General features: G+C 38.4%; 1 protein-coding gene and 1 non-coding gene across 2 annotated transcripts; both read right to left on the bottom strand.

The window, feature by feature from the left end:
• Window positions 1-33,084: 33,084 nt before the first annotated feature.
• LOC127133101 (small nucleolar RNA R71) lies at window positions 33,085-33,191 on the bottom strand. The gene has a single exon (XR_007807095.1). It is a non-coding gene; the product is annotated as a small nucleolar RNA R71 (small nucleolar RNA).
• Window positions 33,192-52,605: 19,414 nt separating this feature from the next.
• On the bottom strand, window positions 52,606-103,010 carry LOC127130756 (ABC transporter C family member 10). Its single transcript, XM_051059721.1, has 13 exons — window positions 101,795-103,010; window positions 88,379-88,968; window positions 86,793-87,113; window positions 86,573-86,659; window positions 85,808-86,401; window positions 85,540-85,704; window positions 85,144-85,438; window positions 84,837-85,051; window positions 54,367-54,489; window positions 54,136-54,166; window positions 53,944-54,016; window positions 53,691-53,779; window positions 52,606-52,610 (listed from the first exon to the last, which is right to left on the bottom strand). The coding sequence occupies exons 1-13, from the start codon at window positions 103,008-103,010 to the stop codon at window positions 52,606-52,608; spliced, it is 3,804 nt and encodes a 1,267-aa protein (XP_050915678.1).
• Between the last annotated feature and the right edge of the window lie 41,169 nt (window positions 103,011-144,179).

Genomic DNA, 144,179 nt, shown 5'->3' with positions numbered 1-144,179 from the left:
TATGTATTGAATACCGATCTCAAAAAGTTATCAAAGGTAGTGCCTTGGCTGACCATTTAGCTCACCAACCCATTGAAGATTATCAAACAGTGCAGTATGATTTTCATGATGAAGAGATCTTGTACTTGAAAATGAAAGATTGTGATGAACCATTGCTTGAAGAAGGACCAGAACTTGGTTCCCGTTGGGGCATGGTATTTGATGGAGCTATTAATTAATATCATAATGGCATTGGGGCAGTGATTATTACTCCTCAAGGAACTCATTTTCCATTTACAGCTAGATTAACTTTCAAATGTACGAACAATATGGCTGAGTATGAAGCTTGCATGATGGGGCTTGAAGAGGCCATTGATCTCAGAATCAAATATCTTGATGTCTATGGAGATTCAACTTTGGTTGTGAATCAGATCAAAGGTGAATGGGAGACAAATCAAGCCGGTTTGGTACCATATAGAGATTATGCAAGGAGGATTTAAACTTTCTTTACAAAGGTTGAATTTCATCATATTCCTCGAGATGAAATTCGGATGGCAGATGCTCTTGCAACATTGTCTTCAATGATTATGGTGAAGTTTTAGAATGAAGTTCCTAATTTGATTGTAATGCGTCTAGATAGGCCAACGCATGTGTTTGCTGTTGAAGAGATCAAGGATGAAAAGCAGTGGTATTTTGATATCAAGTGTTTCCTCTAAAGTCAGATTTACCCGCCTGGGGCATCTTTGAAAGATAAGAAGACTTTGAGAAGGTTAGCTGGCAACTTCTACCTGAATGGTGGTGTGCTTTACAAGAGAAACTTTTATATGGTTCTGCTTAGATGCGTGGATAGACACGAAGCTGACTTGTTGATGACTGAAGTCCATGAAGGCTCCTTTGGTACTCATTCTAATGCACATGCTATGGAAAATAAGATGTTGAGAGCAGGTTACTATTGGCTGACAATGGAATATGAATGTTGCAAGTTTGTGAAGAAATGCCACAATTGTCAAATTTATGCAGATAGAATTCATGACCCTCCGACACTGTTGAACGTTATTTCCTCACCATGGGCCTTCTCCATGTGGGGAATTGATATGATTGGCATGATTGAGCCCGAAGCTTCGAACAGACATCGTTTCATTTTGGTGGCAATTGACTACTTCACAAAGTGGGTTTAAGAGGCATCGTATGCGAATGTAACCAAGCAAGTTGTTGTGAGGTTTATCAAGAACCAGATTACATGCCGGTATGGTGTGCCGAGTAAGATCATTACTGATAATGGATCTAACTTGAACAATAATATGGTGAAAGCTCTTTGCAAAGACTTTAAGATTGCACATCATAATTCTTCTCCCTACAGACCTAAGATGAATGGGGTTGTTGAAGCTGCAAACAAGAACATTAAGAAGATCAGTCAGAAGATGGTTGTGATGTACAAGGATTGGCATGAGATGCTCCCATTTTCTTTGCACAAGTATCGTACATCCATCCACACTTCAACAGGGGCGACCCCTTTCTCACTTGTTTATGGCATGGAAGTTGTGCTCCCAGTAGAGGTTGAGATCCCATCATTACGTGTCTTGATGGAAGCCAAGTTGGCTAAGGCTGAATGGTGTCAGACCAGGTTCGATCAGTTGAATTTGATTGAAGAGAGGAGGTTAACTGTCGTGTGTCATGGTCAGTTGTACCAGTAGGGAATGAAGAAAGTGTTTGATAAGAAGGTCAGACCTCGTGTGTTCAGATAAGGTGACCTTGTGCTCAAGAAGATTTTATCTTTCAAACTAGATTCTAGGGGCAAATGGACTCCTAATTATAAAGGCCCATATGTTGTTAAGAGAGCCTTTTCAGGCGGTGCTTTGATTCTTACAACTATGGATGGTGAAGAGTTCACGCGTCCTATGAATGTCGATGCAGTCAAGAAATATTTTTCCTAAAACGAAAAAAACAGCTCGCTAAGTTGAAAACCTGAAAGGGAGGCTTAGGCAAATATGAGCGTCTCGGTGGATTGAAAACCCGAAAGGGAGATCCAGGCAAAAGTTAGAGACATAAAATAGAAAATTTATCCCGATAAATTGAGTACCCCACCTTGGGGAAATTTATGCAAAAATTAGGGATTATGGCAAGTAACTGCGTCTTGCTGATCTTCAGTCTTGAAAATGTTCTTGAGCACAATGTTTGGTTATGATTCATCTTCAACCAAAGCCAAGAGCACATCGGATATTGAAGGTGGTAGAAGGATTAGTGATCATTGTATTGAATGTAGCCCTTTTCCATGTAAATTACCATTTTTCAACTTTTGTAAAGATCTATGGAGTCTTGTCATTTAAGGAATATCAACAGCGATTTGAGAACAGGTGAGCCCTAAAATGCGAAGCATTGTTGGTTTTCCCCAAGCAATTGGCGTGATCTTTGTTTCATCCCCAGCGGCATTTCAGCATCTCTAACCGGATTTTTGTTGATTTCCCCAGCTGAGTTTGTGACTGCCTCCCTTGAGTTGTAGGCGTGTTGTCTCAACAGTTTACATTAAATCCAACAAAATTATTGTTTCCCTCAAGTCTCCAATAGATTTCATTCAGCATTGATTCTAGAGCAGTGTGCTGGATCCTCTGTAAGGTTGCCTCCTCATTTGATATGGTGTTGATCTAGAATTCCCCACAGAGTTGATAGTGTAGATTTTTGTTAGATCTTTTCCTTTTCCCCAGCCAGGGTTGAGCCTTTGAGATAGATGGTTCGCGTTCATCATTTACCTCTCTTTCTCCAATTGGTTCCCTCCTGTGAGGATTGGCTGATTATTGTATTGGTGATGTAGACTAGTGACATTTGTATCCCGTGCGATCGTTTTGTCGGCATAAATACATATACATCCACATATTTCATTATTACATTATTTGCACTTTATGATTCATTATTTCTCTGATCCTCTGCTATGGTGGTATCCTTTCCCCGTGCAGATTTGGTGTGTCTGTCCTCTTTCAATTGTAGAGTGCCAACTCCTTAAGTAGAAAGAATTTAACCTTTCTCATTCCCCATTGAGTTATTTCCTCGTGGATGATTATTATTTTATTTTCCTCCCCAGTTGATCATCTGGATGGAACCATCCTTCCCTGAGTTATATCCTCATTGGGTTAAGCCTTTGATTGACTATTTCTTTCTAGATCTTACCTAAATAGATTCTTTTGGTCCCCTGGGAGTCTATTACCCAGTAATCGATAATATTCTTCTCAATTTTCAAGTATTTCACTTTTGCCCAATACCCAAAAAAAGTAACTTATTTTCCCTAGCGGATTCGTTTTCACGTTTCCCCAGGAAGTCTATCCTTGATATGTTCATCTTAACCAATAATGAATAGTTCCTTCCCCTGCTTTAAGTCTATCCTTGATATGTTCATCTTAGCCGGTGACGGATATTCTCTTTTTGATATTCTACCCAGTAAAAAGGTAGTTGTAATCCCTATTTCATTCCAAAAGGGTTAATCCTTGATATGTTCATCCTAACCGATGGCGGGTTTCCTCCCCTTTGCGGTATTCTACCCAGTAACCGATAGTCATAAATCCTATTTCCCCTTGCGGAGTCTATCCTTGATATGTTCATCTTAACCGGTGACGGATATTCTCTTTTTGGTTTTCTATCCAGTAACTGATAGATGTAACTCATATTTCTTCCCTCAGAGTCTATCCTTGATATGTTCATCCTAACCAATGAAGGATATCCTCTTTTCGGTATTCTATCCATTAATTGATAGATGTAATTCCTACTTTTCCCCGGCAGTCTAGCCTTGATATGTTCATCTTAACCGATGACGAATATTCTTCCCTTTGAGTTTATCCTTGATATGTTCACTTTAACCAGTGACAGATATTCTCTCTTTTCGGTCTTCTGCCCAGTAACCGGTAGTTGTAAACCCTATTTTGGCTTTTCCCCAGCAATTTATCATTACCCAGTAACTGGTAATGAATACACCTTCTGGCTGCCCTCAGCGAGTCATCCTTGATATGTTTACCCTAACCGGTAACGAATGTCCTGTCTGTCAGAACTTGTTATCCCCATACCCAGTAACCGGTAGTGGATAATACATTTATGTTACTCCTGTGTTGAATATCATCTCTTCCCCAGTTGAGTTTGAGTGTGTATTTCCAATGAAATCTCCTTTTCCTGCTTAGGTTTGAGTATTTCAGCTTTATTCCGATCTACTCGTTTCCCCTACAGATGTTCCTTTTATTCCCCGGATGAGTCTTCCCATTGATTTATTTTCATGGAATCCCTCGTGTCCCCCCCAGCAGTTTTAAGTCGTAGCCTGGCCTACGCGTAACTTTTATTTCCTAGAGTCTCTGTCTCCCTAGTGAGTTTTCCTTATGGAACGCATTATGCTCCTACGGACTTACAGTCTCTCTAGATTGTTTTCCTTTGTGGAAACATTTTCCCCACAGAGAATACTTTTAGCATTCATATCATATGCATCATGAGGTCTCTTAGGGACCAAAATTTGTTTCTATATGTTGTTATTTAAGTCCATTCTACTGAGTCGATACGAAGATTTTAACCTTCATCTCCTCATCTAGAACGTCCTTAAATAGGGGCAGCTGTAAGACCCCAATTTTGGCCCTAAGATCCCTCATGTTATTCTCATCATATGCATTAACATTGAGATCACACCTTGACATTCTCCCTACCCCTCATTCATTAGGTTTGCATTGGGAGATATCAACCAAGCACATTTGATTATATTATACTTCATTTTTCATTATTTACTAACCAAAATACCAAAAATATGTCAATGCATAGTTTGATGCTTTTGCAGGTAGTGTGTATGTTCACCTATGCTCTATCAAGCTTATATCTAGGGTTTGAGACCCCTAGTGCAAGGAGCTCAATCAAGAAATGATTCACATTGACTCTAAGTATCATATATGGATCCCCATGTTCTTCACATGATATTTTGATCAAGAAATCATCAAAAGTTTGGAGTTGGTTTGCCTTGAAAACCCTAATTCATCTAGGTATCTTGTCTGACTTCTTCAACAATTTTATTCAACAATTCATCAAATTATTCAAGGGATACTTCAAATTACATCATCTTATGCATATATGATCATCCATGAGTCCCAAAAGTCAAGATATGATCAAGCTAGCAAGTTGGTTCATGGTGGTTGATCAAAGAAAGTCAACTAGTCAAAACTGGGGTTCCCTAGACCCTATATCCTACAATTTTTGTCATATCAAAATGATTACAATAGAAACGTTACTCAAAATGACATTCCAAACAACTTTCATGTTGCATTCAAGATCTAATTGTGCTTGGAAAGTCATGTTTTATGATGAAAGATTATAGGTCATCTTGTCTAAACCCTAATTTGGAGGTCAACTTATCAAGACCATAACTTGCTCATTTTCTATGATATGAAAGCCATTAAAATTTCATGATCAAATTAAAGCTGTCTAATTCAACTTTTATGTTTGGAGGAAGTGCAAATTCAACTTTTAAATGCATATGCCAAGAGGAAACATTATAGGTCATTTTGGACCAATACCATTGAACAAGTGATTTTCCTCAACTTTTAAAATGCATAACTCCTTCATGCCAAATCCAAATTAGGTCACATTGGTGACCAATATGAAGAGGTTTGGAAAATGTACAACTTTTATTAAGGAACGTTTCTCATTTGAAGTCCATAGAAAAAGTTGTTCAAAGTGGAAGAAGTGAACATTTGACTTGGGACTTAAGAAATTTTCAAATATGTTTCATTCCCCAACCTTCCACCTCAAAATTAGTCAAGATCTAAGATTCAAATGAAAAGGTGTTCAACATGAAAGTTGTTCCCCTTGATCTCACCTTTCCAAAACATCCAAGATCATCTCATTTGGATCAAAATTGAAGGATTTGTGCATGGTTTCATTATGGGAAGTGTTTTGGCAAGATTGAACTTCACATGATCATTTCCATTTGCATGCTTGCACATGATGGTTTCAGAAAACCTTGTACACGATTTGGCAATGGATTGCATCACTCTTGAGACCCAAATGATTGTCCATGCACCCATGCAAGTGAATTAATATTTTTGTCCAATTTTCAAGTGGTGCAAATATCAAACATATTGCCTATTAAAACAAGCTTAAGGCTTCAGATTCATCATCAACACCTTGCCCAAGCTTTGCTAGAGCTTTGCAAACCCTCACTTCCATAGAATTTTTTGAGATTTCTCTTGAAATTGAGCTTGAACTTCACCTTCTATTTGGAAGTTCAAACTCCAGAAATTCACTTCCATTTTCAGTTCATTTGGTTTCTACAAGCAAGAGGAGGAGAAAGAAATCAAATCCAGATCAAGATCAAGTCAAATTTGATCAATTCGAAGGTGAATTTTCAGAAACTTCCACTTTACAATTCTCTCTTATTTCTCCACTATTCTTGTTGATTTTTGGTTGTCTGAAGTCCTACCAATGTAGGCAACAAGATTGAGTTGCTTTAAGGTCAAATAGAAGCAACTCAGTTCATGATCCTCAAAATTCAACTCCTTGTATCTTCTCATATACTTGGATTTAGACAAAATTGAGGCCAGATTCGAGCTCTTGAGCATTTTTTCTTTAAATCCATGTCTTGCTTTTTTCATTTTGGTGATGGTTGAAAGTGAACCAGTCAGGCGAGGTCCACAGGAGAAAAAGACTGGAGCTCTGGCTCCGGCGATGTGTTGGCAAGATTCTCAACAACGTGATCCATTTAAATTGTTTTAATCCTAAGTGTTATTTCTAATTACCGCGCGTGCTGCTCAGTTGACTACAGAACACATGGAACACGCGCTTTGGACCATTTGATTTGCCACCTCAATTAATGAGGGAGATCAGATGGTCCAGGTATTTTTGAATTTCTGAATTTCAATTTTAATTGCTTTATTTTCATTAATTCATATTAATTTCATTATTAAAATATGGTACTTTCACCAAAAAAAGTTCAAATATTTTCCTCTTTCATTTTCTGAATTAAAATTATTTTTTGGATCAATATTGATATTTATCATGATTTAATTGTTTTTGTGCATATTTTAAATTATTTAAAAATACTTCTTACTTTTTAAAAATAGTGAAAGATTTTCTCCATGGTCCTTTGACCTTGTTTGACCAATGATAGATCTCTTGGCCATTTATTTGGTGTTTTGAAGAGGTTTTAGATTTTTGATAAAACATAATTTAATTTAATGCATTTTAAATTCATTTTTAATTTCTTTAATTGAAATAATTTGTGTTGAGCCATTTTATTGACTTGTGGAGTTTGACTATTGTGTTTGTGCCTTGGTCAAGGTTGATTTGACTTTTGTTGGATTAAAATCATTGAATTTAGGGGATTGATGAAATGTACGTTTCATCTCCCAAAATGAATAAATGATTTTTATTTGATGAAATTCCACCCATGACCAATTTATGTTTGTCTCTCTTCCCCTCCCTCTTCATCTTCAATCCCTTTCTATCGCACTCCTCTCATTGGCCAATGACATCTCAATATCCTAAGGATAATTGGTTCATGAACCAATACAAGTATGGATGAGATTAGGTCCACCCTTTGATCATTTTCTTTTTGTGTGTGGTATGTTTTAGGAGTATGGTTGATTATACCATATCTCTAACATGCATTAACACCAAAAAATGTATTGCCCGACCTCAGATAGTTGGAACTTCTACATAAGTCCAATTACGATTACTTAATATATCGCTAAATTTTGACACAAAAGGCATAACATTCTTGTAAGTGAGATTGTAAGCCTCCCCCCTTTCATGGTATTGTGTGGAAATTTTGCCTTTTTTCCTTCCTTTGGAAGATGTCTTGGTTCAAGGATCATGCTTGTGAATAGAGGGTTGAGTGCTCTCCAAAGAATGACTTAAATAATTGAAAAGCAAAACTCCACTAACTTCTAATCAACTAACTATTTGACTAACTTTAATTTTAAGTCATTTACTTTTATTCACTTTAAATTCAAGCCATTAACCATTTCTCATTATACATATCATTTAACTTGTTTATTTTAATGCCATTTTCACTTTGCTCACTTGAGCCATATATTGTGATTATATTGTGATTATATTGTGATTGTATATACTTGTTTTGTATTTTGTTTGTGTTTGTGGTCTTAGGACCTTAATGTACATAATAAATAACAAAAAACCCTAAAAATATTTGTGTGGACTGTTGGATTTGATCTGAGACTTGGAATTAGAATTAGGCAACATTCCCTATGCAAAAGGACTTTGCCAATGCCAACATTTCTGAAACCAAGTCATTATGAAGTGAGCTTTCATCTGATGCAAGTATTGGGATCCACTTGAGTTCACCTGCTACATGGTCTTAATGCAAGTGTTACTTTAAACCTATGTCTAATGCCTTATTCTGAGCCATTTAAGGAGTATGTCATCTGATACATGGGGAAGATTATGAAGAAGATTATGAAGTTGCTAGCTTGGATGTGGCTATCTTTATTGGATTCCTTGCTCTTCATATTGCTATTTTTGTATTGGTATTGCTTGATCCTAAAGTCCAAGGGAAAAGTGGATTTCTATATGACATTCTTGTCTATTGGGTTGCATCTCATTCGTCAGATCTTTTCCATCCTTAACTTTTAAATTTTTGCTTAAGATTAGTCTCTTCATCTCCTCCCACTTCTTAAATTTCAAATCTCTCCCTCTTTTCAAAAACCTTCTTTGCTTGTGATTTCTAAACTTAGACTTTATTGCAAATTAGAAACTTTGGTCTTATGTCATTGCATTTTTAAACTCTTTTCTTAAATCAAACTTATGAATAAATCTAATCATATTGACTTAAAATTTCAAATTACAAAAAGAACAAACACTCGTTCAAACTCTTTTAGGCCTTTTGTGCCTCCTTTAAACTTATATTTTTGTTAAAAGCAATTCACTCACTTTGAAATTGTTACCACGAACTACGAGGTTTTGATCCCTCATTTTTACGTCGGTACGTAGGCACAAGTCCGAAGGTCTTCTCAAACACAAAAATATAATTAATAAATTCTTTTCTCATCCCCACACTCTATTTATTGCAAACATCATTTTATATCAAAAACACATGCACACATAAAAAGGGCTCCTTAGGAGTACCTAGGACACTTTGGGTGCTAACACCTTCCCTCTGTGTAACCAACCCCCTTACGTGTAATCTCTGGCATTTTATTAGTTTTGATTTGAAAACTTCTTATCTTTTGGTTTTGTTCATACTTTTCCCTTTTCCCTTGGAAACAATGAAAGCGCAATGGCAACTCTAGTTTTATCGACTTTAAGTTTATCCATAGCTTAATGGTCATGAATTTACCGCTACACCAAGAAAACCATATGAAAACCAAGGCATCAAATAAAGATAGACATAATCTCCAAGCAAGCACTCCAATAGCTAGCAGTCTTCAATGTCTTCCAATGTATCAGATGAAATATTCCTTGGCAAAATCTCATAAACAATCATCAGATATCAATCACAAAGTCAAAATAACAACTTAAACATAGAGACCACAGAGCAAATGATCCAAGGGCACTCAAGGTTTGCATCAGAGGAAAGGCATAGTCAAGGATAACTCAGTCTCAAATAGTGGCATTGGCCAAGTCCTCAAAGCATAGGGTGTTGCCTACTCTAAGTCTAAAAGTTTAGATCAAGTCCAATAGTCTACCAAGATACTTTTTAGGGTTTTTGTTGTTATTAGGTATTTTAAGGTCCTAAGACCATAAATAGAGCAAAAATCACAAGCAAAAAATATATATAATCACAAGATATGGCTCAAGTGAGCAAAGTGAAAAGGACTTAAACATAAACAAGTTGCATGAAATGTAAATGGAAATAAATCATAAAGGTACTGAAATTTAAATTGCATTAAGTAAATGACTTGAAAGTATAGCAATATTAATAAAGAGTTAGTCAAATGTTAGTGATGAGTTTGATTTGTTTAAGTCATTCTTTGGAGAATACTAAACCATTCATTCACAAGTAGGAATACATGAACCAAGACATCATACATGAGAAGGGCTCCAACTTGAATACATTAACAAGTATGCCACTAGCTCTCATGAATGGAAAAAAAGTCAAGTCTTCATAAAATTCCATGAAGAATGTGACTTATAATCTCACGTACAAGAATGTTATACCTTTTGGGACAAATTTGGCTCTATGTTAAGAAATTGTAATTGGACTTATGTAGAAGTCATAACTATCTGAGGCTGAGCAATAAAATATTGGTGTTAATGCATGTTAGAGACTTGGTACAAAGAACCAAACTCCTAAAACATACCACACTCAAAAATAAAGTGGGAATGACCTATCTCAGTCAGACTCATGTTGATCCATCTGACACAAGGTCATTGATGAATCAACTAGCATTATACATGAAGAGAATTCCTCGGTCAATGATGGATTGGGGAAGAATAGGGATGAAGATAAAGAGGGAAGGGGAAATAGAAACCCAAATTGATCACAGGAGAAATTTCATCTGATCAATATTATCCATTCATTTTGGGGGGATGAAATGTACATTTCATCAACCCCCTAAATCTAATAGTATTGATCAAATGGAAGTTCAAATCAACCATGATCAAGGCAAAATAGAAAGTCAAATATCACAATGTTAACCAAATGGCTCAATAACATTTTTAAACAATTAATCAATTAAAAATGAATTAAAATGCATTTTAAAATGGATAAAATCTCAAATCCCTTCAAAACACCAAATAAATGGCCAAGGGATTTTTAATAGGTCAAACAAGGTCAAAGGACCCTAGACAAACAATTTCATAATTTTTGAAAAGTCAAAAGTATTTTAAAATATTTAAAAATAAGCCCAAAATCAATTAATTCACAAAAAATATCAAAATTAATCCAAAATATGATTTTTATTCAAAGTATGGAAGAGGGAAATATTTAAAGATTTTTGGTGAAAATCCCATATTTTTTGGATTAAAAATGAATTTATTATGAATTAATCAAAATAAGTGGATTAAAAGAAAAATTAGAAAATAAAATAAAAAGCGAAAAAAGAAGGGCCATCAAATCTCCCTCATTAATTGAGGTGTAAGATCTGATGGCCACGCGCTAAGGTGCATGATGCACTCAAGTCAACTGCGTGGCAAAAGGATTCATCTGAACCAATGGGCAAGATTAGAACGTGGATGCAAGATCAAATGGTTGGGACGTTGCCAACACACCACCGGATCCCTAGCTCCGGTGGATCTCACTGGACTGGTCCACCACTAACCTCCATAAAAATGAAGAGTGAATACATTATTTTAAAGAGAAAATCCCCAAGAGTCCAAATCTGACCTCAAATTTCTCCAATTCCAAGTATATTGAAAGATACATGGATTTGAAAATGGAGGAGTGTGATATGAGTTGCTTTGATTTGACCTCAAAGCAACTCGATCTTGTTGCCTGCATTGGTAGGACTTCAGCCAACCAAAAACCAAGTGAAATGATGGAGAATTGAGAGATAATCGAAGAAGTAAAGTTTCACAAAATTCACCTTCTATTTGCAGTGATGAAGCTCGATCTGGATCTCAATTTGCTTGGGCTTGCATCCACTAGCTTGCAGGAGATGAAATGGATTCTCAAATGGTTTGGACTCTTGGAGTTTCAATCTCCAAACAAAAGTGAAATTGAAACTCGATTTCAAATGAAATCCTCAAGTTTATCCTATCACTGGAGGGTGGGAATGTTGCAAAAGCAAAGCTTGGGCAAGGTGTCCTCGATTCTGAGCAGCATGAGTTGCATTTATAGACTCTTCAATGGATTTCCACACACTTCCATTCAAATGCCAAAAATAGAAATTCTCATGTGCATGCTTGCATGGGAGCGTGATAGGCCCATCAAATGATTGGAAAAGGTCTAAAATCATGCATGTGTGATGCTGAAAGCTTAACATGCGACCATGCAAATGTATTTGAAAGTTGGTCATGAAAATTATCCAAATGGGGCCATACATTACACCCATGCGCAATTCCTCCAAAAATGCTCCAAATTCCATGCTCTTAGACTCTTTGGAAAGGTAACATGAAGGGGAACAACTTTTCTGTTGAACACTTTTCCATTTGGAGCTAGGATCATGATGAATTTTGAGGTGGAAGTTAGAGAAATCAAACATAGTTGAAACTTTTCTAAGTATAAAGTCAAATGATCACTTTTTCCACCTTGAATAACGTTGTCTATGAACTTCAAATGAACATGTTTCCTTCTTAAAAGTTGTACCAATTTAATTCCTCTTCAACTTGGTCACAAATTTAACACCATTTGAATATTTCATGAGGGAGTTATGGATTCTAGAAGTTGAGAAAAATATTTATTCAATGGTAATGGCCCAAAATGACCAATAATCTTTCCTCTTGGTGCATGCCCTTGCATGTAGAATTTGATATTTATAAAATGATAAAAGTTGGAGGAGACATATTGAAATTGATAATGAAACTTGGATCATATTCATATCATAAAAATTCATCAAGTTGTGGTTCTTGGAAGTTGACCTTCCATCTAGGGCACAAACAAAATGACTTATAATCTTTCACCATACAAAATGACTTTCCAAGAAAAATTAGCTCTTGATGCACACATGAAATTTGTTTGGAATGTCATAAAGAGTAACGTTTATCTTGGAATCATTTTCATATGACAAAAATTGTAGGAGATATGGTCTAGGAAACCCTAGATTTGACCAGTTGACTTTTCTGGTCAACCTACTTGAACCAACTTGCAAACTTTAAGTTCTTTTGATCTTTGGGGCTCACGTAGGATTACATATGCATAATATGAATTCTAATTAAGTATCCAATTATATCTTTGACCAGTTGTTGAAGAAACTTGTTGAGGAAGTCACGCAAGATACCCATATGAATTAGAGCTTCCAAGGAAAACAAGCTTCAAACTCTTGATGAATTCTTGATCAAAATGAAAAATTAATAACATATGGATCCATATATGATTCTTATAACCAATGTGAATCTTTTCTTTATTAATCTCTTGCATTGAGGGTCTCAAATCCTAGATGTGGGATTGATATGGTATAGGTGGACACACACACTACCTGTAAAAGGAACAAAGCTACACTAGACATGTTTTTGATATTTTTGGTTAGTAGAAAAATAAAAACAAAGTATGATACAAACAAAAGTTCTTGGTGATATCTCCTAATAAAAACCCAAATGAATGATGGGTGAGGAGGACACCAAAGTGTGTTCCCACAGCCAGTGCAAATGATGAGATAGCATGGGGGATCTTAAGGTCAAAATTGGGGACTTACATAAGGGAGTACTATGGACGTGAATTGTGCTAATACCTTCCCTTTGCGTAGACAACTTCCGAACCCAAGTCTCGGTTGCGAGACCAATCCTTTATCCTTGCACTTCTTGTGTGCAACCTTTTCTCTTTGAGGGTTTTATCGATTATTTTCCATCTCCTCTATGATAGAGGAAATCCAAATAAAATCCAGTGGCGACTCTTTTGATTTTTCCCTTTCTCTATCCTTTTTGAGGGTGGGGGCATTCTTTTGTTCAGTCCGTCTAGTTCCTCGCTCCGACTAAAACTTCGGGTGCGACATTGATGTTATTGCTCGGACTCTCCCTGATGGTCGCACTTATGTCCCTGAACCACCAATGGATAAATAAAAATCCATGATATGGGCTTCCCAAGTATTAATCCATTTCTCTATTTTTGGTAGTGTTCACGCATTTTTGGGTCCATTACCTAGATCATATGCAAAACCTGTTAAGTTAAGAAATATTTCCCTTGCTATCGTTGTTACAGACCTCAGGCATTTGAGGATACAATTTATGAATTAGGTTTTATGAGTTCACCACAACGTGTCTTCCGTTCTACTCCTACCACTAACAGCGAAGTATACATCAATTGGTTAAACAATGAAGAAAAGACGAAAGAACAATTCTGGAAAGATTGAGGCATATATGACTTGATTCAATTATTTATAATTGTCCCTAAATACAACCCCAATATGATTATCTCATTGATTTTATTTTGGTAAGGCTTAACTAACACCTTTTACCTTCGTTGTGGAATGATAACTCTCACCCACTTCGACGTGGCTCCTATCACTGGTCTTCGACCAACTCTAAATACCTTCAACCACTATCTTAAAATCAAAATCAAACACAATTTCTCTTTCACCCATCAAGGCTTTAGTAACTATATCGAGGCTCAACATGAAGAGGACCATGAGGAAGTATATGATTATGAGCATATTACCTTTCTAGCCTTTTGCTTTATCCTTGAGTTCAAGCCATTTCTTGAACAAACCGCTCAAAACTTCAATATGAAGAAAGAGTCTGCTAGTATACTCAAACAAGAGACTGATCCTATGTCTCAGCAATGGGACTTAGTCACCCAATCTCGAGGTCGAATCAATGAGTTATAAGCAAAGGTTAAAGAAGATAAGGATTAGGTGGAGAATTACAATGCATACATTATAAGTTAAACGAAACACATGGATTAATTACAACAAATAAATTAAAGAAGCAGAGAAAAAGAAAGTTGAGATCGAGACTTCAAGAATGACTTATGTTAAAGCACAACTAGTTTAGGAAGACAAGATTGGTATTCAACATTCTGAGGTTGCTCGTGCACTGGAAGAGGAAGGGGACAAACTGAAGTCATAAGGTTCTATGAACGACTAAAATATTCGACTTCCAAAGATGCGTCTTGAAAAGATGAAAGCTAACTTCCCATTTTAAATTTTAGACTTTCTTTATCTTTTTGTTGTTGTATTAATCACTACTTTCCATTTTGAAATTTCTAAAGTTTTAATGCATGACATTTTAGCATTCTATTTATTTATGCATTAATATCCTGCTATTCGAACTTCCTGCAACATAGGCTGGTACTTCAGGGGTCAATTCTTCAATTTCATAAGTGTTATTCGAAAACACCTGGCTAATTCGAAATGGACCTTCTAAGTTTGGTGACCATTTACCTAAAGTCATATCTTTTCGAAACATAATCACCAACCGTAAAAGTTTTCAACTTAACTTTCTTATTGTAGGCCTTATATATTAGTTTTTTTTGTCTTATGAGAACGTTCAAGGAAGCTAAACTTTCTTCAGTTAAATCAACTACTTCATCAAACATCATATTCCAATAATTGTTGGAAGCAATTTCAACTTGCCTTTGAATCTTAGTTGATTGTAAATAAATCTCGACAGACAAGACTGCATCATGACCAAATACAACCCTTTTCTAAATAAAAGCCATTTCATTTTGTGGCTTGCTTGATGAGCGCCATATGATCCACTATGGGCATCAAAAATTTCCAACCAGTCTTCACTCTCACTAAGGCATTTCAACAAGATTCCTTCAGGATCTTCTTAAACAACTCATTTTCAATAACAACATAGCTTAATGTCTTGTATCTTATTTTCCAAACTTTCGTTCTTTTAGGGTTTTCCAAAAATCAACATTTTTTTCCGCCATGATTGTTCGGTAGATTGTCAATGGTAAAATTTTCAAAATTGTCTCTAGAGTTTCTAAATTTATCCAACCCTTATACCCCCACTAGTTTTTACATTAACAAGTCTAAGGGAAAAGTATTGGTCAAAATTATCTTTTCCTTTACTTCAATTAACTCTGCTAGTTTTTCTTTGGAAACTCTATAACTAGATGCAATTTGTGCCAAGTCATTGGCCATTTGGTTTTTCACTCGAGGAACATGTCTAATGTCGACTCATCAAATATCCTTAACAACGAATTTGCCTTCACAAAGTACATGAATTAATTCTTTTTTATGCATTTGTACTCTTTTGTCAATTGTTTTATAACCAACTCTGAGTCGCATATAATCTCGATTACTTTTGCCCCCAAGTCTAAAAGAATCTTAAGGCCTGCAACTAAGGATTCATTTTTAGCCTCATTATTGGAGGAACAACCTTTGATTTTAAATTTAAACTTAGTTGGAATTACTTTGGGAGAAATAAGCATAACCCAAATAACATTTCCATGTTTATGTCTCGAACCATCAAAGTACAACCTCCAGGGTTTTAGACCAATATATATCTATGTTACTTTAACTATTGCACGATCAACAATGAAGTCAGCAACACACTGACCTTTCATAGCCCTTAAAGGCGCATAAGTCAAAGAATATTTAGTTAACACTGAAGCACATTTCCCTACTCTACTATGTAAAATAGGTTTTTGCATCATATGATTAATAACATTGTAATGAGAATAGACGAAAACATCAGTCGATTTTATATAACACTTTAATTTGGTACAAGAGAAATATAGACAAAGACACAAATTTTCAATTAGGCTATACCTAGTTTTTACGTCACTCAGAACTCTAATGAGGTAATAAATGGATCTTTCGACACCATCATCACCTTCTTGGGATAACATACTTCCTATTGTCATTAGGTCTATTTCTAATATGAGGTAGGAGAATATGAGGATTCATTAAATAACTCTTGATATTGTCAAAGGATTTTTGATGTTTTGTATCTCACTTGAATCGTTCTTCCTTCTTCAGACGCAATAGTGGTGAGAATATTTTTGTCTTGCCATTTATATTTGAGATTAATCTTATTAAGAAGTTGATTTTGCCCAACAAAGATTGAAAAGTTTCTTTTTGTTTGATGGGGGCTTCGAACTGAGTATGGCCTTCATCTTACTTTGGTTTATTTCAATACCTTTTGTGAACCACAAAGCCCAAAAAGTCGCATGCATGGACTCCAAAAACATGTTTTAATGGATTCATTTTCAATCTATATTTTCTCATCCTTTCAAAGGACTATCAAATATGGTCCAAATGACCATTTTTCAACGAGAATTTAACAACTATATCATTAATGTATAACTACATGAAGGTTTCGATGAAATCATAAATCATTTGATTCATTGCCCTTTAATAAGTTTCTAAAGCATTCTTCAGGCCAAAAGGAATTACCACCCATTCATATGTTCCTAAGGCCCCAGGACATCGAAATACCATTTCTGCGCATCTTCTTATGCAATGTAAATATCGTTATACCCTGAATAACCATCTAAAATACTTAAATACTGAAAACCTGGTATTGAATCGACTAGCATTTTTGCCATAAGCATTGGATATTCATCTTTTGGAGTAGCAGCATTTAAGTATCTAAAATCTATACAAACTCTAAGAGTTCCATTCTTTTTAATGACATGAACTATATTTTCTAACCATTTGACATACCTAGCTGCTTGTAAGAACTTGTTTCTCATAAGCCTTTCAATTTATTCCTTGATCTTGGACATTACTTATGGTGCAAATCTTCTTGATGTTTGTTTCACTGGGCTCTTATCTAGTCAAATTGGCAATCTCAACTCCACCAGATCTCGATTGAGTCTTGGAATTTCATCATAGTCCCAATCGAATAAATCTTTAAACTTTTACGCAATTTGATCATTTGGACCTTCATACTTGGATCAATCTTTACACTGATGTAGTTTGGCTTCTTGATTTATCCATCTCCTAAATCAACCTCCTCAAGTGGATATTGGGCTTGTAACCTTTTACCTGAAGCTAGTGGATCTTTTTCAAATCCCAAAGTCTCATCATCATAGATGAAATCAAGCATCCATCCTTATAAAATAAGACTTTTACCAATTTATGTTTTATTGTTTCCAATTTGATTGGCTTTGACAACCATTCTTTGTTGGAAATCGACCTCTAAGGCCACTTCTATTCTATTTTCGACCACATAAGCCAAAAAATGAGCCAATGCATTCGACTCAGTCATCATTGTTGCCTATCAACCATCCATTAGTTATGGTCCAACCTTCATCCCCCATAGCTTCATGCTCCCACATAAAACCATGGGTTGGATGAAATTTCATAGAATAAAAGACATCTCCATATAGAGAGAATCATGTTTCTACATGTATACAAAGGGACATATTGTCAAATGTCCTTGTGTCTACTCTATTAACTTCATTCAAGAAGTAACTCTGGTCAGCCTCTACATTTTCAACAATTATGTTAGGCTGCCATATGGAAATCCTTTGGTGTAAAGTCAATGGTATCGCTCCCGCTCCATGTATCCACTCTCGCTCTAGCAAATGAGTATACTTTTCCTTAGATGTTATGACCAAGAATAAGGTTGGTCTTTATTATTCCTACAATAATGTTAACCTGGATAACCCTAAGGAGTAACTTGTTTTTCCCTCATTATTAGACAAAACCTTATTATGGGATCTCAGATCTGTATCAAACTTTATAATTCTCTTTAACAGGAAATGAGACATGAAATTCATTTCCGCTCCTCCATCTACCAACACTTTATTGACACCCACTTCATCAACTTTGTCCCTTATAAAGAGGGGATTCAACTTTTGGTTCATATATTTGTCAGGCCTTTCAAAAGGGGCATTTTCTTCCTCCATGCGAACATTGTTCATAACGTAGTACCATAGAGGCTTATGACTGGTCATTTCCTCAGCAAGATACTCATCTTCCTCTTTTGTCACCCTAGTGATAGTGTCATACTCTATAAGAAAAACATATTGTGTCTAATTCTCCTTCTGACCCATAGTCAAAGTTATCGGTGAGCATCTCATCGTCTTCGTTTGACATAAGATCCTTTCCATTTGGTTTAACTAGTTCTAGAAAAGGAGGGATCGTTTGGCATATTATCATACCAGTGTCACCTTTACGTATATCTGAGCTATTCAATAGTAGGTTCGGTTACACGATTTTTGATCCGAGAAATATTTAAAAATTCTTCCTCGCCATAAATTTTTCTAAATTTTCGGATAACTTTTTAACTTGGGATCTATTCACCCCCTCTAGATCTAAACATATTGTTTAACACATTCTGTTGTGGGGCGTAGGGTGGCACCATCTCATACACAATCCCTTCTTTCTCACATAACATGTCGAAGTCTTTTGACGCATATTCTCCACCACCATCAGACCTCATAATCTTGAGATTTTGACTACTTTGTCTTTCGACCATAGATTTAAACTTGGCAAATACCTCAATCACTTCACTTTTCTTCTTGATTAGGTAAGTTCACATTTTTCGACTAAAATCATCTATGGATATGAAAAAGTATTTGTTACCTCTAATTGAATCTACTTGGATATGACCACACACATCAGAGTATATAACTAAATGGATTGCCTTCGACTTGCTTCCTGAATATTTGCTGAAGTTGTTCTTGTACCTCTTCGCCTGCACACATGCCTGACATACTTCATTTGGAATGTCGATTTCCGGTAACCCTTAAACCATATTTCTTCTCTTCAGATCTATGATGTCTTTGAAATTGAGATGGCCAAGTCTATAGTGACACATCCATTCATCCCTGCTAGCTACAATTTCAAGGCACTTGTGCTCAATCACATTAACTTCAATCTTGAAGGTTCTATTCTAAGACATTTGAGCCTTCAAGATTAACCTTCCACCTGAGTCGAGAACTCTTATCATCTCGTCTTCGATTGATACTTTGTAGTTATTTTCTACTAACTTCCATATGCTAAGCAAATTACTTTTCATTCCTGGTATGTAAAACACATTGAAAATTACTGACCTTTTTCCATCTCTCCTTATAACTAGAACATCACCAATACCTTTAGCTACTAGAGTATTTTTGTTTGCAAATTTTACCATGTTCTTCATTGAGGGTTTTAAGTTGACAAACCAATCTTTCCTACCAGTCATGTTGTTGGTGTAAGCCCTAGAGGCCAATACATTTTGGTACTTGTATCGAACAATAAAAGGCATTCTCTTTATTATGGTTGATTAATAAAGTCCCTGGAATAGATAGTCTGTTTAATGTATTAAGTGTGACTTAATCATGAGAACACATTAAACATAAGAACACTATTCCTAAAGTATCCGTAGTCGAGCTTTAGTGTGAAGTGGGATAACATTAAAGCATTAAGACTATTATGTTTGTAGACTGATGATCACGTCTCATGGATCATGGATAAAGAGTTATCAAGTCTTAAACATAGGTATGAATATTAGGAGTAATATTTATACCGGATTGACCCGCTATGAGAATACTATATAGAAAGTTATGCAAGGTGTCATAAGTTATTCTCATGGTGATAATAGTGTATTCCACTCTTCGACCTGAAACCACTATGGACCCTAGATGTAGAGTCGAGTGCTTTATTGCTGATCCAACGTTGTCCGTAACTGGATAACCATAAAGACAGTTGATGGGTACTCCACGAAGCATGCTGAGGGACATGAGTGACCTAGATGGAATTTGCCCATCCTGCATAACAGGATAAATGTCTATGGGCCCAATATTGAACTGGACAAGGATGACACGGTCTATGCCTTGTGTTCAATATAGACATAAGGGCAAAAGGATAATTATACACATAAGTATTATCACAGAAGGAATTGTCAGATCACATGACATTTTCGTGTCTTGGGTAGCAGTGATGTGTTGCTAGATACCGCTCACTATTTATTATGTTAAATGCGTGATTTAATATAATTGCCAACGTCACGAAAACCTACAGGGTCACACACAAAGGACGGATTGATGAGAGATAGAGTAACTAAGGAATACCGTAAGGTACGGTGCCCTTAAGTGAGTTATAGAGCATCGTAAGGTACGATGTACTTGAGTAGAATACGAAATATGGTAAGGTACCATGAGCTTAAGTGATTTTGGGCATATTATAAGATATGGGCCAAAATACACTTAAGTGGGCTTTTAGCTTGAAGCCCACACAAGTGGCTCTATAAATAGAACCCTTGTGCAGAAGCAAAAATTTGCGGTTGCATTCTTTTCGTTTTCACTCTCTCTCTCTCTCACTCAAAGCCTTCATTCGTACCAGCTAGCACTGAGATTGAAGGAACCCGTTCGTGTGGACTGAGTAGAGACGTTGTCATCGTTCAACGTTCGTGATCGTTTCGTGGATCTGCATCAAAGGGTTTTGATCGTTGCAAGAGATCTGCACCAAAGGTTTCAACCGTCACAAGAGGTAAATATTCTATCACTGATCATGACCATTTGTAAGGATCTCTAAAGGAGAAATTTTAATTTCCGCTGCGCTTTGGGTCGCAAATTCTCCTTCAGTGGTATCAGAGCCACTTACGAAACCATGAATCGGATAGCTGTTTAATTTCTGTATTAATATGATTAAAAGACAGAATGAATCGATTAATTAAAAGGGTAATTAAATTTGGCATCATGAGTGTACGAGTTGGATGATTGATGTTGACTATGCTTCGGAATCCGACATTAGTATGGTGAAGCAGCGATACATCGATCGTCCATAGGTTACGCAATTGAGACCGATCAACTTATGATATAAGTAATCCTAATGCAAAGTACGGTATATGTGATATACTGTTTCTGTTTCATTCATTCGAACACTAAATGATTGTTTTCCTTTGAGCGATCAATGGTCATTTGCTTCGGAATCCGACATTAGTATGGTGAAGCAATGACCTGTTGATCAATCATACTGAATCAACAATCGAGGTGTGTTTGACGGTCTGAAATTGGCGCATTAGGGTTGGTGACGGCGCAAGGGTTGTGTCGTCAAGGAGTTGTCAATTTAGGGTTTTTGGAACACGTGTGTTGACTGTTTCAAAATTTGTTAATTGGCCGCGTGAAGCTCGTGTGACGAGCATAACAAGCGTAACAAACTGGATGCGTAACGGTCGTAACAAGACGCGTGACGTTCGTAACAGACCCATAGATTGACCTGTGACGGTCGTAACAGACTCACAGAATTTTAGGCATTACTGTTTTGACTTGTGACGGTCGTAACAACCCTGTGACGCTCGTCACACTCACATTGCCTGTGACGGTCGTCACACGCCTGTGACGGTCGTCACACTCCCAGCTAACTCTGCGTAGTGTGATCGGTCGCCGGCTAACTCTGCGTAGTGTGATCGGTCGCCGAAATTTAATTTGGTTTTAATTAATTAAAGGAATTAAAATTTAATAATAACAATGTGTTTATTATTATTGCCTTGTGGTGATCAGTTATGGCCTTAGTTGTCCTTTATTTTGTTTTGGGTTTTTAAATACGACCTGCGTGTCGTGCCTCTCCTTTTGATCTCTTAATGTAAATTCTTTTCTCATCTCAAACCCTCGTATGTAAAACGAGTTTCTTCTGGAATGTAATGTTATGAATAAAGAGATGAAGACAATGTTATGAAGAAAGAGAAGATTTCAATATCAAAAGAGGACAATCTTGAAGATCTTGCTTGGAGAAGCTTAGAGAAGAATTCAATATTAAAGGAGGACAACCTTGAAGATCTTGCTTGGAGAAGCTTAGATCGTTGTAGGTTAGCTTAGGTTCTCTCATTGGCTTGGGAGAACAATTGCGCTAGGGGCCATAACTGTTTCATTTTGTTTGTATGTATGTTGATGCATGTGAATGTATGTTGATGCATGTGAGAGACGATTTATATGATAAACAAGCCGGTGAGATCATAACAATTGCAATTCCCTCAAACTAAATATTAAGTTTATGCTTTCCAAGTTTTAACACTCATCAAGACTAGTAATGGATAATGTAGGTTTCGCCTACGCGAGGTGCATGATCTATATATTAGTAAGGTGCGATGGGATAATTGTAATATCCAACTGTTAAAACAATGGGTCAAACTTAACTAAACAAATTATAATAAGATTATATATATGTTTAGAAGCAAGAGTTGGGAATAATCCATATGATGGATTGGAATAAGGAGTTATTCACCCAACTGAAATATTCGAGAGTTGTATGAGATACAATTGGAAGGAGTTCCTACCTAAATAACCTAGTTTTGTGTAATCCGCCTACGCGGACTTAGAACGAAGTGAAATATGGATCTCGACCCACTAGAAAATCTTCCAACGGGATTTTCCGAATCAAATGATGAGGGTCATTTGTTTTGAGTAAAATAGTGGGAGCATATTTGATTAAAGGCCTAATTAAATATGTCAATGATACTTATATTTTCTTAATCCTTATGTAGATAACCATGACAGCAAACACCTCTAACAACATCTTGCGATCAATCCTTGACAAAGAAAAATTGTCTGGGACAAATTTTCTGGATTGGCACCGAAACCTGAGGATTGTCCTCAAACATGATAAAAAGCTGTATGTCTTGGAGACACCTGTTCCTGAAGAGGAACCTCCTAGTTCTGCACCTAAGGCAGAAAGAGATGCTTATAAGAAGCATGTCGATGATGCCAATGAAACTGCTTGTCTCATGCTGGCTACCATGAACTCAGAATTGCAAAAGCGACATGAGAACATGTCAGCGTTCGATATGATCGAACACCTGAAGCTGCTCTATCAAGAGCAAGCAAGGCATGAGAGGTTTGAAGTTTCAAAAGCCCTTTTCCAAAGCAAGTTAGCTGAGGGAGCCCCCGTAGGTCCCCATGTACTCAAGATGATTGGGTATGTGGAAAACCTTGAGAGATTGGGTTTTCCCCTCGAAAAGGAACTTGCGACTGATTTGATCTTGCAATCGTTGCCAGATAGTTTCAGTCAATTTGTCCTAAATTTCAATATGATTGATATGGACAAATCTCTTCCTGAACTGCTCGCCATGTTAAGAACTGCCGAGCAGAATATGAAGTCAAAAGGGAAGTCCATTCTGATGATCGGAAATGGAAAGAGACAGAACAAAAGGCCCACCAAGCAGGGTGATAAAGGGAAAGGCAAGGAAGTTGCCAAACCCAAACCCACCGTTGCTGCTTTAAAGCCTAGTGGAGGCATAGCAAAAGAAGGCACCTGCTTCCATTGCGGTAAGACCGGACACTGGAAGAGGAACTGCCCAAAGTACCTGGAAGATAAGAAGAATGGAGTAGAGACTTCAACTTCAGGTATTTTTGTTATTAACTTATCTACTTCTGCATCATGGGTATTAGATACTGGATGTGGTTCTCACATTTGTACAAATGTGCAGGGGCTGAAAGGGAGTAGAGATTTGGCAAAAGGTGAAGTTGACCTACGAGTTGGCAATGAAGCAAAGGTTGCTACTTTAGCCGTAGGATCTTATGTATTGACTTTACCTAGTGGTTTTATAATTCAGTTAGAGAACTGTTATTATTAGCAGGAATATTATTTCCATTTCTTGTTTGGACAAGTTTGGTTTTTCATTTATAATAAAGAACAATTGTTGCTCAATTTGTTTGAATGATATATTCTATTCTACTGCACAAATGAGCAATGGACTATATGTCCTTGATCTCGAAATGCCTACTAATAACATTAATACTAAAAGGGTGAAACCTAACGGGTTAAAACCAACTAGGTAAGAATATTAAAACTCTTCGATCAGATCGAGGTGGTGAGTATTTAAGCCTAGAGTTTGATGACCATCTGAAAGAGTGTGGGATCCTATCCCAACTCACTCCTCCTGGAACACCCCAATGGAATGGTGTGTCTGAGAGAAGAAATCGAACCCTGTTAGACATGGTCCGATCCATGATGAGTCACGCCGATCTTCCAAACTCCATTTGGGGACATGCACTATTGACAGCAGCTTACACACTTAACCGTGTTCCATCCAAAAGGTTGAGAAGACACCATATGAGATATGGAGTGGTAAGAAACCACATATGTCTTACATGAAGATTTGGGGTTGCGAAGTTTATGTGAAACGACAAATTTCAACTAAGCTTGAGCCCAAATCTGACAAATGCTTATTTGTGGGGTATCCTAAAGAAACAAGAGGGTATTACTTCTACAATCCTTCTGAGGGCAAAGTGTTTGTCGCTCGAACTGGAGTTTTCCTAGAAAATAATTTTATTTCCAAAGGAACCAGTGGGAGGAAAGTAGAGCTTGAAGAAATTCAAGAATCACAAAGCATCGACACACCTATGGAGGAATTGGAGCAGGAAACACAAGTAGTTGTGTAAGAGCAACCTGCTCAAGTAGAACAAGACCAGCGTAGGTCAGGCAGGATACGTCACCTACCTGAGATATATGGATATCTGATCAAGGTGATGTATTACTCATGGATCAAGATGAGCCTGTGACCTACTCATGGAATCTTCGCCTTGATGAAACAGTAAAACTGTATGGATTCATCAAGAACGAAGATGAGCCTTGTGTCTACAAGAAGGTTAGTGGGAGCATGATCATATTCCTGGTATTATATGTAGATGACATATTACTTATTGGAAACGATATCCCTACCCTGCAACAAGCAAAGTCTTGGGTGGGGAAATGCTTATCTATGAAGGACCTAGGTGAAGCAGCCTATATATTAGGAATCAGAATCTATAGAGATAGATCATAAAATGCTTGGCCTAAGTCAGAATACATAGACAAGGTGCTGAGACGCTTTAATATGAATGATTCCAATGGTTATGTGTTTTGCTGAAATGGTGGCGCTGTGAGCTTGAAAAGTTCAAAGCAAGATACAGTTGCTGAATCTACAACCGAGGCCGAGTATATTGATGCCTCAAGTGGAGCAAAGGAAGCTGTTTGGATCAAAAAGTTCATTAGTGAACTTGGCATAGTCCCTAGCATTGTGGATCCCATTGGTCTCTATTATGATAACAATGGTGCCATCGCATAAGCTAAGGAGCCTAGATCTCACCGACGATCCAAACACATACTTAGACGTTGTGTGAGAATATGTAGAGTACCTACACTTGACAATATAGCTGACCCACTGACAAAGCCTCTTGCGCAGCAGAAGCATGATGGCCATACTAGATCAATGGGCATAAGAGGTATACCTGATTGGCTCTAGTGCTAGTGGGAGATTGTTGGTGTAAGCCCTAGAGGCCAATACATTTTGGTACTTGTATCGAACAATAAAAGGCATTCTCTTTATTATGGTTGATTAATAAAGTCCCTGGAATAGATAGTCTGTTTAATGTATTAAGTGTGACTTAATCATGAGAACACATTAAACATAAGAACACTATTCCTAAAGTATCCGTAGTCGAGCTTTAGTGTGAAGTGGGATAACATTAAAGCATTAAGACTATTATGTTTGTAGACTGATGATCACGTCTCATGGATCATGGATAAAGAGTTATCAAGTCTTAAACATAGGTATGAATATTAGGAGTAATATTTATACCGGATTGACCCGCTATGAGAATACTATATAGAAAGTTATGCAAGGTGTCATAAGTTATTCTCATGGTGATAATAGTGTATTCCACTCTTCGACCTGAAACCACTATGGACCCTAGATGTAGAGTCGAGTGCTTTATTGCTGATCCAACGTTGTCCGTAACTGGATAACCATAAAGACAGTTGATGGGTACTCCACGAAGCATGCTGAGGGACATGAGTGACCTAGATGGAATTTTCCCATCCTGCATAACAGGATAAATGTCTATGGGCCCAATATTGAACTGGACAAGGATGACACGGTCTATGCCTTGTGTTCAATATAGACATAAGGGCAAAAGGGTAATTATACACATAAGTATTATCACAGAAGGAATTGTCAGATCACATGACATTTTCGTGTCTTGGGTAGCAGTGATGTGTTGCTAGATACCGCTCACTGTTTATTATGTTAAATGCGTGATTTAATATAATTGCCAACGTCACGAAAACCTACAGGGTCACACACAAAGGACGGATTGATGAGAGATAGAGTAACTAAGGAATACCGTAAGGTACGGTGCCCTTAAGTGAGTTATAGAGCATCGTAAGGTACGATGTACTTGAGTAGAATACGAAATATGGTAAGGTACCATGAGCTTAAGTGATTTTGGGCATATTATAAGATATGGGCCAAAATACACTTAAGTGGGCTTTTAGCTTGAAGCCCACACAAGTGGTTCTATAAATAGAACCCTTGTGCAGAAGCAAAAATTTGCGGTTGCATTCTTTTCGTTTTCACTCTCTCTCTCTCTCACTCAAAGCCTTCATTCGTACCAGCTAGCACTGAGATTGAAGGAACCCGTTCGTGTGGACTGAGTAGAGACGTTGTCATCGTTCAACGTTCGTGATCGTTTCGTGGATCTGCATCAAAGGGTTTTGATCGTTGCAAGAGATCTGCACCAAAGGTTTCAACCGTCACAAGAGGTAAATATTCTATCACTGATCATGACCATTCGTAAGGATCTCTAAAGGAGAAATTTTAATTTCCGCTGCGCTTTGGGTCGCAAATTCTCCTTCACATGTTTGATGAGCATCCCGAGTCCAAGTACCATTGGTCCTAGAATCTTTCTTCATCTCTTGTTGTAAACATCAACAACATATCTTTCTCTTCATGCTTTGCAAACTTTGCATCATTTTCCCGACTCTTATGTTTTCAGGACAATCACTTGAGTAGTGACCATACTTCGGACAGTTGAAACACTGAATGTGACTTTTGTCAGGTTTTCGAACACCACCTCTTCCTCTACCTACAGCACCAACTTTTTGGTTTCTTTGGTATGAGGGCTTTCTCTGATTCATCCAGCATTCTTCTTACTGATTTCGACTAGTCGAATTGTTGTAGCATCCTCTAACTTTGTTGTCAAACCATTTCCCTTTGCCTTTCATTTCTCTTGTTGATTTCCCCTACAAAGCCATATCACTTTTCGACTTGCCTGAATCTCTTTCAACCATTATTTGTTCATGAGATTAAAGTGTCCATTGAAGATCTTCCTTTGTCAATGTTGACAAATCTTTCGACTCTTCTGTGGCTACTACCCGTGGTCGAACTTTGGAGGCAATAACCTCAAGGTCTTTGAAACAACTTATCTTGATGTCAACACTTCTCCATATACCTTGATTTGATTCACCAGTTTTGTAACCCTAGTAAAAAAATCAGTTATGCTTTCATTTTCTTCCATCTGAAGTAATTCACACGTTCTTTTGTGAGTTTGTAACCTTACTTCTTTCACCTTTTTCGCACCTTCAAATGAGTTTTCAATAATTTCTCATGCTTCTTTCGTTGATTCAACATCACTAACCTTTTAGAAATTATGTGCATCAACACATTGATGGATCATAAAGAGAGCTTTATAATCTTTCTTCTTCAATTCTTTTTGTGCAGCCTTTTCTTCATTTGTCACGTTTGCGGCAAGTGACGTCACTCCCTCCTTCACAAGATCCCAAAGATCTTTATAGCAAAATACAACATTTACCTACTTGCACCAATTCTCGTAATTCTGATTCTATAGAATTGGGAGACTCGCTACAAAATGCCAGTTCAAATGATTCATCACCATCGTGTCTTGCTTCCCACGAATCGCTTAGCCAATTCTCTAGATACTATATGTTGGAAACTCGCCAACTTCCCCCTCAATAAAATTCACCAAAACTTGATAAATTCCAAACTAAATCTTGATGAACAAGAATCAGCCTTTCTAATTAAATACTCCTCTTGTTCTTCACTCTTCACTCGAGTGAATCAAACAACCTTGCTTGCAAGATTTTGCTGCACAGTTATTAATGAAAAGAAACGAATTTGTATTGGGGAAGAAGAGAAAATTATGGTTTTTGAATAAGGAAGAAAAAGAAGAAATTTCTGCAGAGTTTCTCTCTGCTCTCAAACTGATAATTTTATCTTTACAACTGCAAGTATGTGTTATATTAAAATGATATAGGTTAGTCCCTATTTATAGATTTTCAGCTTGCTTGCTCCTTAAGCAAATCCTAAAATACCTAATTCTGCTAACACTACAAAATTAGACCTTAGTCGAAATTTCTGTCGAGGTACACTACTTCGACGTTTTGACAGCTATCATAATTCAACACTACCTTGCTTCTGTCGAGCAACCTGCTTCGACACAAGGAATTACAATTCACCAATTTTCATGTGGCAAAGTGTTGCGACGTGATTATCACGTGGAAAATTTGTGGCGTGATTTTCACATGGCAACTGAGTTTCCACATGAGCTCCTACCGTGTATTTACACACGTTGCTAATTGATGCTTTGTGATGTGATATTGTTGTTTGTGGCGTGAAAATCACGTGGCTAATCTGTGTTTTTTTGTAGTGGTTGCAGCAACCTCATGTGCTAGGCAAGCAGTGTGGCTTCGAAGTATTCTTCACGAGCTTGGTCATACTTAAAGCTAATATACAATCATCATGTGAGATAACAGTTCCACAATCAATTTTTCAAAGAATTTGGTGATACATGGAATATGCAAGCATATAGATGTAAGATTTCACTTTTTTAGGGACTTGACCAAAGATGGTACAATTGAAATGAAACATTGTGGCACAGGTTAGCAACTTGCAGATGTGATAACTAAACCAGTGAAGCTCGAGTCTTTCAACTACATCAGAACTAGAATTGTAGTTTGTATCATTTGAGTCTTGCTCAATAATGTGCATGAATCTAATGTATGTATCATGTTGTAATATATCTATTTTGTTAGGTTTAAATTAAGGAGTGTTTGTTGTAATGTAAAACAAAATGTTGCAGCATTGTGTTCAACGTGTAAATGTTGGAATATAGTTGGCTAATAGAATAATTAATTATTAGGATTTAGTTATAAAATAGTTAGCTATGAGTTTGATTTCTTATTATATAAGCAACTAATCATTCATGTACACATAAAGTTTGTTGCTTCATTATTCTAATAACACTTCCTCACAATCTACCATGTTATAATTTGTCCCGCTAAACATGTTTAAGATCATATTTTTTAATATAAATACAAAAATGTGCATGACTACCATCCACCCAAAGTGGAACCGCCGGAGCATGTCACCAATAACTAAAATATGTAAAATTAGATGTTTCCTTTGTGTGTGTTGTGCAGTATCTTTGAAGAATCTTCGAATCATTTATTTATGAGTTGTGTGCGATCTGACTGGTAATATTTGGAAGGGCACTATGAAGTGGATGGGGATTGAGGTAAAGTTAGATGTTTCCATCCATGTCTCTTTTTTTATACTTTTGATAGGTCGTTAAGAAAAGAGATAAAAAAACCTTGAAAGGGATCACCATTTAGGGAGTTTTCCTTTAAAATAACCAGTTTTTTCAAACAAAAAAATTGAAAATAACCAATAACTCAAAAAAATATATCAAAATAACCAGGTTTACTAGAGGATGCGCCAGATGAATTGGCGCATCCCCTAACCATTAAAAGGAGGCGCCAATAGCATTGGCACATGCATTGGGCTCCTCATGAGGAGGCGCCAATGCTATTGGCGCGTGCATTGGCCCTCATGAGGAGGCGTCAATGCTCCTGGCGCCTAAGTGCAATGGATGGTGTACGCGCCAATTCATCCGGCGCATACACCCCTTGTATTTTTTTTTTAAATTTTAATTTTGTTTATTTAATAAATAAAAAGTAGTAATGGAAATAAATAAATTTATTGATGATGTAATAATTGGTTACATTGAACTGACAATAAACTAATGATCGGCCCGATTATAACGTCCCCTTGTTCCACATCCAGGTGCGTTAGTTTGTCTCCAAGATCTCCCACGATTTTCTTGAGGTGTTTGAGGTCTTTGTGTGCTGACCTGATCGAGCGATGGCTGGTGGGAAGGTCTGGCGGAAGTTCCAGCGGTATTTGACAAATGTGTCATCATTTGTTCCCAATATCCGGAGGAGCTCTGGCCAACGGCGCTTCCGTAATGGAGTTCGGTGCTCATGTCATCGTAGTTAGGTCGTTGGGGTTGGGTGGATTGGGGACAATATAGTTATCTAAATTGGGCCATTGAGTCGTTTTGGAAACGAAGCAATGGTTCCTGGGGCGTACTATAGTTAAACAATGGTTGGGTGTTATGTTGATGGGATGTTTGGGTGGTCACTGGTGGGGGGCTACAATGAAATGACACATATGAATCATTTGGGCTACAGACGGTTGTGGTTGCGGGGTTTGATTCTTGGTATTGTGTTTGGGTGGATGGTATGAATGGATTACGATGTTGGATGGTTGGTTGTTGGATGGATGGCATGAACGGGTTGCGAGGTGATAACACTAAAATTTACCGTATTTTCGACTCTGATTTCACATGCATTCTAGTTGTTTTATTATCATTTTGTTATGTTATTGCTATGTTTTTCTTTGTTTTCAGGTTTTTACTTTAATCGGAGCCCCGATCGAGAAAAGGAGCGAAAAAGAGCCAAAAACCCTAAAATTCAGCATTTTGTTCTTGTGGCCTACCCCATGGCTGGCGCCATAGACCCTGCCATGACGTGTCCAAGCTCAACTTCCACGTTCCTCACTACCTCCACTAAGGCGCCTCACTTTGGCCTTGTGGCGGGCGCCATGGCCTTGTGGCGGGTGCCACAAGAGGAAAATAGCTTCCCTCCCATTTTCAAGTTGAAGGGCATCCAAGTCATTTCCATCTTTTTACTTGTTTATAAATAGAAACTCGAATTCACTTTTACAATCATCCAAACTTAGAGCAGAGGCAAACTCAGAGCAACTTTGTTTCACTTAGGCATATATTCAGTTTTATAAAGTGGTAATCGCTTCGCATTGGAGTGTTACCACAATTGTTTAATTAAGTCTGTGATAGAGTCTGTAATCGAGTTTGGAGCACTTTGGAAGGAAGTTAATCCTGCCGCCATTTTCATTTCGGCTTTGCAATTTATTCAACCCTCCGATTGGAGCAGGTTTTTATTACTTCTCTTTATCTTATTTATTTTCCCGCACTCGCTTTACTTTATTTATTTTCCCGCACTCGCTTTACTTTATTTATTTTCCCGCACTCGCTTTACTTTATTTATTTCCTCGCACTCGCTTTACTTTATTTATTTCCTCGCACTCGCTTTAAATTATTTATTTCCTCACACTCGCTTTAAATTATTTACTTTCCGCACTCGCACTACTTTTATTTATTTCCCCGCACTCGCACTACTTTTATTTATTTTCCGCACTCGCACTACTTTTATTTATTTTAATGCACTTTTACTTTACCATGTCTAGCTAAATTTATAAGGTTAGAATGTAAGGATAGTAATTGAACCAGTAATCCGTACAATTGTTCGTAGAAACACTTAAGGGCTATTTTAACTTTCAACTTAAGTTTTCCCGCACTTCAATTCGGTTGGGTAAGATCGAAAGTCGTTCAACGTCTTTTTAAACTTAATAGTTTTTAACTATTTCAAAAACAGCGAAAGCGCTTTGTTTAGTTCATTAGGAGATTTTATCATTAAGAAGAAAAGAGATTTTAAAACTATTTTCGGATGCGTTTATAAGTTTAGAGTCTGGTTCGTGAGAACTTCTTTTGGTTAAGAAATCCAGGTTATAATACTTTTCAACTTAGTCAAGATACTATATTTCTTAAAAATAGGTTTACTACTCTAACGCAATGCGCGCCTTTTTATAAGTGACAATAAGAGGGTTTGATTAGGGAGTACAACTCGGTTCTGAATACGCGAAAGCGACAGTTCCTGTTAAATTAGTTCTTTTCAAAGTAGGAAACACTGCCCATAAGTACCTCTACTAGAAAGTACTTGGATTATTAATTGATTACGTGAATTACATTCGACCCTGTCTTTATTAATTAAATTTATTTCAATACTTTACTTTTCATTGCACACTCTAAAAAACACCTATTTTGATTGCCTTTGATAAACACCATAACAACAGATAACGATAGATTAACACTTGGTCTCTGTGGATTCGATAATCTTTTATATTACTCTGACGCGTTCGTATACTTGCGAAACACCGCATCAAGTTTTTGGCGCCGTTGCCAGGGACTAATTTCATCAAATTTCATTTTCCTGTTGTTATATCGTTTAGACTTAGGCTATTTCCCGCCGGTCAATGCGAAGAACTCGCAGCACCGGAAGTTTAAGCTTATTATACCCTCTGGCGGAACCTGAACGTTACGCTCGCGCACGTTTATTCTTTCATAGAATTAAGAGAGCTATGGTCGAAGATCAAAACCAAAGACCTCTTAAAGACTTCGCTCAACCATCTAATGAAGAACCTAGTTCTAGTATAGTAAACCCAACCATACCAGCTAATAATTTTGAACTTAAACCATCCCTGTTACAACTAGTGCAACAGAGACAATTCGCAGGTCTCGCTACTGAGAACCCAAACCAACATTTAAAAATATTTCTTCAATTAGCAAACACTTTTAAAACCAATGGAGCTTCTCCTGAGGCAATACGTTTAAGATTATTTCCTTTTTCCCTCAGAGATAAAGCCCTATCATGGTTAGATTCCCTTCCACCCAATTCCGTTACGACTTGGGATAACCTTAGAAGAGTATTTCTTGCTAGATATTTTCCCCCGAGTAAGACCGCCGTTCTTCGAAATCATATAACTAGATTTACCCAAAACCAAGGCGAATCGTTGTTCGAAGCTTGGGAGAGATATAAAGAGTTGTTACGAGCATGCCCACATCATGGTTTAGAAAATTGGTTAATCATTCAAACCTTCTATAATGGACTTCATTACAACACAAAGATGACCATCGACGCTGCCGTAGGCGGTGCTCTGATGAACAAACCTTATCCTGAAGCTAGTGCCCTCATCGAAGATATGGCTCAAAACCACCAATCATGGGGAGTCGAACGAGCGACAGTTGAGAAGAAGGAAGCCCAAGGAGGAGTGCATGAACTAAGCTCTATAGACATGATGTAAGCTAAAATGGACGCATTAGCCCTCAAAGTCGAGCATATGTGCATGAACCCGAATACTGTAGCCGTAGTTTCGTCGGATTGTGAGATATATGGAACCAAAGGACACCAATCCGTAGAATGCAGTCTATTAAACGAAACCCACTCTGAGCAAGTGAACTACACCCAAGGGAACCCATACTCGAATACCTATAACCCTGGATGGAGGAATCACCCGAACTTCTCCTATAAAAACAATAACCCTATTCAAAATAATGCACCTCCGAGACCTAGTTATCAAGCCCCTAGATCAAATCAACCTATGAAACTTGTACCACCAAAACCGAGCCTTGAGAAAATTATGGAAAATTTTATCACCGCTCAAACCCGACAAAATAAGGAGTTCATGAACCAAAACATTCATGTTAACGAATTGATTACTCAGTTAGGAACCAAGGTTGACCAAATAGTTACTCATACCAAGATGCTTGAAACCCAGATCTCTCAGGTAGCTTTAAACCAAGCCCCTCAGACTACACCTGGAGGACAGTTCCCTGGACAACCTCAACAAAATCCGAGAGGACAAGCCAATGCCATTACCCTACAAAGTGGGAACGCTTATGATGAGCCACCAAACCCTAGATTGAGTGAACCCGAAACTTCCAAGGAATGTACCAAACCCACAGACGAAGTAAAGGAACCAGAGGAACCTGAAAACCAGGAAGGTCGAGAAAAAGGAGAAGAACCTAAAGATAAAACTTACGTACCACCCCCGCCGTATAAACCACCTATACCATATCCCCAAAGACTCAAACAAACCCAGATCAATAAACAGTATCAAAAATTTATTAAAGTTATAGAAAAACTTCATGTAGAAATCCCTTTCACAGAAGCCATCACCCAAATACCTTCTTATGCAAAGTTTCTCAAAGACATCCTTACCAACAAACGTAGACTTGACGATCCGAAGCCTTTGGAATGTAATGCTATTTCCGAGGACAAATTAGCAAAGAAAGATAAAGATCCTGGAAATTTCTCCATTCCTTGCCTTTTGGGTAATCATGTCATCGAAAAAGCTTTTCTAGACTTAGGAGCTAGTGTGAGCCTAATGCCTTTAGCAGTTTGTGAGAGGTTAAACTTAGGAGAATTACAGCCCACTAAGATGTCACTTCAGCTAGCCGATAGATCTGTTAAATATTCGATAGGCGTTTTAGAAGATGTTCCTGTTAGGATAGGTCAGTTATTTATCCCTACTGATTTTGTTGTCATGGACATCAAAGAGGACAATGATATACCAATCCTTCTAGGTAGACCATTCTTATCGACTGCAGGAGCCATAATAGATGTCAAGAAAGGAAAGTTGACATTTGAGGTAGGTGACGAGAAAATAGAATTTATACTTTCGAAATTTCTAATGGCACCTGTGATGGGAGATTCGTGTTATGCCTTAGATATCATTGATGAATGTGTTAGAGAATTAGAACAAAAAGAAATTATAAAAACAATTAAGTTACCATCAACTCTCATAAGGGAAGATGATGACTTTAGGAAACCCTACATCGATGATAACCTTTACGAATGTTTATCCCTTACCCCAGATCCTATGCCATGCCCTAAGAAACCAACCTTAGAACTTAAGGAACTGCCTAAGAACCTGAGATATGAGTTCCTCGATGAAAAGATGAACCGTCCAGTTATAGTTAGTGCTACCTTGATCCAAAAGGAAACAAACCAACTTTTAGACGTTTTACGAAGATATCCCTCAGCCTTAGGATATAATATCTCTGACCTAAAAGGTATAAGTCCATCCGTATGCATGCATCAGATTTCGCTAGAAGAAGATTCAAAACCCTCTAGGGAACATCAGAGAAGAATAAACCCTATAATGAGTGATGTTGTTAAAAAGGAAGTTCTTAAGTTACTTGAGGCAGGTATAATCTATCAGATATCGGATAGTAAGTGGGTGAGCCCTGTGCATGTAGTACCTAAAAAAGGAGGCATCACAGTCGTGCAAAATGATAAAGGCGAACATGTAGCAAAACGTTTAGAAGGAGGATGACGGATGTGTATAGATTATAGAAAATTAAATAAAGCAACTAGGAAGGATCATTTCCCTTTACCAGATGTTGGAACGTCTAGCCAGACACTCTTACTTCTGCTACCTAGATGGATACTCTGGATTCTTCTAAATACCTATCCACCCCGAAGATCAAGAAAAAACTACCTTTACATGCCCTTATGGAACTTTTGCCTATAGACGAATGTCGTTCGGCCTCTGTAATGCCCCAACTACTTTCCAACGCTGCATGATGTCAATCTTTGCAGATTACCTAGATGGTATCATGGAAGTGTTTATGGATGATTTCTCGGTTTGCGGATTTGATTTCCACAATTGTCTTGCTAACCTTGAGAAAATCCTGGAGAGATGCGTGGAGGTGAACCTCGTGCTAAATTGGGAAAAATGTCATTTCATGGTAACCGAAGGAATAGTCTTAGGTAGGGGTGTTCAAATCCAATCCAATAAAAAAAAACCGAAAACCGAACCGAAAAAACCGAAAACAAAAAAAAACCGATTTTTTTTGGATATGTTTGGACCACCTTGTAGAATAACCGACCGGTTCGGTTCAGTTTTCGGTTGGCTGCATGAAAACCGAACCAATCCAAACCGAACCGATATTTATTCATATAGTATTCTCATTAACTCTAATTAATTAAATACAATGCACCGTTACAAATTAAATACAATGCACCTTTACAGCACATCATGCACTAATTAATAATATTATTTAAATATTACAATTTAAATACAATTAAATACTAATAAATACAATTGTTTAAACACATACTATTACTAGAATGCATACTAGTTAATAGTTATAGTTAAATATGATTTCCTACCCCTAAAAAATGTTTCGGTCATGCTTTAAAAAATATGATTTTCTGCAAATAAATACTATTAAATTTACTAGAATGCATACTAATTCAATAATTGTTCTTGATTTGCTTTTCTACAATGATGATGATTATTGTTCTGTTACATACAGAAAAATTGAATTGTTGCAAGATTCTAAAGTATATTAAATTCAATTAAATTAAATTCTTTATTGCAATTCTATTGAAATTATATTAAATTTATTGTTGTTCTTTTGTTCAAATCCAATAGTTGACGGAAAATTAAATTGAATTGTTTTCCTGTCATGCAAATTGATTGTTCAAAAAATTCACCAAGGCATGTAAAAAATATTAAATTGTTGCAGGAAAATTCAATTTAATATTTGAAGTATCATATTGGAAAATTCACCATCCACAGATTCCACGGCCATGTAAAAATTAAATTGGTTTCTTTTATATATATAATATATATATATATATATATATATATATATAATATATATATATATATATTATATATATATATATATATATATATATATATATATATATATATATATATATATATATATATATATATATATATATATATATAATGTCATATAGAAAATGTTTTTGTCAGAAATTAAAAAAAAAAAAATTAAAATTATTTTAGATTTAGAAGTAGTGTTTGTTTAAAAACCGAATAAAACCGAACCGAAGTAAACCGTATAAATTGGATCGGATCGGATTGGATATTTTTTATTGTCATCCAATAACCGAACCAAACCGTATGCTCTTTGTATCTTTGGATCGCATGATTTTTTGTCTCAAAACCGATTCAAACCAAACCGCGAACACCCCTAGTCTTAGGACATATAGTTTCTGAAAAAGGTATAGAGGTAGATAAAGCTAAAATAGAAGTTATAGAAAACCTAAAACCCCCAAAAACCATCAGAGAAGTCCGAAGCTTTCTTGGACACGCTGGATTCTACCGGCGTTTTATTGAGGACTTCTCCAAAATAACTAAACCTTTAACCGGACTTTTAATGAAAGATGTTGAATTCATTTTCGATGAAAAATGTAATGACGCATTTAATCTTTTAAAGCAAGTATTAGTATTTGCACCCATTATGAAACCACCTGATTGGTCAGAACCGTTTGAGATAATGTGCGATGCTAGTGATTATACAGTTGGAGCCGTTCTAGGACAAAGGAAAGATAAAAAATTACATGCCATTTATTATGCCAGTAGAACCCTAGATGCTGCCCAACTTAACTACGCAACAACTGAAAAAGAATTACTCGCTGTAGTTTTCGCTATAGACAAATTTAGATCTTATCTAGTAGGAGCAAAAATTATAGTTTACACCGATCATGCTGCCATTCGTTACCTATTAAGTAAAAAAGATGTCAAACCCAGATTACTCCGATGGATTCTATTACTACAAGAGTTTGATTTAGACATTAGAGATAAAAAAGGCACTGAAAATGTAGTAGCTGATCACCTTTCTAGGCTAGAATATCTAAAACCTGAACTAGTACCCATAAATGATGATTTCGCCTATGATAGACTGATCGCTAGAGTAGAAACCATTTAAGAGAATAACCTAGATCCTTATGAGCACCCTCAAAATTCCTTAGCAATAAGTAACGTACCCTGGTATGCAGACTTCGTTAATTACCTAGCTGCTGATATAGTACCCCCTGATCTTGATTACCACCGCAAGAAGAAATTCTTCCACGATGTGAGAAACTTCTACTGGGACGAACCGCTCCTTTTCAAAAGGGGTAAAGATGGCATTTTTCTCCGTTGCTTTCCAGAAGAAGAGGTAAATAGTATTATCGAGCATTGTCATTCTGCACCTTATGGTGGACATGCGAGCACCTCTAAGACATATGCCAAGATTCTTCAAGCTGGCCTATTTTGGCCTACCCTGTGGCGTGATGTCTATGCTTGCATTGTCAAGTGTGATAGATGCCAACGCACTGGAAACATTTCAAGGCGTGATGAAATGCCTCTAAGAAACATTCAGGAAGTAGAACTCTTTGACGTATGGGGTATAGATTTCATGGGACCTTTTCCACCATCCTTAGGAAACAGGTATATCTTAGTAGCTGTAGACTATGTGTCTAAGTGGATTGAAGCTATAGCTACACCCACAAACGACACTAGGGTAGTAATCAAACTATTTAAAAACTATATATTCCCTAGATTTTGAACACCACGTCTAGTCATAAGCGATGGAGGATCACACTTTATATTGAGAATATTTGACAAACTTTTAAGAAAATGTGGAGTTAGGCATAAAGTAGCAACACCATACCATCCACAGACTAGTGGCCAAGTAGAAGTATCTAATAGGGAGATAAAACAAATCCTAGAGAAAACTGTTTCTATTTCTAGGAGAGACTGGTCTCAGAAGCTTCAAGAAGCATTATGGGCCTATAGAACCGCTTTCAAAACCCCTATAGGAACTACTCCTTATCAACTAGTCTATGGAAAATCATGTCACTTACCATTCGAATTAGAGCATAAGGCCTATTAGGCCATTAAAACTTTGAATTTAGACTACCTAGCCGCTGGAGAAAAGCGTACCCTAGACATTCATAAACTAGAAGAACTTAGGCAATCTGCCTACGAGAATGCAAAAATATATAAAAAGATGACAAAAGCCTATCACGACAAAAGAATAGTAAAGAAAAATTTCAATATAGGCGATCCTGTTCTCCTTTTTAACTCTAGGTTACGACTCTTCCCTGGAAAGCTACGTTCAAGATGGACTGGTTCTTTCGAAGTATCCAAGATTCTGAGATCCGGAGCCGTAGAAATCAAGAACGAAACCTGTAGTCCATTCATTGTAAATGGACAAAGACTGAAGCTCTACGAAGGAGGAGACATTCCAGCATACTACTCAAGCCACACCCTGATTGATCCACCAATTCCTACTACTACAGGTGTATAAATTCTAATCGTCAAGCTAATGACGTTAAACAAGCGCTGCATGGGAGGCAACCCATGGTTTTTCTTTCATTTTACTTTTTCGCATTTATTTTTATTTTATTTTATTTTATTTTATTTTATCATATTTTACATTGAGACTAAAATTTGAATGGTTTGCACTTTCAGGATCACTTTCTTAACTTTTATAGGATGCAGGATTTCGATGACATGCACGTGGCCTATAGAGATAATGCTCAGAGAGAGCGCTACATCGCTCTATATCAGCGCCCTATGGCACCCACACGTTATCCTGATCAGCACTGTATGGAGGCACTAAGCATCAAGTCGAGTATCTGATTCCTTAGCCACCAGCTTCACTGGGACGAGTTTGCTGATGACTTGAGTAACACCTACAGGAACCTGACATTGGAGTTCTTGAGTTCATTCGACTACGACCCATACTCTGGACCAGATGGGTATGCTGCTTTCAGACTTTTCGGAGTTGAGTACTCCTTCAGCCAGAAAGAGTTCGGCGACTTATTGGGCTTCCAGACTACTCCTGATGCTATCCCGGAGACACCTATGGGATATTTCCTGGGTAAGGAGGTTGAGAAGTTTTTGAGTGATATATCGGATGGCGGAAGCCAGGATCCATCTATGCAGCTGTCTCATGTCATACATAACCCCACATTCAGATATTTTCATATGATATTAGCACATTCCTTCCTGGGAAGGCCAGATGCAAAGACACTACTGAGTGAAGAGGAGATCTTCCTATTATTTTGTGCATCCCAGTCTCTCCCAGTCGCATGTGGGAACTTTTTATTATACAGTCTCAGCGGTATCTCCAGATCCACCGAAGGAGTCATCCATGTTGGCGGAATCATCACGCAGATTGCTGTCGCTTTAGGTCTGTCTCGCAAGTTGTTACATCTTCGGACCTATTGTGGGTACACTACCATGGACATTGACTTCTGTTTGACCAGAGGATTAATGAGGAGAGCCTCTTTCCACCCATGTCAGTTTCGACTGCTAGTCGACAGCGAGGCTATCCATAACTTCACATTGCCAGATCCTATGATGACCAGTGTGCATGATCCAGCGAATTGGAGTTATGCTCTGGAGGGACAGGGAGAGACCGTCGAGGAACCGAGATCACCACCCATTGCTGAATACACGCCTACACCACCATCTCCCAGAATCACTGTTTTCTCTAATAATCTTTCATTGCAGACACCCGACATCCGCACTCAGATTGCTGAGTGTCGTAGAGAGATCGCAGCGCTTAGACAGGAGGTGGCTGACCTCACTTTACAGATGGGAGTGTCTGATCTCACCCATGCTACTGAAGCCGACTGTCTATATCAGGAGATCGCAGAGCTCAAGCAAGAAGTAGCCATGCTTCGTGGTTCCTCTCAGGAAGATGACATCCCCATTATATGATCTCACCATTTAATCTTATTTTATCTCCTTTTTATATTTCTCGTATTTACATAACTCATCTTATATTATCGCATTTGGAATATTATATAAAATCTATACATTAGTATTTCTATTTTTATCTATATATGTTCTATGTTTATTTTATTTGCATTTTAATTTTTAGGTTATTTATTTATTTATATTTAATTTTTGCTTTTGTTTCAGTTTCATTTTTATTTTTTGTTGTTTTTACCTTTCTAAAATTATGCAAGTCAAAGATACTAGGAAAATCACAAGACAAATGCTATCCGGACCCCTCAAAGCCAAAAGAACAGAGAAGCCCAAGCCAAAGGACCAAAATCTGGCCCAACCAGATTTTGCCTTGTGGCGTCCGCCATAGACCCTGTGGCGCCCGCCACAGCGTCTGTAAAAGGTCGGGGCAGAACCCCTTTCTTCACCATTTTTGCAACTTACAACCTCCCAAACCCATTTTTTCACCTTGGAAAAACATCCTTGAACCCACAAAAATCTCATACTTTTCTAACCACCACACCACACAAATCATTATTCCAATTTCCATTTTCGATTTCATCCGTCGGATTTTGTAAAAATCCAACCTTTTCACAAACCACTTCATTTTCACCATCACTTCTCAAGAGCTTTCAAATGGAGTTGAACAGGTTTCATTCTTCGAGGAGGGAAACCGGGGGATAGACAAAGAAAAATTATTGAACGGTTGCAAAATCGGGAAATCCTCCCGACAAGGTATGTTGACGAAAACTGTCTCTACACTTTAGGTATCTATCATAGCATATTTCATTTATTAGATAATTTAGGTTTGCATAATTTCTTTTCCAATAAAGAACCTACCTATGAGCGGTTGACAATTGAATTTTTGAGTTCCTTAATTTATATTGTCAACCCTAACACTGCTAGCACAGTTGGTACTGTCAAATTTAGAATGTTTGTTGTTGAATACCAATTCAGTACCGATGAACTAGCCAGCTTGTTAGGAATCCCTCATGGGGACGGTGCTATTTGTGAGGCCCCTTTGGATTCCGAATGGTCTGTTGAGGTATTTTCCTTCTGGGAGCGTTTATCAAACACTTCCATAAACTCTTTTGAAGGAGTTCTTGCCTCAACTATCCATAACCCGGCCGTCAGAGTTTTTAGATATCTGTTGGCATGCACTATTTTTGGCCGGGAGAATCCAAATAAGGTTAATGCTAGAGAGCTTCTATTTTTACAAGGAAGCCTCACAAATAGACTTATTAATTCGGTGCCGTTCATGCTTGCTCATATGACTTTAACTTTGAATAAAGCGGGACCAATTTCTTTTGGTGGATTGATTACATCTATTGCTCGGGCGCTTAACCTGAACGATGAGATGGCTACCCTAGACCCCTTACCTCCTCGCACAATTAACCTAAAATTTCTGAGAGACATGAAATTGTGCCGCTCAAGGAGAGAAGGAGGCTATATGCTTATGGTTCATGGTGTAGCCATCCCATCTATTGTTTTGCCGTGTACTAGACGTACAGATGTACGAGATGAAAGGAATTGGACCTACGCTTTAGATGCCCCACCTGTTTTGGGTCCTCTTCCTCCTAACATGCCTGATGAGGCGGGACATGACACTGATGATGAATATGATCGGAGAGAGAGATCTCTCGTACCCCATGTGTCCCCCCATCATCCTTCACCACCACAAACCGCACCATCTTCTTCTTCTGCAGGTACCACTCATGGCTTCTATATTACAGAGGAGATGTGGCGTGACCACATGGCTAGAGAGAAAAGGCGTGATGACCTACTCTCTACCATCCAGCAACAAATGGAGGATAACATGCACTTCATGCGAGAGTCGCAGCGGAGGACAGACAGGTCCTATGACACTGTTCTACAGTCCCTGCAAACGATCACAGATACACAAGCCCGTCAACAAAACTACCACCAGAGACACATGGCACTAATTGAAGCCACTCAAGGTTCCATTATAGGTAATCTTCGAGAGGTGAGGACCGCTCAGGATGCCCTGCAGGCGAGGATGGTTCGAAGAGACCGTCGTCGTACCCGATCCCGTCGTCCACCTCAGGATAGCGAGGGCACTAGTGGTCAGCAATAGGTTGTCAGGTAACTCTTCCCTTATCTTATTTCGAAACATTGGGGACAATGTTCGATTTAAGTGTGGGAGGAGACTCTTTCGTCTTTTCTTTATTGCTTTTCTCGTTTTTCCTTTATCATTTTTCTTTACTGTTCTTAGATAGTTTATTTATTGTTATTTCCTTTTAGTTGTTTATTTTGCTTTTTAGTATAATACATGAGTTTGACGAGTCACCAAATATAGTAGATCCTTAGTACAATCCTACCTCCCCATACCTTTAGCCCCACAAAAAATTTTTTGCAAAAGAAAATAGTGTTATTCCAAAAGTTTTCAGGTTTTAAAGACATGTTTTGAGTAAGGATACGGTGACTTGGGAGAACTTTGCGAAACATCAGTATCTGGTTTAGCACCATAGACTTCGTAAATATAGGAATCATTCCCGAAACCCCATATACCATGGCCCTAATCATCATTTCCGTATAAGTCCTCAGTAGTTTATCTCAGCAGTCAGCTCCGGCCTACGCATCCTCTACGTAGGGGACCGATGCAAATAAGTGAATTATCCAGAAAAACAAAAAAATAAAAGATAGCAAAAAGGCAACTCCGATATAAGTGACCCTCACAAAGTCATTTAAACCAAAGAATTGTAAAAAAATTGCTACAAAAAGAAAAAGAAAAAGAAAAAAACTTACCCACTGTTAGTTGGTTCGGAGGTATCTGGCACTGAACTCGGTAGGGCGGATTACGATCCGATCCCCCACAACTACAATTGGGTCCAATAAAAAGGGTTTACACATTATTATGTGCCAGAAACCGCATGCTCAGATCATAATCACTAACAGGCCACTCTACTACGAAGCATGTACGGATAACAGGCTTAATGTGATTGCGCCTGAATGAAAAGGACACAAAAAGAGATGAAGAGGCAGGCCTAGGTATTGTGGGATAATATGGGTTGGTTAATATAGGAATGAAGTTTATGTCCGTATTTGCGGATTAGTGTCATCATGATACCCTTAGTTCACTCAGTTAGTACCTATCACTGCATCCCGACTTGAACTTAGAATTTTTACCTAAAACACTCGTTTACACAAATTTTCTTTTATGAGCTTTTTAATGTTTTGCTTGAGGACAAGCAAAGGTTTAAGTGTGGGAGAGTTTGATAACACTAAAATTTACCGTATTTTTGACTCCGATTTCACATGCATTCTAGTTGTTTTATTATCATTTTGTTGTGTTATTGCTATGTTTTTCTTTGTTTTCAGGTTTTTACTTTAATCGGAGCCCCGATCGAGAAAAGGAGCGAAAAAGAGCCAAAAACCCTAAAATTCAGCATTTTGTTCTTGTGGCCTACCCCATGGTTGGCGCCATAGACCCTGCCATGACGTGTCCAAGCTCAACTTCACTCAACTTCCATGTTCCCCACTACCTCCACTAAGGTGCCTCACTTTGGCCTTGTGGCGGGCGCCATGGCCTTGTGACGGGCGCCACAAGAGGAAAATAGTTTCCCTCCCATTTTCAAGTTGAAGGGCATCCAAGTCATTTCCATCTTTTTACTTGCTTATAAATAGAAACTCGAATTCACTTTTACAATCATCCAAACTTAGAGCAGAGGCAAACTCAGAGCAACTTTGTTTCACTTAGGCATATATTCAGTTTTATAAAGTGGTAATCGCTTCGCATTGGAGTGTTACCACAATTGTGTAATTAAGTCTGTGATAGAGTCTGTAATCGAGTTTGGAGCACTTTGGAAGGAAGTTAATCCTGCCGCCATTTTCATTTCCGCTTTGCAATTTATTCAACCCTCCGATTGGAGCAGGTTTTTATTACTTGTCTTTATCTTATTTATTTTCCCGCACTCGCTTTACTTTATTTATTTTTCCGCACTCGCTTTACTTTATTTATTTTCCCGCACTCGCTTTACTTTATTTATTTTCCCGCACTCGCTTTACTTTATTTATTTCCTCGCACTCGCTTTACTTTATTTATTTCCTCGCACTCGTTTTAAATTATTTACATTCCGCACTCGCACTACTTTTATTTATTTTAATGCACTTTTACTTTACCATGTCTAGCTAAATTTATAAGGTTAGAATGTAAGGATCGTAATTGAACCAGTAATCCGGACAATTGTTCGTAGAAACACTTAAGGGCTATTTTAACTTTCAACTTAAGTTTTCCCGCACTTCAATTCCGTTGGGTAAGATCCAAAGCCGTCCAATGTCTTTTTAAACTTAATTTTTTTTAACTATTTCAAAAATAGCGAAAACGCTTTGTTTAGTTCATTAGGAGATTTTAACATTAAGAAGAAAAGAGATTTTAAAACTATTTTCGGACGCGTTTATAAGTTTAGAGTCTGGTTCGTGAGAACCTCTTTTGGTTAAGAAATCCAGGTTATAATACTTTTCAACTTAGTCAAGATACTATATTTCTTAAAAATAGGTTTACTACTCTAACGCAACGCGCGCCTTTTTATAAGTGACAATAAGAAGGTTTGATTAGGGAGTACAACTCGGTTCTGAATACGCGAAAGCGACAGTTCCTGTTAAATTAGTTCTTTTCAAAGTAGGAAACACTGCTCATAAGTAGCTCTACTAGCAAGTACTTGGATTATTAATTGATTACGTGAATTACATTCGACCCTGTCTTTATTAATTAAATTTATTTCAATACTTTACTTTTCATTGCACACTCTAAAAAACACCTATTTTGATTGCCTTTGATAAACACCATAACAACAGATAACGATAGATTGACACTTGGTCTCTGTGGATTCGATAATATTTTATATTACTCTGACGCGTTCGTATACTTGCGAAACACCGCATCACGAGGTTGGGTGTTTGGTTGTTGTGTGTATGTGATAGGTTGATGATGTGTGGTTGGTTGTTAGATTGGGGTGGGTTCACATTGGTGTTGGGTGGGGAATTGTTGTGGGGCATACGATGACGAAGCAAGTTGGCATGGATCCATGAAATACCGCGGATTAGATACAAATTATTGAGTTGTTACCGACATAAACCATGCCATATATTATTGAGTCGGTCTTGCACCATGGATGACTGGTTCGTTTAAGATATGTTGTCTTCAATTCCTCCATTGATGACACATCTCTTTTGCAAAGTCTCTCCAGTCAGAATAATCCCATTGTGCATCAATCCTCTTTTGATGCCAATTCCCCAAACACGTGGGAGATTCTGAAATCTGTTGTAGCATATGGAACTGCAGTTTGACCCGGTCACTCTGGTGCATTTCCACTGTAGTGAATCAGATAATCGGTGTCTTCGTTGTCCAAACTACAACATCGTCATGGTTCATATCATGATCAAGACCCATATATGGCCTCCAGATAAACTGTAAAGCAATACGAAGCGATTAGATGGAAAATAATTTGATAAGTATTTTTAAATTAAAATATAGTTGTGTAGGAGTATTACTTCGTCATGTCCACTGTGGTCCAATAGATTTTGATAGACTACAATAGCGTGTTTTGGACACCTATTGTAGTTCATCCCCCTTACTGACCACCTTAGCTAAAAAAAGTGAAAAATATTTTTTACTGTTAATTATATTATAAAATATAATTAACTAAATGGTAAAGTGTTAGACTTACTTGGTTGCAAACAGGAACACGAATGAGCGCTCGTTTATCGGGGCGAGCGACAGTATTCTTGACCAACCCCAAGCTTGAAGAAAATACGGACATGAAAAAAAGTACAGGTATTCTTTTTTGCAGTTTTATACATTGCACTATATAGATGGGCCAACACAGCTGAACCCTAACTATATGTGTTTACCTTATTAATGTTGTGCAATAAAGGTAAATACATTATATTTACAAAATTACTTGTACTTTCTGGAAACAAAAAATTACCAAATAAAATCATAATATAACACCGAGATTTTATTATTTTCTCGTACTCGGTTGAATCTTCAGACAATACTATACTGGCATAATATTGTTTAAGATATTTTAAATTTATACCTTGCCCCCTTACTTGACCGAATGTCTCTCCCTCAATTTCGTCGTCTAACAAATGGGCACCCAATAATTCATTACAGATAGAGTTGTCTTGGTTAACTCTACCATTCACGGCCTTTCCATCTATACGGAGACCCAACAACATGTACGCGTCCTCAAGTGTGACGGTACACTCACCAATCGGAAGGTGAAATGTGTGGGTCTCGGGTCTCCACCGTTCCAACAATGCAAGAATGAACTTGTAGTCCACCGAGTACGAAGCAATGTTGAGTAGATTTCCAAATCCACATCCTCTAATATATGGTTCTATTAAAGAATCATGGGGTACATATTCATGTACACGACATCTAAAACGCTTCGGATCCTAATAACAAAAAAGTAAGAAATGCAATAAGAAGAAGAAATACATAATCAACAATGACAACTCTATAAGAAGTAAGAAAAATATAGATAACAAAGGTATATGACTTAAAAACGAAATAAATAAAAAGAGAGAGATAACATATAAAACCCAAGATATTCTCGAGTGTTCCTCTGTGGTCATCACCCATAGTCAACAAAGACATGATTTGATGTTGCAGAGCTTGAGTGTGGTAGAGAAATAGTATGGCAAAGAAAGGTTATAGATGAGTAGTGTTGGAGATGATTTGATATTGTTGATATGAAAGTCTATTTATAGATGAATGAGTTAGTAGGTTTGCAACCTAAGAAGAATGGGATTGGATGCATGCAATGGCAAAAGTAGTTAATGGAATGACAAAATGCAGACTATCCTTAGCCTTTGTCTTTGTCCTAGGCGCATGCATGTGAAGAATCACATGTAAAGGAAGAGGCTCCCTTCCTCTTGGCGCCTAAGTGTAGGTAATGGGAAGTGAAGCCCTTCCTAATGGTGCCTTAGTGTATTTGAAGTGAAGGGACGCCCTTCCTCTTGGCGCCCAAGTTGCTTTATGGTGCCTAGGGAATGGGCGCCTATTAGGAATATTAGGGCTCAGAGATTCCTTTCTTCCTTGCTTTAGAGATTCCCTGGGAGCATGTGTGTTCTTGTCATTCTTGTCACTAAGTGTGGATTATTTTCACTACATGCATGGTCAAGTCTGTAAAGACAAACCAAGTGATCAATGTGTTTAGTGTGCAACACTATTTATGTTGTGCAGATGAAAAACTTAGCAATGCATTCAATTCCAATAAAGAAACTTAGATTTTTAATTTTTGAACAAAATGTCTTCCACACAACATTACATGATCAGTGCCCATGTCGAAGGTGAAATATTTGATCACCAATTGTTCGGCTTTTATTTTCGAAACACAGAGGTAACTCGGTTTACAATAAATCAACGATCAAATTTTTCACATCTGAAACAAAGAATAGAAAAGAAATTGCCACATTAACATATGTTTGTCAGTCACGAACAATCTGGTTACAATGATATAGAGTTGTATATATTACCACATCAACAACAGGTGTCTCAGTTTATTGATCAGTCACAAGTGTTTTGTGAGACTGATGACAAACAAGCTGAGGTGAATGTTCCAGATGACGAAGAAGAAGAAGCCGAGATCATGGTTGATTCAATGGTGAACGTTGATGAGGAAGGGGATCCAATACCAGCAAGTCATGTATATTGTCCATCCCAACACATGACAAGGTTGAATTTGGGTTCAGATGAACCTTCATCAGATGTATGGTACAATCCTTACGTGCAAATGCAAGGATCTTTGAAACAAGGAGACACATTTCGCACAAAAGAGGAATGTGTAAAAGCCATTAAAAAATTACACATGCAACTATCAGCTGATTTCAGAGTTGATAGAACTAACGCATCAAGGTATAAAGTTTATTGTCCGAATGAGCACTGCCTTTTTAGGTTATCAGCTTCGTACCGGAAGAGGAGCGAGTCTTGGGAGATTTAATCAATGGGTCCAAATCACACATGCATGGTGACAAACCCAATGCAGGATCATCGTAAATTAAGCTCTCAGCTAATATGCGATGAAATATTGTCTGTCATTGGTGACAATCCTTCGTTAAAGGTTAGTACGATAATCTCGCATATTAGGGCAGAGTACGAGTACACTCCATCATATAGGAAGGCATGGATAGCTAGGACAAAGGATGTTGAAAAAATGTTTGGCCATTCGGAGGAGTCTTACAAACAACTTCCAAAATACATGTTGGCTATAAAACAATATGCTCTGAGGACTATTGTCAAGTTGGAAACATTGCCCGCGTATACACAAGATGGTACGTGTGCTGTTGGAAATGGAATATTTCACCGTCTCTTCTGGGCATATCTGTTGGTGTAAGCCCTAGAGGCCAATATTTTTGGTACTTGTATCATGTGTAAGCCCTAAAATAGCTAGTCCCACTACGCCAAAAAAGACCTATGAGAGCGCTTTTTTTGGCCTTTAAAAGCGCTTAAAAGCGCTGCCGTAGGTGGCACTGCTATAGGTTTTAGCAGCGCTTTTTGTTTACTAAAAAGCGCTACTAAAGGTTGTCAATAGAGAGCGCTTTTTAGTAAAAAGCGCTGCTAAAGGTGGTATATAGACAACCTTTAAGAGCGCTTTTTACTAAAAAGCGCTCTCTATTGACAACCTTTAGCAGCGCTTTTGAGTAAAAAGCGCTCTTAAAGGTTGTCTATATACCACCTATAGCAGCGCTTTTTACTAAAAAGCGCTCTCTATTGACAACCTATAGCAGCGCTTTTTAGTAAAAAGCGCTCTCTATTGACAACCTATAGCAGCGCTTTTTACTAAAAAGCGCTCTCTATTGACAACCTTTAGCAGCGCTTTTTAGTAAAAAGTGCTCTCTATTGACAACCTTTAGCAGCGCTTTTTACTAAAAAGCGCTGTCTTTTCCTCTAGTAAAATAACAAAACGCTGCCTTCAGTTTAAGCCTACCATTTCAACCTGTAATATTTTTTGGGAATAATCCCATAAACCTGTAAATCAAGCCTCTCTAATTCAAGCATTTGGAGTCATAATTCAAGCATTTGTAATTTTTTAAACCAACACAAGAATGAACACATTTGGAGTCATAATTCAAGCAAACCAACACAAGGATAGATAGGCACTGAACACATTTGGAGTCATAATTCAAGCATTTGTAATTTTTTAAAGAAAACCAACACAAGAATGAACACATTAATCTATCCATGAAATTAAAGATATCACTAAAATTATAAAGAACTATACACAAGTCAAAACTAATATGTTATACGGCCTATTTGGAGTCATAACTAATATGTTAAAAATATAAAGAACTATACACTTGCCAACCAGAAACCATTCTTCATCAAAGTATTCATGTTATTTTGAAACCATTATATACTAATTAATCTTTTCTCAATAAAATATTGACACAATTCCTCCTTGATTTGTTCCAACTGCAGTCTCGTGTAATGAGCACACTTGTATTCATCAAAGTACTACATAACAAAACATAATATGCATGATTTAGTTAAAAGTAATAAATAATATGAAATATTCGATAAATATTAAAACAAATCCTAAGTTATAAATCCATACCGTGATTGGAATCTCTATTTGATTCATATTAATGATTTCCCTCATAAACCTCATTACAAAGTATCCGCAATCGATACCGTTGCGCTGTAGAGGACACTACATAGAAAAATAAATAAGAATGTATAGTTATGTTTTCTTATCAAGTAGCATCACTATTATAAGCAAAATTGTGAAAATTAAAGTACCTGCACTTTTATCCACGTAATGTTGCTGGATTTAGTACGTGGTACTCGAGCTTGTCTTTGAGATCGGAACACTTTTATTGATCTAACAAAATAAAAATATATATTTAGAACAATCTCACATAAATATACACGAATATTTAGAACAGTCTCACTTACGTATCAACTAATTGCTTCATATCCGGATAATTTGTCCATTCACCATCTATCGAATTCAGAAAATATACCACTTCTTTTAAAGGATCAATAGCAAGCAACAACCAGTGACACCTATAAATTAAAACAAAAGTTTATATGGAAATTTTTTACGTAAAAGAAACAATTAAAGATTAGAATAAACTTAGAATTAAAATCTAACCCTGAATTATACGGCCAAAGATACAAGTTGTTTGTACTGCTGGCCATGAATCTCTTGACTAAGTACTCTCTACATGAATCCGGTTCCCTACAAATTAATGCTTTGTTGACCAGGGAGGAAGACACGAAACGGAATCTGTTTGACAATTGATCATCATCAATGAAAATGAGATCCAAGGGCCATGCAACAAATGATCCTATTGCATCTCGCAGCAATGTTGTCTCTGAAACAATGTCAGGTATCGGTAGCAACGCATTCTTATCGAATACAACATCAACCGATACTTTAAGGTGTCCATCCGGGAGCGGTCTATGGTAAAGTAAATCTCCCGAAGTGTTGTGCACTTTTCCCTTGCCAACTAGGCGATAAGTCGGTGACGATAAGTATAGCTGACAAGATGAAATGCCCTAAACCAATAATAAATATGTTACTTTTAATGTGTATATATTTCAATTAACATAAATGTGCTATTTTAATTTCAAAATAACATATATAATTACCTCGGGAAATTTATTTTGACAATTGATACTGGCTTTCTCACTAGTTTCTTTCAACTGTGAACTGCACTTTTCCATACACCTATATCTCTCATTATCCTTTTGCAATTGAAGAACTTGCGCTTGTAATGCCTGCAACGTCTCCATCACTTCTTGATTGCTAGGATTTCTTCTCCTTGGATTCTTATACAAGGAAGTTGGAGTACAACCATGCCCTTTACCCCTCACCCGACCGGGATACTCAGGAACATTTAGTGCTCTACTAAGTACGCTCCTGTTCTCCTGGTCCTCAGCTGTGCTTATCGATTGAGATAGGGTCTCCTGAAATTCATTTACATATCGGAAATTATTAGTGGAGATAAAAAAATTAATTATATATTATTAAACTTTTGATTTAATTAAAGACACAATGTTCTACTTACACATTCATCATAAATATGTTGAACGTCATCCCTAACAGTTCCATCCTTTCCCACACGAGCTTCTTTCCACAAAACATGTGGCGGAAGTGATGTTGCGTCACTTTTCGTCTCGTCTAACTACGCATTGACACAAATAATAAGATAATCAATTATAACACATTGAGACAATTAATAAGATCGTAGCATTTTTGTATACTTACAATTTTTTCCTCTAAGCGTGCATATCCCAAACGCCCTTTTTTGTATGCATACGTGGGATTTGACGCTCTCTCGCGATTTGTGGCACTCACTTTCTTGAAATTTTCGTCTCTTCTTTGGGCTACAAAAGCAACCCATTCTTCTTCTGTAATGAAGATCGCATACTTCACTGGATATTCCGGATCATATTCAACAAAAAAATTTTCTTTGTCCTTAAGATACTTGTTTGTTAAAAACGTTCTCCACCCTCTGTGTCTTTTTCCGGCCAATTGAAGTATATACTTTTTTCGGATAGTTGTATCTTCAATGTTAAAAGACCTCTACGAAAAAATATTGGAATAAAGTGTGTTAGTATAAGTAACTTAAACACATTATCGTCAATATAAAGAAAATATAAACAATCATATATTGTACCAGTATCTCAGTCCAAATCTTATCTTTAGCGCTACCCAACTCTTTATTACTCCATCTTGTAGCAGTGATTGGAATGTGCATACGAACAAGTGTACCAATGTAGCTTGCCAACTTTGCAGCATTAGACCCAATTAGTTGGTTATCAGCATTCCAATTTACATTATATGTTACTGCTTTATCTCTATCACGAATGATACTCTTCATAATAGTGATGCCTCGTGTAATTTCTTTTTCTGAAGTATCATCAGGAGCATTTGCATCTTGTGAGTTTTCTTGATCACTAGCCATTTAACCTGTAATAAAGAAAAAATATAAAAATGAAATGAAAAATATAAAAATCCATAATCAATAATCCATATATATATTGAATAATATAAAATGACATAGGCTATAAAATGACATGTCATTCGATTGGGGTCTTTGGCGTGCGCAATAGCAAACTTAACAAATTTCGATACCCCATTCTCGTACTCTTTCGACAATCGATTGGAATACATCCATGTCTTATCCATGGTTTTAACGCAAAGTAATTAGGGTACAAAACGGTATAACGCGTTTCTGTCAAAACCCAAAGTATACACGGAATGAATACGGAGCAAGAAAACACAACATATTCACGCAATTTCAGACAAATTCATCACAGTGTACCAGTAATTTGAGGAAGAAATTTACCTCGGATTTACCGAACAGCAACGTCGAGAAGGTCAAACTCACGGAAACACAGGGAATGAGCGCTGTACATATAAAACAACATCAAGGATAAGTCATAACGTATAAAACAATTCAAGAAACTTATATGATGCACATGAACAATTCAAGAACCAAGTAATCGATCATTCAAGAAATTCAATTCACAAGTAAGAACCAAGAAATTCAAGAACCAAGAAATTCAATTCACATTATCAATTTTATTAAATTATCAACTTGATGGGGATATAAGGTTAGTGTGTCAATGGACGAACCGGTATATCAATAGTTAAACTACGTGGACTAATATTAATAAAAGGAGTGCTAACAATACCAACTCTAACACTCTTTTATTGGGTGAAACTCGTCTAAGTCCCACTATTTTGAGTCTTTTGTCTGTCTCCTTTCCAAGAACTCAAGAGCTTGTTGCGACCAAAACACAGTTCCAAATATCATAACTGCTTCCTAATGCATAACTAGAGCTAAATAATATAAAACTGTCTAATTAGCTCAGACCAATCACTTTGAACCTCTAGGCCACCACTCATGATCTTTACTAGTAAGAGGTCATATAGATTTAAGACGGAGTACATCCCACACAGGCAGTTTAATTGGAACAGTACCACATATAACTGGTTGTACATAGTTACTGGTTGTAAACAGAACTATACTAAGTGCACAAGTACCTGAGTTTGTCGCTTTGAGATTAAAAAATATAGGACAGAACCGGACAGCTACAACAGCTTTGCTTGCGCAGGGAATCTGTATAGCAGGCCTGCATATCAAGGTCAAATAATAAAGCAACATACATAACTAACATATTTTGGTAACTTGATTCATTAGCTTAACATGAATAATTGAACATAATGATTCATTCTAGATACTAAATGATTAAACACATGCTTTGGGTTTGTATAATATCTAAGCTGAAAGACATACCGAGAAAGATCTTTTCTAGAAAATATGTAAGCTGCATTAACAGATTCAGACGCAGTACCGATTTTGTAAGAACCTGAAATAGGCAAAGACGTGAAGTTTTCAATTAGACGCAAACCATGTAATAAAAGCTAAGCAAGAATTTATCTATAAAGGAAGAAAACAACATATATGGTTCCCTCAGATCCTCAAGACCTCCTATTTGCTCACCACGATACTCAACAACCTGCAGACAAGCACATGAAAAATGTACATATAGTCCATCTGGGTTCATTTTACACTACAGTGACCATCTTAAAAATTCACATAATATTAAAACATCATTTTACAACATTAAATAGGATTGCCAAAATATGACTGTAGCAGACAAAGTTATGCCAAAATATGAATGTACATTTTGAAGTTTAACTGTTCATTCAAACCAACATGTAATAGGATTGCCAAAATATGAGACATTGCTCTAAGTTCTTGAAACCATATCACATATATCACTGTAGCAGACAAAGTTATTCCATTTGAGTATCCAACATTTAACATCAAAATCACTTTCTGAAATTTCAGTAATAGTTAGAATATGAGGATACAATGGTGCAAACATATCAGTTCATTCCTTCCTACTTTCTCAGCAAATTTAAACAAATGTTGAAAAGGCACTGATTCTATTAGAACTCCCAACATTATTTCTAAGTCAATGGCGATGCAAGTTACAGAATATCATTTATATCAGAACAAGATGAAACTTTCGGTAAGTTACAGAATATTAAGCAAACATAGTCACAAACTCTAATAATCGATACTGACAAATAAATAACCCATAATGTAGCAATGCAAGTCCATTCAAACCAAAATCGACCACCTATTCTTTGACTTCTAGGGCAAAACAGAAAGACACGAAAACCTAACCTTAAAACGCAATGAGATTTCCAGGTATTGAATCCTTCTCTTTCGAATGCAGTCTCTTTCAAATTTGCAGTGTTTATCGTTGAGATTTCCAGGTACTCTGTGGAATTTTTTCCAGGGCAGCGAGAGCTTCGAACGAGAGAGAGTGAAAGAGGGATTTCTGAAAGTCAGGGATTTTGTAATATTAGATTTATTATAATTTTTATAAATGACCTATAAGAGCGCTTTTACCTTAAAAGCGCTTTCATAAGTGTGAAACCCATGAGACCTATAAGAGCGCTTTTACCTTAAAAGCGCTTTCATAAGTGTGAAACTCATAGATGTGAGACTGAGACCTATAAGAGCGCTTTTACCTTAAAAGCGCTTTCATAAGTGTGAAACCCATGAGACCTATAAGAGCGCTTTTACCTTAAAAGCGCTTTCATAAGTGTGAAACTCATAGATGTGAGACTGAGACCTATAAGAGCGCTTTTACCTTAAAAGCGCTTTCATAAGTGGAGACCTATAAGAGCGCTTTTACCTTAAAAGCGCTTTCTTTACATAGGCGAATTTTTTTTCAAGCTATTACAGCGTTTTTTTTAAAAAGCGCTTTCTTTTTGGTGCTGCCAAAAGCACTTTTTGGTGTAGTGTCGTTTAATGTATCAAGTGTGACTTAATCATGAGATCACAATAAAACATAAGGACAATATTCTTAAAGTATCCGTAGTTGAGCTTTATTGTGAAGTGGGATAACATTAAAGCATTAAGACTATTATGTATATAGACTGATGATCACATCTCATGGGTCATGGATAAAGAGTTATCAAGTCTTAAACATAGGTATGAATATTAAGAGTAATATTTATACTGGATTGACCCGCTATAAGAATACTATATAGAATGTTATACAAAGTGTCATAAGTTATTCTCATGGTGATAATGGTGTATACCACCCTTCGACCTGAAACCACTATGGATCCTAGATGTAGAGTCGAGTGCCTTAATGTTGATCAAACATTGTTCGTAACTGGATGACCATAAAGACAGTTGATGGGTACTCCACGAAGCATGCTAAGGGACATGAGTGACCTAGATGGAATTTTCCCATCCTGCATAACAGGATAAATGTCTATGGGACCAATATTGAACTGGATAAGGATGACACTATCTATGCCTTCTGTTCAATATAGACATAAGGGCAAAAGGGTACTTGTACACATAAGTATTATCACAAAAGGATTTCTCATATCAGATGACATTTTCGTGTCTTGGGTAGCAGTCATGTGTTGCTAGATACCGCTCATTGTTTATTATGTTAAATACGTGATTTAATATAATTGCCAATGTCGTGAAAACCTATAAGGTCACACACAAAAGGACGGATTGATAAGAGATAAAGGAACTAAGGAACACCGTAAGGTACAGTGCACTTAAGTGAATTGTAGAACATCGTAAGGTACGGTGTACTTAAGTAGAATACGAAATATGGTAAGGTACCACACGCTTAAGTGATTTTGGCATATTATAAGATATGGGCCACATACACTTAAGTGGGATTTTTAGCTTGTAGCCGACACGAGTGGTTCTATAAATAGAACCCTTGTGCAGAAGCATTAGAGTAGTTGCAATTTTGTTTCTTTCTCTCTCACTCAAAGCCTTCATTCGTAGCAGCTAGCACTGAGATTGAAGGATCCATTCGTGTGGACTGAGTAGAGGCGTTGTCATCGTTCAATGTTCGTGATCGCTCCGTAGATCTGCATCAAAGGTTTCAATCGTCATAAGAGGTAACAGTTCTATCACGGATCATGCCCATTCGTAAGGATCACTAAAGGAGAAAAATTTCGCTGCGTTTTGGATCGCCATTCTCCTTCAGTGGTATCAGAGCCACTTACGAAACCATGCATCTGATAGTTGTTTATTTTCTGTATTTTCTGTATTAATATGATTAAAAGACAGAATGAATCAAAGAATAAACGAGTAATTAAATTTGGCATCATGTGTGTACGATTTGGATGATTGATGTTGACTATGCTTTGGAATCCGACATTAGTATGGTGAAGAAGCGATACATCGATCGTCCATAGGTTATGCAATTGAGATTGATCAAGTTATATATATATGATATAAATAATCCGGATGCAAAATACGGTATATATGATATATTGTTTCTGTTTCATTCATTCAAACACTTAATGGTTGTTTTCCTTTGAGCGATCAATGGTCGTTTGCTTCTTGATCCGACATTAGTATGGTGAAGCAATGACCTGTTGATCAATCATACTGAATCAACGATCGAGGTGTGTTTGACGGTCTTAAATTAGTGCATTAGGGTTAATGAAGGCACAAGGTTTGTGTTGTCAAAGAGTTATGAATTGAGGGCATGTTGGATCACATCTGTTGACAGTTTCAAAGCGCCGATTTTGGCCGCGTGATGTTCGTGATGGGCATGTGATGGTCGTGACAGGATGGACGTGATGGTTGTGACATGTTTTGTGACGGTCGTCACATTCACAAAGTATGTATTTTCTGTTTTTCTGTTTTGTGACCGGACAACGGGCCCCTGGCTAACTCTGCGTAGTGTGATCGGTCGCCGAAATTTAATTTGGTTTTAATTAATTAAAAGAATTAAAATTAATAATAATAATGTGTTTATTATTATTGTCTTGTGGTGATCAGTTATGGCCTTAGTTTTCCTTTATTTTGTTTTGGGATTTTAAAATACGACCTGCGTGTCGTGCCTCTCTTTTAATCTCTTAATGTAACTTCTTTTCTCATCTCACTCCCTCGTATGTAAAACGAGTTTCTTTTATGTAATGTAGTGTTATGAAGAAAGAGAATAATTCAATATCAAAGGAGGACAACCTTGAAGATCTTGCTTGGAGAAGCTTAGATCGTTATTAGGTTAGCTTAGGTTCTCTCATTGGCTTGGGAGAACAATTGCGCTAGGGGCCATAACTGTTTTATTATGTATGTTGATGCATGTGAATGTATGTTGATTCATGTGAGAGACGATTTATATGATAAATAAGCCAGTGAGATCAGAATAATTGCAAATTCCCTCAAATTAAATATTAAGTTTATGCTTTCCAAGATTTAGCACTCATCAAGACTAGTAGCGGATAATGTAGGTTTCGCCTACGCGAGGTGCATGTTCTATATTAGTAAGGTGAGATGGGATAATTGTAATATCCAATTGCTAAAATAATGGGTCAAACTTAACTAAACAAATTATAATAAGATTATATATGTTTAGAAGCAAGAGTTGGAAATGATCCATGTGATGGATTGGAATAAGGAGTTATTCACCCAACTAAAATATTCGAGAGTTGTATTAGATACAATTGGAAGGAGTTCCTACCTAAATAACCTAGTTTTGTGTAATTTGCCTACGCGGACTTAAAATAAAGTGAAATGTGGATCTCGACCCACTAGAAAATCTTACAACGGGATTTTCCGAATCAAATGATGAGGGTCATTTGTTTTGAGTAAAATAGTGGGAGCATATTTAATTAAAGGCCTAATTAAATATGTTATTGATACTTATACTTTAATTATTTTCATGTAGATTACCATGACAACAAACACCTCTAACAACATTTTGCGATCAATCCTTGACAAGGAAAAATTGTCTAGGACAAATTTTCTGGATTGGCACCGAAATATGAGGATTATCCTCAAACATGATAGAAAGATGTATGTCTTGGAGAAACCTGTTCTTGAAGAGGAACCTCCTAGTTCTACACCTAAGGCAGAAAGAGATGCTTATAAGAAGCATGTCGATGATGCCAATGAAACTGCTTGTCTCATGCTAGCTACCATGAACTAAGAGTTGCAAAAGCAACATGAGAACATGGCAGCGTTCGATATGATCGAACACCTGAAGATGCTCTATCAAGAGCAAGCAAGACATGAAAGGTTTGAAGTTTCAAAAGCCCTTTTTCAAGGCAAGTTAGCCGAGGGAGCCCCTGTAGGTCCCCATGTGCTCAAGATGATTGGGTATGTGGAAAACCTTGAGAGGTTGGGTTTTCCCCTCGGAAAGGAACTTGCGACTGATTTGATCTTGCAATCGTTGCCAGATAGATTTAGTCAATTTATCCTAAATTTCAATATGAATGATATGGACAAATCTCTTATTGAACTGCTAGCCATGTTAAGAACTGCTGAGCAGAATCTGAAGTCAAAAGGGAAGTCCATTCTGATGATCGAAAATGGAAAGAGACAGAACAAAAGACCCACCAAGCAGGGTGATAAAGGGAAAGGAAAGGAAGTTGTCAAACCCAAACCCACTGTTGCTGCTTTGAAGCCTAGTGGAGGCATAGCAAAGGAAGGCACCTGCTTCCGTTGCGGTAAGACCGGACACTAGAAGAGAAACTGCCCAAAGTACTTGGAAGATAAGAAGAATGGAGTAGAGACTTCAACTTCAGGTACTTTTGTTATTGAAATTAATTTATCTACTTCTGCATCATGGGTATTAGATACTGGATGCGGTTCTCACATTTGTACCAATGTGCAGGGGCTAAAAAGGAGTAGAGATTTGGCAAAAGGTGACCTACGAGTTGGAAACGGAGCAAAGGTTGTTGCTTTAGCCGTAGGAACTTATGTATTGACTTTACCTAGTGGTTTAATAATTCAGTTAGAGAATTGTTATTATGTACCTGCAATTAGCAGGAATATTAGTTATGTTTCTTGTTTGGACAAGTTTGGTTTTTTCATTTATAATAAAGAACAGTTGTTGCTCAATTTATTTGAATGATATATTCTATACTACTGCACAAATGAACAATGGACTATATGTCCTTGATCTTGAAATGCCTATTTATAGCATTAATACTAAAAGGATGAAACCTAATGAGTTAAATCCAACTTACCTTTGGCATTGTTGATTAGGCCACATAAATGAGAAACGCATTTCCAAACTCCATAAAGATGGACTCTTGGACTCTTTTGATTATGAATCATATGAGACATACAGGTCTTGTTTAATTGGAAAGATGACAAAGTCTCCATTCACAGGAAAATGTGAAAGAGCTAATAATCTTTTGGCCCTCATACATACTGATATATGCGGACCACTAAACATACCAGCCAGGGGAGGTTTTCAGTACTTCATCATATTTACTGATGATTTCAGTAGATATGGTTATGTGTATTTAATGAAACACAAATCAGAGTCCTTTGAAAAATTCAAGGAATTCAAGAATGAAGTACAAAACCAATTAGGTAAGAATATTAAAACTCTTCGATCAGATCGAGGTGGTGAATATTTAAGCCTAGAGTTTGATGACCATCTAAAAGAGTGTGGGATCCTATCCCAACTTACTCCTCATGGAACACCCCAATGGAATGGTGTATCTGAGAGAAGAAATCGAACCCTGATATACATGGCCCGATCCATGATGAGTCACGCCGATCTTCCAAACTCCTTTTGGGGACATGCACTATTGACAGCAGCTTACACACTTAACCGTGTTCCATCCAAAAAGGTTTAGAAGACACCACATGAGATATGGAGTAGTAAGAAACCACATATGTCTTACATGAAGATTTGGGGTTGTGAAGTTTATGTGAAACGACAAATTTCAACTAAGCTTGAGCCCAAATCTGACAAATACTTATTTGTGGGGTATCCTAAAGAAACAAGAGGGTATTACTTCTACAATCCTTCTGAGGGCAAAGTGTTTGTCGCTCAAACTGGAGTTTTCCTAGAAAAGGATTTTATTTCCAAAGGAATCAGTGGGAGGAAAGTAGAGCTTGAAGAAATTCAAGAATCACAAAGCATTGATACACCTATGGAGGAATTAGAGCAGGAAACACAAGTAGTTATGGAAGAGAAACCTGCTCAAGTAGAACAAGACCAGCGTGGGTCAAGCAGGATACGTCACCTACCTGAGAGATATGGATATCTCATAACTGATCAAGGTGATGTATTACTCATGGATCAAGATGAGCCTGTGACCTACCAAGAGGCCATAACCGGTCCTGAGTCTGAGAAGTGGCTAGAAGCCATGAAATCTAAAATGGATTCCATGTACACAAACCAAGTTTGGACCTTGGTAGAGCCTCATGTAGGAGTTAACCGTATAGGATGCAAGTGGGTCTTCAAAAAGAAGATTGACATGGATGGTAAGGTACATACCTATAAGGCAAGACTGGTTGCAAAAGGAATAAACAAATTCATGGGGTTGACTATGATGAAACCTTTTCACCAGTTGTAATGCTTAAATCTATTTAGATTTTACTTGCTATCCCTGCATATCATGATTATGAAATATGGCAGATGGATGTCAAAACTGCTTTCCTTAATGGGAATCTTCTTGAGGATGAGTACATGACACAACCTGAAGGATTTGACATACCAGAAGAAGCCCAAAAGATATGTAAGTTACAAAGGTCAATCTATGGATTGAAGCAAGCTTCCAGAAGCTGGAATCTTCGTTTTGATGAAATAGTAAAACAATATGGATTCATCAAGAACGAAGATGAGCCTTGTGTCTACAAGAAGGTTAGTGGGAGCATGATCGTTTTCTTGGTATTATATGTAGATGACATATTACTCATTGGAAACGATGTCCCTACCCTATAACAAGTAAAGTCTTGGTTGGGGAAATGCTTTTCTATGAAGGACCTAGGTGAAGCAACCTATATATTAGGAATCATAATCTATAGAGATAGATCACAAAAACTGCTTGGCCTAAGTCAGAGTACATACATAGACAAAGTGCTGAGACGCTTTAATATGCATGATTCCTAGAAAGGATTCATACCTATGCAACATGGCATGTGTCTATCAAAAACACAATCCCCTTCAACTAAGGAAGAAAGGGATCGCATGAATAAGATTCCATATGCATCTGCAATAGGATCTATCATGTATGCCATGTTATGTACTCGACCAGATGTCTCGTATGCTTTAAGTGCAACAAGTAGGTACCAATTTGATCCTGGTGATGCTCATTGGGTAGCTGTCAAGAATATCCTTAAGTATTTAAGAAGGACTAAGGACTCATTCTTGATATATGGAGGTCAGGAAGAGCTGGATGTAGTTGGATACACCGATGCTAGCTTCCAGACAGATAAGGATGACTTTAGATCGCAATCTGGTTATGTGTTTTGTTTAAGCGGTGGCGCTGTGAGCTGGAAAAGTTCAAAGCAAGATACAGTTGTTGATTCTACAACCAAGGTCGAGTATATTGCTGCCTCAAGTGTAGCAAAGGAAGCTGTTTGAATCAAAAAGTTCATTAGTGAACTTGGCATAGTTCCTAGCATTGTGGATCCCATTGATCTCTATTGTGATAACAATGGTGCCATCGCACAAGCTAAGGAGCCTAGATCTCACCAACGATCCAAACACATACTTAGGCGTTATCACCTCATTCGAGAGATAATAGATAGAGGAGATGTGAAAATATGCAGAGTACCTACACTTGACAATATTGATGACCCGCTGATAAAGCCTCTTGCGCAGCAGAAGCATGAAGGCCATACTAGATCTATGGGCATTAGGGGTATGCCTGATTGGCTCTAGTGCTAGTGGGAGATTGTTGATGTAAGCCCTAGAGGCCAATACTTTTGGTACTTGTATCGAATTATTTATTAATAATAAAAGGCTTTTTCTTTATTATGTTTGTTTAATAAAGTCCCTAGAATAGCTAGTCCGTTTAATGTATCAAGTGTGACTTAATCATGAGATCACATTAAACATAAGGACATTATTCTTAAAGTATCCGTAGTCGAGCTTTATTGTGAAGTGGGATAACATTAAAGCATTAAGACTATTATGTATATAGACTGATGATCATATCTCATGGATCATGGATAAGGAGCTATCAAGTCTTAAACATAGGTATGAATATTAAGAGTAATACTTATACTGGATTGACCCGCTATGAGAATACTATATAGAATGTTATGCAAAGTGTCATAAGTTATTCTCATGGTGATAATGGTGTATACCATCCTTCGACCTGAAACCACTATGGACCCTAGATGTAGAGTCGAGTGCCTTATTGCTGATCAAACATTGTCCGTAACTGGATGACCATAAAGACAGTTGATGGGTACTCCACGAAGCATGCTAAGGGACATGAGTGACCTAGATGGAATTTTCCCATCCTGCGTAACAGGATAAATGTATATGGGGCCAATATTGAACTGGACAAGGATGACACGGTCTATGCCTTGTGTTTAATATAGACATAAGGGCAAAAGGGTAATTGTACACATAAGTATTATCACAAAAGGATTTGTCAGATCACATGACATTTTCGTGTCTTGGGTAGCAGTGATGTGTTGATAGATATCGCTCATTGTTTATTATGTTAAATACGCGATTTAATATAATTGCCAATGCCGCGAAAACCTACAGGGTCATACACAAAAGGACGGATTGATGAGAGATAAAGTAACTAAGGAACACCGTAAGGTACGTTGCACTTAAGTGAATTGTAGAACATCGTAAGGTACGGTGTACTTAAGTAGAATACAAAATATGGTAAGGTACCACACGCTTAAGTGATTTTGGCTTATTATAAGATATGAGCCACATACATTTAAGTGGGTTTTTTAGCTTGTAGCCCATACAAGTGGTTCTATAAATAGAACCCTTGTGCAGAAGCATTGGAGTAGTTGCAATTTCGTTTCTCTCTCTCTCTCACTCAAAGCCCTCATTCGTAGCAGCTAACACTGAGATTGAAGGAATCCGTTCGTGTGGACTGAGTAGAGGCGTTGTCATCGTTCAACGTTTGTGACCGCTCCAGAGATCTGCATCAAAGGTTTCAATCGTCACAAGAGGTAATGATTCTATCACTGATCATGCCCATTCGTAAGGATCACTAAAGGAGAAAATTTTAAATTCCGCTGCATTTTGGATCGCAATTCTCCTTCAGTATCAACCATGCATCATAGCTTTTTCTTTCTATAAACCAATTATACAAATTGATGGTACATGGTTGTACGGAAAATACAAAGAAACGTTACTGATGGCAGTGGCACAAGATGGGAATAACAACATTTTTCCAATCGCCTTTGCCCTAGTTGAAGGGGAGATTGCTGAGGGATGGAGTTTTTTTCTAAGAAATCTCCGATTGCACGTTGCACCTCAGCCTAACTTATGTTTGATCTCCGACAGATACCCTTCAATCATCAGTGCATATAATAACATTGATAACGGCTGGAAAAATCCTCCGTCGACGCATTTGTTCTATATTAGACATATTGCTCAGAATTTCATGCGGGAAATCAAAGATAAGATGTTGCGGAAGAAGGTTGTCAATGTATGTTACGCATTATCAGAACCTTCTTTCAAACACTACCGCGAGGAAATAAGATTGTCAAACGAAGATGCAGTATGGTGGATTGATAGTATTCCATTGGAGAAGTGGATTAGGGCATACGACAACGGTCAGCATTGGGGCCACATGACAATAAATCTTGTGGACTCTATGAACTCTGTCTTCAAAGACATTCGTAACCTACCTATAACCGCTTTGGTGCAGGCAACATATTTCAGGCTAGGGGCGCTGTTTGAAACCAGACGCTCAAAATGGAGTTCAGTGTTGCAATCTGGACAGTTGTTCAATGATGCTTCAATGAAATTCATCAGACATGAAGCTGCCAAAGGAAACATACACGTGGTTACTGTCTTAGACCGCACTAAAGGTTGGTATAGTGTTGTCGAGTCCATGGATCATAATGAGGGCATACCGATGGGACAATACAAAGTCGAACTAGATAGAGATTGGTGCGACTGCGGAAAGTTCCAAGTCTTTCGTATCCCCTGCTCCCATGTAATTGTGGCATGCTCAAAGGTTCGAAGAGAGCCATCCTACTTTTTATCTGAAGTTTACAAAGTCGTCATCCTTTCAAATATTTATAACATTAGTTTTTCCGTAGTGGCAAAAGAGGATTATTGGCCAGAATATCAAGGGGACATCGTCTGGCACAACGAAGTTATGCGAAGGAAGAAAAAAGGTCGCCCAAACAGCACCCGGATTCAAACCAAAATGGATACGGCGAACAAAATGGTTAGACTATGTAGTTCATGCCGTCAGCCAGGTCACAATCGTAATAACTGTCCTAGTGTTGGAACGAGCACAACCAGATAAATTCATATGCACCTCTATTGCAATATATGAAAAACTAAATTTATTTCATATTAGACTTCTGTGATGAAAGTACCATTACATAAACAGTAACACAAATAATTATAACAAATACAATACTAAAACTATGTGATTACAACCATTAAAACAATTTTGAACGTGTAATGCATCATCCTACGAGCGTCTTGGTCGGTCTTAATATCCACCCATTCGCGCACTTCTCCGTTTTGGTTGAACCTTAACACAATCCATTGTATTCTTCTAATCCTTTCACCCTCTCCAATTTCTCCCTCTAACCAACTGTACAACGTCCGATTAAGACGTTCAAACGTATCTATGTTCTAAAGTCGAATCTGTAACAGAGTCGCAACAGCGGAAAATATTACATTAGTATTTCATTTCTGAATGTATGCAGACATTGTTAAAACAGATAAACTTGAAGGTGATGGTGGTTGAACTAGAGAAATTATGGTATTAGGAGATGATTTTGGTGAAAAATATTAGATCCAAGCCGTGGTATTTATGGAAAGTGAACATCAATTGTACATGACATGCAAGCGCCTGAGGGATTGACGCCCACATGACATGCAGGCGCCAGATGAATTGGCGCCCACACTACAAGACACACCTAGGCGGCAAGAGCATTGACGCCTCCTCATGAGGGTCAATGCATGCACCAATAACATTGGCGCCTCCTCATGAGGAGTCCAATGCATGCGCTAATGCTATTGACGTCTCCTCTTAATGGTTAGGGGGTGCGTCTGGCGCACCCTCTTGTAAATCTGATTATTTTTGTTTTTTTTAATTATTGATTATTTTTTATTTTCTTTTAGAAAAAATTGGTTATTTTAAAAAAAAATCCCATTTGAACAACTACACTGTGGTTTGTATGGATTAGTAGGAATAATGTCATCTTTAAAGACAATAATATTGGTTTGTATCCCTATTAACTGTTTGAAATGGAGGTAATATTTCTATTTTCGTGTTGTAAGTGTTCGAGCACCCCTTATGCTCTCGTTGTTAATCCATTGTCTTTCTTAAAAAAAATATATGTAAACATCTATTACTATTTGTCATAACATATTAGAATTTTGTGGCAATTTTTTTTCCGACTTTTTGCTTTGTATTTTTTTTATTTGCCTATATATTAAAAATCACATTTCAATATTTTTATTAATTTATCACACCCGTAAATATTTTGTTTACCGATTACTGAATTTTTCTTCAATTAGATGAGAAAAATTATTTAAAAAGCTTAAACAACCAAACATTAAGTTTTGAGGGAGGAGGCCGGTTCTTTGCATTCCACGACTAATTCGGTTAAATCTGTTATTATAATTATAATTAATAAAAATATTTTAGCAACTAAAACTCAATTTATAAAAAAAAACAATGTGTAAAATTTAAATTAAAAAATAATAAAGAGAGAGCATTGATTAAAAATTCTTAAACACAAACTTATACTTAAAATATATATATATATATATATATATATATATATATATATATAACAGAGTTATAATTAATTTGTTCTAGAAACTAATACAACTCTGAATATACATAATAATAACACCACCACTTTCTTATTTATAGATATCACAACTTTGAATATTAAATACATCAAGCTTTTTAGTCTTATAGTAATAACTTAATTATCCAAAGATATAGCTTACAAACTCAAATGACATAATATGTATTTAAGAATAGAATACCTCATGGATGGATGGATCATATATATATATATATATAGTTAAGGGTGGTTCTTAACAATTTGGGATGGTAACACCACAAGAATTAGCAACATTTCTAGAACCAGGAGAGTTAACATACTGTTTCAAGTTAGGGTTTCTAACGTATTCACATAAGCATGGCTTTTGATCGTTCAACCTGCTGCAACAATCAGAGGAAGGTTTGGTGTTTGACATGATTGCTCCTAGACATGGGCTCAATTGCATTGGGTCACAGTTCGCAGCCTCAAGAATGGAAACAGCCTCAAACATGAGCACTAGTGCAAATATCATCATTGCAGACATACCTTTCATCTTCATCATTCTCTCTACTTGGTGGTGGTTGAAGAGATTTTGAGAGTGAGTTGTGTTCGATGAATTGGGTATGTAGGAGTATGTATTTATATAGGTAGAAAATTACAATGGGTACTATGTTAGTGCGTTTGGGTAGGAGCTCGACTCAATCAATATTTATTGCACCTTAATTTTAGTGGAGAGTTATGTACTATAATTGACATTGTGCCTACAAAAATAATAACGGGCGTTGAGATGGAGTTATTATGCATTTACTCCATTTCTGCTATGTCGCATTTCTACTTTTTTAACCAACGTTTTATTTTTGTACTGGATGGCGACTTCTCACTCAATTACTCTCTCCCAAATTATAAAAAATTTAATTAATGTACAGACTCTCTGTAAAAACAGTCTTAATCATAAATATTAAATATTTGAAGATATTTAACATTTATTTTAATATTTATAAAATAATATAAATGAATAATTATGATAGATTGATAGGGTAAAATTATTTACATCAACAATTCATATAAATTAATCTCATTAAAAAAAATGTATTCAACTTTCACTATGAGAAATCCTGTCTCTAGCGACATGATTTTGTGACGTGATAAACACCTGACAAAAAAAGTTGTTGCGACGTGTTTATCACATCACTATATATTTAAAATATTAAAAAATATAAAGTCAGGTTATCACGTGGATAGAAGTTAAAAATTTTAAATAAATAGTGTGATGTGGATAACACGATGCAAAATCTTATTTTAAATTTTAAAAAAAGAAAAAAGATGTCAGGTTTAAAAAGGGAGAAATTATAATTTTTTCAAAAATTAATTGTGTCATGGAAAACACGTCGCAATTGAGTTTTAGAAAATAAAAAAATTTAGAGGGAAAGTTTTACCTGACGTATTCATGGGGTACAAGTATTGATTGGTGGGCTTTTATGTAGTGCATGTAGTTCACGTCACAATGGTTATGACCGTTCTGACACTGCAGTGGTTGCGACATGTTATTCACGTCGATACCCAACAAATAAATTTTTTTAATTTGCAATGTGAATAACACGATGTTGAGGTGTATATTTAATGCCCCATGTTCCATCGTTTCAGTCTTCCCTATTACCCAATTTATTCTCTTCTTCCTTTCTCCCATTTCCAGTGATATTCCAAACATCACCCAATTTTTTCAAATTGAAATCCCATTTGCTTTTACATTTCTACCTTCTTTCGATTTCAGTTGAAGGTATTAATTTTTCATGTTGATTTTCGTTGTATTCATGTTAATTATCTTGTTGATTTTCCTTTATTTAAGTGTTGTTTAATATTTTGCTCAATATTCTAGACTTTCATCAAGACTCTAGAGCTTCATAAAGACTCAAAGATTGTGCAAAATTTATTGTTTTTTCATTGAGGTCTTTTAGCTTTTTATATATATATATATATATATATATATATATATATATATATATATATATATATATATATATATATATATATATATATATATATATATATATATATATATATATATATATATATATATATATATATATATATATATATATATATATATATATATATATATATATATATATATATATATATATATATATATAGCAGAAGCAGGATCGAAATATGTATAAGAAAACAAAGAAAGGGTAGAGAAGTATAAAGAATTTTCTTTCCAACTTATCTTCAAAAACTTGATTACAAAAGAAACTTAAATCCCCTTATATAGGGAAGCAAAGGCTTACTATTTAAGCCGGTAACATCTACCTACAATAGTAGGTGAACTACTAAACATTCATAAAAAAACAAAAAACTTTTACAAAAGAAAATTAAGTGCATACATTTATGCCTAAAGACAAGAGATTCTTATTCCCTTAAGATAAGAAGATAAGATTCTTTCTTATCTTTTTCTTTTGACAACTTTTGCTTTTGACAAGATTCTTATTCCATTAACTTTGTCTTTTGCTTTTGACAAGATTCTTATTCCATTAACCTTGTCTTTTGCTTTTGTTTATTGATTCTTTTTCATTATTGCTTTGAAATGGCAAACAAGATAGGATTCTTTCTTATCTTCTACCTTTGATTATTGATTCTTATTTTTTTGCTTTCTGGGCCATGGATTGAATCATTGCGTCCCAGAAATCCTCTGCAGTTGGGTCCTCTACTTGGGCTTCTCCTGCCAAACAGTCAAAGTTGTGGGAATCAATCGATCCCATGGAAGAGCTGGTCTTCATAGATGAATCCTCATCTTTTAATGCTTTTGTTGGAAAATTGGAGAAGAATTGATTTTTCATATGGTCCAAAGTTCTAACCATGATTTCATCTTCTGATTCATTTGGATATTTTCTCTGAAAGAACTTCTTCAGATTTCCCATAGACATTTGTTGGGAGCTTTGCTCTTTGACCTTATTACTTTGGTCTTCAGCTATAGCTGTTTGAATTAAATTTCCTATTTTCTGGACTTCTTCGGAACTCATTTTGTTCCACCATTTATAGAAGAAATTTCTTTCTAAAATGGGTATGTTGAATTTATCTTGAGATATGGTGATTGACCATCTCCATTTCCATGGAGTCTGAAATTTGGTAAAGAACCAAAATGGACATTGTCCGGTGATTAAATTATCAGATAAAATATTTGCAATAAGTGGGCTATTGTCACACCAGGGATTGCATAAATCAAGTAATTCTTTGGGTAGTATTTCCAAAGATGGACCAAATTTAGTCCACCATTCATAAAACCAATTTGGTATAGGTCTATTAATCATCTCTGGATTAATAGAGAAAAACCAAGAATGCTTATTTTTGGAATTTCAATAATAAAAAGCTTGAGTAAAAGCTTGGACATAGTCCTAGTAATTAAAGTAAATATACTTTCCTTCTGCAATTCTTATTGCCTTTTCACCATTTGGATTAAGACCTCATTCTCTTGGTAACAGGATTTTATTAATGTGACATTTACTGAAGTTTATAAAACTTTCAGGATTATTATTCTGGTAATGGTGAGTAAATGTTACCGATTCGGTAACGGTTAGAAGAATTTCTAGGTGAGGCCTAGAGTTTCCATGTAGGCCTGGATATCCTCTTGATTCGAGGTATCTAGTTTTGATAGACCATCCATCATTTGGATTGATTTTGATATCTTCTTCATCAATATACATGATTTTTTCAGTTACAGGATTTTCAAAATAATCCAATTGTTCTTGAGGTGGGTTATTAACCGCAACTTCTTTGTAAGATGTACTTTTATTAGAGGAGAAGGAAGGAATATCTTCCATTTTAGATAAAGATGCAGGTAATTGTTGTTGTAGGTACTTAATTGGCTGCATTATATGGTAAAACACTAGCTGGTTACTAATGTCTTGACTGATGTCATGACATGGTATGTATATGTGACTACATTGTAGGTTAGAATATCTAACTGTACTCTGATGTCTTGGCTGATGTCATGACACACTTGAGTAGTTACTGCAGGATTAGCTAATACAGGATTTATTGAATGTCAAACTGGAGACTGTGACATTCATCCCTGTCAGCAGCTACTGAGGAATAGAACAGTTGGTGTTCTGTTAGAGCTCAATATTCATTTGCAGTCTGGTTATCAAGGAAGAACCAGACCTGGCATAAGGCCTGCTATATGAATGTCAAACTGGATGTTATGACATTCATCATGGACAATATATACTGAATAATAGACAGATTGGTGTTCTGCTACACTTCAGTATGTTTCTTAGTTCGTTCTTCAAGAGGATAACAGAACTAACTTAAGGCCAAATGTGTAAATGTTAAATTGGACACTTTAACCTTTATTAATGTAAGATGTTACTGTAGTATGGTCATTTTGATCATGTACAGGTCAGCAAAATTGTACAGTCTATTTTCTGGAAAAACAGACTCAGCATATGGACCTTGATGTCAAGCTGAATATCGTGACATTCATTCCTGACAGCATATGCTATATTGTAGGTTATTCAGTTTTCTGTTTCAGCTTTTCTTGGGCTATTCTTCAGGAAGTCAACAGCTTAGAGAAAAACCAGGAAATCAACAACCAAGTTACATTTAATGAACCTAACAAATAGCCTATTTGTTAGCAACCTAAATGTTGAATTTATGGGAACTCGTGTGACCTTAAATTCAGGAGAATACAGGTGCAAAAGCCCAGGTACTGCAATATAAAAAGGAAGGCGTTCCTTCATTCAGTTTCGGGGATTTTGAGGCGTGAAGATTAAGTGTGTCCATCATACTTCACTGCTATATTTTTGTGAGTCTTGTATTAGACGTATCTTGTAAGCCAAGCCATTATCACGTTGATGATTGTTTTGGTATAGGGTGTTCATTGAGTTGTAAGTGTTGTGTCGCTCAAAGCTTTTAAGCGTGAGTGCTGTGTATCTTGATTAAAGCTGTGAAGCACAATCAAGAGTTGTTTGAAGTGTGACTTCAACTTGTCTTTAATATTGATTAAAGGTAGTAATCACTGAGGTGATTGAGGGGGAGTGAGTAGGAACTCTGATCTTAGTGTAAGATTGAAATTGCATTGGGTAGGGATTAAGTGATAAGTTGTAAACGGGTGAGTTTAGCTTTGAATTGATACTACTAATAGTGGATTTCCTCCCTGGCTTGGTAGCCCCCAGATGTAGGTCATGTTGGACTGAACTGGGTAAACAATTACTTTTGTTATTTACTGCACTTACGTTCTGCATAATCCCTGTCTGTGCAGAATTGGATGTCATAACAACCCGCGTGACATCCAAAGTCTGATAACTAGAATTTCAATTGGCATCAGAGCAGGCACCCTGCCTATGAATTTCTGGGTGAGATCTAGGGAAGTTACTTTCTAGTACCATGGACAAGGATATTGGACACTCAAATAGACCACCCATGTTGGATGGCTCTAATTATGATGACTGGAAGCCTCGTATGATAGCCTTCTTAAGGTCTCTAGATAGCAAAGTCTGGAGAGCTGTCAACAAAGGATGGGAACATCCAACGAAGACAAGTGAGGATGGAAGCAGTGTGCAGATTCCTGAAGAAGAGTGGGACAAGGAGCAAGAGGCACTAGCTCTTGGAAATTCCAAGGCCTTGAATGCATTGTTCAATGGAATCAGTAAGAACATCTTCAGGCTGGTGCACCACTGTGAACTAGCTAAGGAAGTTTGGGATACCCTCAAGGTAACTCATGAAGGTACTTCCAAGGTGAAGATGTCCAAACTTCAGATGTTGACCACCAAGTTTGAAAATCTGAGGATGAAAGAGGATGAGACTATTCATGACTTTCACATGAATATTCTTGAAATTGCAAACACCTCTGGTGGACTAGGTGAGAAAATGGCTGAAGAGAAACTTGTAAGAAAGATTCTCAGGTCCTTGCCTAGAAGGTTTGCTATGAAGGTCACAGCCATAGAGGAGGCACAGGACATCTGCAATATGAAGGTAGATGAGCTCATTGGTTCTCTCCAAACCTTTGAAATGGGCTTGTGTGAGAATACTGAAAAGAAGAACAAAAGCGTAGCTTTTGTATCTAATGCTGAAGAAGAGTCAGAAGCAGGATATACTGAAGGTGATGACAGTATATCAGAAGCCTTAGCCATGCTTGGGAGGCAGTTCAACAAGTTCATGAAGAAGATTGATCAAAGAGGGAGACCTAATGTCAAGAACATCCCATCTGACATCAGGAAAAGATCAACTTCTGATGAAAAGTTCAACCAAGGCAAGGGAATCCAGTGTCATGGTTGTGAAGGGTATGGACACGTCAGAGCTGAATGTCCTACTTATCTCAAGATGCAAAAGAAGGGGCTAACTATCACATGGTCTGAAGGAGATTCTGAAAGTGAATCTGAAGGAGAATCTGCCAAACATGTCACTGCACTAACCAGTGTTTGTGCCTCTGATGATGACTCAAGTGCAGATGAACTGGCCTTTGATGAACTTGCTGCAGCCTATAAGAAGCTGTGTACCACCAGTGCAGAAGTGCGTGCACAAGGAGAAAAGCAGAAGAAACTCATCAAGGAACTGGAAGATGAGAGACAGAAGCAACTGTTTGTCATAGAGGGTCTAAATGATGAGATAGCCCTGCTGACCTCCAAGCTGAATCAGTTGACTAAATCCATCAGAATGATGAATAAGGGAACTGACACCTTGGAGGAGATTCTAAAGGTGGGGCAGCAGTCTGGAACCAAATCTGGCCTAGGACTTGGGAAAAGATCCTCAGCTGAACACAAACGCCCAAAGGCTAAAGCTCAGAAGGTCAAGCGGAAGTCAAAGCCAATGTCTCAACATCGAGGAACTAGGATGAATGATCATCAAAAGAGGAAATACCAGGCGTGGAGGTGTCACCACTGTGGTAGACTTGGTCATATAAAAGCCTTCTGCTAGTGGATTCATGGTTTCCCTAACCAAGCCTCGCATGTCAGGCCTAAGCATAAACCATATAAGCACTATGTTCCCATCAAGAAGCAACAATGGTATGCTAGGATAGCACACACTGCTCTAAGGGCTTCTACCAGAGAAGACTGGTACTTTGACAGTGGATGCTCAAGACATATGACTGGTATGGAAAATCTACTGGTAGATATTCAACCTCACACTACCAGATATGTGACCTTTGGTGATGGTGCCAAAGGAAAAATAAAAGGTGTGGGTAAGCTGGACTGCTCTGGAGTTCCAAAACTGAATAACGTGCTGTTAGTAAGAGGACTAACTGCAAACCTCATCAGCATAAGCCAGCTGTGTGATCAAGGGTTCCATGTTCAGTTTACTAAGGAGCTATGCATTGTGACAAATGGTGACAATCAGGAAGTTATGAGAGGAACCAGGTCCAAAGATAACTGTTATCTGTGGGAACCTAAAGTCTCTAACTTTTCCACAATATGCTCCTCAGCCAAGGAAGAACAGGAGGTGAAGTTGTGGCATAGACGACTTGGACATCTCCACTTACGGGGAATGAAGAAGATTATATCCAAGGAAGCAGTCAGAGGGATCCCAAAGCTGCTTATTGACGAAGGAAGAGTCTGTGGAGAATGCCAGGTGGGCAAGCAAACCAAGATGTCACATCCGAAGCTGGGACATCCTACAACTTCCAGAGTTCTGGAACTGTTGCATATGGACTTAATGGGACCTATGCAGGTTGAAAGTCTTGGTGGAAAGAGATATGCCTACGTGGTGGTTGATGACCATTCCAGATACACGTGGATAAGCTTCATCAGAGAGAAGTCAGATACATTTGATGTCTTCAAAGACCTGTGCATAAGACTTCAAAGGGAAAAGGCCAGTTGTATGGTCCGGATTAGAAGTGATCATGGTACGGAGTTCAAGAATTCCAAGTTTGATGAGTTTTGCTCATCTAAAGGAATAAGTCATGAGTTCTCCTCCCCTATAACCCCTCAGCAGAATGGAATAGTTGAAAGAAAAAATAGAACTATTCAAGAATCTGCCAGGGCAATGATTCATGCAAAGAAGCTCCCCATGCACTTTTGGGCTGAAGCAATGAATATCGTGTGCTATGTTCACAACAGAGTCACCTTGAGAAAAGGAACCTCCTCCACTCTGTATGAAATATGGAAAGGCAGAAAACCCACTGTGAAGTACTTTCATATCTTTGGAAGTAAATGCTACATCCTCACAGATCGTGAACATAGAAGGAAGCTGGATCCCAAAAGTGATGAGGGTATATTTCTAGGATACTCCACTAACAGCAGAGCCTACAGAGTGTTCAACTACAGGACCAATGTCCTGATGGAATCCATAAATGTTATTGTGGATGATAAAGAGGAAGGGATCGATGTCATAGAGGATGTTGAAACATTCCTTGACAGTTCAACTGACATTCAAGTCAAGTCTGAAGAAGTACAGGAACCTCCTCCTGAATGTGAAGTAGATGCAACCACCAAAATGCCATCTATCAGAATTCAGAAAGACCACCCTAAGGATCTTATCATAGGGGATCCTAACAGTGGTGTGACTACCAGGTCACGGGGAATAAGCTCAAATTCCTGCTTTGTATCCAAGGTTGAACCAAAGAATGTGAAAGAAGCCCTGACTGACGAGTACTGGATCAATGCCATGCAAGAGGAACTTGAGCAGTTCAAAAGGAATGAAGTATGGGAGCTAGTTCCAAGACTTGAAGGGACCAACATCATTGGTACCAAGTGGATCTACAAAAACAAATCTGATGAGAAAGGAGTAATTACTAGGAATAAAGCAAGACTAGTAGCTCAAGGATACACTCAAGTTGAAGGGGTAGATTTTGATGAAACATTTGCTCCTGTGGCTAGGCTTGAGTCCATCAGATTGCTGTTAGGGGTATCATGCATCCTGAAGTTTAAGCTATTCCAAATGGATGTGAAGAGTGCATTCTTGAATGGCTACTTGAATGAAGAAGTTTTTGTGGAACAACCTAAAGGGTTCTGTGATCCTAACCAACCTAAGCATGTATACAAGTTGAGGAAAGCCTTGTATGGGTTGAAACAAGCACCTAGAGCATGGTATGAAAGGTTGACCGAATTTCTGACCTCAAATGGATACAGAAAAGGTGGAATAGATAAAACCTTATTTGTGAAGGATGAAGACGGCAAAATCATGATAGCTCAAATCTATGTGGATGATATAGTCTTTGGTGGAATGTCAGAACAAATGGTTCAATAATTTGTTCACCAGATGCAATCCGAGTTTGAAATGAGTCTAGTTGGAGAACTGACCTATTTCCTTGGAATGCAAGTAAACCAAATGGAGGACTCTATGTTTCTCTCCCAAAGCAAGTATGCCAAGAACACAGTTAAGAAGTTTGGTATGGATAATGCTAGGCACAAGAGGACTCCTGCGCCTACTCATCTGAAGTTAACCAAAGACGAAGGAGGCCCTGGTGTTGATCAATGCTTGTATAGAAGCATGATAGGAAGCCTACTTTACCTAACTGCAAGTAGACCTGACATTTCTTATGCAGTTGGAGTATGTGCTAGATACCAAGCAGAGCCTAAGGTGAGCCACTTGAATCAAGTCAAAAGGATTCTCAAGTACATCAATGGGACTTGTGACTATGGGATGCTGTATTCACATGGTTCTGAGCCTGTCCTATCTAGGTACTGTGATGCTGACTGGGCTGGGAGTGCTGATGACAGAAAAAGCACATCAGGTGGATGTTTCTTCTTAGGAGGCAACCTCATATCTTGGTTCAGCAAGAAGCAGAATTGTGTCTCTCTGTCCACTGCAGAGGCTGAATACATAGCTGCTGGAAGCAGTTGTTCCCAACTGGTTTTGATGAAACAGATGCTCACTGAGTACAATGTCACTCAAAATGTCATGACATTATTCTGTGATAATCTCAGTGCCATCAATATCTCCAAGAATCCCATCCAACACAGCCGGACCAAACATATTGACATTAGGCACCACTTCATCAGAGATCTGGTGGAAGACAAGGTGATTGTAGCGGTGTATTCATCGCTATATGATCTATTGATTAAATCATAAGCAAAGTATACAAGTAAATAGAGTCGCCACCGCACTTTTATTTATCCAAAGGACTGGCTAAAAAGCGAACAAAAGCCTAAGAAGTTTTACACGTAGAAAACCAATGAAAAGATCAGAGATCGGGGTAAGGGGTAAATTACGCAATGGGAAGGTGTTAGGCACCCATCACGTCCTAGGTACTCCTAGGGAACCTTTTTCACACTTGTTGTATAAGAAAAATGTTTATTTATTTTTGACATATTGTGCAAACATGAATGGGATGATGAGAAAAGAATGTACATGTTAATTATTTTTGTGTTCGAACGGATGAACCCGTTGCCTACGTACCTTCCATCAAAGGTAAGGATCAAAACGCCGTAGTTCGGCTAAAAACTTCCAAAAGTTAGTGGATTCAATTTTAAAACAAAAGCACTAAGGTCTTACGTTACCCACGGGAGAGAACTCAACCTTAAGAAACAACAAGCCCACCATGTGTGAAAAGCTTCAACTTGCTAGAGAGGGGTTAACCCTATAATAAGCAAGGAAGACTTACACTTCAATCAACTAAGGACAAATAGGTGAGATTAATATCAACCAACTAGGGTAAATCAAACCTATAGCTAATGTATGAAAACTTAACAAACATGGACAAAGCCACAAAGTCATTTGAATGGGTGAAGTTAATTGATTTGGATTATTTACAAAGTATGGTCAAAGTATGATTAAAGGCAATTCGAAATGAAGTATTTACAAAAATGAAGTTTGGAAAATCATGGACTTAAGGTCCAGGTCTCTAATTTGGAAAGAAGGTGAGAATGTTTGCACAACATGTATATACAAGTTTGAAAAGTCAACAATGTGAAAAGGATTTGAAACAAGAGGGGTATGGATGGTGGAGTGTAAAACTTCCTAGAGGTTCACCTCTTGAAATCATATAGAAGATGATTCAAGTGTGTCCTTTGGAATGAGGAACAAAGCAAGTTAGTAGAATAACAGACAAGGTGATACCGGATGCCACTCAATGGTCTTATTCCAATCTCACACAAAAGCGGATACCGGATACCAATAAATGGATTTACACCAATCTCCTAAAATGAACAATGATACCGGATGCCAATAAATGGTCTTACTCCAATCTCATAAAGTGAAACAAAAACAAACATGGAAGTCAACTGCCAATCTATCTGGACTTAGGTTAACCTCCACATATGGTCATAGGAAAACAAATGCCAAATTACATGGGCTTACAATGAATCCTCACATACAACAACAAGCTCAATCAAAGAGCACAGAAGATATGAGTGACCAATGAAGTGGTCTTACACTCTATCCCTTCCATGTCATAGGAACAAAAGCCAATCAACATGGACTTACAATTGTCCTCAATGGGAAAACATCAATGTCACAAGGACAAATGAAAGGATGATGCACTAATGGCAATCAATGGCGGTAAATGCACAATGGCAAACAAGTAATCATGTATAGATGAATCAAGCAAATAATCAAACAAGGTCATTTATCACACACTATATGCAAGCATCAGGCTCAAACAAGGGTGAGGCATTAAAGCCAACTGGAATAGGGTTAATATTGCTCTTAACCTTGCCATTGAGAGGCTAAGGTGAAGCAGATGAATGGATATGAGGGGTGTGCCTCATCACTCTTATCCCTGGTCAGGGAGAGCATTGAATATCAGAAGGTGCGGGAGTTCAGAAAGGGGGAACTCTCTCCACAAATTAGACTCGATAGATCTTGAGTTTGGATCCCAATGCTACAACCATGTAATGGGAGCAAGGAGAAGACACACAGAATAGTGGGAGATAGGTTGCATATCTCTTATATCCACCAATTGCCTTATTAAAAGGACTTTACCTGCTTGGGGACAAACATAAACAATCACAAACATTGCCTCTTAAGGAGGACTTCAGACAGTTGCCTGGCTAAATAACAAGCCAGGTCTTCCAGACTACATGAAGATAAGAGAGTTTACCTCAATGCAAATGCTATACAAGCAAAGCAATGCAAGTTCTTAAGAGAACTGAGCAACTAAGGGTACCTGAAATCAATCAAATATAATCAGCATCCCAACATAAACAAAGCAACAACATAAGAATCAACGACCAATGTACAATCAAACAATACAATATGTGCATAGCATAAAGCTCAAGTGAACCAAGCACCCTACAAGACAAACAAGTTAGTTCACAATAATCAAATGAAACAATTCAACTTGCATTAGTTCCTTTAAAGCACTTTGCTTCTTAACCTGAAAAGTCAAAGTCAAACTCAAACATGAGTAACAAGACCACTAGGACAAGCCTAGGGTCCAAAGGATGGAAAAATCTTAAAACAGCAAGTGAAACAAGATCAAAACCAAGATAATTCAATTAAGAAGAAGGACCAATTGGCCTCATATCAAAACAATGCACCAATTTCATTTTATGCACAATTTAGATCAAAGTAAACAAGTGTGAACCATATATGAGTGAACAGAATGATCACACTCAAACAAATATCAAAACAGCTCAATAAATTCCACAAAAATTCTATACTAAACAGAACATATCCAATGAGCTACCTATAAAATTTCATAGCATTTGGATAATGGAAGTAGGGAAATTAAATCCAACATGTCATGGCATGCAAAAATCAACCTAAACTAGGTCACAAAGTGTACACCAACTTCAATCAATTTCAAAACAGTGAAATCAAATGAGAAATGAATGGGACCAAAGCCAATTTTGAGCTAAACATGTCAAGAAACACTCCACCAAATTTCACATTCATATGGTAAGAAATGAGCATTTCACAAGACATGTAAGTTTACTACTCAAGACACAATCCTAAAATGCTAAACAGCAATCAAAAATGTCAATCAAATAGGAAATGAATCAACAATTCCTACAAAAATTCATGGTGAAACTAGACCTATACAAGGTATCTCATGCAAAAAATCAGAGCCATAGGCCTAGTGTAAGCATGGAAAATTAAATCATGAACACAGCATAGCATAGTGTGACACATATTGTCACACTCAAAAAGATTATGTCATATCTACCAATCCAGGGGTCCAAAAATTACAAACTATACATCAAAATCTCCAGGAGAGAGTCAAGAACAAGCATATGAAATTTCATTCAATTTGGATAATGCATGATTATTTTGTGATCAAAATGGTGAAACATACATATATAGCATACATGTCAAAAATCATTAGACAAATCCAAAAAATCACCAGGCACAACTTGAACTACTATGCCTAAAAAAAACTAGAGGAAATTTGGAATCCAGTAAAAAAAGTCCCATTCAATTTGGATTAAGGATGATTAGTCTATGATTTTTTGAAGTTTTATTAAATTATGAAATAATTATTTAATGAATTAAGTGGATTAATTATCAGCGGGTGGCATTCTTGTAATTCTCTTCGCCAGGGCCAAAACGCGCAGCTTCATTAAAAGCGCTGGCGGCTTCCTATTGGACGAAACCGACGCCAAACATGTTTTGAAAATGGCCAGGCACGGAAGCGGATCTACACGCGATTTTTCCAGATTTCTTGATGAACCAACTGTGAAATCCGTGGCTGTTTTCCAGATTTTTCCAGATTTCGCATGGTTCAAACGTCAAAATGATCTACGTTCAAGGCACTATTGAATCCATATAACAATTGCAAGAATCGAAGACATTGAAATCTTACCTCTTGATGAACCAACTGTGAAATCCGTGGCTGTTTTGCTCCAATTCTTGAAAACAGATGAAGTACAATGATTATGAAGGTGATTGGTGAAGAAATTTCAGCTCAAGAGTGCATGGATCCGTCGATTTTTGCAGCTGCCATTGATGTTCAAGGCTTGGACAGTTGGAGTTTCCACGCGTTTCTTGCTTCAATTACCAAAAACAGAAATCATCCGAGACCTGCAGAGGAAGAATCAAGCATCAACTAGCACAAGCATTAGCAAATTCTTGAAGAATTGATGGAAAAAGTGAAGATGAAACTTGGAGAATTTTGAGAGAATTTGTGATTTTTTTGGATTGGATCTGAAAAAGTGATTATGGATCCTTCAATTCTGTTAGAATTAGGCTCTTATACTTGCCCTTAATCCACTCTTTAATCATGATTAGCACAAAATTGGGTGATTAGTGAAAATGAGCTTGTAATGCACTTTGGCCTTTTTGCCCTTGGATGACTAGAACCAATGTAACAGTGTTTTTTCACCTTAAGCAAATCATAAATCATATTTGGAAGCTATTGGAATTGGTCCCATGTCAAAATTCTTTGTACTTTTAAATTTGGACCTTTTTGCCCTTGGCTTTTTAATTGGTACACTTGAAAAATGACCTTTTTATGTGAAGGCTTTTGGCAAAATGTGATGATGGATTTGGATAGTACACATCAAATGTGGTTTGCTCAAAGAAGAACCATCCAATTTGGCCATTCCATGTGAAAGTTATGGCACTTTGAATTTAGGCATTTTTGGAAAATGATTGGACCATATCTTGCTAACCACACATGGGCATTTCAAGTTCTTGGACTTTTTGGAATGGTGAGATCAAGATCTTCAACTTTCCTGTTGGACAAAATTTGATTTGAAGCATTCTTGGACATGTAATTTTGGGGAGAAAAACTTTCCATTTTGGGCAGGTGAGAATTACAGGTCATTTCCATTTTGGGAAACTTTTTGCCTGACTTCAAATTCTTCAATGACGATCTTTGAAATGCCAAATGAGGCTCTTATGGACATGAGTGAGACTTTTCCAACCATCTCACACCTTCCAATTCCTGATTAAATGCACAGTTGACCACAGTTGACTACAGTTGACTTTTCTAGGGTTTTGGTTGACTGAGTCATGCTCTGATGAATTCCAAGCCTCTTTCACATAAGATCTTGATTCAAAATGATATCATAAGTTATATGAACTCTTGATGAATGATCATGGTGCCCAAATTCTTCAAGAATGGTCACCATTCATCGCTCAATGGCTGATTTGACTATTTTGACCTAGTTGGCTTCATCTGCAAGCAACATGGTTAAATGACAATATTTTTGTACTTTTGGTTAGTAAACATATGAAAAGCAATGACATACAAGTGCAACACATGCTTGGTGATCAAGAACCACACTCACAAGGTAACCCACCCACTAGGAGGGAAGCTAGGGTATGCAATGATCCTTGAGGTCATGATATGAGATGTTATGGGCCATGAGGGATCTTAGGGCCAAAATTGGGGTCTTACAGATGCCCCTATTTAAGGTCGTTCTAGCCGGAGAAGTGAAGTTTAGAAATCTTCATCTCGACACGGTAGAATGGGCTTAAATAATAGTAATGAGACAAATTTTGGTCCCTAAGAGACCTCATGATGCAGGTGTATGCATGCAAAAGACATAGATTCTGTGGGGAATATGATTCACACAGAAGAAAAACGATCCATCGGAGTAATTCACTCACCAGTAGCAGAGACTACTAAGACTCTTATGGGGATAATAAAGAAAAAGAATGCGTGAGCAGGACACGACTTCAAGTTGGGGAAACGAAACTGACACAACGTGCGCAAGACACGACTCTGATTAGGAGATAACAGAAATCAGACTGGAGACCTCACTGGGGAAGTAAAGGACTCAAGCCGGGGAAAAAAGCAATTCCAAAGGAAAAACCCTCGTTGGAAAGACTCAAGCTGACTCGCAAAATGCATATACTGGGAAGAACACCAATACAGCAACACAAATAGAAACACAACCCCGCTGGGGAAATCTAGAAAAGACTTTCCAGGGGAAGCTAAAGGGTGAGATGTTACCGGTCAGTGAGTAACAAACTCAGGAAGAATGAATATCTGAGACCGGTATAAGGGTGATAGATATCAATCAACCAAACATCTGAGAACGACCTGAAAAAGGTACATAAACTCAGGGAAATCTGACTCCACAAGGGACCAAGGTCATAATGGGGAGCAGACAGGAAGGAAACACCAGGGATACCGGGTTGTAGGTATGTAACAGGTGACCGACCAAAGCGTGAATTGGTGTGTGTTCTAAAACACTCATCATCCTAAAGAGAGCGAAAGCAAACTTGTTTATAGGATGGACATTTGATTCTATAAAGAATGCAAATCTTACTCAATTGGGGAAACAACAAAGGATTCAACCGAAGAGTGCATGAGATATATTATCTATAGCCGTCAAAACGTAGATAATATTCTCGCATGGAAAATTATCCTGAACCGGGTTGTAGGTTGTTTATAGGATAAAATCCGGAAATGTGAATTGGTGTATATGCCAAAACACTCATCATCCTGAAGAAAGCTAGAAAAGCGGACTTGTTTATAGGATGGATATTCGATTCCACAAGGAATACGAATCTTACTCTGCGGAGAAAAACAATCAAAAGATTGACCCAAGAGCGAACGAGATATAATATCCATTACCGTCAGAACGTGGATAAAATACTCAAAAGGAAGATTATCCTGAACCGGGTTGTAGGTTGTTTATAGGATAAAAATCCGAAAATGTGAATTGGTTTGTGTTCCAAAACACTCAACATCCTGAAGAAAGCTAGAACAACAGTCTTGTTTATAGGATGGATATTCGATTCCACAAGGAATACGAATCTTACTCTACTGGGGATAATCAACAAGGATTCCAACCAAAGAGCGCATGAGACATATTATTCATTACCGGCAAACCGTGAATAATATACTCGAAAAGGAAGAGACACCAGAGATACCAAAGTATATAATAGGTGGCTAACCAAAAAGAGAGACAATCGATACCAAGCATCCGGGTGACCGAAAGACAACTCAAAGGATAAATTGCAAGCACCCGGCAATTATCCAACAACGAAGAAATATTCGACTCCGCAAAGGGAAAATAACGAATCTTACTCGACTAGGGAAACGCAAAAAGGTTTCAACTGAAGAGCGCACGAGATATATTATTCATAGCCGTCAAAACGTGAATAATAACCTCGCAAAGGAATATTATCCTGAACCGGGTTGTAGGTTGTTTATAGGATAAAATCCGAAATGAAAGGCATCGGGATACCAAAACTAGGTATATAAAGATGACCAATCCAAGGGAGCAACAGACATTACCAACAAGAGGGTAAATGAAAGAAGACTCACCGGGGATACATCAATGATCCGGGGAACACAATCACTGACAAACGGTGAAGGGACCCGCTGGGGATAAAATTGCTAGCATACGACAATTATCCACAAAAGACTTGCTGGGAATATCAACATTGAATACTAAATGAAGATAAACACAAAGAGGGGATTACATCTACCAAAGATTGGATAGAAAACCACAGAAGGGGAATTGTCATTGGTTGGGATGAACAACAAAGTTAACTCCGTTAGGGGAGAAAACAGGTTCATAACTACCGGGTTGTAGGTAGAAAAAACCGCAAAGATAGGACTTACAACTGCTGGTTTGTAGGCAGAGGCCCAAAAAGATTCCACTGAGGATAAGATGAATGAGCGCCGGTTAGTAAGCAACTATTCATTTATACCACAGGGAAGCACGAGAGACAGTTGAAAGAAAGCCAGTTTGGGGATCGAACCAAAAAAGGCGGACTGAATCAAGACTCGTCCTAATGAGGATGTAACTCAAAAGGGAAAACCCGTCCCAATGTGTGTTGGGAGGGAAACGGAAGAAACCGTCATCCACGAGGATGTATCTCAGTGGGGAACTACAGAAGGAAAGACAGACTTTTTCTGCTTACGGGGCTGACTCTATGTGGAGAGATTTAAAACCCGACATCCGCTTGGGAAGATCTTTTAGAGAGATCTATGAAACCCATAGCAGGAGACACTACAACAAACAAGACCTTAGACAGCGCTTTTTTTAGCCTTAGACAGCGCTTTAAAGCGCTGTCTAAACCTCCGCTGCTAAAGGTTTAGACAGCGCTTTTTTAAATCTTAAAAGCGCTGTCTAAGCCCCCCACCTTAGACAGCGCTTTTGCCAAAAGCGCTTTATAAGACCCTCTTATTTTAAATTTTTTAGGTATACCTTAGACAGCGCTTTTGAAAAGCGCTGTCTAAGCCCCACCCCCTTAGACAGCGCTTTGGCCAAAAGCGCTTTCTAAGACCCTCCTATTTTAATTTTTTTAGGTATACCTTAGACAGCGCTTTTCAAAAAGCGCTGTCTAAGCCCCCCCTTAGACAGCACTTTTGCCTAAAGCGCTTTCTAATCCCCCCCTTAGACAGCGCTTTTTACAAAAGCGCTGTCTAAGGTTTACGAAAATTTTTGAAGCTTTTTTTTTAAACCACATTTTTTCCAGGTTTATAAACCAGAATTTCTACCTGTTTTCAACCAGATTTTGACAGACAATTATCACATTTTATATATGCCATTTTGGCCTTTTTTCTACCAATTTTTGGCTAACAAATATATATATATACCAATTCAAACCAATTTTGCCTTAAATGTATCAAAATAATAAATAATCACCTGTAGTTCCTTTATTTCTACTCTACCAACAACTGGCCAGTTCAACGGAGGACGGTTTCCTTCGATTAACTCTGGAGCCTCACTTGGTACATGCATATATTGGTTCAATCTCTCCACTGATATTATATAATTTGCTGTATTGCATTGGTATTGAATTGAAAATACTAAGGAAGCATTAAGTGAAAGACCGTATGAGAGAGCCATGCCAATAACTCCTGAAATAACATCATTTGTTGAAATTTTAATACCTCCATAAGACAAAGCAGTTAAAGGGACATTCTAAATACAGTAGTAGAAGTTATCTCACCGGAGGAGAATGTTCCGGTTGGAAGTACAACCATACAAAGTGCAGCAGATGCAAGAACAACTGCACTCACTGTTTCTAACCGCTGAATCAACCACTCATTTGCCGCAAAACTATGAAAGAAAGGAGCAGCATTGATATCAATTAGATCAAGGTTCTTTACGAAAAAACGATCTTCTTCTTCAAAAGCCCTTATTGTCACAGCACCAGCAACTGATTCTGCAAGATGATTAGCTATAAAGGATTTTGTTATGCCATTCATCCGCATCAGTTCTTTTGCTGTAGCAAAGTAGTATCTCTGCATGAAAAAAAAGTTAGACTTATCAACTAGCACATTTTAAATCTATGAAAAAATACTATAATATATCAATGTTAAAATTCAAAGAATTTGTTCATTACTTGCAAGCGCAGTGCAAAATAAATCATCGGTATGGAGACAAACAAGACTTGCCAAGTAACTACTGCTAAAACAGTTAGACTTGCATAACAAGTCGTAGTAGCTGCCACAGCAAAAAGAAGGCCAAATGGAACATCAAGATCAACAATGCTAAGATCAGAAGAGACCTAAACAACGAAATAAGAGTCAAAACATAAGTATTTGTATTTCCCTTTCATTGCATTAAACTTAAATGAAAAACAGAAAATAGATAATGTTAAGCATGCTTACCCTACTGAGTATACGTCCCAAAGGCGTCGAATCATAAAACAGCATAGGTGCACGAAAAAGGGAGTTTAGTAGTTGTAAAAACAAAGACTTCGAAGACTGAAGACCCAGAGCAACTGTAAGAAGACTTCTCATGAATAAGAACACTGCTGAAGTAACTCCAATCAACAAGTAAACTAGAATCAATCTCAGAGTGCTGACTTTAGGATTGTCAACATTAGCAGCCATCCACGAGTTTTGCAATATCTGACCAATCACAAATATAAGGTGAAATAGAGAAGCGATCAAGAAGTATGCGTATCCTTTGTTCTGATTCAAATACTGTAAGTATGGCTTAAGGCCATGGTCTCCTATCTCTCTCTCTTCTTGCTTAATCAATTGATCGCCTTTTGGTGCTTCGAACTCCTTTTCCTTCTCCACGTGTATTTTTCTTATCTCTTTAGCAGAACTTGAATGTCTTTCAGAAGAAGTAACATCCATAAGCCCCTCAGAACCAGCAGTTTCTCTGTGAGCATTCACAAGATCCTGAAAATCTTTGCATGATGTTAACAAATCATGATAAGTAGCAGCCTGTAGGATTTCTCCATCTGACATCAACTGTACCGCAAAATTTGAATGCATAATTTTCAGTTAGCCGAAGATTAAATAACAACTGCTAATTTGAACGCATAACAAAATTTACAACTATTGATTACACGCAGAAAAAGAAAAGAAAAGCAAATAACAATGAGATAAACATAATCAGTGATTTAAGATGTATAAAATTACCAAAACAAAATCAAATGCTGGAAGAAAGTCAACTTGATGAGTTACAAGCAAGACCGTCTTCTCAGCAAGTCCTTCCATAATGTATTCCTGTCAAATTAATAGCGTTATAATCATATAACTATTTTATAAAAAGTGTGTGCGTGCATGCTTGTAGGAAGGAAGCATTTGAAATATTTACAATATTTGAACACAGTATGAGAAGAAAGGATGTTGACCTTACATTAAACAAATTTGTGGCAGTATGTGCATCAACAACACTGAATGGATCGTCCAAGAGATATATATCAGCATCCTGATAAAGAGCGCGAGCAAGTTGAATTCGCTGCTTCTGACCACCACTCAAGTTAACCCCTCTCTCTCCTATTTCAGTGAGATCACCATGGGGAAGCAACTCAAGGTCTTTCTCTAGTGACGACCTCTGAAGTGTTTTCTGATATTTTTGAGCATCCATAGGTGATCCAAACAATATGTTATCCCTTATTGAACCTGTCTGTATCCATGTTGTTTGAGACACATACGCAAACTTCCCATAAACATCAATCTGTAATTCAGAAAAGATAACAAATACCTCTTAATATTAATTGTCAAATGAATGACAGAAAGTTATAATTATTGAAAGTATGACAAAGTTATAATGGTAATGCGATGAAAGTTATAATTATTGAAAGTATGACAGAGTTTATATAACTTAAAAAAGGAACAAAATCTTACTTTCCCATGAGTGTTAGGAACTTCTCTGAGAATTGCTGCTAAGAGAGATGATTTTCCTGAGCCAACCTCTCCACAAATTGCGACCTTTTGTCCAGGGCTAACTTCCAAATTTATATTTCTCAAAGTTGACTTTGACACATTACTATCTTCCCATGAAAATTCAGCAGACTTGATTGAAATTGATCCCCTCCTATTACCATCAGAATACCTATTCCTAACACTTTCACTCTGCAGTTCAGGTGCCTCGAGGAATTTTAGAATCCGAGTGAATGCAACTTTTTCCTGAATGACCACCCCAATAACATCGGGAATGGATCTAATCGGTTCTTGAACAAGGCGTAAAGTTGCCACAAAAGTGAAAACATTATTCGCATGCAAAGGAACGTTAAGAAAATAACACGCTCCAAACGTAACAGCAGACACCAAAACAGGTGATGACCAAAAGAGAAATGCGTTGTATGCCTTTCTCAATTGCACTGCTGACAACCATTTAAGCTCCTCATTTCTTAATCCTTCTATAGAATTCTTAAAGCTGGTTTCCCATGCATACAACTTCAGTACTTTCATGTTAACAAGAGCCTCAGAAGTAGCCTTCAATCTTGCATCTTGTGCCACCATTAGCTTGCTTTGAAACTTGTGTTGTAACTTTGCAACTGGTGTATTGCAAAGTACAGTGATAACTATCACTACCAAGGAGGCAATTGTAGCTAGCCCAACGGCACGGAAAAGTATTACTAATGAGATACATAGCTGAAAGCTAGTAGTCCATGTTTGGTGAAACCAAAACGGAAACTCTCCGATTCTATAAGCATCCACAGTCACATAATTCATTATCTCACCGCTAGAGTGCGTCAATCTAGCAGAATTGGATAACCTCAGTTGCTTTTTATAAACGGCTGCAGTTAGCAGCGACCTAACTTTGAGACCGATGAGTCTCGAGCGGAAGTACCACTGCCTTTGTGACAGGGATTCTATAATTTTTATTACGAAAAGTGCTATAGCCAATACAAAACCTTCGTATTTGAAACTCTCATAACCCTCGGCAACTAATATAAAGGAATTCAAAAGCATAGGTCCAGAAGACATTGCAAGTACCTTAAGCAATGCAAAGAATCCAGAGATCAAAATTTCTCTCGAATGACATAAAACCATTGTCTTCAAAACAGATGGTTGTGAGGATGGATCCTTCTGATTTTGCTTGTTTAATTGCTCTAGAAACATCGAATAACAACTTTCTGCTCTATCTTCCTCCCTCAACATCGGCACATCTTCGTCCTGAAGTGTTTTCTCTTTACCACTTTTCATCAAAGAATTCAGCCACCAAAATGAAATCCTACTGAAGAATCCAGCTTTCACAAATAGTGTCACGCGGCTAACGGAATCGTCTTTATTTGACTCACCATTTAAAGGAGCGTAAAGGCTTCCATTGATTTCTCTGTCAGTGTCGCTACACTTAGATTCCCTATATGTGCATAATAGCAATAAAATTGCCCCAGGAAAAGATAGAACATCCACTCCTACTTTGAAGGACAAGTGCATACTAACGATTACATAAAACAAGGATAAAGCACAGTTTATAGCAGAAACGAAGAAATGAAGAAATATTGAAGAACATACCGCAAGAAATGAAGAACAGTAGAAACGAAAAACGAAGTCAACACCCAAATGTCGAGACACGTACGATTCTTCAAACACGTTCAATGATTGAAACCGAAAAATGGAAGTGTATTCGTGTTCGCTGTTATGGTTTTCGCTGATAGGGTTTCAACGTTCGCAGGAGGGAAAACAAAAGAACAGAGAACGAAAATTGAAATGGAGTCTGAAATTTTATTTTAATTAGACCTTAGACAGCGCTTTTGTGGAAAGCGCTTTCTAAGGTATGCCTTAGACAGCGCTTTCCAAAAGCGCTTTCTAAACCCCCCCTTAGACAGCGCTTTTGGTTTTAATTTTTTTTTTAATTTAAAGACTTTAGACAGCGCTTTATCAAAAGCGCTGACTAAGGTCTATATTTAAAAGCGCTTTCTAAAAGCGCTGTCTAAGGGGGGGTCTTAGACAGCGCTTTTAGAAAGCGCTGTCTAAGACCCCCCCTTAGACAACGCTTTCATTATTTTTTTGGAACATTTTCCGTGTTTTATTTTAATTTTAACCTTAGACAGCGCTTTCTTTTAAAAGCGCTGTCTAAGATGCGCTGTTAAAAGTCATTTTTGGCGTAGTGAGACAAAACAAACAAGAGATATATGGCAAACAATGCAACATGAATATCTGAATGTTTCATGAATATGCATGAATATGCGTGTTTATGTTTGATGAATGCTGACAAAACAGACATATCTAACACAACAGCCCAGGAATCAAACGCCCGGTATTATACTTCCATGGGGAAAAACCAGCTGGAAAGCCAATCTGTGGAAATCTGCATGTTATACAGCAAAGATCTGCGGATACTGCAGGGGAAGCAGAGATATCAGGATACACCAAATCTCTGAGTAACGGATCAGCGAAAGTCCCAATTAGGGCACAGAAAGTCACAACGGGCAAAACCGCCACCAAGACGAATCTGTTGGGAACAAGAGAAAATCCCAAAACATCTGCAGGGGATCCCAGTTTCAATTGAGAAACAACAGTTCACAGCACAATAAGAATTGTTGCAAAAGCAACTCCAAACAATTCCGGGGAACAACCCACTGCAGGAGAACAAAATCATCCAAGTAGAATCTAACTGCATAAGCAACTCTACTGGGGAAAGCCGTCAGCTACTCTTTCGGGGAACAACCCACTGAAGGAGAAAACACCACACAAGTAGGTTCTGCAACAAACCACTCTACTTGGGGAGAATATGCATCTGAAGGATCACATCAGTAGACTCTGCAATAAAAGCCACTCTACTGAGGATCAAAAACAATCAGGAAATCAATCCAATCTCTGGATGACGGAGCTATCAACCGACCGTACTGGGGATTGGAGGAGATTCGACAGGCAATATTGCCACAACAACCATTCTGCAGACAATGCTGGGGAGAGATGGATGAAAAATACTGGGACATCAGCCCAATCAACCGCTGAGTAGGAAAAATAAATCCCGCTCTGCTGAGGAGAACCAATACTCTGATAGAGAGAAATCAACAACTCTACTGGCAACTGCACTGGAGAGAGTAACAACAACTCTGCTAGCGACTACAACGGGGATATCAATACCCGCTCCGCTCGCGGCTGCGCTGAGGGGATAGATAAAATACGGGTATAACAACCCACTGACTGAATCTTCCAAAAATAACATCCATGCTGGAGAGAAACTGCTGCTGGAGAAAACTGAGTCTTCAACAACACTCTGCTTACGATTATGCTGGGGAACAACCCCATCAACAACTCTGTTTGAGGAACAACCCCAACAAAGATCTGGAGAGAGGGATACAACCAAACCAGGAACATGAACAAAAGTCTTACCTGTTGGGAATCATACCACCCTTGGGAGAGCACTGAGACATCCTCAGGTATCCTTTCATCATTGTGAATATTCACTTTGTTTAAAACAACAATTTTGAAAAATTTGATTTGTTTAAAAACAATGACATTTTATCAATTAAAACATGCAAAACATTTGTCGAATTGAACAAAATAAGAATGCAAATAATTGGGTAAAAAGCTCAAATTTATTTGATGGAATGGTAGCCTGCAAATGGCAAGACTCCATAGATCTGTACAAATTTGAAATCAGTGATATATATTGGAAGAGGGCTACATTGAACATAATGATCCTTTCTCTACCAATTTGAATCTCGATGTATTCGAAGCTTCAGTTGACGACGAATCGAGGATCCCTGACGAAAAGACGGCTGGTGACCAGAAAATCTTGTCAGGATGCAGTTACTTGCCAAATCCCTAATTTTTGCCTAGATTGCCCCAAGGTGAGGTACTCAATCTAGCGGGATGCAAATATACTTTTTTCCAAGTCTCTAACTTTTGCCTGGATTACCCTTGCGGGTTCTCCACCGAGACGCTCATTTTTGCCTAAGCCGCCCTTTCGGGTTTTCAACTTAACGAGCTATTCTGTTTTCATTTGCATATACTTTTTTTTAGGCAAAGTATTTCTTGACTGCATCTGAATTCACAGGACGAGTGAAATCCTCCCCATCCATTGTTGTAAGCATTAAAGCTCCGCCTGAAAAGGCTCTCTTAACAACATATGGACCCTCGTAGTTTGGAGTCCACTTGCCCCTGGAATCGGGCACGAAAGACAAAACTTTCTTGAGCACGAGGTCACCTTCTCTGAACACACGAGGCTTGACCTTCTTATTGAATGCTTTCTTCATTCTCTGCAGATATAACTGACCATGACACATGGCAGTTAATCGCTTCTCTTCAATCAAATTCAGCTGGTCATAACGACTCTGAGTCCATTCAGCATCAGTCAACTAGGGACTTAAGGGTATGCTTTTTTCTTTTTTCTTTTGAAAAGATTTGAAAAAATTTTCCTGATTTTTGATTTTTCATCTTTTCACCCTCTTCTCTTTTCTTCCCTTTTTTTTTACATTACATTTGTAATGCCCCAGTTTGACTGTTCTGCTGATTCTCATGATACAGCTGAATGAGCTTCCTTTGTGCTCAAGAAGTCGGGTAATCTCATCAGGAATCCCCTTCAACATCATCTTCCTCTGCTTCGAATACAAAGAATTCAAGATTGGGAGATGGCGTTGGATCATTATGTTCAATGGGTTTAGAAATCCCTGCATAATGATTCTGGATATGAAAAGCTTTTTGAATTTAAACAAGCAAATCATTTATGCAGATGAAAAAGATTGCTTTTATTCTTGTTTTTATGGGTTTTTTGTGATCACTGATTTCATGCAAAAGCAAAAAGTGAAAACAAATGTTTGACAATGCATTAATTGAATGAAAACATCATTGTATATATGCTGCCAACAATGTCATCACTTCTCCTTTTGGCATGGGAAAAGGGTTTTAAACAAAGTGAACAATTTACTCTGATCTATGGATAACTGTAGGAACATATACAGCGACCCAATTGTGGCAGACACCACTAGGAATAACGAAGTTGTTCAGATCTTCTGTATCCTCTTCCAAGATAGCAGCAGCTTCCTCTTCAGGCTGATCATCGTGGATGAAACCTCCACTTGTGAACAGACCTTGCTCATTGAATGCCCCAGAACAGTAGCCAATGCCAGCCCGGGATCTGTTGTCTTCCAGCTCGATCATCTTCCCCAAACCAGCAATAGGAATAAATCCTTCAGAACACTTGGTCTGGCAAATCCTCCTCTGAGTTCATAATTCTCTTGCTCAAAATGATCCATCACATCTGGCAGAGATGGCTCTGGTATAGTACCGGCAAAGTGCGTCTTCAAAATAAATGAAGAGCACGGGGATCAGACCACAGGACCAGAAGCTGAGAACGACGCCTGCTTATGCAAATGATGCATGAAGTGTTTGTGCATATGCTTGTTTTTATCTCAAAGGAACTCAAAGGTTTCACTTGCAAACTTTGAAATATTAACACTTTGATCGTATATGAGAATATCTCATCAGATATATCAGGTGAAAAAATTTTCCAGGTTTTTTCGTGTTTGAACATTTTTGCAAATAAACTCCTTTGAAGTTCCTTGAAAATTTTCTCTTTTTATCCGATGATATGGATGCAGATGAATGCATGAATGCATGAATGCAACAATCACACTCAAGGATCAAGCAAAGCACACCAGACAAAGGTCATGGGAAAGCTCATTGCATCCCTAATATCAATCATCCATTTTGGTGGATTTAGGTTTTCACCTTATCGACACCCAAGTTCCATTGATATTAACGGTACATGAACCGGCTCTGACATCCTTAATATCAATCATCCATTTTGGCGGATTATGGTTTACACCTTATCAACGCCCAAGTTCCATTGATACTAAGGTTATCTGAACGACTCAACCATGAATCACGGGTTTGCTGAGAGTCACGAGCATGGAGTCTTGGTTAAGAACCACCCAAAGGGAGTGTACTAGGGTTTAAACCTGCCAGACATGTTCTACCAGAGGTTCCCATAATCATCGTCCCATCTCTCGGATATTATCGGAGGAACGAATACTCGTATTCCAAAAATATTCTCAAGAGAGACTCTTATGAGTGTAGTATCGCGTAACAATTGCATCAGATCTTACATCTGAACGACCTCCGCACTACGTCCTAAAAAATAGGCCAAGATGGGTTTGGTAAACTAAGGTCCTTGGCTTCTAAGGCACATGATTGAAAGAATAATGCCTAACCACAAATAACTTGTGTGACATTATTAATCCAACATGACCTCCACCAAGTGAATGGACTCGCAAGTCAACTGGCTAAGGAATACTCCACACCAGTCAACAAGACTATGCCATTCCCCTATCCTAAGGTGCACTCGAGTTCGGGTACAGAACTCATCTCACAGAGATCACCAAAGCAAATAGCAATTATATATCAAGCAATTCAAACATTACAATCAATACAGTTATCCCAAATTGTACAAAAATATGTCAAATAACAAATAATAATATATCATACAACAAGGGTGAAAAGTAGGCAATACCACCAAGGAAACTCTGTCCCCAGCAGAGTCGCCACTTTTCTGTAGCGGTGTATTCGTCGCTATATGATCTATTGATTAAATCATAAGCAAAGTATACAAGTAAATAGAGTCGCCACCGCACTTTTATTTATCCAAAGGACTGGCTAAAAAGCGAACAAAAGCCTAAGAAGTTTTACACGTAGAAAATCAATGAAAAGATCAGAGATCGGGGTAAGGGGTAAATTACGCAATGGGAAGGTGTTAGGCACCCATCACGTCCTAGGTACTCCTAGGGAACCTTTTTCACACTTGTTGTATAAGAAAAATGTTTATTTATTTTTGACATATTGTGCAAACATGAATGGGATGATGAGAAAAGAATGTACATGTTAATTATTTTTGTGTTCGAACGGATGAACCCGTTGCCTACGTACCTTCCATCAAAGGTAAGGATCAAAACGCCGTAGTTCGGCTAAAAACTTCCAAAAGTTAGTGGATTCAATTTTAAAACAAAAGCACTAAGGTCTTACGTTACCCACGGGAGAAAACTCAACCTTAAGAAACAACAAGTCCACCATGTGAGAAAAGCTTCAACTTGCTAGAGAGGGGTTAACCCTATAATAAGCAAGGAATACTTACAATTCAATCAACTAAGGACAAATAAGTGAGATTAATATCAACCAACTAGGGTAAATCAAACCTATAGCTAATGTATGAAAACTTAACAAACATGGACAAAGCCACAAAGTCATTTGAATGGGTGAAGTTAATTGATTTGGATTATTTACAAAGTATGGTCAAAGTATGATTAAAGTCAATTCGAAATGAAGTATTTACAAAAATGAAGTTTGGAAAATCATGGACTTAAGGTCCAGGTTTCTAATTTGGAAAGAAGGTGAGAATGTTTGCACAACATGTATATACAAGTTTGAAAAGTCAACAATGTGAAAAGGATTTGAAACAAGAGGGGTATGGATGGTGGAGTGTAAAACTTCCTAGAGGTTCACCTCTTGAAATCATATAGAAGATGATTCAAGTGTGTCCTTTGGAATGAGGAACAAAGCAAGTTAGTAGAATAACAGACAAGGTGATACCGGATGCCACTCAATGGTCTTATTCCAATCTCACACAAAAGCGGATACCGGATACCAATAAATGGATTTACACCAATCTCCTAAAATGAACAATGATACCGGATGCCAATAAATGGTCTTACTCCAATCTCATAAAGTGAAACAAAAACAAACATGGAAGTCAACTGCCAATCTATCTGGACTTAGGTTAACCTCCACATATGGTCATAGGAAAACAAATGCCAAATTACATGGGCTTACAATGAATCCTCACATACAACAACAAGCTCAATCAAAGAGCACAGAGGATATGAGTGACCAATGAAGTGGTCTTACACTCTATCCCTTTCATGTCATAGGAACAAAAGCCAATCAACATGGACTTACAATTGTCCTCAATGGGAAAACATCAATGTCACAAGGACAAATGAAAGGATGATGCACTAATGGCAATCAATGGTGGTAAATGCACAATGGCAAACAAGTAATCATGTATAGATGAATCAAGCAAATAATCAAACAAGGTCATTTATCACACACTATATGCAAGCATCAGGCTCAAACAAGGGGGTGAGGCATTAAAGCCAACTGGAATAGGGTTAATATTGCTCTTAACCTTGCCATTGAGAGGCTAAGGTGAAGCAGATGAATGGATATGAGGGGTGTGCCTCATCACTCTTATCCCTGGTCAGGGAGAGCATTGAATATCAGAAGGTGCGGGAGTTCAGAAAGGGGGAACTCTCTCCACAAATTAGACTCGATAGATCTTGGGTTTGGATCCCAATGCTACAACCATGTAATGGGAGCAAGGAGAAGACACACAGAATAGTGGGAGATAGGTTGCATATCTCTTATATCCACCAATTGCCTTATTAAAAGGACTTTACCTGCTTGGGGACAAACATAAACAATCACAAACATTGCCTCTTAAGGAGGACTTCAGACAGTTGCCTGGCTAAATAACAAGCCAGGTCTTCCAGACTACATGAAGATAAGAGAGTCTACCTCAATGCAAATGCTATACAAGCAAAGCAATGCAAGTTCTTAAGAGAACTGAGCAACTAAGGGTACCTGAAATCAATCAAATATAATCAGCATCCCAACATAAACAAAGCAACAACATAAGAATCAACGACCAATGTACAATCAAACAATACAATATGTGCATAGCATAAAGCTCAAGTGAACCAAGCACCCTACAAGACAAACAAGTTAGTTCACAATAATCAAATGAAACAATTCAACTTGCATTAGTTCCTTTAAAGCACTTTGCTTCTTAACCTGAAAAGTCAAAGTCAAACTCAAACATGAGTAACAAGACCACTAGGACAAGCCTAGGGTCCAAAGGATGGAAAAATCTTAAAACAGCAAGTGAAACAAGATCAAAACCAAGATAATTCAATTAAGAAGAAGGACCAATTGGCCTCATATCAAAACAATGCACCAATTTCATTTTATGCACAATTTAGATCAAAGTAAACAAGTGCGAACCATATATGAGTGAACAGAATGATCACACTCAAACAAATATCAAAACAGCTCAATAAATTCCACAAAAATTCTATACTAAACAGAACATATCCAATGAGCTACCTATCAAATTTCATAGCATTTGGATAATGGAAGTAGGGAAATTAAATTCAACATGTCATGGCATGCAAAAATCAACCTAAACTAGGTCACAAAGTGTACACCAACTTCAATCAATTGCAAAACAGTGAAATCAAATGAGAAATGAATGGGACCAAAGCCAATTTTGAGCTAAACATGTCAAGAAACACTCCACCAAATTTCACATTCATATGGTAAGAAATGAGCATTTCACAAGACATGTAAGTTTACTACTCAAGACACAATCCTAAAATGCTAAACAGCAATCAAAAATGTCAATCAAATAGGAAATGAATCAACAATTCCTACAAAAATTCATGGTGAAACTAGACCTATACAAGGTATCTCATGCAAAAAATCAGAGCCATAGGCCTAGTGTAAGCATGGAAAATTAAATCATGAACACAGCATAGCATAGTGTGACACATATTGTCACACTCAAAAAGATTATGTCATATCTACCAATCCAGGGGTCCAAAAATTACAAACTATACTTCAAAATCTCCAGGAGAGAGTCAAGAACAAGCATATGAAATTTCATTCAATTTGGATAATGCATGATTATTTTGTGATCAAAATGGTGAAACATACATATATAGCATACATGTCAAAAATCATTAGACAAATCCAAAAAATCACCAGGCACAACTTGAACTACTATGCCTAAAACAAACTAGAGGAAATTTGGAATCCAGTAAAAAAAGTCCCATTCAATTTGGATTAAGGATGATTAGTCTATGATTTTTTGAAGTTTTATTAAATTATGAAATAATTATTTAATGAATTAAGTGGATTAATTATCAGCGGGTGGCATTCTTGTAATTCTCTTCGCCAGGGCCAAAACGCGCAGCTTCATTAAAAGCGCTGGCGGCTTCCTATTGGACGAAACCGGCGCCAAACAGGTTTTGAAAATGGCCAGGCACGGAAGCGGATCTACACGCGATTTTTCCAGATTTCTTGATGTTCTTCATCGTCCTTCATCCTCATCAATTCCAGATTTCGGTTATGGCCATTTCTCAACCAAAATGCACAAATGATATACCGTTCTCTCCGTCTCTCAGCGTAGGTCATAAATATGGCAATGGTTTTGTGTATAAGTTAACATACATAAAGCTCCAATCCAAAATAGATTTGTCACACAAACTTTAAATCCAAAAATCTTGATGCATAGTGGATGAAATCGCATGGTTCAAACGTCAAAATGATCTACGTTCAAGGCACTATTGAATCCATATAACAATTGCAAGAATCGAAGACATTGAAATCTTACCTCTTGATGAACCAACTGTGAAATCCGTGGCTGTTTTGCTCCAATTCTTGAAAATAGATGAAGTACAATGATTATGAAGGTGATTGGTGAAGAAATTTCAGCTCAAGAGTGCATGGATCCGTCGATTTTTGCAGCTGCCATTGATGTTCAAGGCTTGGACAGTTGGAGTTTCCATGCGTTTCTTGCTTCAATTACCAAAAACAGAAATCATCCGAGACCTGCAGAGGAAGAATCAAGCATCAACTAGCACAAGCATTAGCAAATTCTTGAAGAATTGATGGAAAAAGTGAAGATGAAACTTGGAGAATTTTGAGAGAATTTGTGATTTTTTTGGATTGGATCTGAAAAAGTGATTATGGATCCTTCAATTCTGTTAGAATTAGGCTCTTATACTTGCCCTTAATCCACTCTTTAATCATGATTAGCACAAAATTGGGTGATTAGTGAAAATGAGCTTGTAATGCACTTTGGCCTTTTTGCCCTTGGATGACTAGAACCAATGTAACAGTTTTTTTTCACCTTGAGCAAATCATAAATCATATTTGGAAGCTATTGGAATTGGTCCCATGTCAAAATTCTTTGTACTTTGAAATTTGGACCTTTTTGCCCTTGGCTTTTTAATTGGTACACTTGAAAAATGACCTTTTTATGTGAAGGCTTTTGGCAAAATGTGATGATGGATTTGGATAGTACACATAAAATGTGGTTTGCTCAAAGAAGAACCATCCAATTTGGCCATTCCATGTGAAAGTTATGGCACTTTGAATTTAGGCATTTTTGGAAAATGATTGGATCATATCTTGCTAACCACACATGGGAATTTCAAGTTCTTGGACTTTTTGGAATGGTGAGATCAAGATCTTCAACTTTCCTGTTGGACAAAATTTGATTTGAAGCATTCTTGGACATGTAATTTTTGGGAGAAAAACTTTCCATTTTGGGCAGGTGAGAATTACAGGTCATTTCCATTTTGGGAAACTTTTTGCCTGACTTCAAATTCTTCAATGACGATCTTTGAAATGCCAAATGAGGCTCTTATGGACATGAGTGAGACTTTTCCAACCATCTCACACCTTCCAATTCCTGATTAAATGCACAGTTGACCACAGTTGACCACAGTTGACTACAGTTGACTTTTCTAGGGTTTTGGTTGACTGAGCCATGCTCTGATGAATTCCAAGCCTCTTTCACATAAGATCTTGATTCAAAATGATATCACAAGTTATATGAACTCTTGATGAATGATCATGGTGCCCAAATTCTTCAAGAATGGTCACCATTCATCGCTCAATGGCTGATTTGACTGTTTTGACCTAGTTGGCTTCATCTGCAAGCAACATGGTTAGATGACAATATTTTTGTACTTTTGGTTAGTAAACATATGAAAAGCAATGACATACAAGTGCAACACATGCTTGGTGATCAAGAACCACACTCACAAGGTACCCCACCCACTAAGAGGGAAGCTAGGGTATGCAATGATCCTTGAGGTCATGATATGAGATGTTATGGGCCATGAGGGATCTTAGGACCAAAATTGGGGTCTTACAGTGATCACTTTGGAACATGTAGCCACGGACCTTCAACTGGCTGACATATTTACAAAGGCTCTGGATGCTACTCAGTTTGAAAACTTAAGGAGCAAACTGGGAATATGTCTCTCTGAGACCTTATAGCAACCACTGATGTTTGGGATGTATTGTTTAATATCTCTGCCTATTAAACAATTGGTACTATGCTCTGATTGGTCAACATATCATAGCTATGCTACTTGCAACAAGTGTGGCTACAAGAGGGTAAGGAGACACCCTACCGTGAGAAGGCCAATGTACCTGCAGGAGTTCAAGGATGCTATTCATGCAGGAGTAGTTCTGGATGTCAGGAACAAAATCATGGCATCTGATATGGTGGTACCTACTGTGAAGCAAAAGTGGGTGATTACTTGATCAAAGCTGTGAAGCAAGATCAAGTGGATGCTAACTTGGTTGAAACTGTGAAGTAAAACCAAGTCTGTAACTCTGTCATTGTTCTCTGGTTATGTTGTTGGCTTTGGCAACATTTTTGACAAAAAGGGGGAGTAATAACCCCTGACAAACAGAGTGGGTCTCTACAACAGACTCTCATGACAGATTCCCTCCCCTGCAGCTGCTGTGTGTTGAAGTTTAGATTTTAGATTTAACTTCTGTATGTGTGCTGCTTTGTGAAGTTTTTATTTAACTTCCATGTGTGTGAGTGTGCTGCCACTCTGAGTGTATTAGCTAGGCTTATTTCCTGCTAGGTGTGTGATTCCGCTGCTATGAACTCTGTTATGGGGATCAAAGTGTTTTAGCCAAAAAATTTCCAAAGGGGGAGTTTGTAGGTGCTTAATTGGCTGCATTATATGGTAAAACACTAGCTGGTTACTAATGTCTTGACTGATGTCATGACATGGTATGTATATGTGACTACATTGTAGGTTAGAATATCTAACTGTACTCTGATGTCTTGACTGATGTCATGACACACTTGAGTAGTTACTGCAGGATTAGCTAATACATGATTTATTGAATGTCAAACTGGAGACTGTGACATTCATCCCTATCAGCAGCTACTGAGAAATAGAACAATTGGTGTTCTGTTAGAGCTCAGTATTCATTTGCAGTCTGGTTATCAAGGAAGAACCAGACCTGGCATAAGGCCTGCTGTATGAATGTCAAACTGGATGTTATGACATTCATCATGGACAGTATATACTGAATAATAGACAGATTGGTGTTCTGCTACACTTCAGTATGTTTCTTAGTTCGTTCTTCAAGAGGATAACAGAACTAACTTAAGGCCAAATGTGTAAATGTTAAATTGGACACTTTAACATTTATTAATGTAAGTTGTTACTGTAGTATGGTCATTTTGATCATGTACAAGTCAGCAAAATTGTACAGTCTGTTTTCTGGAAAAACAGACTCAGCATATGGACCTTGATGTCAAGCTGAATGTCGTGACATTCATTCCTGACAGCATATGCTATATTGTAGGTTGTTCAGTTTTCTGTTTCAGCTTTTCTTGGGCTATTCTTCAGGAAGTCAACAGCTTAGAGAAAAACCAGGAAATCAACAACTAAGTTGCATTTAATGAACCTAACAAATAGCCTATTTGTTAGCAACCTAAATGTTGAATTTATGGGAACTCGTGTGACCTTAAATTCAGGAGAATACAGGTGCAAAAGCCCAGGTACTGCAATATAAAAAGGAAGGCGTTCCTTCATTCAGTTTCAGGGATTTTGAGGCGTGAAGATTAAGTGTGTCCATCATACTTCACTGCTGTATTTTTGTGAGTCTTATATTAGACGTATCTTGTAAGCCAAGCCATTATCACGTTGATGATTGTTTTGGTATAGGGTGTTCATTGAGTTGTAAGTGTTGTGTCGCTCAAAGCTTTTAAGCATGAGTGCTGTGTATCTTGATTAAAGCTGTGAAGCACAATCAAGAGTTGTTTGAAGTGTAACTTCAACTTGTCTTTAATATTGATTAAAGGTAGTAATCATTGAGGTGATTGAGGGGGAGTGAGTAGGAACTCTGATCTTAGTGTAAGATTGAAATTGCATTGGGTAGGGATTAAGTGATAAGTTGTAAACGGGTGAGTTTAGCTTTGAATTGATACTACTAATAGTGGATTTCCTCCATGGCTTGGTAGCCCCCAGATGTAGGTCATGTTGGACTGAACTGGGTAAACAATTACTTTTGTTATTTACTGCACTTACGTTCTGCATAATCCCTGTCTGTGCAGAATTGGATGTCATAACAACCCGCGTGACATCCAAAGTCTGATAACTAGAATTTCAGTTGCATTTTTCTACCTTTGTAAACTGTAGTCCAATCCCCTATTAGAGGAATGCTTGATTCTAGCTGGGGTAACATATTGTTACTCCCCCTTCTACCACGGTCATAACCGCGGCCTCTTCCCCTATACGGGGTCATCATTTTTTCCTTGCAAGAATTCACAAGTTAAATAATCAGCAAGTGAATTATTTTCACCTTTAATGTGTTGAATGTCAAATTCAAACATAGATAATTGAGATTGCCAGCTAGCAAAAATTTGCTTAGCAACAAGATTTTTAACATCTTTTTCAATAATTGATTTAGCTGAGCTACAATCAATTTTTAATAAAAATTTCTTATTAAGAAGATCATCTTGAAATTTTGAAATGCATTTTATAATAGAGAGCATCTTTTTTTCGATAGTAGAATATTTTGATTGGGCAGGATTCCATTTTCTAGAGGTAAATCTGACTAAAACTTCTTTTGATGTATCAGGTATAATTTGTTTAAGGATTCCTCCATAGCCTAAGTCGGAAGCATCTGTTGCAACAATTTTGAAATATTTAGGGTTAGCAAGGGATAAACAAGGCAAATATTTAACTTTATTTTTAATTCTTTGGGCAGCCTGAGAATGTTTATCAGTCCAAGGGCCAAAATTCTTTTTAAGCCTAACATGTAATATGACAGTATCTTTTGCAAGATTTTCATAATAATCTGCTATATAATTGAGACTACCAAGAAAACTTTGTAATTGTTTTTTATCTGTAATAATATTGGGGAATTTAGAAGCGAATTCAATACTTCTTTGTATAGGAATTATAGTTCCTTGGTCAATTTCATGTCCTAAAAATCTAACTTTTGTTTGAAAAAGTTTTATCTTAGGAGCAGATATAACTAATCCATTATGTTTAACTAATCCTTTGAATATTTTTAAATGTTTAACATGTTGATCTATAGTTTTAGAAAAAACTAAGACATCATCAATATAAACAATTATAAATTCAGTATAAGGATTAAAAATATCATTCATAATATTTTGAAATTCTGAAGGGGCATTTTTAAGGCCAAAAAGAAGGACATTCCATTCATAATGTCCAAAAGGAACAACAGTAAAGGCTGTTTTATACTTATCATATTCATTAATCTGAATTTGCGAATAACCAGATTTCATATCAAATTTAGAGAAGATTAAAGCATTGTTCAATCTATCTAAAAGATCTTTTTTATTAGGAATAGGATATCTAATCCATTTTAACACTTTATTAAGAGGTTTGTAATTTATAACAAGTCTAGGGACCCCACGTTCCCTTTCGGCAACATTATTAACATAAAAAGTTGTGTAGCTCCAAGGAGATTTGAATTTTCTTATTAAATTTTTTTCTAAAAGAGATTCTATCTCCTTTTTGTATAAATCCAAATACTCATGATTCATTTGAGTAGACCTGGCTTTGGTGGGAATCTGACTTTCATTAAAGTCATCAAGATAAGGTAAAGAAATAACATGTTTCTTTCTATCCCAAAAGGCACGCTTGATCCAAGCAACAAGTAAACTTAATAACTAAGGTGCAATAGCCTCCAGATGTGGAAGAACTATCACTTTTAAGGTATTTTTGCTTAAGCTAAAAATCAAAATTACAAGATAAAAACTTTGATCCTTTTTTTTTTATTTTGGTTCTGCCATTTTATACTGGTAAAGAGGAGCTGAACTTCCTTAAATTCGTGTGGAAGTGGTTGAGGAAAATATGGGGACTTTTGACCATATTTTGTGCCGTTGCTGAAAAACTACACTGCGTGCCTGTGGCGAACGCCACAGGGCCATGGCGAACGCCATGATACTAATATTTTGAAGTGACATGGCAAGGGGGTCGTGGCGAACGCCACAGGCCCAGAACCTTCATTTTTAGCGTTTTCCTCCCCTTTTCCTTATTTCTTCTCTTTTCTTTAATTCTTTCTCACACGTGAGTTCTGCAGCGACAAATACCTGAAACAGGGCAACAACACCAATATGATACAATAAAACATATACAAAATTATACTAAAATAAATAAACGGTATAGTTTCACGTTATCTTTGTTTGGGTTGATGGACAATCAAGTGAATTTTAAAGAGAATAAAAAGAGAATTGAAGTGGAATTTATATATATATATATATATATATATATATATATATATATATATATATTATATATATATATAGAGAGAGAGAGAGAGAGAGAGAGAGAGAGAGAGAGAGAGAGAGAGAGAGAGAGAGAGAGAGAGAGAGAGAGAGAGAGAGAGAGAGAGAGAGAGAGAGAGAGAGAGAGAGAGAGAGAGAGAGAGAGAGAGAGAGAGAGAGAGAGAGAGAGAGAGAGAGAGAGAGAGAGAGAGAGAGAGAGAGAGAGAGAGAGAGAGAGAGAGAGAGAGAGAGAGAGAGAGAGAGAGAGAGAGAGAGAGAGAGAGAGAGAGAGAGAGAGAGAGAGAGTGAGAGAGAATTATTTACTATCTTATTTAATTTCATTTAATCAAATATGGTGCAATATGATGTACAATATGGATGGAACAATACATAAACTTTAATTATTTACTATTTTATTTCATTTCATTTAATGAAATATAGGGCTACATGATGTACAATATGGATGGAGTTGTACATTTTTTAATGGAAAGGAGAACATTAATATAGAAACTAATTTTAGGGTGTTGTATTAAAATCAAAATTGTTAAAATGGTGGCGCATCAATGAGATAGAAAAATATTCAAAAATTATAATTAAATCGAAATATATGGAGTATCATCAAATAAAATATTTTAATTTTGGAGTAATCGAAAGTGAAATAACACTAATCATGTTAGACTTTTATTTACAAAATAAAGACTAAATATTTGAATAAACTAACAAAAGTTATACATTTCATAATATGTGAAATATTCGTAATAAAATGTTTTTATTTGATATGTGTTAGTGTGTAAATATTGAGTGATTTGAGACGGTTTATCTACCTTCCTTGATCGTGGATTGAGTGTTATTCCTTTCGATTTGCATGCATCTTAGTAGTCACTAATCAGAGGCTTAAATCTATGTGGAGCCAGTTAATGAAAAAAAATTGAGCTACAACACAGGTATTTGTGAATCCCCAAAGTTGAGCATCCGGAATTTGTGAATGAGTTCAGGCCCATCTCACTTTGTAATACGATTTACAAGGTGTTAGTTATAGTTGAGAGGCTTAAGGAATGTACCCTTAAATTAGTGTCTTCTTTTACTCAATAGTTGAGGAAGGAAAATGAAAAGAAGTATCATGCAATAGATTGGAAGAACATTACGAAGCTGAAAAATGTGTGTGGATTAGGCTTGAAGAAGCTGGAAGTAATGAACCAAGCCTGTATCGCAATGTTAGGTTGGAAGATGTTAAATGGGAGATTCAAATTAAATGTCATATTTGTGATATATTCAGTTTTAAAAGAAAATATTAATTTTAATATGACATATATTCAGTTTTAAAAGTAAATATTAATTTAGCTTTACTCTTTCAAATTAAGTCATATTAACATGTGTGTGCCTTTGCTCCTAGGAGGCTCCTAAGCTCAATGAAGTGGCTAGATGAAGATGAAAGCAAGCATGACAATGGTCCAAAAAGTTTCTAATCATCATATATGTCTCCCAAGTATCTCAATTTTCAATTTGATCAAGATAAACCAAAGGGCTTGAGGATTGTTTCCCAAGGAAACCCTAATTCAACTGTGCATTGACTGTGCCTTGCTCATGAAGCAACCTCAACCTATGATCAAATTTAATCAAGGGAAGTTCTTTCGTTCATTATTTTATGCATATATGAGCCTATTTAAGTATACTCAATCATTCATTCATCAAGATTTGAGGTTTGACATTGAGATGTTGACTAGTCAAGTCATCTGACTAAACTGAGGATCACTGAGATATAACTTTTGATGTGTTTGTCAAATGAAGATTACCCCAAGAGAAAATTTGTTCTTAAAAACCATATGAACAACTTTCATGTTTATCAAAAATCCATTTGAAACTTGTAAGGTCATCATTCATTTCAATACATTATAGGTCATTTTGACTGAAACCCTAATTTTAGGTAAACTTCCCAAGGACCTAACTTCCTTATTTTTCATGATTTTGAGGTGAGACCAATTAAATTGGAAAGCTTAAGATGTCTAATTCAAATGTTATGTTGGACAAAGTTTCATAATCCTAAAAGAAACACATGTGATAATATAAAAGATTATAGGTCACTTTGGACCAAAACCATTGAATTTGAAAAATGTCCAACTTCAAGTGCCCATAACTTTCTCATTAAAAATCCAAATGATGCAAACTTTAAGTCAAAATTGATCATCTTGAAAATATATACAACATTTATGTTGGAGGTTTTTCCATTAGAGGCTTTCATCACTGAAACAGAAGGGATTGAAGTTGACCACTTTTTGTAAAAAAATTCAAAGGGGGCCTAGACATGTTTTGTACCTCAAACTTCAAAGCCAGTTTTCATTATTTTCCAAACTCCAAATGGATTTTTTCCGAACATAGGTTTTGTTCCTCATGTCAAGAGCTTTTCAACCATTAGTGACACCACCATGTTTGGATTTTCCATGTGTGACTTTCGAAGAGCTCAATGTTTAGGTTCAATTATGCAATTCACTTTGTAACTTGATGTGCAAGCAAATGCCAGACCTTGTGCACGTCCAAACCATCTGCAAATGATCTTAGCTTGTAATTCCATACACTTTTGGGCCTCAGATGCGCCTGTACAGGCCCATGCATGGAGGACCCAAAGTTCATGCACACGAGCAAATCACCTCATTGCTTCATCTCCAGCTATAAATAGAGGGCCTTGCTCATTCAAATTTCAACCTCAAGGTGATATGAAACCCTGTAGAATTCAAAACCTAACCTCACTCAAAGGAATTTCAATTTTTCATTTCTCAATTTCAAGCTTGAATTTCAACATCCTTAGTTGATCTTCAAGTCTTAATTCCTTAGCCTTGCATCCCCATTACCTCAAGATCAAATTGGAATCAAAAGCTTGAAGAGATCGTGTTGTTTAAAGTTTCACTTCAAAGGTATATCACTCAACTATTTTGATCTGGATTTTGCTATACCATGTGAATTACTTGAGTTTAAATTGTTTTCTAAAGTCCTCGAGCAAGAGGCAGGCCAATGGTGGTCTTAATTTCATGATTTGAGACATTTTAGTTTGTGCACCTTGATCTTCAAGCTCAGATTTCTCATTAAATAGAAACATTGAGGAAGATCCAAGGTTACAGGGGTGATGTACATCACCCCAACTTCATTTTGGTACCTTACTTGTTCATTTTAATCAAGATTGAAAACCCTGCGCATGGTGGCCGGAGTTTGTTCTCTGGACGGAGAAGATGGTGGTTTCCACCACCATCGCCACGTGGGAGCCTCTAAGCCCTTGGATGATGCTCAAATGATCTAATCGTGGCCTTTGCTTTTGTTGACTTGTTTTAAATATGTTTGTTGCGTGCTTGACTTTGGAACATGTTGCACCAGCGCTTCTGGACCGCTTGATAACGCCATGTCAATTAATGAAACTCATCCAAGCGCTCCTGATTTTTCCTATTTTCTATTTTTTTTTGTTTTAATTTCTTTTAATTCCTTTTATTTTCAAAAATTCATAAATATTTTATTTGAAGTCACAAAAATATGAGACCAACACCAAAAATTTTCTTGAAAAATCTAGTTTCATATTTTGATTTTTAATTATTTTTGTGACTTCATTTAATATTTTTTGTGAATTATTTGGTTTTTAATAGTTTTTAATTCATTTTAAATACTTTTTGATATCTGAAAAATCCAAAAATATTTTCTTAACACATATGGATTATGATAAGTCTATGAAAAATAGTCTCATCAATTTCTTAATTGATTTGAGATTTATTTGAGATTTTAATTCATTTGTGTTATTTTTCATTGTTTTTAATTGATTTTAAATAGTTTATGATTTCAAAAATTATTGAGAAAATTTGTCAAACCTTGTTTGACCATGTTAGACCTATGAGAAATTAATTGGACTTGTTGAAGTTGATTTGAATTGGATTTGAGGTTTGACCATATTTTGTCCATTTTAATTCTAAAAATACCAAAAAAATATGTTTGACTTGTTGACTTCTAATCTTCATTTCTCTTCTGTTTTACATTGCTTGGTGATGATTTGATTCACTTTTGACCAATTGCATTTGACTTTTGAATTCTTCTCTTATTCCATTTCATCTTCATCTCACTTCTTTTTTTTTATTTTGCCCAATGAGTTAATGTCTTATGGTTAGTCTTGACATATGAGAGGCTTAACCTTCTTTGATCCAAATCAAACTCAACTTGATCCATGATCAAGTGAGTTGCTTTGTGTCCAAGATAGGTTGCTTCTTGGTCAAGCAAAAAACCTAAAGTCCATACAAGGCTTTCTCTTTTCTTTTGGCATGGCAAGTTGTAGGAGCTTGGCTTACTAGTCATGATTTCTAACTGGTGTTTATTTGCCTATAGTTTTATTGACCGACCTCAGATAGGTGTGACTACTACATTAATCCACTTACGATTGCTTAACATAGCGCTAAATTGTCTTATGACACACTAACATAACTACTAACTACTAACTTTAATTCAAGCATTTAATTTCTTGCAATTTACTTTCTTGCTCATTTATTCATATTGCTTTTTTACTTTGCTCACTTGAGCACATATTTTATGTTTATGTCATTTTCCTTTTGCTCATTTGAGCTCATTATTGTATATAAATATATTGTTGCTTTGTGTTTGATGTATGTTTGTTTGTGTGAATCCAATTCAAAAAGGAGAAAGGACTTAGAATTAGGACCTTACCTATGCTTAAAGGAGTTCAAGAGCAAGTAGGCCTCATGCCTTTAGAATGCTAAATTATTAAAGATCAACTAGGCCTCATGCCTTTAGAATGCTAAATCTTAAAGTTGACTTCAAAAGGACCCCTAACCTAAACTCATTCTTTGTCCATTCCTCTTATTGTGTTGTGAACTGTTTGATGTTTGCTCTTGTGTGATAGGGATTCCATCTTGAGATAGTAAGAAGGACCATTGTCATGAATAGCCAAGTTAAGAGAGACAAGCCAAATGGAGATCCTAGGAGCTTGAATCTAAATATTTATTTGATTGCTTGAGTGATTGCTAAGTCCAAAGGAAAGGAGCATCTTGAATCATCTCTATGATTTCAAGAAAAGGAACTCCAAGGGTTTTATCTCTTCTCTCATCTTTGTTTACTTTAGGACTAGCCTTTCTCTTCTTCTCTCCACTCTAACCCAAGCCAAACTCTTTATGTGCAAACTTTGACATTGCTTTCAAACTAGAAACCTAGGCCTTATGCCTTTGATTTTTCAAATTCTTTTCATTAATACTCATTATGAATGAACCTTAAGTCAACTTTGACCTCATTTTTGTGAATACTTATAACTTGTAAATACAACTCACTTCAAGTTATTTTTGTGGTTCCAATGGCCATCTTTTTTAAAACCTTTTTCATAAACTTTAGTCATAGGTTTGAGTTATCATAGTGGTTGATGTAAACCTCACCTTATCCTTAGTGATTGGACTATAAGTCTTCCATACTTATTATAGGGTTAACCCGTCACTAGTATGTTGAAGCCCTCCTCACATGGTGGATTGTTGGTTTAGGTTGAGTTTTCTCCCTTTGATAACAAAAGACCTTAAGGCTTTTGATCAAATCAATTCACCAATCTTTGAGATTTTTACCCCGAACTACGAGGTTTTGATCCTACCTTTGTGATGGTACATAGGCAATGGGTGCATCCATTCAAACAACAAAATTGTAAATATAATCTATTCTTCTCTCGTCTCTCCAATCTTGTTTGCACAAATATTTTCACAAATACCAACCTATAATACACATTTGCAAAAAGGGCTCCCTTAGAGTACTAAGGATATTTTGGGTGCTTAAAACCTTCCCATTTCATAACCAACCCCCTTACCTAGTGTAGCACCTCAAATTTGCACCTACCTTGTGTACATACATTCTCATATTAGGTTATTTAACATATCATGGTCCACTGCATAGCATTGCATTGTCCCTTAGCCCAAGTGCAAGATCATCAGTCAGATTAGGTCAAACTGGTCAGGAGATCAGTCAATCAAGCAAGCAAGTACAAATTCCAAGGAGACAAGGCCCTAGGGTTGGTCCAACATGTTCACATGACCTAGGGGTCCTTTTTAAGTGTTTTGGTCAAGGTTTGATCGCTCAGAAGTCATCAGTCAATGTGCAGTCTACCAAAAACCCTAGAAAGTCAACTGTTGGTCAACTGTGCATTTAATCAGTGATTTGATGGTGGGAATTGGTTTGATAGGGTTCCTTCATGTCCTATAGGCCTCATATAACATGTCAAACATCATCATGGAAGAATTTGAAGCCAGACAAGAAATTTCCAGAAATAGAAAGTTGACCTGTAATTGGAATTTGCCAAAAATGGAAAGTCTTGATCCTCAAACTTACATCATGATACAAGCTTCAAATGAATTTTTTCCCAACATGAAAGTTGAAGATCTTGTTCTCCCATTTCCAAAAAGTCCAAGAACACTCAATTCCCATGTATGGTTGGCAAGTTATGATCAAATCATTTTCAGAAATTTTTGAACTTCAAAAGGCCATATCTCTCAAACCATTTGGCCAAATTGGGTGGGGTTTTTTGCTACAAGTCACATTTGATGCCCTCTTTCCAAATATGTCATCACCATTTACCAAAAGTTCACCAATCAAAATGGCACTTTTTGAAGTAACTTGAATTATTTCAAGTGAAGTAAAAATTGACTTTTCAAAATAAACATTTCCAATGACTTTTACCACTTGGAATGTTTCATAAATGATATTTAGACTTTGTTGGAAGCCCAATTCGTGCACTTTCATACACCCTTTATTAATTGGCATGGTTTTAGCAAAATGGTCCAAACATGTCATTATGCAAAGTGTGATTAACTTTTCCATTAGCCAACTAATGCCAACCTTAAACAGAGAATATATACCTCATTCTCACTCTGAAAAAGCCCTAGCAGCCACCATTCACAAACAGAAAACTCATTTTCTCTCAAACCTTCATTTTCCTTCACTTGAGATTTTTTCTAAAAACTTTCATAGAACTCGTGTTACTGTGCACTATGCCATCATTCAACATCTTTTTGGAAGCCATTTCAAGCTTTGTTTCCCAACTGTAAGCAAAGAATACCACTGTTTCATCAAAGAGCTCTCCAATGGCAGATCTCGATTTGAGCAAAACCAAGGGTTGCTGAGCCAAAATCCTTCCACCATTCACCTTTTGGAAGCTAGTAGAACATCTGTTTCGAGCATTTGAGGCCAAACAACCCCTGCATCACAACTGACCTCCAAATTTGGTACCTTTAGTTGCTTTTAGTTCCTTGTGAACTTTGCTTTGCTTTGCTTAAGAGCAATTTGCATTGAGGTATAACTTCTTTACTCCATGTAGTCTGGAAGACCTGGCCTGTTACTTGGCCAGGCAACTGTCTGAAGTCCTCCTTAAGAGGCAATGTTTGTGAATGTTTAAAATTGTCCCTGTACATATTCAAAGACCTCCTAAGTGAAGAGGCAATTGGCAGAACCTAAGGGATATGCAATCTATCCCCTGCTATTTTGTGTGTCACTCACCTTGCTCACACTACCTGTGTTGACGCATAGTGGGTAAAAACCCAAGATCTATAGAGTCTAACTTGTGGATAGAGTTCCTACTTTCTGAACTCCCACACCTTCTGATATTCAAATGCTCTCCCTGACCAGGGATAAGAGCAATGAGGCACACCCCTCATCCCCTCTCATCTGCTTCACCTTAGCCCCTCAATGGCAAGGTTAAGAGCACTATCCACCCTATTCCAGTTGGCTTCAATGCCTAACCTTGTGTGAGCCCATTGTTTGTGTATAGTGTGTGCTACTTGTGCTTGTGTTTGTTTGACTTGCTTCTTATGCAAGTTAGGTTTAGTTTAGACTTGCTTCCTGTGCAAGTTAGGTTTAGTTTAGACTTGCTTCCTGTGCAAGTTAGGTTTGGCTTGCTTCCTGTGCAAGTCATGTTTAGGATAGGCTTGCTTCCTGTGCAAGTTAGCTAGAAACCTTAACTTAGGGATGATTTGCATGATAACATCTAGGCTCGAGTCGTAGTCTCCCTAGTTGTGTCTCCCTCTGTTATCTGGTTAGGCTAGTCTTGTAACCCTACGTAGGGGAACTACGTCGCCCTGATCCTCATACCAGATGAGGTACGTAGGCAGGAGATGAGCTGATCTCTCCGGGCGCCCTTTTTATTTTTCAACCCTTTGTGTTTTAACCACCCTTTGTGTGTGTTTTGGTTCGGATGCTGATGTAAGTCCAGTGATTGGCATTCGGGCTCCATGTTTGCCTTCTTGTGTGTGTTCTGGTTCGGATGCTGGTGTAAGTCCAGTGATTGGCATTCGGGCTCCACGTTTTCCTTTGCCTGTGTTTGTTTGTGTGCGTGTCAGCTGAGCTACGAATGCTCTGATTCTCCTTCGTCCAAAGGAGATACGTATGCATAGGATGCGATATCCTAGTGAGCATGTGTCGTTTCCCCAGTCCGAACTACTTCGACTCTGATGTCTATGCCTGATAGACTAAGTAGGCCCAGGATGCAATATCCTGCCGAGTCAGTTTCAGTCTGTTTTCTTGTGTCTCTTTCAGCCTGTGTGTGTGTGTGAGCAGTGTTTATAGCAACCATTTTTCCTTCCTATTGTGCGTGGATCCCGTCGAGTACGACGGATGCGTAGGGGTGCTAATACCTTCCCTTCGCATAACCGACTCCCGAACCCATTCTCTTTGGTCGCGAGACCATGTTCTTTCCAGGTTTACTTCGAGCGTTTCCTTTCCCTCTTTTGGGATAAATAACGCACGGTGGCGGCTCTGTTGTTCTTGTTTTCCCGCTGGTTTTTTCGCGTAATGCGATAGCTGGCGACTCTGCTGGGGAGATAGAGAAGTTGACCTCTTGCTGGTCCATCTTCCCTAAGCGAGTCTCTCTTAGCGCTCTCTAGGTTAGGGTTTTGGTTGCTTTTGCTGTGTTGTTTATTGCATTCATTGTATATATGTGCATTTATTGTTTGCATTTATTGTTTGCATTAATGTTTGCATTCATTCACATTCATCTGCTGTGCTGGCTGTGTTTCTCTGTTTGGGGGGTGAGAGTCACTTGAGGTAAAAGGCCCAATACCCAGGCTATGAGTGAAATCTAGGATACTTAGGAATAGAGTGATTCATGGGAAGCGGGTGGTATGCGCCACTTAGCGGAACATTGATATCACGAGCAGTTCAGACCCTGGTGGGATATTATCATTACATACTTCGGGTGTGTATATGATGGTATTCTGCGAAAGGTTATTTATGCTGCGTTTCTCTCGACCTTACCCTGGCCTAGACGACACCCGTGAGTGGGGAGGGTTTGTTCATTACAGGTACAGTTGCTGATTTGTTGGTGACTTGTTGGTGACTCGCGGTACTGATGGTGACTATGAATTGTGGGCATTTATTTCTGGGACGCCAGAGTTCTGTCCGTGGTTTATCAGCGGGTTCCGTTTATTTCGGATCCCCGGGTTGAATTGAGAGTACTTGTTCAGAGGATCTGATTGTCATCCGTTCAGTGGATGTTCCTGTGAAGATAGTGATGTAATCTCCGGTTCCGTTTATTTCGGAACTCCCCAAGTTGGATTTATGGTGACTTGGTCCCACAGAATTGACTGGTTCAGAAAAGCAGAGGGTCTTCAGATGACTTGGTGGCACAGTAGCCTGCATTCATGCATTTGCATCATATCATTTCACATTCATTTTCATTCAACTCATGTCTGTCCGTACTTAGGGTCCATTATTTTTAAATTAAGACTCAGGTTGAGAGACATCCAGATGTTAGAATGTTGTTGATAAAATTTTATCTGTCTCAATGAAACCAGAAAAAAGAGGACTGAATATTCCTAGTACGGACAAACATTGCATGTGTGAGTCATACTAACCTGTTTGCTGTTTTGTAGGTTTCAGTATTCAACCGGTGCACATAGCTCGTCTGTTCAGATAGCCTGCTGGGGGTCAACCAATTCAAGCCGATGGATCTTCCCAACGCCGACATCCTTGAACTGAAAGAGATGATGAGGGAGTTGTTCAGTGTCGTGCAAGGGCTTACCTTGGGACAGAAAGCCATGTCTGATAGTGGAGAAGGTTCAAGGGAAGGCTCCGTCCTCCGAAGTGAACAAGCCTTCTGGTACTGTAACAAAGAAACCCTCCGACAGTGGTCCATTCGAGAAGGAGGTTGAGCCAGTTGGTGTGCCCGCAAAGAAAGAACGTAGTAAAGATCGTTATCACCCTTATGCTGCCACTGTAACCACTCCTGTCAACAATCCACCTGCTCAACAGCAACAACTGCCACCTCAACAGAAGACACCGAGAGCTAAGAGCCGGGTGAGGAAGGAGAAGGAGGATCGTCAGTTTGAGGAGCCACCCGTGACTTATGCCTCTCTTTTCCAAAGGTTGAGGGATCTGGGATTAGTTCGGCCGAGGATTTTGATTCCTATAGAACAGCAGCGGAGGCCTGCAAACTATGATGAGAGTGCCAAGTGCGAGTTTCACTCTGGGGCACCCGGACACGACATTGAGGGTTGCAGAGCTTTTAAGCATATTGTCCAAGATATGGTGGACTCCAAGACTATCAGCTTGGGACAGATAATGAATGAGGATGTCAACCCCGTATCCAGGCAGGGTCCCGTAAAGGTAAAGATGGTGAAAAAGAACAGGAGAGAAATGGAAGTGACTGAGGAGAATCAGTTAAAGGTTCCAATGTCTGTGGTTCCAAAATCTCTGATGCAGGATGGAGCTTTCCCTGTTGTTGATATTCGTTGTGCGACCGTCACCAAAGAGGGGTGTGCATTGATAAAAGACACGACCCAGAAGATGAAGAAAGTAGAAATGGACGATGTAAGATGTGAAGCACCCAGCCTAGCAATTGAAACCGTCCAGGTGGAGAATGCCTTTGTCGCTGAGAAAGAGAAGAAGCTGTCCATTTCTTCTCATAAACAAGCTCTGGAGTTGGTGAAGAACAAAGAGGCCCAAGGCTGGGGAAGGATCATTGACATCGTGGTAAAAGCAGACATGTTTGGGGTCGGTTATCAGCCAGATCAAGAGTCGTCTAGACCAAATAGAGGATGTCGCCCACCATACACCTTTGTCAGTGCAGGAATGCTGGATCCTGATCGTGCCCGTTCAGTGGGAGAGGATGTCGACAGTCACCGTGAACTCGAGTTGTGGATAAAGTCGTGCGTACCAGGCAACGAGAAGGCCTCCAAAAGCGTCACTGTCACTCATCCAGAAGTGTAGTATTTCTGTGTTTTAATCTTGTTTGCATGAAAGCCATACGTTTTGCCCGAAGCGTACAGGTCCATTGTAAGGGCCACCTCATGTGTTTCATTTTGCAACATTTTGCATCAGTAATAAATGGATGTTTTTGTAATTAAAGGCAGTGTTCCCTGTTTTTCGCTTATTTTTGCAGTTTTAAAAACAAATAAAAATGGCAATGTTTTGCGTTCTATTTCCTTTTGATTTTGTCTCGTTCCAACCTCAAAAGTGATTACTCTCCTGATCTCATCGATAACAATTTGGTTACACCTCTATATGACTTCGACAATCCAAGCTATCATGCCGAAGAAGAAGGCGAAGAAGATTGTGATCTACTGGAAATAGCCAGGTTGTTAAGACAAGAGGAGAAGGTGATTCAACCACACGAGGAGCGAGTCAAGATTGTAATCCCAAGTACCACCGAGGTCAGAGGGGAAACAAAAGTTGAGGCCGCTTCAGAGGGCGAGTCGAGAGCAAAATGGTAGCCCTGCTGAAAGAGCAGGTTGACATGTGTGCCTGGTTGTATCAAGATACACCAAGGTGGGATACCAATGTTGTGGGGCACAAGCTACCCTTAAGAAAAGACTGTTCTCCAGAGAAGCAGAAGCTGAGGCCAGAAAAGGATGAGAAAGGGAGAAGGTGTGAATAGACTATCAAGATGAGAGCAGAGCTAATTTGAAGGATGAATTCCCGGTACTTCACAGGGAAGTATTGATTGATTATACAGCTCAGGTCTTAGTGTTTATCTTCATGGATGGCTTCCTGGCCAAGACTAGATTTGAATTGTTGCCAGATGATATGAAGTAAACCATGTCCATCACACAAGGGGCACCTTCTGGTTATAAAGTGATGTCGTTCAGTATCAAGAGGCCGGTGCCACGTATCAGAAGTCTAGGGTGACTTTGTTTCATGATATGATCCATCATGAAAGCAAATGCCATGATAATGACATGATGGCAAAGTCCCAAGCAGAAGAGGGGCATCCGGTGGACTTGATCAAATTGTTTGACCGGTTTGAGATAACTCATACTGTTGAGTTCGAATCAGTGCACTTGTGGAGTGCTATTCATCAAGCTACCGAGGCTTGTTGTGAGTAAATCAGAGGAATCAAGGTAGATCCTGCAAAAAAAAAAAAAAAAAAAAAAAAGAGAGAGAGAAAAAAAGGGGAGAAGAAAAAAAAGAAGAGAATAAATTGCAGGAACTTCTGATTCCGATGCTTCCCAGGGGGACGATTGTTAATCTGGTACTGGACAGCCCTCGAGGGGTCTATGAGGTGCGTATTGAGTCAGCATGACTAGTCTGGTCGAAAAGAGTATGCAATTTACCTAAGCAAAAAGTTTATCGACTGTGAAACAATACACTCACTGTTCGAAAAAGCTTGATGTACTTTGGCATAGGCTACTCGCCGACTGAGACAGTGTATGCTGATTCATACTACTTCGTGGACGTCCAAAATGGATCTGGTCAGGTATGTGTTTGAAGAGCTAGCAGCAACCCATGGAAGGTTATCAACCAAGGAAGTTTGAGATCCCTGATGAGGACGTCTCGAGGTACTCAAATCGAAAGATTGGGAGTGACCGATCCCGGAGGAGGGGCCCGACCCTGAATCCGAATGGATTCCGATGTCTGAGGGGGAATAAGATAAGGTGAATAAGGTAGTGCTTCCCGGATCACAGTTGGTTGCACCAGCAATGGTGATTGAACACAAAGTTTGTATCCTGGGTATCGAACCTTGAGATGTGCATCTACCTGGGGCAGTGTCTTCCTCACAGATGTGTGAGAAATTAGAGAAGACTGAATGGATAAGGACTCAGAATGACACGTTGGGTCCAACTGAGGAAAAGGGCTGACAGTTACTTGGCATGGGGCAGTTGCACCCAAGGAATGAAGCGTGTTGTGTACCACGTAAGAGTGACCTCGCGCGTACCACGTGGAAGATTTGGTTGAAAAGGATCCTTCCTCCTCAAGACGATTATGGGGCAAATGGATAAACAGTTATGAGTGTCCATTCGTGGTCAAGAAAGTTCTCTCTGACAGAACCCCGTTGTTAACGACCACGGATGACAAAGACTTTCCATCCCCTGTGAATGCGGACGCAGTTAGAAAATACTTCGTGAAAGAGACCCGCTGGACCAAAAGAATAAAGAGTCCAGGCAAAAATGGGCATCCCGGCGAACCAAGAAAAAGAGAAAGGTTCGGGCAAAAGTTAGGGATAAAAGATGAAAAGAATTTGTACACCCGGCAAGTTGAAAACCCCACAAGGGCGACTTGGGCAAAAAAGGGTATCCCGGTGGACTGAAAACCCGAAAGGGCGGTCCAGGAAAAAGAGGGAATGAAACGAACAACTGCGTCTGGCATGATCGTCTGTGCTCATGATAACGTGGATAATCTCCGCAAGAGACCGATCGGAAGCGTCTTGTTCAGAAGACAGAAAGTGCGGAAAGTCTTGAGGACATATGAGGTGTAACTGAGTTGGAACCCGATGAGATCACGGTTTCGCATTGCCATTAGGATAGATTTTTCCCTTTTGTGCAATCACCTCTTTCCAGGGTTTGCTTCCTGTGTGTTGCTCGGTTTCGAGGCACTCTTCTTTTTCAGTCAATAAAATGCGCGTTCAGTCAAATAGTTTTGTTTTTGTTTTCATTACCGCTTTGATTACGAAAACATCCATTCGTTTTGATAAGAATAGTTGCATTTTGAAACATAGAGGTCCCTTCCGATGCATGCTTAGGAGATTGAAATCTGAAAATCTTATTCGGAAGTCTGAGTGACCTAAGTGTTGAAATATCGGAACGCCTGGGGCATACCTGGGGCACGCTTTTATCTGACGATTTCTTGTGCGGATACATTTAGATATCTTCATTCACTTGCCGGTGGTAATGTGAGCCCTTTTGACAAGAAATCCCTGCAGAACCTGACCAGGGGCAAGGGATAGATTAACGGTAAAAAGATGGTGAAGGATTACGATGACGATCTTGGAAAGTTAATCAAGAAGACTCTTCAAAGTCTGATGATTGGGAAGTATGTATGAACCCCAGGAGTTCGATCTCCGTGAAGTACGGACGGGTTGGGAATACAAGATGATGGAGCAGAAAAGTCCAGAAGTGTCTAGAAGTTATTAAAAGTGGAAAATCGACACTGGGGGTAGATGATGGATACCAGTGTTCGACGAGTCGACCGGCATCCCATGTCAAACAAGTCGTATCTCCCCCCAATGGGTCGAGAGTGTGATCTCCCCGACAGATTCGAGATCGGTGTCTCCTCAGCAAGCCTGAAGGTTGTCATGTCCCCAGCAGGGGCAAGGGCAGAATGTTTCTCAGGGTTCGTGATACTGTTATCCCCGGCCCCAAACCATTATTGAAGCTATCAGGGTTATTTCCCTTGCAGAGATGCCTGTGGACAGTACCGTCTTTACCCAGCAGATCAAAGGATTGCTTATCCCCAGCAGGCCTGTGCTTGCAGATTTCCCCAGTTGAGAATCCCCGCTGAGCGCCTGGCAATTATTTTTCCCCGGGAGTTTCCCAGCGGAGTCTATCAGTAGACTGTTTGTGTGTTCCCCAGCATTTAGGTTTGTGATACTGTTATCTCCAGCATGGTCGTGAGTGCTTCTCCCCAGCAGGGTTGTGGAGGTTCATCTCCAGTATGATACGACGTGTTATCATCCCCAACAGGGTTCGCTCTCCCCACCAAAGTTGTTCTCCTCAGCAGAATGGTGTGGGTTTTCCTCAGCAAGTTCCCCGAGTGGAGCGGGTTTCAATGACATATTTCTCCAGCAAAGTTCATCCTACCAGTGGATTGGACGAGCTTCCGTAGCAGACTGAGATCTGCATCCCCAGCTGAGTTGATTCTACTTGCGGATTGCGTAGGTCATCCCCAGCAGAGTAATAGATATTCCTCATAAGCAAAGTTTATCTTGTCTAAGGATTGTTTGAGTCTTCCCCAGCGAAGTCGCTTTATCATTCCCCAAGAAGAGTTCCCCGCAGAGTATTTTCCTCCAAGAAGAGTTTCCCCACATAGTCGGAGTATCTGATCATTTTGGCTCCCTAGCTAGGGTTCATTTGCATTTTGCATATAGTGATCATTGCATCCTCAAAAATCGCGTAGCATTTCCATTCATAAATGGAGCATTACGCCATAGAAAAAATTCAAACATATGCATTCATGTGTTCGAAACCATTAGACCGTATCCCCGGCAGAGGCGGATTTTTGTTCAAACCTGTACGGCATATTCGCTGCAGTTGCTCCTGACAGCATTCAGGATTGAATCCCCACAGAGGTTTATTTCCTCATCCGTTGGTAAAAAGAAAGCCTGCTTCTCCCCAGTGAGACCCCCCCGCAAGTGTTCAGCCTTGCCCTGTCATCTTGTGGATGTCAGTATCCCGTCAGCACCCGCGTGTGTTGTCTTCTTTGGTGTCGGTAAACACCATCTTTCGGTGATTCCCAGTCATGCGTAAGTGTCTGGTCTTCTTTTGATATCTGTAAACATCATCTTTCGATGTTCGTAACGTCGTCCTCTTTCCCTAGTGAAGATTTCTCCTCTTCGTTGGTGTCGATAAATGTTGAGTTTTTCCTGGTCATCCGATGATGTCTAGTTGTACCCTCCCCATGTGGATTTACCTCTCCGTTGGTTTCGATAAACGTCGAGTTTTTCCCATTCGTCCGTTGACGTCTGGTTGTATCTCTCTTCTTCCCATTCATCAGTAAATGTCTGGTCGATCTTTTTGGTGTCTGTAAACATCATCTTTCGATGTCTGTAAACGTCGAGTCTTCCCATTCATCAGTAAATGTCTGGTCGATCTTTTTGGTGTCTGTAAACATCATCTTTCGATGTCTGTAAACGTCGAGTCTTCCCATTCATCAGTAAATGTCTGGTCGATCTTTTTGGTGTCTGTAAACATCCTCTTTCGATGTCTGTAAACGTCGAGTTTTCTCCCATTCATCCGTTGATGTCTGGTCGAGTCCTCCCATTCATCAGTAAATGTCTGGTTACCTCTCCGTTGGTTTCGATAAACGTCGAGTTTTTCCTGGTCGTCCCCAGTTGGTTACCTCTCCGTTGGTCTTGGTAAACGTTGAGTTTTTCCCATTTCGTCCGTTGACGTATGGTTGTATCTCTTCCAGTCATTCATTAATGTCTGGTTACCTCTCCGTTGGTTCCAATAAACGTTGAGTTTTTCCTAGTTGTCCGTTGGCATCTAGTTGTGATTTCTGTTCCCATTCATCGTCGTCGTGATGTCTGGATGTGGCCGTATCCTTTGAAAAAAAAAGAGACCAAAAAAAAATAATAATAATAATATACCCAGTAATAAATATCAAATCCCAGTGGACGTTTCCATTGGTGGATCCCGGTATTGTGCAAATTCTACGGTTCTTGGTATTCAATCCCTGTTTACCCTGAAAGTCTAACAGCCGTTGCTCTCATCCATTCGGGTTTCCAGTTGATTGAATAGGGGCAGCTGTAGCACCTCAAATTTGCACCTACCTTGTGTACATACATTCTCATATTAGGTCATTTAACATAGCATGGTCCACTGCATATCATTGCATTGTCCCTTAGCCCAAGTGCAAGATCATCAGTCAGATTAGGTCAAACTGGTTAAGAGATCAGTCAATCAAGCAAGCAAGTACAAATTCCAAGGAGACAAGGCCCTAGGGTTGGTCCAACATGTTCACATGACCTAGGGGTCCTTTTGAAGTGTTTTGGTCAAGGTTTGATCGCTCAGAAGTCACCAGTCAATGTGCAGTCTACCAAAAACCCTAGAAAGTCAATTGTTGGTCAACTGTGCATTTAATCAGTGATTTGATGGTGGGAATTGGTTTGAGAGGGTTCCTTCATGTCCTATAGGCCTCATATAACATTTCAAACATCATCATGGAAGAATTTGAAGCCAGACAAGAAATTTCCAAAAATAGAAAGTTGACCTGTAATTGGAATTTGCCAAAAATGGAAAGTCTTGATCCTCAAACTTACATCATGATACAAGCTTCAAATGAATTTTTGCCTAACATGAAAGTTGAAGATCTTGTTCTCCCATTTCCAAAAAGTCCAAGAACACTCAATTCCCATGTATGGTTGGCAAGTTATGATCAAATCATTTTCAGAAATTTTTGAACTTCAAAAGGCCATATCTCTCAAACCATTTGGCCAAATTGGGTGGGGTTTTTTGCTACAAGTCACATTTGATGCCCTCTTTCCAAATATGTCATCACCATTTACCAAAAGTTCACCAATCAAAATGGCACTTTTTGAAGTAACTTGAATTATTTCAAGTGAAGTAAAAATTGACTTTTCAAAATAAACATTTCCAATGACTTTTACCACTTGGAATGTTTCAGAAATGATATTTAGACTTTGTTGGAAGCCCAACTCGTGCACTTTCATACACCCTTTGTAAATTGGCATGGTTTTAGCAAAATGGTCCAAACATGTCATTATGCAAAGTGTGATTAACTTTTTCATTAGCCAACTAATGCCAACCTTAAACAGAGAATATATACCTCATTCTCACTCTGAAAAAGCCCTAGCAGCCACCATTCACAAACAGAAAACTCATTTTCTCTCAAACCTTCATTTTCCTTCACTTGAGATTTTTTCTAAAAACTTTCATAGAACTCGTGTTACTGTGCACTATGCCATCATTCAACATCTTTTTGGAAGCCATTTCAAGCTTTGTTTCCCAACTGTAAGCAAAGAATACCACTATTTCATCAAAGAGCTCTCCAATGGCAGATCTCGATTTGAGCAAAACCAAGGGTTGCTGAGCCAAAATCCTTCCACCATTCACCTTTTGGAAGCTAGTAGAACATCTGTTTCGAGCATTTGAGGCCAAACAACCCCTGCATCACAACTGACCTCCAAATTTGGTACCTTTAGTTGCTTTTAGTTCCTTGTGAACTTTGCTTTGCTTTGCTTAAGAGCAATTTGCATTGAGGTATAACTTCTTTACTCCATGTAGTCTGGAAGACCTGGCCTATTACTTGGCCCGGCAACTTTCTGAAGTCCTCCTTAAGAGGCAATGTTTGTGAATGTTTAAAATTGTCCCTGTACATATTCAAAGACCTCCTAAGTGAAGAGGCAATTGGCAGAACCTAAGGGATATGCAATCTAGCCCCTGCTATTCTGTGTGTCACTCACCTTGCTCACACTACCTGTGTTGACGCATAGTGAGTAAAAACCCAAGATCTATAGAGTCTAACTTGTGGATAGAGTTCCTACTTTCTGAACTCCCACACCTTCTGATATTCAAATGCTCTCCCTGACCAGGGATAAGAGCAATGAGGCACACCCCTCATCCCCTCTCATCTGCTTCACCTTAGCCCCTCAATGGCAAGGTTAAGAGCACTATCCACCCTATTCCAGTTGGCTTCAATGCCTAACCTTGTGTGAGCCCATTGTTTGTGTATAGTGTGTGCTACTTGTGCTTGTGTTTATTTGACTTGCTTCCTATGCAAGTTAGGTTTAGTTTAGACTTGCTTCCTGTGCAAGTTAGGTTTAGTTTAGACTTGCTTCCTGTGCAAGTTAGGTTTGGCTTGCTTCCTGTGCAAGTCATGTTTAGGATAGGCTTGCTTCCTGTGCAAGTTAGCTAGAAACCTTAACTTAGGGATGATTTGCATGATAACATCTAGGCTCGAGTCGTAGTCTCCCTAGTTGTGTCTTCCTCTGTTATCTGGTTAGGCTAGTCTTGTAACCCTGCGTAGGGGAACTACGTCGCCCTGATCCTCATACCAGATGAGGTACGTAGGCAGGAGATGAGCTGATCTCTCCGGGCGCCCTTTTTCTTTTTCAACCCTTTGTGTTTTAACCACCCTTTGTGTGTGTTTTGGTTCGGATGCTGATGTAAGTCCAGTGATTGGCATTCGGGCTCCATGTTTGCCTTCTTGTGTGTGTTCTGGTTCGGATGCTGGTGTAAGTCCAGTGATTGGCATTCGGGCTCCACGTTTGCCTTTGCCTGTGTTTGTTTGTGTGCGTGTCAGCCGAGCTACGAATGCTCTGATTCTCCTTCGTCCAAAGGAGATACGTATGCATAGGATGCGATATCCTAGCGAGCATGTGTCGTTTCCCCAGTCCGAACTACTTCGACTCTGATGTCTATGCCTGATAGACTAAGTAGGCCTAGGATGCAATATCCTGCCGAGTCAGTTTCAATCTGTTTTCTTGTGTCTCTTTCAGCCAGTGTGTGTGTGTGTGAGCAGTGTTTATAGAAACCATTTTTCCTTCCTATTGTGCGTGGATCCTGTCGAGTACGACGGATGCGTAGGGGTGCTAATACCTTCCCTTCGCATAACCGACTCCCGAACCCATTCTCTTTGGTCGCGAGACCATGTTCTTTCCAGGTTTACTTCGAGCGTTTCCTTTCCCTCTTTTGGGATAAATAACGCACGGTGGCGGCTCTGTTGTTCTTGTTTTCCCGCCGGTTTTTTCGCGTAATGCGACACCTAGATCTCTGACATTTTTATTAGTTTTTGATTTGATAAAACTTCTTACTTGGCTTTTGTTCGCTTTTTAGCCTTTCCTTTGGACAAACAAAAGTGGGGTGGCGACTCGAATTGTATGTGTACTTTTGGTTTAGTCAATAAACCATAAGGTAACGAATACCCCGCTACAGAAAAGTGGCGACTCTGCTAGGGAAGGATTTCCTAGTGGGTTTAGCCTACTTTTTGCTTGTTGTGTTGTATGCTTATATTTATTTGTGATGTATTTTTGTGCAAATTTGGGATGACTGTATTGTTTGTAATGTATGAATTGCTTGATATATCAATTGCTTGTGTTCTTGGTGGTCTCTTGTGAGATGAGTTCTATACCCGAACTCGAGTGCACTTATGATAGGAGAATGGCATAGTCTTGTTGACTTGTGTGGAGTTATTCCTTAGCAAGTTGACTTGCAAGTCCATTCACTTGGTGGAGGTCTTGTTAGGATCAATAATGTCACACGAGTAGTCATGGTTAGGCATTACTCTTTCCAATATAAACCTTAGAAGCCAAGGACCTTAGATTACCTAGCCCATCTTGGCCTATTTTAGGATGTAGTGCGAAGGTCGTTCAAGTGTAAGATTTGATACGATTGTTACGCGATACTACACTCATAAGAGTCTATCTTGAGAATATTTTTGGAATACGAGTAGTCGTTTTATCCGATAATATCTGAAAGATGAGATGATGACTATGGGGACCTTTTTAGAACATGATTGTCAGGTTTAACCATAGTACACTCCCTTTGGGTGGTTCTTAACCGAGACTCCATGCTCGTGACTTACAACAAACCCTTGATTCGCGGTTGATCCGTTCTCGTATATCCTCAATATCAATGGAACTTGGGTGTTGATAAGATGTAAACCATAATCCACCAAAATGGATGATTGATATTGATGATGACGTGACCATCCCGTGACCTTTGTGTGGTGTGACTTGCTTGATCCTTGAGTGTGATTGTTGCATCCATGCATTCATTCATTCATTTGCATCCATATCATCAACAATGAAAATTTTCAAGGAACTTAAGAGGTCTATTTGCAAATTTTCAGACATGGATAAGCAAAGAAGGAATACAAAGAAGTACAGTTTCAGACAACCCGACTTGAAAGAGTTAAGGAGTTTGACATCTTATGTATTAGAGCCCTTGGAGTTCAAAGCTCGCCATGGGAAGCTTCTGTCTATTCTTTCTACTCAGGTGGATGAAGGTCTGATGAGTGTGTTGGTGCAGTTCTACGATCCTCTGTATCGTTGCTTCACTTTTCCGGATTTCCAGCTTCTTCCTACACTTGAGGAGTATTCCTATCTTGTGGGTATACCTATCTTGGATCAGTTGTCGTTCAGTGGTTTGGAGAGGGTTCCTTCTTCCCAAGAGATTGCTGATATGCTTCACCTAGATGTATATGACATTGTTGCTCATATGACTACCAAAGGTGGAATTCAAGGTCTCCCATCTGATTTTCTCATTGCCCAAGCTACTTTGTTTGGGAAGTCCATGAGTGAGGAAGCCTTTGAAGCCGTGTTTGTACTTCTCATCTATGGATTAGTGTTATTTCCCAACATCGACAACTTTGTGGATGTGAATGCTATTAGGATTTTCTCTACTCTTAATCCCGTTCCGACTATGTTGGGTGACACTTATTTCTCTTTGCACATGAGGAATGCAAAGGGTGGTGTATCCATTGTGTGTTGTCTGCCTTTGTTGTACAAGTGGTTTATTTCTCACTTGCCTCAGACGCTTACCTTCAAGGAGAACAAGGGATGTCTACGGTGGTCTACGAGACTTATGTCTCTCGCTAATGATGATATCTTTTGGTATAACCATGTGTATGATGTGTCGCATCACGCGAAAAACCGGCGGGAAAAGAAAGAAACAACAGAGCCGCCACCGTGCGTTATTTATCCCAAAAGAGGGAAAGGAAACGCTCAGAGTAAACCTGGAAAGAACATGGTCTCGCGACCAAAGAGAATGGGTTCGGGAGTCGGTTATGCGAAGGGAAGGTATTAGCACCCCTACGCATCCGTAGTACTCTACGGGATCCACGCACAAAAGGAAGGAATATTGGTTGCTAAACATTGCTCAAACTCACACACAACTGGCTGGAAGAGACACAAGAAAACAGACTGAAACTGACTCGGCAGGATACCGCATCCTGGGCCTACTTAGTCTATCAGGCATAGACATCAGAGTCGAAGTAGTTCGGACTGGGGAAACGACACATGCTCGCTAGGATATCGCATCCTATGCATACGTATCTTCTCGGACGAGAGAAGAATCAGAGCATTCGTAGCTCGGCTGACACACACACAAACAAACACAGGCAAAGGCAAACGTGGAGCCTGAATGCCAATCACTGGACTTACATCAGCATCCGAACCAAACACACGCACACTGGAACCCAAATGCCACTCGATGGACTTACATCAGCTTCCAAGCACACAACAAGACAAAACAAAGACACAGGCGCCCGGAGAGATCAGCTCATCTCCTGCCTACGTACCTCATCTGGTATGAGGATCAGGGCGACGTAGTTCCCCTACGGAGGGATAAAGGACTAGCCTAACCAGATAACAGAGGGTGACACAACACTAGGGAGACTACGACTCGAGCCTAGATGTTATCATGCAAATTCATCCCTAAGTTAAGGTTTCTAGCTAACTGGCACAGGGAGCCAGCCTATCCTAAACATGACTTGCACAGGAAGCAAGCCACACACACACTTAACTTGCACAGGAAGCAAGCCAAGCAAAACCTAACTTGCACAGGAAGCAAGTCAAACAATCCTAACTTGCACAAGAAGCAAGTCAAACAATCCTACAAGCACAGATAGCACACACTATACACAAACAAGTGGCTCAAACAAGGGTTAGGTTTTAGTCGAGGGGTCATATCAACCTCAACAAACAAACCTCTGGAATGGGGTGAGTGTTGCTCTTAACCTTGCCATTGAGAGACTAAGGTGAAGCAGATGAAAGGAGATGAGGGGTGTGCCTCATTGCTTCTATCCCTGGCCAGGGAGAGCATTTGACAAGAATGTGTGGGTTCAGAAAGTGGGAACCCTTCTACACATTTAAAACTGACTCAACTGTACAATTGTACAAGATCTTGGGTTTGTATCTGCAATGCATCAACACAGTGGTGTGAGCAAAACAGAAGACACACTGAATAGCAGGGGATAGATTGCATATCCCTTGGGTTCTGCCAATTGCCTCTTCACTTAGGAGGTCTTTGACTCTATGCAAGGACAAAATTAAACATCCACAAACATTGCCTCTAAGGAGGACTTCAGACAGTTGCCTGGCCAAGTAACAGGCCAGGTCTTCCAGACTACATGAAGTTAGGAAGTTACCTCAATGCAAATTGCTTATATAAGCAAAGCAAAGCAAAAGTTCACAAAGAACTGAGCAACTAAAAGCACCTGAAACAGTCAAGCAGATGTTAGTATGCAACTTCAAACAAAGCAAAAGGAAACAGAAGTCAACAGTCCACACAAGCAAGGGAATGTGCAAGGCACAAGGCTTAAGGCATGTGAGCCAAGCCACCTACAAAACAATCAAGTTAGACAATGATATTTAAGCAAGCTCAATCAAAAAGAAATGGTCTCATTGGTCATTTGTTGGTCAACCTGAAAACACAAACTCAAAAGTGAGTAACAGGACCACTAGGGCAAGCCTAGGGTCAAAAAGGAATGAAAGAGTCAAAACAGCAAAGGGCAAGCATCTAAAATCATGTTCAAACAATTAAGAAACACAACCAATTGGGTTCACATCCATATCAATCACTATCATCATTTCATGAACAAATTAGGTCAAAACATGGCATTTAGAAGCTCAAAGAAGTCAACAGCAAGACTTGCATCAAAAGTAAACTAAAACATTTCCAAAAATCACCAAATAAATCATGACCAATCACAACCCACAGCATGGTAAGCATGTCAAATTTCATCCCATTTGGACAAGTGGAAGGCAGTCAATGAAAATCAGAAAGTCAAAGCAATTTTGAACATGCTCAAAGAAGTCAACCATACATGCATCAACTTAGAAAATTCATAAATCAGAGATGGCATATGATAAATGGATGGGACTAAAACCATGGCAAAGATGAGGATGTCTAGTTATCTCATGTAAAATTTCATGTCCATCTAATAAAGTATGAGAATTTCACAAATGAAATGGGAACATGTGTCACACAAGGTCAACATTTTGGTCAACAGGGGAGAAAATCTCAAACAATTAGGAAATGCCACAAATAATTCCAAGAAAATTCACATGTAAACTAGACATACAAGAGTAGGTTCATGCAAAAAATCAGATCAATTGGAGGTCAAGAAGCATGGTAATGAAAATCATGAAGTTGGACATCAATGGTGTGACACAAATTGTCACACCCTAATTCAAAAAATCATAACTCACAAACCAGCAATGATAAATTCACAAACTCTACACCAAAATCACCATTAGTGTGTCTAGTTTAAGCACAAAAAATTTGGGAGCCATTGGATGCATTCTCATCATTTCACAAATGTTTTGGCAAAGTGTACAATATTTGCATACATGAACAAAACCCTATTTCCATTTAAAATTCATTGATCATAAAAATCTGGAAAAATGATGATAAAAAACTAGAGACCATGATGAACACAACACAAAAAATCCCATTAAATTTGGATCAAAATTGAACAAGTTATGGATTTTACAAGATTGGTGAATTAAAATGCAAAACAACATGGATTGATGGTCTAATTAGGGCACGCTGTGGCATTTTTGTAAATAACCTATCCACTTATTAAAACACCGCGTTTTGGTCCAGCAAATGAAATGTTTCTATTGGCTCTGGGATTGGAACAGTAATCATGCGCAAAAACAAACCAAGCACAAATTTTCTGGGCAAACTAGGGTTTTGGCACTGTAGCATTCATCATTTCAAAATTCCAACAAGAACTTTTGTCAACCAAACTCAAAAAACGGCATATCAACGTGTTCCTCTCGCAGTGTATATCAACATTACAGCATCCATTTTCAATAATTCATACCAAGCAAGAAGAAATAAACAAAGAAACATTCACATGTGAGACTTTAAGACAACATAACTTCCTTGATATGCAACCATTTTCAAAAACAGAAACATCACGAAGCTCAGCATCAAGAGACCTATCTAAAACATGTGATAGCTTTAAGAATAGTGAAACTCGAAAAACTCACCAAGGTTGATGTACAGTCGTAGTGCAGTGGTTTGTGGGTGTCCAATGGCTGAAACAGATGCTCAATGGTCCTTCAAATGATGGTTAGTGAAGGTTGTTTGGTTCATGGATGCTTGCTTGTGCTTGGAATCCAACCTGCCATGGCTATGCTCTTTTAAAAACAGTGCTGGCAAATGAAATCCCAGTTGGTGAATGATGCTGCAAGTAACCTCCAAATGATGGCCAGATGATAGAACAACAAAAGGATCCTCGAGTTCTTTGGAGGTTTTTTGAAGGATTTTGAAAAATGCAAAGGATGAGGCTTTGAGAAAAATGAGAGAACAGAGGTTTCTTGCTGGTTATGCTGGCTGCAGCTGGTTCCAAATTGACAGAAACATGATATTAAAAACTTCTGTTTTGATGTTGTTTATTGTTTTTGAACAGAGTTTTCAATTTTGGTGAAAATGCCAAATGAGAGAGTAAGGATTTTTGTGTGGTTAGAGGCTGCAATTTGTTTACAATGGCAGGAAATCATGCTTTGATATGCTGTTTTGATGTTGCTTTAAGCAAGGCCATGTCTTGTAACTTTTGAGTTTTGACAGGTTTTGTGTAAATGCCAAGATGTGTTTTTGAGAGAATGAGGATTTTTGCATGAGTGAATTCTGTGTTACAATGTGTTTTTGATGGCTGCTATCTCCTTTCACAATGATGAATAATATCTGCTGTTTGGTATTGTTTGCAATGCCTTCTCTTTGGAGTTTGACAGGTTTTTTAGAAAATGGCCAAAAGTGATTTTTTAGCATGAATGAAGTTCTCTTGGTTTGTGCTGTCCAATGTGGCTTGTGTCTGCTCTTAGCCTTTGTCCTTGACAGAAAATGATGATGAAAGTCTGTTGTCTTGTGGTCCTGCATCAAAAGCCATGAAAATGTGGATGTAGCTATTGAAACATGTACTTTCTTCCCAATTCCAAGCAAGTTGGCATGGCCTTTTCCTATTGGTTTTAGGCTGCTACTGAGGTTTCAAATGACAGCAAATGATCTTTTAATTTTCTGTTTTAAGAGTACAAAGCATGGTATGGTGGATAGTATGGATAGATATGGTGAAAGTGTCCTTTTGTCCAAATTTCAAGCAAGTTAAAGAATGGCCATATGTACTGCATAATTGAGCTTGCAAACACATTTTAAATGACATTTCTGAGCTATTTCAATTGGCCAAATGGTAGAAAAATGATTACATCAAAAAGTCAACCCTTGGTCAAACTTGCATTTAAATGAGATAAGTCAAAAAATGCCATTTTGATTGGTGAAGTTTTGGCTCATGAAATTTATATTTTTGGAAAGAGGGGATCAAATGTGACTTGTAGGAAAAAACCCCACCAAAATTGGCCAAATGATTTGGGAGATATGGCCTTTTGAAGTTCAAGATTTTCTGAAATCGATTCGATCATAACTTGCCAACCACACATGGGAATTAAGAGTTCTTGGACTTTTTGGAAATGGGAGAACAAGATCTTCAACTTTCATGTTGGGCAAAAATTCATTTGAAGCTTGTATCATGATGTAAGTTTGAGGATCAAGACTTTCCATTTTTGGCAGGTTTCAGTTACAGGTCCAGTTTCCATTTTTGGAAATTTCTGATTTGGCTTCAAATTCTTCCATGATGGTGTTTGACATGATATACGAGGCCTATTTGGACATGAATAAGATCTCTCAAACCATTTCCATTCATCAAATCACTGATTAAATGGACAGTTGACCAACAGTTGACTTTTAGGGTTTCTGACTGTCTGCACATGAACTGATGGCTTCTGAACATCCAATCCTTGACCAAAACACTTCAAATGGACCCCCAAGTCATGTGAACATGTTGGACCAACCCTAGGGCCTTGGCTCAATGAGAATTGTGCTTGCTTGCTTGACTGACTGATCTCCTGATCAGTTTGACCTAATTCCTTGATTGGCTTGCACTTGAGGCAAAAGGGACAATGCAATGCTATGCAGTGGACCATGATATGCTATGACCTAATATGAAAATGTATGTACAATGATGGGTGCAAATTTGAGGTGCTACAGCTGCCCCTATTCAATCAGCTGGGAACCCGAATGGATGAGAGCAACGGCTGTCAGACTTTCAGGGTAAACAGGGATTGAATACCAAGAACCGTAGAATTTGCACAACAGGGATCCACCAATGGAAACGTCCACTGGGATTTGATTTTTATTACTGGGTATTTTTTGTTGTTTTTTTTTGTTTTCAAAGGGTGCAGCCACATCCAGACATCGCAACGACGATGAATGGGGAAAGAAATCACAACTAGATGTCAACGGACAACTAGGAAAAACTCGACGTTTATCGGGACCAACGGAGAGGTAACCAGACGTTATTGAATGACTGGAAGGGATACAACCATACGTCAACGGACGAAATGGGAAAAACTCAACGTTTACCAAGACCAACGGAGAGGTAACCAGACATTAATGAATGACTGGAAAGGATACAACCATACATCAACGGGCGAAATGGGAAAAACTCAACGTTTACCAAGACCAACGGAGAGGTAAACAACTGGGGATGACCAGGAAAAATCCGACGTTTACAGACATCGAAAGATGATGTTTACAGACACCAAAAGGATCGACCAGACATTTACTGATGAATGGGAGGACTCGACGTTTACAGACATCGAAAGATGATGTTTACAGACACCAAAAAGATCGACCAGACATTTACAGATGAATGGGAGGACTCAACTAGACATCGACGGATGAATGGGAGAAAACTCGACGTTTACAGACATCGAAAGATGATGTTTACAGACACCAAAAATATCGACAAGACATTTACAGATGAATGGGAATACTCGACGTTTACGGACATCGAAAGATGATGTTTACAGACACCAAAAAGATCGACCAGACATTTACAGATGAATGGGAGGACTCAACCAGACATCGACGGATGAATGGGAGAAAACTCGACGTTTACAGACATCGAAAGATGATGTTTACGGACACCAAAAAGATCGACCAGACATTTACAGATGAATGGGAAAACTCGACGTTTACAGACATCGAAAAAATGATGTTTACAGACACCAAAAAGATCGACCAGACATTTACTGATGAATGGGAATAAGAGAAACACAACCAGACGTCAACGGACGAATGGGAAAAACTCGTCGTTTATCGAAACCAACGGAGAGGTAAGTCCACATGGGGAGGGTACAACTAGACATCACCGGATGACTAGGAAAAACTCGACGTTTATCGACACCAACGGAGAGGAGTAAACTCTACTGGGGGAGTGAACACAACCAAATCATCAACGGATGATTGGGAAAAACTCGACGTTTATCGACACCAACAGAGAGGAGGAATACTTCTTCGATCTGAGAATCGGAAATTGGCCTGAACGCCACTTCGGTCTGAATACCGGAAAAATTGGCCTGAGTGCCATGAGTACATCGACCTGATCGTTGGAAACTCCTTCGGTCTAAATACCGGAAAATTGGCCTGAGTGCCATGAGTACATCGACCTGATCGTCGGAAACTTCTTCGGTCTGAATACCGGAAAATTGGCCTGAGTGCCATGAGTACATCGACCTGATCGTCGGAAACTCCTTCGGTCTGAATACCGGAAAAACATAAGTACATCGACCTGATCGTCGGAAACTTCTTCGGTCTGAATACCGGAAAAAACATAAGACATATTATCTATAGCCGTCAAAACGTAGATAATACACTCGCATGGAAGATTATCCATAACCGGGTTGTAGGTTGTTAAATGAATAATCGACCGAAAAGAAAGGCATCGGTACCAGGACTAGGTATGCAAAGATGACCAATCAAAAGAGGATAAAGTTGCTTACTCGGAGCAAGTATCCAAAAAAGAGGGGGAAGACCCAATGGGGACAATACTGCTTGATCAAGACAAGTATCCAGAGGGGAAAAGAATATCAACACCGCAAACCGGATACTGATAACTGCAAGGAGGGGATTACATCTACCGGTTTGTAGGCAGAAAACCACGGAAAAGTAACCAGTCATCGATAGGATGAGCACAAAGGGTTAACTCCAATCAAGGGGATGAGAGTGGGATTTTACAACTACCAACTAGTAGGTAGAAAACCACAAAGATAGGACTTACAACTACCAGTTCGTAGGTAGAGGCCAACAAAACAGAATGAACCACAAAGGTTACCTCTGCTAGGGGATGAAAGTGGGATTTTACAACTACCAGCTAGTGGGTAGAAAACCATAAATATAGGACTTACAACTACCGGTTTGTAGGTAGAGGCCCACAAACTCCGTTGAGGATAAGATGAATGAGTGTCGGTTAGTGAGCGACTATTCATTTATGCCCCAGGGAAGCACAAGAGACGGTCAACGGGGAGCCAGTTTAGGATCGATCCAAAAAGGCAAACTGAACCAAGACTCACCCTAATGAGGAAAGAACTCAATAGGGAAAACCCATCCCGTGTGGGGAGGGAACGGAAACAACCGTCATCCACGAGGACGTATCTCAGTGGGGAAATGGCAGGAAAAGATTGACACTTTCTGCTTAAGGGGTAGACTCTACATGAAGAGATCAGACACACCCAACTGCTAGGGAGGATCTACTGGAGAGATTTGTATCAACAAAAAGCAGGAGACAACCATCAACAGATACACGGCAACAGCTGCATCATGAGTATCCAAATGCTATGATTATGCATGTATGCATTCTACCTAAAACGTATGATGAATGCTGACAAACAGACATGCTCCAACCAACGGTCCGGGAATCAACCATCCGGAGAGAAAACCAAAGTCCTCATTCTGCATGGGAGGAAGAGCCACAAGAGGATTCCGGAGGGATCATCAGTCGCAACCGGAGAACAAAGTTCAACATACAGGCGGATGCGCCACAACAACTTGTGCTGAAAATCAGAGATACCGAGAAGCAACCAGATCTCTGATGAGAAGTACAAAAGCGTTGATAAAGCTCCTTACGCGAACCACTCCGCTGAGGGATCTATCTGAGGGAATGCTATAGTACTGGGATGTTGATCTACCAAATACTGAATCTTCAAAGAAAAACACCCACGTTGGGGAGAGAGGAAGACTACTCTGCTGGAGAGGCGAAAGTTGCAGTCTTCAATAAACACTCTGCTAGGGGAGCTGCCCCACAATAATGTCCGAAACAGCAAACTTGCTGGGGATGCCCCACGATAGGGCTCAAACAGCACTCTACTGGGGATGCCCCACAATAAGTGCTAACGGGGATTTGGAGGAAGAATCTGTACTGCCGGGAACATGAAGATGAACAACTTCAAACAACACTGCGTCGTGCAAATTCACTGAGGAGAGACCATACGAGGTTCTGCAGGACAAAGATACAGTCATGCTCGAGATACGAACAATTGTCTTACCTGTTGGTAATCATACCACTCCCGGGAGAGCACTGTGGGTCTCCTAAGTATCCTTCCATCATCGTGAATGTTCACTTTGTTTAAGAACAATTTTTTTGAAAATTTTTGTTTATTTTGAAAATAATGATACTTTATCAATTAAAAACATGCAAAACATTTGTTGAGTTGAAAACAAATAAGAGTGCAAATAATGGGATAAAAGCTCAAGTAGATGTAATGGAATGGTAGTCTGCAAAGGGCGAGACTCCATAGATCTGTACAAGTTTGAAATCGGTGATGTATATTGGAAGAGGGCTACATTGAACATAATGACCTTTCCTCTACCATTCTGAATTTTCGATGTATTCAAAGCTTCAGTCGATGACGAGTTGAGAATTCCTGACGGATGACAGATGTACAGCACAGTCTTGTCAAGATGCAGTTACTTGCCAAATCCCTAATTTTTGCCTAGATTGCCCCAGTGTGAGGTGCTCAATCTAGCGGGATGCAAATTCTTTTTTCAATGTCTCTAACTTTTGCCTGGATCGCCCTTTCGGGTTTTCAATCCACCGAGACGCTCCTTTTTGCCTAAGTCGCCCTTTGGGGTGTTCGACTTAGCGAGCTTTTACTTTTTTTTTGTTTTGTTTTGTTTTAGGCGAAGTATTTCTTGACTGCATCTGGAATTCACAGGACGAGTGAACTTCTTCATCCATTGTAGTAAGTGTTAAAGAATCGCCTGAAAAGGCTCTCTTGACAACGTTCGGACGTTTGTAGCTTGTGAAGTCCACTTGCCCCTGGAATCGGGTACAAAAGACAAGACTTTCTTGAGCACAAGGTTCCTCAGAACACACGAGGCTTGATCTTCTTGTCGAATGCTTTTTCACTCTCTGCTGATATGACTGACCATGACACATGGCAGTTGATCTCTTCCTTTCGATCGGATTCACTTGGTCGTAGTGACTCTGAATCCATTCAGCATCAGTCAACTTGGGACTTTGAGGGTGCTTTTTTTTTGTTTCTTTCTTTGTTTCTTTTTCTTTTGATTTGGATTTCTTTTGATTTGGTTTTGCACCCTCCTCTTTCTTTTTTCTTTTTTTCTTTTTTTTTTTGATAATGCCCCAGTTGGCTGTTCTGCTGATTCTCGAGATGCAGCTGAGTGACCTTCTTTTCTTGCTCAAGAAGTCGGGAAATCTCGTCAGGAATTCCTTTCAACATTATCTTCTTCCGCTTCGAATACAGGGAATTCAAAATTGGGAGATGACGTCCGATCATTATGTTCAATGGGTTTGAGAAACAACCTGCATAAAGGTTTTGATATGAAAAGCTCTTTGAAAATCAAACAAGACAATCGTTATGCAGATGAAAAGATTGCTTTTATTCTTGTTTTTTAGGTTTTTTGTGATCACCAATTTCATGCAAAAAGCGAAAAGGGAAAACAATTGGAAAAACAAATGTTTAACATGAATTATTTGAATGAAAATATCATTGCACAAAATGTTGCCAACAATGTCATTACTTCTCCTTTTGGCATGGGAGAAGGGTTTTTAAACAAAGTGATTGTTACAAAGACTTATGAACAACTGTAGGAAAGCCCACAGTGACCCAATTGTGATAGATCCCATCAGGGACGACAACTGTCAGTATTTCTTGCATCAGCAGCTTCTGCTTTTCTAACAACCCTTCTGAAGAAAAGTCGGCGCCAGCCCCGGACTTGTTATCTTCAAACTTGATTAGCATTGGGACCTAAGTCCTCCAAGATCAGAATACCTGACCTCACAAGGTCTTGAACCTTCATCTTCAGCTGGAAACAACTATCCACGTCATGACCAGGAGCACCCGAATGATACACACAATGCTGATCGGGCCTATACCACCACCGAGGGTTGTCGGGTTTAGCCGGCGGGTCTCTGGGAGTAATCAAGTTCCGCTCTATCAACGAGGGACAGAGCTCGGCGTAGGACATGGGGATTGGATCAAAAATGATCTTCTTCCTCTCATTACTCGTACTGGCTTGCTGGGAAGCCTGCTGCTGAGGACGATGTTGTTGATGCTGATATTGCTGAGTTGACCTTCTCTGTTGCTGTTGAGGTTGAGTTGCTGGAATAGTCACAGCAGCCTGACGATACTGTCCTCTGTTTGCACTCCTCCGACGGTGCACAACATTTGTTTCAATCTCTCCCCTTTTGGGTGCCCCAGAGTATGTCTTCTTAGAACCGGAAGAACTTGAAGAGCCAGTATGGCGAACCGGAGCGCGGGTTGCTCTGACATTAACAGTCTCTGCAGCAAGAGGCTGTTCACTAATTCTGATCCCCTTCAATTCATCACCCACGGCATAATCATTGACGAGAACAGTGACAGCAGCATTCTCATGAACGGGTACACCCACTGGTGAAGCACGGTGGACTGGTGGAATCACGGCTTCCAGTCTCTGGGCTAAGGCACGCAGCTCCTCTTGCCCCTGAACAACTCCTTGCATCATTGTCATGAACTGGGCCATGTTTGCCCTCATCTCAGCCAACTCGGCTTGTACTTGATCCATAATCTTCTGATGATTGAGTCTGGTTGAGTAACGATGCGGTCGGCGGTCAGCAATCCTGTCTCAGTCAGGAACCGAAGTGAGAAGTCTCTCCAAACATGTCTGTAATGCAAGTATGTGCATGATATGCATGATGCGGATGCGGATGCTATTTTATCATGAATGATCCTGAAAAGGATATGCGTATGCGAGTTAACTTTTTTCATTTTCATGCATTACTATTTTTTTGGAAAATAAACATGCTATGATGCAAATGATGGAGCCAAGACTGGCAGGAACTGGCATCTGAGGAACCATCTGAAACCCCAAAGTCATCTGAGGAGCTGGCATCTGAACCCAAATCTGGAGAACTGAGTCACCATCCGAGCGAGTACCCTCAAATTCAGCCCAGGGATCCGAAATAAACGGAACCCTCTGATCAATACCAGGGTCAAACCTCCGGCGTCCAGAAATATAAATCGTAGTCACGATCAGTACCAGGAGTCACCAACGGTACCTGTAATAATGAACCCTTCCCCACTCACGGGTGTAGTCTAGGCCAGGGTAAAGTCGAGAGAAACGCAGCATAAATAACCTTTCGCAGAATATCATCCTGTGCACACCCGATGTATGCACCGATAATATCCCACCAGGGTCTGAACTGCTCGTGATATCAATGTTCCGCTAAGTGGCGCCATACCACCCGCTTCCCATGAATCACTCTATTCCTAGGTTTCCTAGATTTCACTCATAGCCTGGGTATTGGGCCTTTTACCTCGAGTAACTCCCACCCCAAACAGAGAAACACAGCCAGATGAACAGATGAATATGAATGAATGCAAACATTAATGCAAATAATAAATGCAAACAGTAAATGCAAATATATACAAAGAATGCAATAAAACAGTGCAAAGCAACCAAAGCCCTAACCTAGAGAGCGCTAGGAGAGACTCGCTCAGGGAAGATGGACCAGCAGAGGTCAACTTCTCTATGATCCCCAGCAGAGTCGCCAGCTGTCGCATCACGCGAAAAACCGGCGGGAAAAGAAAGAAACAACAGAGCCGCCACCGTGCGTTATTTATCCCAAAAGAGGGAAAGGAAACGCTCAGAGTAAACCTGGAAAGAACATGGTCTCGCGACCAAAGAGAATGGGTTCGGGAGTCGGTTATGCGAAGGGAAGGTATTAGCACCCCTACGCATCCGTAGTACTCTACGGGATCCACGCACAAAAGGAAGGAATATTGGTTGCTAAACACTGCTCAAACTCACACACAACTGGCTGGAAGAGACACAAGAAAACAGACTGAAACTGACTCGGCAGGATACCGCATCCTGGGCCTACTTAGTCTATCAGGCATAGACATCAGAGTCGAAGTAGTTCGGACTGGGGAAACGACACATGCTCGCTAGGATATCGCATCCTATGCATACGTATCTTCTCGGACGAGAGAAGAATCAGAGCATTCGTAGCTCGGCTGACACGCACACAAACAAACACAGGCAAAGGCAAACGTGGAGCCTGAATGCCAATCACTGGACTTACATCAGCATCCGAACCAAACACACGCACACTGGAACCCAAATGCCACTCGATGGACTTACATCAGCTTCCAAGCACACAACAAGACAAAACAAAGACACAGGCGCCCGGAGAGATCAGCTCATCTCCTGCCTACGTACCTCATCTGGTATGAGGATCAGGGCGACGTAGTTCCCCTACGGAGGGATAAAGGACTAGCCTAACCAGATAACAGAGGGTGACACAACACTAGGGAGACTACGACTCGAGCCTAGATGTTATCATGTAAATTCATCCCTAAGTTAAGGTTTCTAGCTAACTGGCACAGGGAGCCAGCCTATCCTAAACATGACTTGCACAGGAAGCAAGCCACACACACACTTAACTTGCACAGGAAGCAAGCCAAGCAAAACCTAACTTGCACAGGAAGCAAGTCAAACAATCCTAACTTGCACAAGAAGCAAGTCAAACAATCCTACAAGCACAGATAGCACACACTATACACAAACAAGTGGCTCAAACAAGGGTTAGGTTTTAGTCGAGGGGTCATATCAACCTCAACAAACAAACCTCTGGAATGGGGTGAGTGTTGCTCTTAACCTTGCCATTGAGAGACTAAGGTGAAGCAGATGAAAGGAGATGAGGGGTGTGCCTCATTGCTTCTATCCCTGGCCAGGGAGAGCATTTGACAAGAATGTGTGGGTTCAGAAAGTGGGAACCCTTCTACACATTTAAAACTGACTCAACTGTACAATTGTACAAGATCTTGGGTTTGTATCTGCAATGCATCAACACAGTGGTGTGAGCAAAACAGAAGACACACTGAATAGCAGGGGATAGATTGCATATCCCTTGGGTTCTGCCAATTGCCTCTTCACTTAGGAGGTCTTTGACTCTATGCAAGGACAAAATTAAACATCCACAAACATTGCCTCTTAAGGAGGACTTCAGACAGTTGCCTGGCCAAGTAACAGGCCAGGTCTTCCAGACTACATGAAGTTAGGAAGTTACCTCAATGCAAATTGCTTATATAAGCAAAGCAAAGCAAAAGTTCACAAAGAACTGAGCAACTAAAAGCACCTGAAACAGTCAAGCAGATGTTAGTATGCAACTTCAAACAAAGCAAAAGGAAACAGAAGTCAACAGTCCACACAAGCAAGGGAATGTGCAAGGCACAAGGCTTAAGGCATGTGAGCCAAGCCACCTACAAAACAATCAAGTTAGACAATGATATTTAAGCAAGCTCAATCAAAAAGAAATGGTCTCATTGGTCATTTGTTGGTCAACCTGAAAACACAAACTCAAAAGTGAGTAACAGGACCACTAGGGCAAGCCTAGGGTCAAAAAGGAATGAAAGAGTCAAAACAGCAAAGGGCAAGCATCTAAAATCATGTTCAAACAATTAAGAAACACAACCAATTGGGTTCACATCCATATCAATCACTATCATCATTTCATGAACAAATTAGGTCAAAACATGGCATTTAGAAGCTCAAAGAAGTCAACAGCAAGACTTGCATCAAAAGTAAACTAAAACATTTCCAAAAATCACCAAATAAATCATGACCAATCACAACCCACAGCATGGTAAGCATGTCAAATTTCATCCCATTTGGACAAGTGGAAGGCAGTCAATGAAAATCAGAAAGTCAAAGCAATTTTGAACATGCTCAAAGAAGTCAACCATACATGCATCAACTTAGAAAATTCATAAATCAGAGATGGCATATGATAAATGGATGGGACTAAAACCATGGCAAAGATGAGGATGTCTAGTTATCTCATGTAAAATTTCATGTCCATCTAATAAAGTATGAGAATTTCACAAATGAAATGGGAACATGTGTCACACAAGGTCAACATTTTGGTCAACAGGGGAGAAAATCTCAAACAATTAGGAAATGCCACAAATAATTCCAAGAAAATTCACATGTAAACTAGACATACAAGAGTAGGTTCATGCAAAAAATCAGATCAATTGGAGGTCAAGAAGCATGGTAATGAAAATCATGAAGTTGGACATCAATGGTGTGACACAAATTGTCACACCCTAATTCAAAAAATCATAACTCACAAACCAGCAATGATAAATTCACAAACTCTACACCAAAATCACCATTAGTGTGTCTAGTTTAAGCACAAAAATTTGGGAGCCATTGGATGCATTCTCATCATTTCACAAATGTTTTGGCAAAGTGTACAATATTTGCATACATGAACAAAACCCTATTGCCATTTAAAATTCATTGATCATAAAAATCTGGAAAAATGATGATAAAAAACTAGAGACCATGATGAACACAACACAAAAAATCCCATTAAATTTGGATCAAAATTGAACAAGTTATGGATTTTACAAGATTGGTGAATTAAAATGCAAAACAACATGGATTGATGGTCTAATTAGGGCACGCTGTGGCATTTTTGTAAATAACCTATCCACTTATTAAAACACCGCGTTTTGGTCCAGCAAATGAAATGTTTCTATTGGCTCTGGGATTGGAACAGTAATCATGCGCAAAAACAAACCAAGCACAAATTTTCTGGGCAAACTAGGGTTTTGGCACTGTAGCATTCATCATTTCAAAATTCCAACAAGAACTTTTGTCAACCAAACTCAAAAAACGGCATATCAACGTGTTCCTCTCGCAGTGTATATCAACATTACAGCATCCATTTTCAATAATTCATACCAAGCAAGAAGAAATAAACAAAGAAACATTCACATGTGAGACTTTAAGACAACATAACTTCCTTGATATGCAACCATTTTCAAAAACAGAAACATCACGAAGCTCAGCATCAAGAGACCTATCTAAAACATGTGATAGCTTTAAGAATAGTGAAACTCGAAAAACTCACCAAGGTTGATGTACAGTCGTAGTGCAGTGGTTTTTGGGTGTCCAATGGCTGAAACAGATGCTCAATGGTCCTTCAAATGATGGTTAGTGAAGGTTGTTTGGTTCATGGATGCTTGCTTGTGCTTGGAATCCAACCTGCCATGGCTATGCTCTTTTAAAAACAGTGCTGGCAAATGAAATCCCAGTTGGTGAATGATGCTGCAAGTAACCTCCAAATGATGGCCAGATGATAGAACAACAAAAGGATCCTCGAGTTCTTTGGAGGTTTTTTGAAGGATTTTGAAAAATGCAAAGGATGAGGCTTTGAGAAAAATGAGAGAACAGAGGTTTCTTGCTGGTTATGCTGGCTGCAGCTGGTTCCAAATTGACAGAAACATGATATTAAAAACTTCTGTTTTGATGTTGTTTATTGTTTTTGAACAGAGTTTTCAATTTTGGTGAAAATGCCAAATGAGAGAGTAAGGATTTTTTTGTGGTTAGAAGCTGCAATTTGTTTATAATGGCAGGAAATCATGCTTTGATATGCTGTTTTGATGTTGCTTTAAGCAAGGCCATGTCTTGTAACTTTTGAGTTTTGACAGGTTTTGTGTAAATGCCAAGATGTGTTTTTGAGAGAATGAGGACTTTTGCATGAGTGAATTCTGTGTTACAATGTGTTTTTGATGGCTGCTATCTCCTTTCACAATGATGAATAATATCTGCTGTTTGGTATTGTTTGCAATGCCTTCTCTTTGGAGTTTGACAGGTTTTTTAGAAAATGGCCAAAAGTGATTTTTTAGCATGAATGAAGTTCTCTTGGTTTGTGCTGTCCAATGTGGCTTGTGTCTGCTCTTAGCCTTTGTCCTTGACAGAAAATGATGATGAAAGTCTGCTATCTTGTGGTCCTGCATCAAAAGCCATGAAAATGTGGATGTAGCTATTGAAACATGTACTTTCTTCCCAATTCCAAGCAAGTTGGCATGGCCTTTTCCTGTTGGTTTTAGGCTGCTACTGAGGTTTCAAATGACAGCAAATGATCTTTTAATTTTCTGTTTTAAGAGTACAAAGCATGGTATGGTGGATAGTATGGATAGATATGGTGAAAGTGTCCTTTTGTCCAAATTTCAAGCAAGTTAAAGAATGGCCATATGTACTGCATAATTGAGCTTGCAAACACATTTTAAATGACATTTCTGAGCTATTTCAATTGGCCAAATGGTAGAAAAATGATTACATCAAAAAGTCAACCCTTGGTCAAACTTGCATTTAAATGAGATAAGTCAAAAAATGCCATTTTGATTGGTGAAGTTTTGGCTCATGAAATTTATATTTTTGGAAAGAGGGGATCAAATGTGACTTGTAGGAAAAAACCCCACCAAAATTGGCCAAATGATTTGGGAGATATGGCCTTTTGAAGTTCAAGATTTTCTGAAATCGATTCGATCATAACTTGCCAACCACACATGGGAATTAAGAGTTCTTGGACTTTTTGGAAATGGGAGAACAAGATATTCAACTTTAATGTTGGGCAAAAATTAATTTGAAGCTTGTATCATGATGTAAGTTTGAGGATCAAGACTTTCCATTTTTGGCAGGTTTCAGTTACAGGTCCAGTTTCCATTTTTGGAAATTTCTGATTTGGCTTCAAATTCTTCCATGATGGTGTTTGACATGATATACGAGGCCTATTTGGACATGAATAAGATCTCTCAAACCATTTCCATTCATCAAATCACTGATTAAATGGACAGTTGACCAACAGTTGACTTTTAGGGTTTCTGACTGTCTGCACATGAACTGATGGCTTCTGAACATCCAATCCTTGACCAAAACACTTCAAATGGACCCCCAAGTCATGTGAACATGTTGGACCAACCCTAGGGCCTTGGCTCAATGAGAATTGTGCTTGCTTGCTTGACTGACTGATCTCCTGATCAGTTTGACCTAATTCCTTGATTGGCTTGCACTTGAGGCAAAAGGGACAATGCAATGCTATGCAGTGGACCATGATATGCTATGACCTAATATGAAAATGTATGTACAATGATGGGTGCAAATTTGAGGTGCTACATGATGGTGTTCAGACTATTGACTCTTGTGGTGAATTCTCCAATGTGCCTCTTCTTGGTACATGTGGTGGAATTAACTACAGCCATGTTTTGGCTCGCCGTCAGCTTGGGTTCCCCTTAAAGGATAAACCTAACAACATTCTGTTGGAAGGTGTGTTCTTTCAAGAGGGTAAAGATCCCCAGAACTTGAAGGGCAGAACGGTCTGCGCCTGGTGCAAGGTTCATAGAAAGGGAAGGAAGGAGCTTGGTCCAAAGAATCGTGTTACTTTGGAACCCTACACCTCTTGGGTGAGGAAGAGAGCACTTGAGTACCACATGCCATATGACTATCCGAGACCTACCCCTATGGTTATGGTTGGGCCTTCAACCCTCCCTAACTAAGGAGTAGAGGAGCTGAGAGATGAAGACCGTTCGCGTGCTTGGGTTCGTGAGCGAGAGGAACTACTTCAGCAACTCAGAGATAAGGATGATGTGTTAGAGTTTCTAGAGCATCAGGTTATTGATGAGCCTGATGATGTGGTTACTTATCTTCTTCCTCAGTCATCCAGGTTTTGGAAGAGGAAGTATGATTGACTCGCCAAGGAGAAGGCGAATATGGAAGCAGCTTATGAGAGAGAGGTGAAGAGGCTTCGTGCAACTTATCTTCCGATCTTGTGAGCTTTGGATGATTGCTTCTAGGGCTCCATAGGATGTTATTTCTCCTTTCCTCTTGTATTGTATTTGGTTACCAAAATTGTACTACTTCGTTAGTGTAAAAAATTTCCAAATATTATTGCTATGAATATTCCATATATGTCTTAAAAGATTAATATTTCCAAATATTTGCAAATAGATATCTATAAAGTTCCTCTGATAAAACAATAAATCATATGCACAAACATTGCATGCATCATATGCATAAGCAGGTTTTGTTCAGCTCAGTGGTCTAACTCTTTGCTCTTCATTTATTTTAAAGACAAGTTGATGCATCGGTATAACACCAGAGATAATCTTTCAAGAATAATGGAGCATCTAAAGCAAGAGAACTGGGAACTGAAAGACGATATTGCTAGGTTGACTGCCATGATGGAGTCAATGCTAGCTACCCAGAGCCAATCGTCGCCAACTCCTGCAACTCCTCCCGCAAGGACTGTTATATCTAAGGCCGCTTCTTCAATTGTGCCTGCTGCAACGGCCCACTTTGCGCCATCCATGCCAGCCGGGTTCCCCTGGGGAATGCCCGCCAACTTTGTCCCCGA

The sequence above is a fragment of the Lathyrus oleraceus genome, chromosome 3 (genome assembly GCF_024323335.1).
Source record: "Lathyrus oleraceus cultivar Zhongwan6 chromosome 3, CAAS_Psat_ZW6_1.0, whole genome shotgun sequence".
Taxonomy (NCBI): domain Eukaryota; kingdom Viridiplantae; phylum Streptophyta; class Magnoliopsida; order Fabales; family Fabaceae; genus Lathyrus; species Lathyrus oleraceus.
The sequence above is the reverse complement of the archived record's forward strand: the minus strand, read 5'-3'. Positions and strand labels throughout refer to the sequence as shown.

Coding starts and splice junctions, on each gene's coding strand:
- LOC127130756 (XM_051059721.1), bottom strand. CDS start 103,010: ATGAATCATGAGTATTTGGATTTATACAAAAAGGAGATAGAATCTCTT. Junction 87,114..88,378: donor GATTCTTTGCATTGCTTAAG/GTACTTGCAATG, acceptor TCTGAATTACAG/ATTGATGTTTATGGGAAGTT. Junction 85,439..85,539: donor ATTTTGCACTGCGCTTGCAA/GTAATGAACAAA, acceptor TTTTTCATGCAG/AGATACTACTTTGCTACAGC.